General features: G+C 36.0%; 1 protein-coding gene across 7 annotated transcripts; it reads right to left on the reverse strand.

Moving 5' to 3' along the window:
• Positions 1-51,526: 51,526 nt before the first annotated feature.
• Positions 51,527-120,673, reverse strand: LOC131168218 (acyl-coenzyme A oxidase 4, peroxisomal-like). Of its 7 annotated transcripts, XR_009140249.1 has the most exons (15): positions 120,360-120,598; positions 118,738-118,842; positions 118,121-118,227; positions 117,815-117,892; positions 117,602-117,725; positions 117,428-117,501; positions 117,265-117,324; positions 117,033-117,142; positions 94,092-94,251; positions 84,904-84,983; positions 64,623-64,794; positions 64,453-64,545; positions 56,105-56,196; positions 51,895-52,125; positions 51,527-51,743 (listed from the first exon to the last, which is right to left on the reverse strand). XR_009140249.1 is itself a non-coding variant. In XM_058127506.1 (14 exons), the coding sequence occupies exons 1-14, from the start codon at positions 120,430-120,432 to the stop codon at positions 52,047-52,049; spliced, it is 1,404 nt and encodes a 467-aa protein (XP_057983489.1). In that variant the 5' UTR covers positions 120,433-120,673; the 3' UTR covers positions 51,791-52,046. The 7 variants fall into 7 exon arrangements, 4 of the variants coding, with proteins under 4 accessions (XP_057983489.1, XP_057983488.1, XP_057983491.1 ...); XR_009140251.1 differs by lacking the exon at positions 56,105-56,196 and having other exon boundaries at positions 84,904-84,980; positions 120,360-120,612; XR_009140250.1 differs by lacking the exon at positions 56,105-56,196 and having other exon boundaries at positions 120,360-120,596.
• Between the last annotated feature and the right edge of the window lie 3,314 nt (positions 120,674-123,987).

The raw sequence follows: 123,987 nt of genomic DNA on the forward strand, positions 1-123,987 counted from the left end.
AAGGCCAACCTACAATGAGGGACACTATGTGTTAGTTTTTGGAACCCAAATTCTTTCAAATTTCTTTGTTTTGTTGTTAGTTCCATTATTTGCTTTCTATTCTCCTTGAACTTTAACATATTTTCTTTTTAATGGGCAATTAAACATCATATGACCTTTAGTCTTGCACATATAGCAAGTGGTATGTTCATATTTGTTATTTGATGAAGTGCTAGCATAGTATTTAGCTTCCTTAACAAAGTATCCCATGTATAACTTTTTATTCCTTTTATTTTCTTTACCATTGTAGCATATTCCTTCTTTGTTCCCATGAAGCCTTTGTTGTCCAATCATCTTTTCAAAGTTTTCTTTTCCTTTGATAAAGTTATAGATAATCTTTTCTTTATCTTCAACTGCCTTTTTGAGTTCATTTATTTCTAGATCTTTTTTATTTAAGTTATCTTTATGAGTTTTTCCCAACTCTTGTGTTGCTATATTTATCTTTTCTTCCAACTTCTTAATATGAGATTTTTTTTCTTCTTCAATAGTTTTGAATGATTCAAGTTGTTTCACAAGTTCTTTATTTTGATCTTTCAAAGTTATATTTCTTTTAGAGACTTTTATGAATCTTTTATGTAGTGAGAATAATTCATGTTGTAATTCCTTATAAGAAGGCAAGCTATCACACGACTCATCGCAAGACTCATTTTGAGATTCGGTTGAAGAGTAGTGAGAATTTACCTCTTCGTCGTTCGCCATGAAGCATATATTTGCCATCTCTTGTTCACTTGTTTCAATTTCATTTTCGCTGGAGCTTGAGTCATCCCAAGTAGCCTTCATTGCTTCCTTCTTCTTCTTCCTGTCTTTCTTGAACAACGGGCAGTCCGGTTTGATATGCCCTAGTTTTTTGCAATGATAACAAATTGGTGGTTCATTCTTTCCTTTATTTTCTTTCCTACTTGTCTCTCCTTTTTCGGTTTTATTTTTATTAAACTTTATAGGAAACCTTTTATTTCTTTTGTAGAATTTTCCTAGTCTCTTAGTAATGAATGCCAATTCATCTTAATCTAAGTCACTTGTTTCACTTTCTTCTTCACTAGTGTTGTGACTAGATGCTTTTAGTGCTATAGATCTTTTATACTTTGGTTCAGGATTCCTTTCTTTTAAGGCCATTTCATAGGTGAGAAGTGAGCCTATAAGTTCATCCAAATAAGTAGTATTAAGGTTTCTACCTTCCGTGATAGCTGTAGCCTTTGGCTCCCAAATAGAGGGAAGGCCTCTTAGAATTTTCCTGATCATTTCATAGGTAGTATAGGTTTTTCCTAAGGCGCTTAAGGAGTTTATTATGTGGGTAAATCTGGTGTACATGCTTGATATTGTTTCATCGGGATTCATTTTGAATGCTTCGTATTCACTTGTTAACATATCTATCATATTATCTCTAACATCAATGGTTCCTTCGTAAGTTACTTCTGATTTGTCCCAAATCTCCTTAACTGTTTTGCATACCATAACTCGGTTAAATTCATTAGCATCCAATGCACAATATAACTCATTTATAGCACTTGCATTTATTTGAAGCATTTTATAATCTAAGTCGGTCATATCCTTCTTTTCTTTTGGAATTTGTTTTCCATCAACTATCTTGGTGGGGATAAGGTTTCCATCCATAACAACTTCCCATGCTTTCCAATCCATGTGTTGGAGATATATTTCCATTCTCTTTTTCCAGAAGGTATAATTGTGTCCACAGAAGATTGGTGGACGAGTTGAGGATTGGCCTTCACCAAAGGGTGCTACTCCAATGTTTGCCATTTGATCTTTTTATAGTTTCATGTTAGGAATTTCTATAACTAGGCTCTGATACCAATTGAAATTAGGAATAACTTCCCAAGAGAGGGGGGTGAATTGGATTCTTTTTTATTTTAATGATTTTTAAACTTTTGCTTATGATACTAAGAAAAACACAATTGATAACTAATAATCACACTTGAAAATACTAAAATTTAAATTAACAAACCAATCAATGAAACAAAAGTAATTCAACCACTCAACCAAGAATATTAGTGCTTTTGGTAATTTCCCTGTAAATGTTTACCACCTTCTTTGAGTAAGCTCTTAGTATGCACTTCTCTTGATTAAGATTTCCGCAGATTAACCAACGTACTCCCTTTTGGGTTTTCGCAAATGGTTAATCAAAACGTACTTTCTAAGTATCAAGAGTCTTTGTTTCTTTCTCCCTTTAAAACATGCAACCTGCACTTTTAAATCATACAACAACAGAAAGTACAGAATATAGAAAATAAAGAAGAGAGAAATACACGAGGTTTTTATGAGGTTTGACTTCAACACATCCTACATCCTCACCCTTGGCAAAATATCGAAGGGTTCCACTACTGCAGTTTCGTTACCGGGTGGAACAATGCCTGTTTACAATCACTCCTTTGGCCAAGGCTAGAGCCCGCCTTCTCCAAACAATATACCCTTGTTTGGTCAATGATCCAACAGCCTGGAATCGTCCAAAATCTACAAAAGAGATATCAAAAAGCTGGTGTACAAGAGATGCTCACATAAAGAGCAAATTAGTACAAATTTAAACTATATACTTCAAAAGATAAATATCAAGAAAGAAATACACTTTTGAAGCTTTACAAGAATTTCACCAAATTCCTTTTCTCCATATGAGAAATTAGTAATCTTTCTTCAGGAATTGATGAGCAAGAGTATCAGAATAACAATACTTTCAGCTTGCAAGAGATTGATCAAAGAGAGATTTTGAGAGCAAGAGAGCTTGAGAGATTTTCAATGCTTGGTGTATTTTTGATTTACAAGAACCATGTATTTATAGGCGCCCAAGCAAGTTTCCTTGTTGCAAGAGTTTCCTTAAAGGGTTTCCCAAGTTGTTAGAAAATTTGGGGTTCAAACGGCTATAATTTAAAAAATAAGATTTTTTAAAATTTTTCCGTTGAACAGTGTTCGGATGTCTGAGGTTTCGAGGTCAGACGTCTGATGTTCCTTAAACCCTTTAAAAATTGAACTAGATACAGGGTCAGATGTCTGAAGATAGGGTTCAAACGTCTGAGGTGCCAAGTTTAGATGTCTGAAGTTGCGAGTTCAAACGTCTGAACTGCTACTGCCAGTTTCTGTTTTGATCAATAAAATCTTCAGACGTCTGCACTTAATCTTCAGATGTCTGAACATGAAGTTCAGTCATCTAAAGTTGCCACTTCAGAAATATGAACTGAAAAGTTCAGTCATCTGATTTGCCAAGAACCTGTTTTTAAAAAATATTTTTCTTTAAAAATTGATTTGCTCTCTTATGATTTTTACAAGACTTGTTTCAATATTCTTAAATAAGTTTTTAAGTCCTTATAATCTCTTGAAAGAGCTTCAAAACATATTTCAAACGATATTTTATCTTTTGAAATACTTACAATATATTTCCTAAAACTTTGTATGACAAGCTTGATATTCTCCTCAATCTGGCTTTTGAAATTCTTTGCTTGAGCTGCAAATATCTTAGTTTCTCCTTGTATCATTGATCAGTCTTGATCTTTACTTGAACCATACTTGAGCTTTACTTGAACCATACTTGTGCTTTAATTGAACCATATTTCCTGAAACATAAAAACTCAACCTTTCCAAGTTAAACAAACCTTTGTTTGTTATCACTAAAACCGATTAAAAAACCTTGTTAGGCCAACAGCAAAAATAGTTGGCAAAACTAATTGTGTATGAGCATATTTCATTTTCTGAATATTTGATGCTGCATATTTGATTGTGCATTATTTGAGGGGGAGCCTTGTTAGGCATAACCCATTCTATATTTTTGTTTGTATATTTGTCATCATCAAAAAGGGGAAAATTGTTGACTCTATGAGTTCAATCATATTTTGATAATGACAAATCACTTGGTATTTGATCTGTGCATTGAGATTGTGAACAAGAATAATATTTAGCATGCACAGAAGACTAGAAAGTCATGGAAGTCATGAAGATTAAAGTATATACATTTTGGCACAATCCATGGAACTAAAAGAGTAAAGAATGAAGATGCAAGTGGAAATTTCAAGTTCGTCATGGGAATAGGTATTTAGAATTGAATGTATTTATATATTCCATATGATTTAATTCGAAGCTCAAAATATACCCTAGACTGACCTTAGGACTCATACATCTCATGAAAATCTTTAGGGGAAATTTATGGACTTAGAGATTTTTTAAAACCCCGGAAAAAATTTTATAAAAGAGCAAAGAAAGAGAGCAAAACAAGATTTTTGAAATTAAAATGAAAAAAAAACCAGAAAGCGTTCTGTTCAGAAGACCGAAGACCTTGCCACATAAGTCTAACGTGTCAACATCAGAAGACTGAAGTGTACACTCAGTCGTCTAAAGATTCAACTTCAGAAGACCGAAGATTAAGTTCAGTTGTTTGAAGATTTATTGGAGAAATACAGAAACAGGCAGAAGCATACCAGAAGGCTGAACCTTGACTTCAGTCATCTGAACCCGCAACTTCAGAAGTCTGAACCCCAACTTCAGGCATCTGACCCTGTGTCTAGTTTAATTTTTTGAAGTTTTAAGGAACTTCAGTCATCTGAGCCCTACTCCTCAGTCTTATGAACTTGTGGGAAGATTAATAATTTAATATTTAGTGAGAGAATACGCGAGTTATTTTTTAATCAAGTTGATCCAACGGTTAGGACTCATCCTAAGGGCAAGTTTACCTATATAATCAACATCTAAACCCTAGTGCCCCAACTTTTGGCATAAGATTGAGTGTATTGAATGTTTAGCACAACTTGGGAGAGCATTGAACACACTGCTGAATTCTTACTTGGGATTTCAAAGCTTATACTTCAAATCCGAGTTAAGGCTACATTGATCTTCAAAAGGCATTCTAGCGATTATTGTGCATTCAACTTGATATTAAGGTCTGGTAAATCGATATGTTGTTACTACTTATTCTCAAAGAGTTTTCCATCTCAAAATCTATTATTGAATATTATTTGAGAGATTGATCTTGAGTGTACTTATATACATAAAGATTGTTTTGACGAGATCACTACTTGAGAAAAGTTTTGCCATTGGTTAAATACTTTTGATTCAAGTGTGTATTCATTTAAAGACTCGATATTTTCGATATTACAAAACCACTTGATTAAATATCCTTAAAGCTTATAACTATATATATTATTGAGGGATATTTTCTAAAAAAATATTATATTAGGTTCTTGATCTTTGGAACACATATCATATATATACATTATCATATACAAAGATCATATTGTGTTTAGGATATTTGGAATAAAATTTATTGATCTAGTTTGTTGGAGATGTAGGATTCAATATTTGAAGCGGAATAGTCCTATTCTTTTAAACCAAATATTATTTAAAACCCTAACTTCTCCAAAGCACTTATATAATTATTTTGGGAGATTTGATCAAAGGGAAATTTTGTGAAGCATATCATTCATATAACGATGACCTCGTTACATACATACTAAGCTTCTAGTTTTATCATATTAATATGTGTTAGGTTTTCCATTGTACTCACTATTTGTTAGAAGCAATATTGAGTTATTTTGCAGATTTGAAATTCTATATTGTAATCACGGTTTGGGTTGTGAACCGGGTGAGGAGGAAGTTGTGCCTCTTGTAAGCAGTGGATGTAAGGGAAGCTTTATCCTGGTTAAAGGAGCAAGGATTTAGTGGAATCCTTGAGTGGGTTGCTCAAGGTGAGAAGTAGGCCGGGTTGGCTGAACTTTGTAAAAATTGTGTTTGTCTTCTCTCTTCCTTTACTCCTTTTAATTTCTGCAACGCATTTCATTACCTATCTTGCATGTGTGTATATTGAATAACCCCTCACGCACTTAATAATTAATTGAGTAAAATAGAATATATTAAGATAATAATTTGAATCAATTTCAAACCCCTACAATTAATTTGTTAAATATAGAAATAAGGATTAAGTGGTAAATAATATTAAAGGTTTTTAAAAAATACCCAATTCACCCCCCTCTTGGAAGTACACCTGAATTAACAAGTTTGTTATTGTAATCTCCCAGAGCCATAAATGTAACCACGATATTCCTTCGCAATAAATGAGGTTAATTAATAAAATAAGTAGCGAATTTTTCCTTAGGGGATGGTGTATATCATAGATATCAAATTTCGAGGATGAAATTATTATAAGAAGGGGAGAATGTAGAGACTTGAAAAAATAATAGCAATTAAATATTAATAATAATAAGGAAAAGAAAGTTAAATGGGAGAAAAGAAATTCAAAAGAAGGGCAAAATCAGGATTCGTCGATGAACCCCTAGGTTTCATCGACAAACTTACTTGTATGGTTCATGGACGAGTACCTGAGTTTCATCGACGGAGAGATATTGAGAAGGGAATTTCATACCTTAATGGTTTGTCGACGATCTCGTTACCTTCATCGATGAAATCCCTTCTTGGGTTCGTCGACGAGGCCACTTGTCTCATCGATGAAGCCACGTGACCAACCATCTATATATATATATATATATATATATGTGAAAATCAGTTTTTGGTGAGAGAAAAACAATCCCTCTCTTACTCTCTCTCTCTCTCTCTTTCTCTCTAAAATTTGGCCTGGACACCTTCTCTCTATGATCCTCATTTCATTAAAGCTCGGTTTGACAATCAGGAACTACCACGAGGTTCGTGGGGAGATTCTCTGCAAGATTTCCGAAGTAGATTATTGGTTTGGAGTTCTCAGGTACCATCCCAAAATCAGGGTAAGTGGGTTATTTTATGGTTTTCATGATTATTAGGTACTTTTGGACCTAGGATTTGTGTTATAAAAAAAATATACTGAATTTTGAATTGATTAAACTGGGGTTGATATGAAATACAGAGTTTGGTGCGAACATTGCAGGCATGGGTTGAGGATCCCTACAAGTGTTTCCTCAGGAACTCAAGTAAATTTGATAAATAGTTAATGGTTTAGAATATCATGGATAAAATGAGATATGTGAGCCTAGCGAAAATGCAAGTATAGTTATTATTCTAAGTTTGGGTTGATTGAATTACGAAATATACATCATTTTAGGATTCTGAGTTTGATATGTTGTGGGCATGAGGATAGAGTTGGAGTCAGGCCTCCTAGTCAGTTAGGTCAGGGAAATATATTATGCTAGTTAAATTAGAAATTTGACCAATAAAATATGGCTTTTGATTATGAGTTTCAAAGTACGAATTTTTAAGCTTTTTAGAGCATGAAATTATACAATTATAGTATGTGTGTTTTATTTAATTGTGTGCCATGAGAAATACTGGTATATTACAGAATTTTTATATGGATTTACAGAATTATGATTATACAGTTTTTACATAATCATGATATGCAAATTATACAGTTTTATTTACAGAATTATGATATTCAATTTTCATAGTACCATGATATTCATATTTAAAAACCATAACATACATATATTATAGTTTATATAGATCAGTTTATTAAAACGTTATGGTTAACACAATTTATTACAGAATCATGGTAAAATAGTAAAAAATATATATAACAATATTATATAGTATTAGACCCTAACAGGCCAGACTAGATTACAGAGTATGGTACTGTAACTATTACAGTTCAGAGTGTAACCACACATCTCAGATAGAGTGTGGAATTTATGAGTAGTCGATTGTGCCTTGGGAGAGACGAAGCCTCCCTGGTAGTCCAGGTTGAGACGGCCAATCTAATGAGAGAGGTTTTCAGTTGACTTATCATGGTAAGCCAGCCAGTGTTAAGTCCAGCCCACGAGCTACATAATCCTGTCATGAGGGGTTAAATCATGATATACAGTTATCCATCCAGGGAAGTTCTCATGGTTATATATATGTATATATATTTTCAGAAAACAGAAAGTATATATATATATATATATATATATTTATACACATATAGTAGCTAAAATTATGATTAAGTAGAAAGTTAATAAACACTTGTACTTTAAGTGACATAAGTGTGAGTTATGATGTATCTTATCTTTATATGTTATCCCAGTTACAGCCTGATTAATAAATATATTGCTCACATAGACTCATTTTCCATACACTGGTAATAACATATTTCATCTTACTGAGAGTTGTCTCATCCTAGTATTTATAAACTTTTCAGGTGATCTAGTTAGATGAGCAGTTCAGGCTTGGAGATAGAGGAGACCCTTGTACTGCCCTACTTGTCGGGTAAGTGATTTTGGGAGATGTATTTTTAAGTAGTTCCCAGGGGATCTAGTGGATGATTTTGGATAGATGTGTATGTATGTTTTGAAATTATTGAAACTCTGGCATTGTAATTATAGTGATGTAATTTATGTTTTCTACTGAAGAGGTGTTTTGTTTCCATAAACAGGAATTCTTGGTGTCTACTTTGGGACCGAAACATTATAGTCGATTTTATAAGGGGTATCAAAGTAATATAATTTTATAGTCTATATATAGAAAAAAATGTATGAATTTTTGGTTCGTCGGATCTTAGGTTAACTACTTGGACCTAGATACCTTTTAAAATACTTGAAAAATATTTTTAAAAGGTTAAAAGTTATTTTTAAAAGGTTAAAATTATTTTTGGAAAAGAAAAGCACAAAAACAGGATTCTCCAAATTCTCTTCTTTTTTCTATATCTGTGTTGATGTGCAATTTTCTCTATCAATTGTTTCCTATCTTAAAAAATGTTCAACATGAAAGTTGTAAGGTTTTTTCTTAGCTTTCTTTTGATACCAAGATCGTCTTATTTGGAATTCCCAAAATACTAAAGGGTGGTTGAAACTGACAATAGGATAAGCAACTGACATTTTATAAGCTTTTTAATAAAGCAGACAGAACCGAGTCAGGCAACCAAATTCTCAGGATCAGACGACTGACCCTGTACTGTGTTTCAAAAATACGCTGAATTAAAAGATCAAGCGACTAATCCTATAGTTCAGTCGACTGACCTTCGGATTTTAAATTTTAAAAAACAGCGTTGGAAACTTTCCAAATTTGATTTCCTAGCCTCCAAACTTTGAGAAAACTTGGGCAACACAAAAAATTACTTTTTAACTCTATAAATACATGTTGATTTCAAGAACTAAACAACAACTAGCAAGCACATACGAATCGAAAATTCAGAATACTATTGCTGAAATTCTGCTGAACCTATTGCTATGTTATTTCTGACAAAGCCAAGGTTTTTCTGATCTATTTACATTGAGAATTTCAATTCTAAATCAAAAATACGGTAACAATCATCTAAACTTCATCTTTCTATATGAATTTTTATTGAAATATATTGTGATATTCACTTTTACTAATATGCTCTTGTTGAGAGTGTTACTTGTACACAAGACTCTTATTTTTCTTATTGTTTTTTTATGATTCAGGGGATTGAATCGTTGGACTAGTGTGGGGGGGATTCTCATTAGAAAGGCGAACTCCACCTTTGAGGGAGAGATGTTGTAACTTTGGCCTAATAAATAAAGTTAGAATCCTCACAATGGTTGCTTGAGGCAAGGATGTAGGCCTTGGACCGAACCTTGTAAAAATCCGGTGTCTCTCTCTCATCCTTACTCTCTTTAATTTTCTGTATATATAAATTGCGTGGATGCTTACTTAATTGCTAGAAATTAATTTGTTAATGGGAATTGCAGAAACCTTAATTAAAGGGAGTACGTTGACTAATAAATATCAAAACTCATTGACTTGTTGATTAATTACATACTTAAATTCAAGTAACTTATTTGATATCAAAGTCTGAATTTTGGAAGCTTGCTGAAATTTCTATTTTGTTTCATATTGTGATTTCGAGCTTACCTTGTTGATTGAACTGACATATTTAGAAGCTAAATTGAGTTCTGATTTTGAATATCACAACTGAAAGGAATTTTGCCAAAGTTACAAGCTTTATAAAATAATATCTCTGGAAATTGTATTTGGCATTATTATCATTCACAAGTTCAAAGTTAATATTTAGAATATTGAAGTAATTGAAATATTACTGATACATATCTTGTGAAACTGAATATCTTAATAAAGTTACGTTGTTGGAAAACTAAGATAAATTCTAGAGAATTATGTCTTGATATATTTCATTGAAATCTGATATGTTTAATACTCAACTAAAATAAATCTTGTAAAGAAACACTTCAGATTGAATCATTGAAATCATTACATTGAAGGAAAATTGTTGTTTGTATAAGATCAAATCTTCTGATATTATATTCTGATTTTGAAAAATATTTATCTATTATTGGAATTTGACAAACAGATATTGTTCATCCATACGAGATTAAATTTGATTAAGACATTATCTATTCATACAAAGGATAGTTGGTAGTACTTTTGAAGTTGCTAATAAATTTAATTGTGTTGTTAATTGGAGAGTGTGATTGTAATTAACTTATTCTAAAAAGGGCTATACTAGATTAAAGTTTCCAAAGAAATTTTAAAATCACAATTCAACCCACTTTTGAGAGTACACCTTACTTCTCACTTGCATTATTTTTTTCCCCTTATTTTCTAATGTAATTCAATATACAAGGGTAAATTTGTCGTTTTAAAAATTTTAACATAATATCATCAAGACAAAAAAAAAATTAAAAAAATGATACTTTTTTATTGATGGTCAATGCATGTAAAAGATTTATTCGGAAATGGTACTAAGAAAGGAGGAAGGCTTGTGTTTTTTTTTTTTAGAAAAAACATTAGGCTTCGTTTTCAAAAACATTAAAGATGGCAGCCAATGTTATAAACTCCAAGGAAAGTTAAGAACTTTATGAGTTAAAGTTTTGCCTTAGTGGTGGCTACCATACACTCCTTTATGCACCTTTTACATGGGTACACAAGTATTAAGTAGGGGAGAGTAAGGAATATTTTATAAATGTTGTTGACAATGGTTATACTATTGGGCTAAACTCCTCATCAAATTTGTTGCAACGCATACTTTATTTCACAGAGACACAATCTGTTAAAAAAGGAAAAGTGAGGAGTTGCCACCAATGATATAATATTGGATTGACCATCTCATCAAATTTGCTACTTCTATTGGCTCATCTAATATGTTCCTTTTAAGAAATGTTGCAATAAGGCAATCCAAAAAAGCTCATGGTTAGCATAGTTAACTTCTTAAGTCAAATGCTAACTAGGCTACTCTTTCCACAAAAATAAATATGTTCCAACTAGTTTAAAATGGAAAGGGCATTAGCTTTTTGATTTGTCTACCTCTTAATTTTATTATATTTTTAAATCTCAAGATTTTTTAGTAGTGCTCTTTGATTTTGTTTAAGGACTTGGTCATTCAAGCTTAGCATTACTCAAGCTAAGCCTAGTTCAGCAACGAGTCTCAATTTGGCTATCGTTGCCTCATACTTCACCTTATTATCTACTATAGAGGACTCCAACTTTAAGATATATTGTAGCTTGATTCTATTTAGAAGGTGAGAATCAACCTTGTCGGCCTAACAAGGTCTTTCAATCAGTTTTGGTGATAACAAACAAAGGACAATTTAACTTGGAAAGGTTGAGTTTTTGTGTTTCCGGTAATATGGATCAAATATGGATCAAGTGAAGATTAAGTATGAATCAAGTGAAGATTAAGTATGGATCAAGTGTGGGTCATCAAGGAAGATAAACTAACAAATGATCCGAAGATAAACAAAGGCATTCGTAGATAAAGCTAGCTCAAGCAAATATTCAAAGAACTTCAGGAGTAAAGAATGAAAATGATCTCAAACATGGCATATAAAGTCTTAGGAAAAATATTGTAAGTATTTCAAAGCTAAATATCGTTTGAAATATGTTTTGAAGCTTTTCCAAGAGATTATGAGGACCTAAAGATCTATTTAGGATTATTCAAACAAGTCTTGTAAAAATCAGAATAAGAGAGCAAATCATTTCTAATGGAAAAAATATATTTTCTTTAAAATTGCTTTTTGTCTGCTCAGATGATTGAACTTTTAAGTTCAAATGGCTGAAGTGGTAACTTCAAATGGCTGAACTTCATGTTCAGATGTCCAAAGAATTACTTCAGACGTTTGAAGAATAAGTCCAGACGTCTGAAGATTTTCTGGGACAAAACTGAAACAGACAGTAGCTGTTCAGACGTCTGAACTCGACACTTCAGATATCTGAACCCGACACTTCAGACATCTAAACCCTCTCTTCAGTCATTTGACCCTGGGTTTTAGGAACTTCAGATGACTGAACTCGACTCTTCAGACATCTAAACATTGTTCAACGGGGGCAAATTTTTTAAAATCTAATATTTTATAAAATAGCCGTTTTGAGCTCCAAATTTTCTAACAATTTGGGAAACTCTCTAAGGAAACTTTTGCAACAAGGAAACTTGTTTGAATGCCTATAAATACATGGTTTTTGTAAATCAAAATACACTAAGCATTGAAAATCTCTTATAAGCTCTCTTGCTCTCAAAGCCTCATCTTGATCATCTCTTGCAAATTGAAAGTGCTGTGTTTCTGAGATTCTCATTCATCAATTCCCGAAGTTAGATTACTGATTTCTCATCTGGAGAAAAGGAATTTGGTGAAATCCTTGTTAAGCTTCAAAAGTGTATTTCTTTCTTGATATTTATCTTTTAAAGTAAATAGTTTCAAATTGTACTAACCTTCTCTTTGTGTGAGCATCTCTTGTACACCAGCTTCTTGTTATTTCTCTTGTAGATTTTGGACGATTCCAGGCTGTTGGATCGTTGACCAAACAAGGGTATATTGTTTGGAGAAGGCGGGCTCTAGCCTTAGCAAAGGAGTGATTGTAAATAGGCGTTGTTCCACCTGGTAACGAAACTACTATAGTGGAACCCTTCAGTATTTTGCCAAGGGCGAGGATGTAGGCTGTGTTGAAGCCGAACCTTATAAAAACCTTGTTTCTTTGTCTCTTCTTTACTTCCTATTTTCTGTACAAGCTGTTGTTGTGTGATTTAAAGTGCAGGTTGCAAGTTCTAAAGTTAGAAATAATCAAAGACTCTTGATATTTATAAAGTACGTTTTGATTAACCTTTTGCGGAAACCCAAAAGGGAGTACGTTGGTTAATCTGTGGAAATCTTGATCAAGAGAAGTGCATACGAAGAGGTTATTTAAAGAAAGTTGTGAACATCTACAGGGAAATTGACAAAAGTACTTAGATTCTTGCTTGAGTGGTTAAATTGTTTAAGTTTAATTGATTGGCTTGTGAATTTAAATTTTAGTATTTTTAAGTGTGATTATTAATTGTTTATTGTGTTTTTTCTTGGTGTCATAAGTAGAGCTTAAAAAATATTAAAATAAAAAAGATTCCAATTCAAACCCCCCCCCCCCCTCTTGGGGAGCTATTCTGAATTTCAAACCTTACTTCATTACTAGTTGAGCTAGACGATCTATCCACCTATATATTTGGCTTTCCTTTATGGTTTCCTGCATATGACTTGTGTGAAGAGAAGTTAGTTTCAAAATAAAAATATGTTAACTAATGAGCTTTAAGAGTTGAAGAACGTTGGTAAAGGATGTCAAATTCTCTTAATTATATGTGCCATCACTTGCCTCCACGCCATTCTATGGGGTTCACCTGAACTTTTGATTAGTGAAGACCATTATTTTGTGTGCCTAGAAATTGGCGTGAAGCTTCTTAGATGTTATGATAACTCAAGGTCCGTTTTCTCTCTTTGGGATATCTTTGCTATGCATCCCTTGAAATCTTATATATAAATAAAATTGAGCTCCTTTTATAACAAGGGCATAGCTAACAACTACCCTTAAAACAACAAAGTAGAGGTAGGGGACCTTCCTTTTCCTTGTAGACATAGATGACCTTTTTGGTAGGTGATTTTTTGCTAAACTAGACACGAGCTTAAGCTACAACCCTTATTGTCAAAATTTATAGTTCCGAATCATAAGTGGCCTTGTGTCTAGAAATCTTTGTATTTTCATCAAGTTAGCCTATATACATTTATTGGTGCCCATAAACCCTAGAATTTTGTCTAAATATGTTGTAGAGGTGTACTTTCTTAGTTAAATTTACTTGGTACATCGTTAACACCTCAAAGGTTAATTTTCAATTAGTTACATGGTTCACAAAACCTCTTGCTTTTCAACAACACATAGTCTACATATGCCTTAATGGTTCACCAAGTTGATCCTTGAAGATCTAGTTCAACCTCAGGTATATGGAAATTGTATTATTAAGCCTAAACGACATCAACTACTAGCAGTAGTATATAATCCCCTCTATGTAATAAATTCAAGTGTGTCCTTGTCTTAAGGGTGCTTTTGGATCTAGTTGTGCCCTAGACAAGACATTCAGAAAAACAAAGCAATTTTCTAGGCTACAGTGGAGCCTATTAAATGTGTTGGCCTAAAAAGGTTTAATCTTATTTTGATGATAAAAAATCAAGCTTACTTAACATTTCTATACAATTTTGAGTTTTAGGACTTAAGTGACCGCAAGGTTTCAAGTGGATATGCTTGAAGAGTTTGATTATATAATCACACTTAAGGCTATGAGACATGATAAACATGAAAGTTCAAGTCATGTGAGACATGAAGCTCGTTGAAGCAGTGCAAAAAGCTTAGAAGACATATTGGAAGCTTCACAACATGAAGACTTAAGCACTTAGAATAGTCAAATGGAAGTCTCATATAAGTACTTCAAAACTCAATATTGATTAATTGAAGCTCCTAGGATATATCATTGGACTTAGATAATTGATTTTATTCATGTAAAATGGTTTCTCAAAGTCCAAATTAAGTTTTCCAATATATGAATTAAGTTTGGAACTAAAAATATTGAAAAACAAGTTTTGCTGAAAGGCATAGGCGACTGATGTTAAGTTATCAAGTGACTGTGGTGCTTCTGTGTTTGAAAATATACAAACAAAATAGGCATAGGTGACTAACCTATCAGGCACAATCGACTGACCCCATTTTGACTTTCAGAATGCACTAATTTTAAAAGAGCACAGGCGACTGACCCCTCAAAGACAGGCGACTCATAATTATGTTTAAACGTTTGACAGCGCTAATCTTTCTTCCAAATCTTGCTTGATTGGTTTCCAAATTGAGAGAAAATTCAAAGGAAAGTTTTTGAAACCCTAGTGCACTATTTAAACGTATTATTCTCGCACATTAGGGTAAGAGAGTACATGAACAACACGTAAAAACTCTGAAAATTCTTTTGGTTATACTCTTTTGAAAAGCTGCCATGTTCTTGCTGAGTTCTCTAAAAAAAAAATGATCTAATATTTCGAATCTCACACATTTGAATCAGTTCTGGTGATATACTTTCAAGATTCAACTTTCATATTGTATTTGAAGTATTATTTTTGGATCTAACATGTACTAATCTACTCATTTGAGGAGCTTTTCATTGTATAAATAATTCTTTGTTGTTTGTTGTATTGTTTGATGGTTCAGGTATTGAATCTTTGTCTAGCGAGAGGGGATTCTCATTAGAGAGGCGAACTCCACCTTTAAGGGAGAGAGGTTATAACTTCATCTAGTAATGAAGTTGGTAAAGGAAATCGTCACAGTGGGTTACTTGGGGTAAGGACGTAGGCTGTAGCTGAACCTTGTAAAAACAACGGTGTTCAGCTTCTTCTTCTTTACTCTCTTTACTTTTTGCAAGATATAACCTGCGTGCTTGAAAATATTTTATTTATCATCTTGCTGAATATTGAATAGTGCTGAATATAAAATCATATTATATATTGAATCTTGTTGAATATTAAATACTTGTGAATATTCAATACTTTCATCATCAACTTGCTGAATATAAAAAATCAACTGAATATCCATTCTTGTTGATCATATTGGACTGAAATTCTAAACTTGTTAAATACTGAGTCTTGCTGAATATTTGTTGGTTGTGATTGAACTTGTATCTACTATATGGTTAAGTTGTTGGATTAAAATTTCAGATAAACATATAACTTTGAATCTATAAGTAATATATATATACGCCCTAGCCCCGGGAGTATATAGTCTAAAGGGGGGTGAATAGACTCCTTTCGTGGAATGCGTATTTCTCTACAACATAAAAACTCTTGGCAAGATACAAGAAATTATATCACAATATAAGTAAATGTAAATCATGCACAAGACAAATAAAATGAAGAGAAGGGTAGATAAAATTAACACCGATATTTTTATATGGTTCGGCACTAAGCCTACGTCCACGCCTTGGGACCAACCCAAGGATTCCACAATCCACTAAGGAACTCCTTCATCGGCAGAGAAGCCTTATAACTTGGGAACAAATCCCTACCCACTCACAAAGAACCTCTTCAGTTGACAAAGAACCTTCACCGAACGGTTCACAAAGAACCTTTACAAGAATATGATGGAAATACAATATGATGCTCCTCAAATGAGCAGATATTAAATACAAAGTAAATGTCACACTATCTCTCAAGTAATGAATCAAACACAATTAAAGAGCAAGAGAGAATGAGCACTTGTGAATGAAGAACAACAATGTAAAGTGGTAGGGGCTTAGGTTTTGGTATAAAAAGATGTTTTTCACTAAGAATGATCAAAAGCCTTCAAAACCATGTTAATACAAGTCTAATAGCTTGTATTTATAGCCCAAGAACCAAAGGAGTCGTTAACTAGCAATAGTGGGGAAGAAAAGATATTTTATTTGGTAAACTAGCTGTTTTCTGCCCGTTAGCATCATTCTGCCCGTTGGATTCGTCGACTAGTCCCTTGCACTCGTCGACTAATCACACATTGCAAATTATAGACAAATCCCATGTGTTCGTCAATGAGATCCCTGAATCAGAAAAGTAATCAACATGAAAGTTGTGGCATTTTGTCTTAGCTTTCTAAGGGCACCAAGATCGTCCTTTTTGGACTTTTGTAACAAAAGTTATGCCCCAAATACCAAAGGGTATTAGGACTCAAGGCTGCACCATGTTAGTGATGATTGCTTTGTTTTTCTTTGTCAAAAAGTATTTTAATGACTTAAAATATTCTTGTACAAAAGTATATGAAATATATTAAGCGTAATGAAGATCAATACTTGTACATATGATTTTTCCTTGAATATAAGATATCTTGTTTTATGAAATCACACTTAAAAACTTATTTTTGATATCTTATATGCTTAATATGTCCTTCATAGAAATATGCTTGACTTTTAGGACTTAAGGACATACAACTAGTTTTGCAAAATCGGGACCAAGTTATGAAAATGTTTATAACTCATTTATTACTTAACACTTGTCCCATTTTGAAAACTTAATTGAGTATAGGATTATTTTGAAAAACTCTTTGTTTTTACTTTGAAAACTATGAATTGTGAGTTTGTTACTTTTGTGCAAATCGTATATGCTCATGTGTCCTAGTATGCTTATGCAATGACTCAAATCTTACTCAAAAATCATGCAAGACACACACCGCAAGAGTTACAATACGCACTCACTCACACAACCCTTATTACAATTAATTTGTACACAATAAAAACTTCGATATATGCTTTGGCTCTTCCGAGTTAGTGTCCTTCCGATCTTTCCTACTTGATGTCTACTCGGTTCGATCTTTACTTCTGATTTGGTACCTCCGTGTATCCGACACTTTGTACCTACACTATATAAGATATGCAAGGATGGAAAATACTAGGAACAACAAATAGGTTAATATCATCAAAACATATAGACCAAGATAGTGTAGTTGTTAGGGCTAACATTCTCCCCCCTTTTTATGATGTCTAACCTATTAAGAATCTATTTAATCTTTGCATTTGTGTTTATTCTCACTAAGGCTTATTGTGCAAAGATAAGCTTACTTAGAACCGCTAATGTTTTGTTGTCATCAAAACCATACAAATGAGATCATGTAGCCACTAAGGCTAACACTCTCCCCCTTTTTTATGATGACAAACCTTTGGTGTTCTATATGGCGTATGTTTTAAAGCTCCCTTGTATTTATACGTCCCCCTTAATTTATGTATATTGTTAAATGATATTTATAATTTGCTCACCCTTACTATATGCATATGAGGCATGAAAACAATTCATGTTCATTTGAGCTTTTAACATGCATTCCATAAAATAGAAAGTTTATAACATTACATGCATATTTTCCCCCATACATACAGCATGTTTTCCCTCACATATATAACGCCATAAATCTTATCCCCATGGATGACTCCAAATATCTTCTCCCCTTTTGATCATCATCAAAAAGAGAGGTGCTAATCATTTATCTTAAAAATACTCTAAAAGCCTATTAAGACTAGTTTCCATGGTGGTGCAGTGAGTATGTGCTAAATATACAAAACCCAATTTATTGGTGCTAAATTATAATAGTTAAAGTGCCTAGATTGGCTTACTTACTTACTCACAAATCATGATCTCTCAGGTTTATTACCATTCGTTAAATATTGAGAGCTGATACTAAAGTATGGAAAAATACTCTTATATTAAAGGATAATTCAATAATGGATGAATAAGAGTATAAGAATAAATTTTTTTCTTTTTCAGTCAACCAAAAAAGAAATAAATTTGTGAATGCTTGAAACCAAATTGCATATCACAAACACATTGATGCTCATGGTTGGGTGTGGGTTTCCTAGATAAGAATGAATGTTCATTTTGAGAACCCATTATTGCTTTGAGGTAATGATAAGATGAATTCTCAGTTTATTCAAAAAATTTCTTTTCATCCTATTAACTTGGATGTATATGTAGTTTTCATTCTCAAAGCGATGCTTGACCTAATTTGTAAGAACCAGACCCAAGAAGTCCAGATTAAATAAAGAAGTAAAAGGGTAAAAATGTAAATTTAGAAGGCTTCGTCGACGAAGCCATTGCTCTCGTCACCAAAGGCCCTCATACTGTTTGTTGCCAAAATTCAGAGCCTCATCAACGAAGAGATACCGAGTGAGTTGTAAAATATAAGAATAAGGTTCGTCGCCGAAGGTAACGCTTTGTCAACGAAATGCTTAGATGATTCGTTGACGAAGGAGCCATCTTGTCGACGAATTGGACAGAGTCAAGGGTCTATAAATAGGATATTTTGGTTGCTTCATTGCTAAGAAACTCAAATTCTCTCCCTCTTTCTCTAGAATTCGAAGGATACTCTCTCTCTCTCTCTCTCTCTAGGATCTCAGGCATCTGTTACCCGAATCAATGATCCGACGTTGCTACGTGGATCAGGGGGAGAATCTCTACGTTTATAGCGGATCGGATCTTCATTTTTAGGATTTTCGGGTTTTGCACCAAAATCAAGGTAAGGGTTTAAATTCGTTTTTGGTTCGGTAGATATGTTGTAGTAGGGATTATATTGAAGTATTATTCTTCGGTTTTTAGGTTTTGGGGATCCCGTGTCGCTGTTTTGGACCATTAGTTCGTGTTTCATGATCTAGGGAAAAAGGTTTATATCAGTTATTTGTGAAATATGAATCGGTAAAACTATGGTTTATGATTCTATGGATGTTTTAGTTACTTATTTGGGAAAATCTATCGGGTGAAATAACGGGATTTTCGAGTTGTAGATTTTGGGAGAATTGGGGGTTTTGGGTATCATCTCCATTTCTGTTGGAAAATTTTATATATGATTAAATTGTAATATAGATATGACCGTGCCTTTGATTATTTTAAACTATAGTTTCAAAGTATCTGATATGAGATTATTTGTTTACCCAAATAAGTGTACAATGAGTTGATGTATTGAATGATGTGTTTTGTGAACAAGAGTGTCGGTTAACTACTGTAGGCTGTGAGTTGTTCAAATGAGATATAGGAACATGAGTTCCAAATAGTTCCAGGTTTTTTGAAAATGCCGAGTCGGAATAATACCGAAGGCTAAGGACAATCAAAGGCTGAGATATGAAGTATGCTGGAATAATACCATAGGCTACCGAGTCGGTTAACTACCGTAAAATTAGATGTTTGACTTTTGTCGAAGAGTGTGCAATACCACTAGACAGACCGGTTTATATCGAAGGGTGTGAAAACACCAGATCTACACTAGTTCAACATAGTGGGGGCTTATGCTATGCCAGGTTATCAGAGGCACTTTTACTGAAGGGTGTGGAATACAACCAGACAGGTCAGCTTAGGCCAAAGAGTGTGACAACACTAGACTGTATTGCTTTGTTTCATATGTATATTGGAACTGTATTGTGAAAATACTAGAATTGTGAAATGTTATGTTTTATTGTTGGAAATAACACTTATGTGCCACACACTGATATAACCTGATTCTCCCTTACTGAGAAGTGTCTCACCCCTATCATACAAATGTGTTTTAGGTCCTTCGAGTAGCCGACACTAGCATTCTAGCGAGTTGGGAGTGTGGTTTTCAGTTAGCATTGTGTAAGTACTTGTGTAAGTACTGAACTATAGCCGGGGTTTCATTTTGGGTTATGTAGACACCCAGGGGTTATGTTTTGTGTTATGGTATTGCTTAGACTCGGGTATGGTATGGAATGAATGTAATAGATTGAATATTTCCGTTGCGTATACTGTTCATGTGATTGTGTATAGGGTATACGTGAACCCTACGGGGTTGGACCCTTACTTTGTGTAGTATCATGGATGGTTATATGATACAGGGATAGGTTAGGTTACTAAATCACACCCTGGGGCCCATTTTTAGGTTCGGGGCATGACAACTTGGTATTAGAGCAAACCAGGTTGTTAGGTCTTGTAGACTTGGTTAGGCATGATCATGTGAACATACCAGAGTCTAGGATGTAGGGAATGGGTAGAGTAGGTCAAGGGTTGTCTTGTATCTAGACAGGGATTCATTGGCGGCGTTTTGTGTTTTTCCTGGAATGACAATTTCAGTAAAGTCCCGAAAAACCATTGGTGGTTTCGTGTTTGTGTGGTGAGGTAGACTTGGACCTGAGAGTGTTGAGGTTAACATGATTATTCTATGTTAATTGTGTTATGATATAGGAATTCTAATCTATTCCTATCCTATTTTAAGAATGGAGCCCAAGGATAGCAACTAGGATAGTAGCTAGGAGGGGACTGCGAGTGAAGGGTCTCATTCAGTGCCTCGGGGTTTGACCAGGTAGATTATACGAGAAATTGGGCGGAGTGTTAGAGGACAAGAGTGTTCGCCTACTACTACAAGTTGCACCACTAAGAAGTTCACCCGCATGCATCCTCCGACATTTACAGGAGGATCCAACCCAATTGTGGTAGAGAATTGAGTGCAGAAGATGGAAAAAATACAGAATGTTCTGCATTACACCGACAAACAAAAAGTTATCTATGCTACGCTCAGCTAGCAGGAGAAGCTGAGAGATGGTGGATGGCTGTGAGTTTGCTTGAGGAGCAGAGAGTCGATCCATCAGGGATGACGTGGAGCCGCTTTAAGAAGATATTATTCAAGAGATACTTCTCGGCTTCCACCGATGATGCGAAGGCAAACAAATTCTCGAGTTTGACTCAGGGGACCCTGACAGCGTAGAATTACACAACTAGATATATCGAGTTGTCTTACTTTGCGTTGTGTATGATCTTGAACGAGTACGAAAATACTCGGAGGTTCGAGAATGGACTAAAGAAGGATACTCGTAGGCTAGTGGGAATGCTGCAGATTCAAGAGTTTCCTGTTCTAGTGGATAAAGCCATCGCAGTTGAGGCTGATCTCTTGGAGGATGAGGTGGTACAGGATCAGAAGAAGAGATTGTTAGCCTTACAAGGCTTAACATCCTATTTTGATGCTAACAAAGAAGAAAAACTTAACATATTTGGTTGAGAAATGATATTTCAAGACTCACAAGGATCAAGCATGTAAATACAAGGTCAAGGATCCATTGCAAGCTTATACTTCAAAGAAGGATGATCATATGAAACTTAAAGCATGGATTTCCAGATGAGATTTTAAAAGCTTGAAGAATATAAGAGAAAGCTTAAAAGTATATCAAAGCTTGAAGTTTAGTAAGAGAGGCAAAAGAAAGCTCAAAGAAAAGACAAGCATGAAGACTCAAGGGCAAAGAATGTTCATAGTCTTAGAAGTCCTTATGTAAGTGCTTCATATTTTAAATATCTTTCGAAATATTGTCGAAGCTTTTTTAGGGTTGAATATGGACTTAGAGACCAGTTTTTTAAAAACCCTAGAAAATGTGTTTGACAAAGTTATATTTAAATCTTTCAAATAACAAAGGGGTTTAAAAATGAAAAATGAAACATTTTCATAAAATGGACTGGTCAGTCGACTAACTAGAAAACACTAAGATTAGCTAGCCGACTGACAAAACACCAGAATGGATAAACTTCCTAGTCGACTGACAATTTGAACTAGAAATAGTCAGCCAACTGACAAGCCCAGCTGACTGACATTTTTGAATTGTGTCCAGTTAACCGACTGACATTTATTTGGGTAAAATTCTGAACAGACAGAAAGGTATCAGCTACCTATCCAACTAACTGACCCTGTGAAATACACTACTCAGTTGCCTGTCCAGCTGATTGACTCCACAGGAATTTGATTTTTTAAACCTCAATGGGAAAATTCTAAAAATCAGTTTTTCAAAAATAAACGTTATAAAAACTTGGTGGACACTCGGAACAAATAAACTAATCCTAAAAAGTCTATAAATACTACCTTAATCCCAAGAAATTATGAACTAAGGCAATCACACAACACACTTGCATTCAAACTCTTAATCTCTCTCAAAGACTCTATTGCTCATACTGTTGCCAGGGAAAATCATTTGAATTGCTGCTGAAACATCAACCTATGGTTCTCATACTAAGTTTTCTCAATCACAAAGAACCCTTGGTGATCTCGATACTTGAGCTTCAATTCTATTTCATATTGGTATTTAAATTCTTGAAGTACATAGTGTTGAATTTGTACTAATCTACTTTTTTGAGAGCGTTCTTGTACGCAGCTACTCTTTTGTATTTTTGCAGTATGTTTGACGATTCCAAGGTGTTTGGATCATTGGCTAAGTGTAGGGTATCGCTTATAGAGGTGTAGCTCTAACCTAATTGAAGGAGTGACCGAGTGAGGGGTATCACTTGGAGAGGCAGGCTCTAGCCTATTGAAAGAGTGTGTAACGGTGTTGTTCTTTCTGGAAAGGAAATGGTATAGTGGAATCCTTTGGTGGTTTGTCAAAGGCGAGGACGTAGGCTGGGGATAAGCTGAACCTCGTAAAAATCTAGTGTCACTCTCTTTCCCTTACTCTCTTTACTTTCAGCCAATATAAATTGCATGGATGTTCTAAATTCTTCAATCATATATACTATGTGGATTAGATATTAAATAAACTTAAGCTTAATATTGACCCTAATGGTCACATTCCATTTTGATCATGACAAATACCTTGATATTTAATGTTTGTCAAGTTTGTGTGCAAGTTTATATTATCAGATCATATGTTGGCACATAAGAAGACTTGAAGACTAAAGACCCTGAAGACTCATTGTAATTTATATTTTTTGTAATTTGGGTATGTAATAGTAATATAGGAACGGTCTGTAATAATTAATGCATGGCATGCATGTAGGAACTAAAGCTCAAGACTGTAGTCTGACCTTAGGGATCACCCTTCGGTCGACTGACGCCAGGTTTTTTGGCATACTTGAAAAGGCCTTAGAAAGACCCTAGGTCCCAGCACTTGCACATAAGAAAGTCTCCAATATCACTTATAATATTAGGAGAATTAATTGAAGAAAAAATTGGACTTAATTGAATATATGTGAGAGGTCGGGTAATTGAACCCCAGGAGTTCAAAACTCCTCAGGCGCCCGAACTACTAGAAAGTCAACAATTTGACTTGGTTTTGGACAACCGAACCATAAGTGAACCTACCGTCCATGGGCAACCGGACAAGTGCCAGTGTACTTTTCACCAACCCCGGGTGCCCAAACCTTCGCGTTCAAAAAGCACCCAGGCGACCGAACTCTTGTGTTTGGGCTACTGACCCACTAATCGGGCACCCAAACCTACAAACAAATGCTATTGACTTTTGTTCAGGTTACCAAACCCATACTTGGGCTACCGAACCATTTAAAATGCTTTTCAAAGCTCTATTTGGGTGACCGAACCTTGGTTCAGCCACCCGAATCTCTCGGGTTAAATTAATTTTTACCTGGCTTAAAAGTAATTAAACTGGGTTAATTTTCTTAATTATTTAAAACAAAAGTAATAATTCCCATTAAGTCCTCAACGTTCATAATTTTGCCTATGTCTATATATACAAGCTCATTTGCAAAATTAACATGGGATTAGCACCCAGATTATCTTAAAAATCCTCTGAAAATTTGAGTGCTCATATTTCATATGCCAAGCCAAATACACTCTTTCTTTGTGATTCCCTCGATGAACCTTGTTTCCAAAGAGTGTTAGGGTGTAATCTTGATCAGCTGCTCTTGCTCAAAACTCTCATTGAATATAGATTGATTGTTGATTTTATTGGAGAGTTTTAGCTAAGGTTTTTCCCCCAATTTAACTAATATTCTTTGTGTGGGAAAACCTTGTAGCTAGTGGGTCTTTGCACCACCATTGCAAGACTCACTTGGTTTGTGTTTTTTATTGTGCAAATATATTTTTATGAAGCAAATTTTTCAAATATTTCTTGAGCTATATTTTTGAGAAAATCATTTGTGAGATATTTTGAACACTCTTGTTGCAAATCTTTGAAACCCTTGCTATGATTGACTGACACTTGGTTTTAAAGATAGATTATTTGTACACTCTTTGTGGTTATTGCATATTGACATGTGTTAGAGTGTAGTTGAACACATTGCACAGAGCTTATAGTTCATACATATTGATGTGCATTGATTAATTTGTTCTAAATCGGTACATATCTGCTTGTGCAAGAAGCATTTGTTTGTACGTAAATTTTCATATCATTTTTTGTATTCTAGGCGTGGGCCTTAAGAGGGAGACTAGCCCTGTTGAATAGTCCCGGACTGGCTTAGACCCAGTTAGGAAAGGTAGGTGCGCTATCCTGGTAAGGCATGTTGGTTGAGGTTAGCCCCTTGAATTGACCTAGTTGTAATTGGTGCCGTTTCACCCGTTAAGTGAGCATTAGTGGAACCCTCGAGCTTGCGAGCTAGAGGCCGGGATGTAGGCAGTATTGGGTGAACCCCGATAACATATCGTGTGTGCACTATTTATATTTCTGCAATTTATATTTACTGCACATGTATGTTTTATTGTGAATGAGTGGATTTATTATTGCATAGACAGACCCTAGGTTGAGTAATACTATTGATCTGGTTTAACCTGGCGATAATACCCAATTCGCCCCCCCCCCCCTCTTGGGAGTACACCAAAGCTAACACTTAATTTGTTTTTGGGATAGCGAAAACCGAAAGGGAGTACGTTGGTTGATCCATACTTTGCAAAAACCGTAAGGGAGTATGTTGATTTGTGAAACGCCCAAATACTCTTTAGCTGAAAGTTTATTTAACATCTAAGCTTTTGGAAAGAGTATTGGATTTTATATTGCACTTCATTTTGAGAAAGCAAATTCATTATCACAGAGCTTGCATCAATCACAGGGCTTGAATCAAACTTTCATATATAAAGGACTGCAAACAAACAAAAAGTTGAATCTTATATCTTAGTGTTGATATTGTGGTTGATTGGAAAATTGATTAATTAGTTACTTGATTGTTTAAGTACTTGTGTTGTGGTTGTAGATTAAATTTTATTTTAAGTATTTATTGTGTATTTGATAAATCAACAAGAAGTTAAGAATTCATTAAAAGAATTAAAGGAGGTTAAGGATTCTTAAAAAGAATTAAAAAAAAATTTTAATCCAATTCACCCCCTCTTGGGACTACACCTTAGTTTTTTAATTGGTATCAGAGCAGGGTTATAACAAATCCTAACAAGTAGTTATAAAGATCTTAATGGCTCACATGGGCGTAGCTCCCTTTGGAGAGGGTCGATCCTCAACTAGACCTCCAATCTTTTGTGGTTTAAATTATGCATTTTGGAAACAAAGGATGAGAATATATCTACAAACCATGGATTGGAAAGCTTGGGAGGTTATCACACATGGTGACTTAATTCCTACTAAAATAGTAGATGGCAAGGAAATGCCCAAAGAAGAAAAAGAATGGACCGACAATGACCATAGGATGTTACAAGTAAATTCTAGTGCTATGAATGTTTTATATTGTGCTCTAGACATGAATGAATTCAATAGGTTCATGGCTTGCAAATCAACCAAAGAGATTTGGGATAAATTAGAAGTTACCTATGAAGGTACTATTGATGTAAATGACAATCGAATTGATATGCTCACTAGTGAGTATGAAGCTTTTAAGATGAAAATGGATGAATCAATCACTAACAGGTATACTAGGTTCACCCACATAATAAACTCCCTAAATGCATTAGGAAAAACATACACCACTTATGAAATGATTAGAAAAATACTTAGAGGGTTGCTACCTATATGGGAACCAAAAGCCACTGCAATAACCGAAGGAAGAAATTTGAAAAATACCACCTTAGATGAACTTATAGGTTCTCTCCTCACATATGAAATATCAATGAATGAAAGGAGTGGAAAAGCTAAATCCCAAGAATCTATAGCATTTAAAACTTCAAACAAAAACTCTAGTGATGAGGATAAAGATGAAACGAATGAAGATGAATTAGCCTATATATCCAAGAAGCTAGCAAGAATTCTTAGAAGAATGAACAAATTCAAAAGAAGAATCCAAAACTCGGAATCAGATGAAGATACAAAGAAATCAAAGAATAAAATCCCCACATGTTATAATTTCAAAAAGGATGGACACATAAAACCGGAATATCCACTACTTAGGAAAGTTTCTAAAAAGAAAAAGAAAAAGGTAATGAAAGCCACCACTTGGGATAATTTGAGTACAAGTAGTTCCGATAATGAATCAAGTGACCAAGAGTTTGCTTATACTTGCTATATGGCTTGGGACGATGAGAAAAGCTCCTCATCAAAATCTTTAAATAGTTCTTGTAGTGATTCATCAAATGAATCCAATGATGAGTATATATCATCTTATGAAGAGTTACAAACTGATTTAGTCAAAGAGTATAAGATGTTAGCCAAAGTAACTAAACAATACACATCATTGAAAAACAAGAATGAAGGAGGTGATAAAAGAGTTAGAATCTCTCAAACTTGTTGAAAAAGAAAAAGATTCAAAAATCAAGAAAATAGAAAATAAGAATGAAGGTGTGATAAAAGAGTTAGAAGCTAAAAATCTTGCTGAAAAAGAAAAAGAATTGAAAATCAAGAAATTAGAGTAGAAGACTTAAGATCCCAATCCTTTATAGAAAATAAGAAAGACATCTATATATATATCTGAATTAGATGATAAAATTACTAAGATGTCTAAAAACCAAGAAAAGGGTAAAAATATAGAAAGTTCTGAAATTTATGATCTTAAGAAAGAAATTGAGGATCAAGCCAAAATCATTTACAATTTCACTCAAGGAAAAGAAAATTTTGACAAAATGATTGGCTCACAAAGAATGTCTTTAAATAAAGAAGACATAGGATTTAATGGAACTGAAAATAAAAGGTAAAAGAGTCTTTACATGGGATACTTTACAAAGCATCTAAAGATTATGCTAGCACCTCCTCAAATGCCTACACACATACCACATATTTTCTATGTAAGAAAAAGGAGCATGTTAAAAGGATTGTAGAGCGCACACATGACCCGATGAATTTAAAATCCTGCTCCCCTGGAGGTTTGAACACTACCTCCTTCATGTGGCAGTCAATGCTCACATAGCTGGATGCTAGCCAATCCATCCCCAAAAGGACGTCAAACCCATGCATGTCAAAAATAATTAAGCTAGCAGGCAGCCTTCTCCCCTGAATCTCCACTAGGTAATCTCTGATTACCTTACTACACACAACAGCTGACCCTATCGGCATGACCACACCTAATTCGGTATCTAACAATTGTGTCTCTACCTCATACAATTTAACCAATCCTCGAGACATAAAAGAGTGCATCACGTCTGAATCAAATAACACTACAGCACTATTCGACAAAATGGAAATAGTGTCTATCACCACATCGTCGGCATTCTCCGCATCTCCCCGCGTAAGCAAGTACACCCGCGCCTAGGCGATGCCCCTCTAGTGACCACCTTGGGGTGCCTGGTTACCTCTTCGATACTGATGCTGTGAAAGAACGTGAGTCAACGCTGTGCGACAGTCCTGCGCCATATGTTTTATCCCACAGCACTGGTAGCAGACAACTAATCTATCCCTGTACTCGCCCTAATGCCTCTAATGGCATCTGGGACAAGTAAGATGCAATGAATTCCCCTGATAGGTTCGATATCTCATCTCTTGCTGCTGGCTCGTGAAATTACCAAACCTTCTCCATGAACTCTAGCTAGTGCTAGTATGAAAATCCTTGAGGCAAGGGCCTTTTCTTCTAGTGTGCTAGTCTCTCACCCTCTTGAATGCTGGCCTCAACTACCATGGCCTTGTCCACCAACTCATAAAAACTCTAAGCCATCAACGCCATCACTTGTGCATGTATACCCTGCCTAAAACCTTTCTCAAACCTCCAGGCCTTCTTCAGCCAGTCCAAGATCATGTATCAAGTGAAATGGGATAGCTCCATAAACTTGGCCATGTACTGTTGGACGGTCAAGTGTCTCTGAGTCAGATCCAGGAACTCCTCTACCTTAGCTTCTTATGTGGTAGTAGTGAAGTACCTGTCAAAGAAAATCTCCCTAAAACGACTCTAGGTCATAATTGTAGGTCCTAGCTATAGTTCCTTCACCAGCTTTGCCGATCTCCACCACCTCTTTGCCTCCCCTACTAGTTTAAAAGTGGCATACCACACCTTCTATTCTTCTGTGCGCTCTAACACACCCAGTAGTTCCTCAATCTCCTGAACCCAATCTTCAAATGCGATCGAGTTTGCTCCTCCTACAAATGTCGATAGACTCTTCCGGGTAAATTGCTAAAAAGTGCAACCTCGATTAGGCGATGGCTGATCTTGCTCTCTAGAGTCCCTCTAGTTCTCCTTCCTGGCCTGCCGTACTATATTTGACAGCACTGCCGAGGCATCCGTATCATCCTTACTGGAAGTATCCACATGATTATCCCCTCGAGCTACAATGTCCTTTCCCTTGGAATCCATCCTATAGATAGGATAGAAACCGACTTAGAAATTCCACATTTGTCATGTTGGATGCAAGTATTGAATGAAGAAATAATATAACATATGAGTTCGTAGTTAAAAAGAATCATTTACACAATCCTGCCGCAAAATCATCGACGGTTTTTCCAGAGGGTACCAAAACCATAAAAAAAAAAAAAAAAAAACCTGAATTACAAAGAGCCTCTTTTGAACAAAATTGACAACAATTTTATATTTCCCCTAAGAAACCGTTGACGGTTTGCCTCCTGCAAACCATTCTACCCTTTGTTGCTCTTATAAACTTAGTCAAACCAAAGTATTGGCCTCTAATCACAACACCAAGATGAACACATACTCACCTGACCTAATGTTCCAACTTAAATTCCCAAGTTTCAGTCTCTCCACCCAGAAACGAAACCATCGATGGATTTACCATGGTTTTCTTAAAATCATCATTCCAGAAAAAAAACACAGAAGACCGTCAAAGGATCACCATCTCTAACCTTCCAGACCAAGACTCACCTAATCTACACACTCTTATCCTTATCTTATCTTAACCTATACTCTGGTAATCATCCACAATCAAAGTCTGTAGAACCTAGAAAACCTAGACTCTAATACCACCAGTAATGCCCCGACCTGCCACGTGGGACTCGGGGTGCTACTTTAGTGATGTCTGAGTTCCTGATACCATTTTCATTATATAAATGCAGCGAAAATAAATGAAACGTTATCCAAAATACATTACCGAAGTTCTAAACTACCTTTATACACAAAGGTCTTCAGTTATCCATATTACAGACCATAATACAATACAAAAACTAACTCAGTCCATACAACCATAATACACATCCAGGGACTTCAAACATAATTTAAATACATTAGAGTTCTTATAGACAGTCACAAGAACTGAAACTAGCTATCACCCCACCCCGGAACTCACTAAGCTCGATCACGAGATGGTCTTGAAAAGATGATTTGCATATTGGGGTGAGACACTTCTTAGTAAGGCAGATTAAGTTAATATTAGTGTGTGACCAACATGAGTTTTAATGTATACAAAAAATAACTGTTTGTAAATCAACATCAACTGAGAAAACACATGTAGACTACCTTTACACACACATAAACATTTACAAGCGAGAGTTCTCAAGGATAGGGGAAATTACACACTCATACATATAATGCTCCTTTGCTCTGATACTATTGGTAACCTTGCCCTTTTTAATTGGGTGAGGCTACAGCTGATACTTACTAGCACACTCACCTTACTCAGTAAGCCCTCGGGCGGAGAGTTTTACTTCGCCATAAACATTCATGCATTTTAATTCACATACATGTGCTCACACCTTTACAATTGAAAAATATGCATTTTTTTCCTCAGTATAAATTAGTTCAATAAATAATAACTCCATTTACATAAATTAGCATATATGCATAAAAGACACTCCCTAGGACTAATGACATGCTTAACTCCCATGACGGATTATGCGGCCTGAAGGCAGGACTAAGCCCTAGGGGATCAACCCAAACAAAGTCAAAGTAACCATCTGCTAAATTTGTTTGCAGGCATCCACAACCCAGTTGTAGGTCCGATTTCCTTACAACTTCCTAGTTTGGACCCCAAGGAAGGTGCAACCTCTACGTAGGCCAATTGGTTGAAACCACCCTACACCTCTTTGTATAGTGTGGGCGCACATTGCCAAATAGTATGTTGGCTTTACAAGGCTTAAAATCTTGTTATCTTGTTTTGATGCTAACAAACAAATGAAATTTAATGTATTTGTGTGAGTAATGTCATTTCAGGGTTCATATATGTGAAAGCAAGGTCAAAGTGCTCACAAGGATCAAATATGATGAAAGCAAGGTCAAGTGCTCACAAGGATCAAATGAAGCTTAAAAGAGTCAAATCATGGATTTGAAGATGATTTATTAAACCTTGAAGAATATGAGGACATGAATGAGTTGTTGAAAGCCAAGGATTATTAAAGTCAAAAAAGCCAAAGAAAGGCAAAGTGAGAAAGCTTAAAGAATATGAAACCTTGAAGAAAAGATGAACTCAATCCAAGAACAATGCATGAAGACTCAAGAACCTAAAATGAGAAAAGTCTTAGAAGTTTTCATGTAAGTACTTTAATGTTTAAAATATTGTTTGAAATATTTTGAAGCTCTTAGGTTAACTTCTTGGACCCAAATACCTTTCAAAATATCTAGAAAATATTTTTATAAAGTCAAAAATTATTTTAAAAAGGTTAGAATCATTTTTGGAATGAAAAGCATCAAAAAGAGTTTTTCCAATTGCTGTCAGTTTTTATACATCCGCATTAAGGTGAATTTTTCCCTATATAAAACTCATTATTTTAAATAGTGTTCAACATTAAAGTTGTAGGATTTTCTCTTAGCTTTATTTTGACACTAAGAACATCTAATTTGAAGTTATACAGAAAAAGTTATGGCCAAAACACTGAAGCGAGGTCACTACTATCTGACATCTGAACACTGTTCACGGGAGGGACTTCAGATGACTGAACAGCACACAGAACGACCTTAGACATCTGAAATCGACACTTCACATGTCTGAATATTTTCTAGAACAAATTTAAAGAGGTAGTAGCTGTTCATACTTCTAAACTCGGCACTTCAGACATCTGAACTTGACACCTCAAACATCTGAACCCTACTTCAGACATTTGACCCTGTGTCTAGTTCATTTTTTAAGGGGTTTCAGGAACTTCAGATGACTGAACTCAAATCTTCAAACATTTGAATACTGTTCAACGAGAAAATTTTTTAAATTCTAATATTTTAAAATATAGCTGTTTGAGCTCCAAACTTTCTAAAAAATTGGGAAACTCTCAAAGGAAACTTTTGCAACATGGAAACAAGTTTGAAAGCCTATAAATACATGGTTTTGCAAATCAAAATAAATCCAAGAATTGAAAAATTTGTTTGTAAAGCTGAAAGCACCCTTGTTCTTCCAAAGCTCTCTTGCTCACTCATTGCAAATCTCTTTTGCTGAGACATTCTGAAGTGCTAATCCTTCCTCCTTTGAATTCCTGCTGCTAATCCTCTTCTAAGAAGGATATTGGTGAATTCTACACTTGAACTTCATTGTATTTCATATTGATATTTTACATACAAGTATATAGTGTTGAAATTGTACTAACTTGCTCTTTGAGAGAATATACTTGTACGCAGATCTTATCTTGTGTTTCTTGTAGTTCTTTGACGTTCCAAGAATTGTTTAGATCGTTGGCTAAGCAAGGAGACATTGCTTAGAGAGGTGGCCTCTAGCCTAAAGGAGTGACCGAATGAAGGGACATCGTTTGGAGAGGCGGGCTCTAGCCTTAACCAAGGAGTGTTGTAAAGGTTTGTTCCACCCGTCAACGGAACAGGTTTAGTGAATCCTTTGGTGGTTTTGCCCAAGGCGAGGATGTAGGCTATGTTCAAGCCAAATCTCACTCTCTCTTTCCCTATTCTTTATTTTCAGTGCATATTTAAATTGTGTGGATGGTTTAAATTTGAAAATCATATAAATTACAAATATTTGGAAATCACGTAAACTTTAAGTTTGATTTTGATTTGGGTTGCGGAAACCGAAAGGGAGTAAGTTGGTTGAACCATTCTTTGCAAAAACCATACGGGAGTACGTTACTTGGTTAAACACCCAAAGATAGATTAACATAAAGTTCATTTGAATTCTAACTATTTTGGAAGAGTGTGAATGTGTTGTTGAAAAACATATTGAAAAAGCAAATCTATATCAACAAAGTATAAATTATAGTTCAACTACAGGGCTTACAATTTCATATCCAGGGCTGACAACAAAAGATATATTGTGATTAAATGGTATAAAGCTTGAGATTGATTGGATAGTGTTTGTATTCCAAGAGTGCTAAATCTTGAATGATTTCATCAATCTAATAATGCTACAGTGAACTTATATTTGATAAATAAATTGTGGTTGTGTTGGTTTGGAGATTGTGATTTATTGTTTAAATGTTTTATTAGTTGTGTGGTTGATTAAAGAGATTAAGTTGTTGTGTGATTGGTGAAATTAAACAAACAAGTTAAAGAATTGGTTAAGTGTTTAAAGAAGTTAAGGATTCTTAAAAGAAGTTAAAAGAAAGTTTTAAAAGCCAATTCACCCCTCCCCCCTCTTGGGAAGCTATTCCTAATTTCATAGTTATTCCCTAGCAATGGTACCGTGCTCACAATACAGCTGGTCCTCATGGTTCTTAAACCATATTATGCAATTTTGATAATAAAAACTGTATTATAAACTCATTTCATATAAAACCTACCATTTATAAAACCTAGCTCTGGGCTATCAAATAAAATCCGGCCCCCGACCGTTAAATATAACTTGACTCATAGCTATTAAATATAACCCCAGTTCATGGCCATTAAATAAAACATGGCTCACGACCATTTAATAAAATCTGGTTCCCGACCGTCATATTAAATCCTAGTATTTTGCAAAGGCAGTTCCAGTACGTTTCACAAACAATTCAATATTTTCACAACCATACCCAAATTTGGTTACACGATAACCATACCGTTTATTCACTTGCCACACAACTTTTAGTATTTTGAACATAGCCATTTAAACAACCAAGAAAACATAGTATATGAAGTTTATATGATAAAACCAAGCTTTCCACCATTCATTTTATTCAAAATACCGTATCATATATTCTATGTTTGTAAAGTTCATTTTAAACGATTGGTTTTTGAAATAACCTTTGAAATCATAGTATATATATATATATATATAGATAAAGCAGTTTAATTGGTACAAATTTGATAAAAATCTGACTTAACTTAATCCTCTTACCTGTTCTCGAAAAAGAAATCGATTCTGTTCAAAAAATAGAAAACCCTAGCTTTTCAATCTGCCACCAAAAACGAACAGGAAAGCTGAAAAAAGAGAGGAAAGTGATTAAAGACCGAGCATGAGATTCGGGTGAGCCTACAAGAGAGAGAGAGAGAGAGAGAGAGAGAGAGAGAGAGAGAGAGAGAGAGAGAGAGAGAGAGAATATTTGAGTTATGTTTTAAAATGTGTTGTTTAGCCCTTAAGTAAGCAAACTCACAGGAAAACCGTCGACGGTTTGGGTCCTACCAAACAAATATCCTTTTTTTCCTTTCTTTCCCTTTATTTCTCTCTTCCTTATTTATTTTCTTTTATTTTCCGAGTTTAGGTTTCTACACATAGTATGGACGAACAATTTTGATTCAAGAGTCAATGCAATGTAGAAATAGTTGACTAGACGCCATGATTCAAATCCATGGTGGGGAGACATGTTAACCAGATCTCTAAATCTCTCCCAGCTTTCATGAAATGTCTCTTCCACTCTTTACATGAATTAACTAATCTGTTCCTGTAAAAATTGAGTTCTCTATAAGGGAAAAATTAATGCAGAAATTCACGTTCCATATCATTCCAACAAGAGATAGAATTAGGCCTTAAAGAATTAAACTGCATCCTTGCTTTGTCCTTTAAAGAGAAAGGAAATAAACGAAGTTTAGTAAACTCATTAGTGTCAGTTTCTAGTAATAATAGCAGTGCAAACCAACTCAAAGTCTGTTAGGTGCTGGTAAGGACTCTCAGAATCCATCCTGTGGAACTGAGGTATCACTGGTATCATCCCATGATTAATTGTGAAATTAGGTGCATCATTAGGCAAAGCAATGCAAGATGGTGCAGTGGTTCGTGTGGGCTGTAGAAAAAAATTCATAAGAGTGCGCGGTGCAGGTGCAGCCATATTTTCTTCAAAACTCTTTTTTCTTATCTCTTTTTTTTTTCATAAGAAAAATCAAAATAACAAGAAAAACACTAGTTTGAAACTAATTCTGACATTCCTTAGCAACGGCTCCAAAAACTTGACTCACTCAAAAAATGAGCAGCTCAAAGATTATCCCAAGCATAGGAGTTCTGTGGTGTAATAATTAACCCAAAAAGGTCAAATCGTCTCCTCAGGGAATACAGATTAATTTCAAACTTGCATAAAAAAAAATAATAATAATAAGAAAACTAATGAACACAGTTCAGATTCGGTTTTTGGGGTTTTTGAGAGTTTGTGATAGAATTAAGACAACATGAACCCTACTAAAGATTTAACACGCATATAAACAACAAACCAACTCACTAATTAAACAAAGATAAACAAGACTAAACCCAACAATAACATACAAATAAATGCTCAACTCAACACAAGGATAACGAAATAAATAAACATGCAATCATCCCAACTAAATAAAAACAAACTATACTAAATAATAAATAAAGTTCAACTAAATAAAAATACTAAATTTAACCATAAGCCCAAACAAGATTAAACTCTAACAAAATAAAAACACCGACTTTAATAATAAAAATACCCAAAGATAATATTTAGATTCCAAGAAAAACTTTGAATAAGAATAATACAAACCAAAATTAACAATAACAATACTCAAACAAGATTTAAATGCAAGAGAGAGAGAGAGAGAGAGAGAGAGAGAGAGAGAGAGAGAGAGAGAGAGAGAGAGAGATTTAAACAAAAATTTATCTACTAAAAGGTTCTTAAATAAAACAAACTATCTTAAAAAAATATTTAATCCAAACTTTAAATTAAAAAAATTAAAATCTTAACAAAAAAATTAATTCTAACAATATTGAATTCAAAGAGAGAGAGAGAGAGAGAGAGAGAGAGAGAGAGAGAGAGCACATGCCATAGGTAATGGAGAAGGTGAGCTCTGCGGACACACTGTGTGTCTCTGCAGCACACCTTCCTATGCCCCTTAAAAAACCCTATGAAGCCTAAAAAAAAACCTTATCTCCAACTTTACAATAAATGTCCCCTTAAAAGCAAAACCTGAAAAGCTTTTTAATCCCCCCCCCCCCCAAAGCAAGGCTCTAGCACCATCAAGAGACCCAGAGCATGCCTCATGCTCATGGCCTCCCACGTGATCACATCACCTCAAGCTCATGACCACTTCTTTAATTTTTGAAGCCCAACTCCTTGTCCTTTGGAGACTCAGCCTCACGGCCTTTTTTTTTTTCTTTAAACCAGGAACATGCCTGAGACCCTCCAATGCATGGCCCATTTTGCTTTTGAAGCCTAGAAGCAACATGTACATGGCTTCACAGGTGCATGAAGCCTACTTTATACATGCATGGTCCAATTGCGCATGACCTTCTCCCCCTTTTTGGCTCGGATTCTTTGTATGTTGCATGCGTGGTGTAACGCCCCAAAAATTCTGCTATATATATTTTTTTCACATAATAATAATAATAATAATAACTTTGATACCATAAAACATAAACTAAATCAACCCGAACCCAAAGGAAACCAGCGATATACCTGTCCATACATACATGACAACTATGCAACGGAAACCATGATTTATTCAACCTTATATACAATACTAGAGTTTTACTGTAACCAAAATACACATATGCATCCCAAAAATGACCATAAATACCCTGGGGTCATAACCCTAAAAATTCATCCTAATTTCAACCCAACCACTTACCCTTCAGTTAGGATAGCACTATCAGCCTCCTCTATATCTAGGTTTCCTATAATATTTGTAATTCTAGGGTGAGACACCTCTAAGTAAAGGAGACAAACCAATATCAATGTGTGGTAACATGAGTATTATTATGTTATATACATATACTGTACATGATAAACTGTATTTGATAAGTAAAGAAAATCTATACATCGTTTAACTGCATTCGACAAGTCAGGTAAAATTGTTCTGTATAAATCTGAATATATCGTAAATCAACATAATATACTATATCATACTAAATTTTTGTATACATATAAATCATCTACTATATATGTATATTGCTAAACATATATCCTAGATGGATAACTGTACATCATGAATTAACCCCGCATGATTCGAGTTGTGCAACCCGTGGGCTAGACTTAACTCTAGTTGGCCTACCAGGCTAAGTCAAACATAACATAACTACGCACGATTGCATACCCAACCCGGTCCGCCCATCCTACTCTCCGCAACACTTCTCGGGTCCGCACACAGTGGGTATCTTACTCTCCACAGAACTTCGGGCTAATTGGCCTCCGACCCCACACTTTCGAAATAGTGTGGTTGCACTGTCGGTTAACACCAACCTAGTCCGCCCATCCAACTCTCTGCAACACTTCTTGGGTTGGCACATGGGGGGGTTACACAATTTGGTCTGGCTAGCTAGCGATAGTACCGTGCTCTGAACAAACCTAGTCCATCAGGGATTCTGATATCATATAGTACATTTCATATAATATATAACTGAAACATATCTCATTTCATATTTCTGCATAAAATCTGTCATATCATAATTTATGAATAAATTGTTATATATATAAATCTATTCACCGCATCTAGGTCGGCTCAATAATCATGGCATCTGCACCGGCTGAATAATCACGGCATCTAGGTCGACTGAATAATCACGACATCGGCGCCAGTTAAATATCATAATATACTGAAAATATAATTTTTGTACTGTTTAAAGTTTTTCTAAAGCTTGTCATCAAATCATGCTTGTTCTGTGAATTCATAAAAAATATTCTGACATAACATTATTTAAAGTAAAATTTATACTCATGCTACACACAAGTGAGTACTGCTTTGTAATATATTATCCACCCTCGGAGAAACATATTTTTCTAACAAAATAATATTAACACTGATTTCAAAGTTTGTTCAGTTCAACATCAGTATTCCCAAAAACTATACTAAATCATATATAAATTTCTGAATCAAATATTATATATTCAATAATTAAATTTCTAAAAATACCTAACTTAATCTATCCCCTTACCTGGCTTACTAAGAAACCTGCTAACAACCCTAAATCCACGCCCCATGACGTTCGAAACTCAAAATCCTGAATTACATTTTCCCCAAATTAATCAACTCAACCCCCAGAATATTTCTTATTTAGCATTCCTAGGCCCCATATACTCCAAATTAACAATTAAACCCTAAAATATCATACTTACCCTAGTTTTGGAGTAGTGCCCCTGAACCCCAACTCTACGATCTGCTCCGGTTAATTTGCAAAGAATCACCCCACAAACCTTGTGGTAGTCTCTGATCATCAAAACGGGCTATAATCAGAGCAAAAATGAAGAGAGAAGGGGGAGTTAGGGCTATAGGGTCTAGAGAGAGAGTGAGTGATTTTTTTTTATTTAACAAAAATGGCTCGTGGTTCTTCTTTAATTTTAGCACTGTAGAGAAAACTGTCGACGATTTTTCTGGTCTCCAACCAAACCGATGATGGTTTGGTCTACCCCAAACCAAAAACCTTCTTTTTATTTTACTTTCTCATTAATTCAATTTTTTTCATTGGTCTCTACATTCTCCCCTCCTTGTAAAAATTTTGTCCTCGAAATTTTCTATTTATCTCATGTATCAATCTCTAAGAAAAAACTCATTGTAATTTTATTAATTACCCTCACTTATGGCGAAGGAATACTGTGGTTACATATAAGGTTTTGGGAGATTACAATAACTAAACCAAAACTTTTCCAAAACCAACCAAAACACAAAACTATTACATACAACTAATTAACCTGCATAAAAATCTACTACATACATGATTTCATACATGAACCCTTATCTTTCTCTAGCTGATGTTGGACCCCACTAAAACAGATGTGGGTACTTCTGGTGCATCTCCTCCTCCAACCCCCATGAAACCTCCTCAACTTCATGATTCCTCTAGAGTGCTTTCACTAGTAGGATTTTCTTGGTGCGTAATTCCTGCTCTTTCCAATCCAAAATTTGCACTGGCACTTCTTCATATGTTAGAGTATCCCTAAGCTCCAGTGCCTCATAACTGATCACATGGGAGGGATCTGGAACATATTTCATCAACATGGAAATGTGAAATACGTCGTGGATTCTAGATAGCATTGGTGGTAATGCTAACCTATAGACCAGTAGACTCACTTTCTCAAGAGTCTCGAATGGTCGAACGAAACCTAGGGTTCAGTTCACCCTTCTTCCCAAATCTTATAATCCCTTTTATAGGTACAATCTTCAAAAATACATAATCCACTGCATCAAACTCTAACTCTTGTCGGCGAGTGTCTGTATAGCTTTTCTGTTGATTTTGTGCTGTTCTGATCCTGTCTCTGATGAGTCTGACTTTATCATGAGTTTGTTGTATCATCTCTAGTCCCAAAATCTATCTTTCCCCAATCTCTTTCCAGTAGAATAGGGATCAGCACCTCCTACCATATAACGCCTCATATGGTGTCATCCCAATGCTGGCCTGATAGCTATTATTATAAGCAAACTCGACCAGCGGTATAAATTGGATCCAACTATCCCCAAAATCTAGCACATATGCTCGTAGAATATCCTCCAATATCTGTATCATCTTCTCCGTTTGCCCATCTATCTAAAGATGAAATGCTATACTAAACGACAACTAAGTACCCATGACTCCTTGCAAATTCTTCCAAAAATGAGATGTGAACCGTGGATCTTGGTCCAATACTATGGACACTGGCATGCCATGCAATCTAACTATCTCCTGAATGTACTACTCTATCAGTCTACTAATGGAGTAGTTAACCTTGATAAGCAGGAAACAGGCAGTCTTCTCAATTAATCTATGACTACCCAAATTGCGTCTTGTCCATGTAGTGCAAGCGGTAACCTTGTGACAAAATCCATCATAATGAGCTCCCACTTCCATTCAGGAATATGAAGTGGTTGTAATGATCTCACCGGTCTCTGATGCTCAGTTTTCACCTGCTAGCACGTCAAACATTGATTCATAAACTTAACGATCTCTCTTTTCATATTACTCCACCAAGAAGATTCCTAAAGATCCCTATACATTTTAGTGCTACCAAGGTGTACAGTATACAGGGATTGGTGCACTTCTTCCAAAATAACTTTCTTAATTTCAGCATCAGCTGGGGCACAAAGTTTGGTACAGAGTCTCAAAGTCCCATCATCTGAGATACTAAATTCTATCTCTTGACCATCCTGTACTTTATCCATAATCTTCATCAACTCCACATCTTTCACTTGAGCAGCTTTAATTCTTTCCTATAATGTGGGTTGTATAATCAAATTAGCGTTAAACTCCTGATGATTACCCTCTACAAGCTCCACCCCGAGTCTTTTCAAATCCATTATGGTTTTATGTGTAGTTATTATTGCTGATACGTATGTGCTCCCTGATTTACGACTCAATGCATCAATTACCACATTTGCTTTTCTTGGGTAGTAATAGATGGCGCAATCATAGTCTTTAATTAGCTCAAGCCACTTCCTCTATCTCATATTTAATTTCTTCTGCGTGAGAAATATTTCAAACTCTTGTGATCTGTAAATATTTTACACCTTCCACCATACAGATAATGCCTCCAGATCTTTAATGCGTACACCACTGCAGCCAACTCTAAATCATGCGTCAGATAACTCTTTTCATATTCCTTGAGTTTCTGAGAAGCGTATGCCACCATTTTTCCTTACTGCATCAATACACACCCAAGACCTTTCAGGGATGCGTCACTATAGATCACAAAATCTCCATCCCCTGATGGAATGGTTAAAACTAGTGCGATGACTAGTCGCTTTTTCAACTCCTAAAAGCTCTTCTCACAATCATCATTCCATTCAAACTTAACATTCTTCCTAGTTAGGTATGACAGATGCCCTGATAGTCTATAAAATCCCTCGACGAACAGACAATAATATCCACCCAGTCCCAAGAAACTTCTGATCTCTTGAACATTCTTCAGTCTCACCCAATTTACCAATGTCTCTATCTTGCTAGGATCTACAGAGATTCCATCCCCGAATATCACATGTCCAATGAATGCAACTTTCTCCAACCAAAATTCACACTTCTTGAATTTGACATATAGTCTCCTTTCTCTAAGTACCTGAAGTACCGGCCTTAAATGCGCCTTATGCTCCTTGAAATTCCTCAAATAAACCAGTATATCATCAATGAAAACCACTACAAACTGGTCCAAGTACTGATGGAAGACTCTATTCATCATATCCATGAATACAATAAGAGCATTCGTCAGTACGAATGGCATGACCAAAAACTCATAGTGGTCATACCGAGTTTGAAATGCTATCTTGGAGATATCCTCTACCTTGACCTTCACTTGATGGTACCTAGAGCGTAGATCAATCTTTGAATAAACTCGTGTACCCTGAAGTTGATCGAACAAGTCATCTATATGAGGACGAGGATACTTATTTTTAACTGTTACTTTATTTATTTCTTTGTAGTCTATACACGTCCTCATTGTCCCGTCTTTCTTCTTTAGGAACAAAACTAGCGCTCCCTAGGGTGATACATTGGGTCTAATAAAATCCTTTATCTAACAAGTTTTACAACTGATCTTTTAACTCTCTCAACTCTGATGGAGCCATTATGTAGGGAGCTTTATAAATCAATGTCATCCCTAGAAGTAAATCAATTACAAAGTCAATCTCACCATTGGGAAGCGATCCAGGTAGCTCCTCTGGAAAAACATCTGAAAATTCCTTCACCACTGGAATATCGATAGGCTTCAATTCTTTCTCTGTCACTTCCTTTACACAGGCTATATACCCCTAACAACCATCCAAGAGTAGCCTCCTTGCTTGAATGACTGACACCAGATGTGGTGAGGAACGCACGCGTGACTCCACAAAACCGAACTCTTGCTTTCCAGGTTGCCAAAATATCACCTCTTTTTTATGACAATCAATATTGGCATAATTTGCTGCTAGCCAGTCCATACCCAAAATCATATCAAATCCCTACATATCTAATACTAAAAGATCAACTGGTATCACTATTCCCTAAATTTCTACTAGATAACTTTTAAGCACCTTTCTACACCTCACTACTGATCCTGTCGGTGTGGCTACTGATAGTTCATTATCAAGAAACTGTGTTTCTACCCCATATAATTTGATATATCCCCATAACATGAAAGAGTGTGTGGATCCTGAGTCAAATAAAACAACATCTTTATATGATAAAACAGTAATAGTACCTGTCACGACATCACCCGCAGCCTCAGCATCTCCCAGTATCAACGCATAGACCCTCGCCGGGGTTGTGTTTCTCTGCTGGCCTCCTCAAGGTGCCTAGATATTTCCTTGGAATGGTCTGGGAGTGGGAGCATTGCTCTGCTATGCACGATAGTCTCGTGCCAAATTTCCAGGTTTACCACACTAATAGTAGATATTTCTCTTCGCTTGACACTTTCTCGTGTGTCTCTTACCACAACTAGGACAACCGGGATAAGTCTGCTCACCCTGCATCTCGCAGCTCCCCATCTCCTGCCTCTATCCCTCGTGATATCCACCTCTCCTCCGTGACCCTCAGCTAGAACTCGCTTAAAATCCATAAAGTGTGGGTCTCTTCCTCTGACCCTGTACCTCAGTACCCCTCTTCCTGCTCACCTCCGCCACAGCAGCTCTATACCCCAACTTTTCGAAATCCTGTACTTTCAACACCACCACCTGTTCATAAATTCCCTAGCTCAAGCCTCTCTCAAATTTTCTTGCCTTTTTACCTCATCAGGAACAATGAACGGGGCAAAGCGGGACAGTTCAATAAATTTTGCTGCGTATTACTGGACTATCTTATGCCTTTGAGTCAGGTCCAAGAATTCCTCCACTTTTGCTTCTCTAGTGGTGGCAGGAAAATATTGATCGAAGAACATTTCTTTAAATCGATTCTAGATCAGAGTTACAGGTACTGGTCTCTACTTCTCCACGAGTCTCATGGCCGACCACTAACGCTCAGCCTCCCCTGCCAATCTAAAGGTGGCATATAATACTCTTTATTCATCGATGCAATGTAGTACAGTCTATATCTGTTCCATTTCCTACACCCAGTTCTTTGCCGCAATTGAGTATGTACTTCCTAAAAAAGCTAAAGGCTTCATTTTGGTGAACTGCTCTATAGTGCAACCCTAGTCTGTTGATGGCCTTCTCTACTCCCTACGACTCCGTGCAATCTCAACCATAACCTGCTAAGCTACACTATATAGAACTGCGTTTGAATCACCGCCGCTCTTACTAGAGGGCCCTACACCATTATCACCATTGACGTGAGCACTACTACCACCGGGGTCCATCCTGAAAAGAAAATAAATATAATCTAAGGACACTATCTTCATAACATAACTAATACATTTATCTAACAAAAATCTCAAATCATCAATTAACCCGACGTCCTTATTCTCAATTTAAGATTCAGTCCAACAATTTCGAAACACAACCTGACAATAGTTTACTATGACTTTCCTGAAATCGTCACTCCAGGAAAGACACAAAAATCACTATGAAAATCGTGCTTCTAGACTGGTGAACAAAACCCTAAATTCTCATCCTAACTTCCTAACATTGACTCACTAAAATCCTGACCTACCCCATTTACTATCCTCTCCAATATCTATTCCTATACTCTAGTATTGTTTCTGCTATGCACTAAAGTCTACAGAACCAATCAACCTGGCTCTGATACCACAATCATAACACCCTAAAAATTTTGCTATATTTTTGTCCATATAATAATAATAATAATAATAATAATAATAATAATAATAATAATAATAAAACATAAACTAAATCAACTCAACCCCAAAGGAAACCGAGGATATACCTGTCATTACATACGTGACAACTATGTAGTGAAACCCATGATTTATTCAATCTTATATACAATACCAGAGTTTTACTGTAACCAAAATACACATATGCATCCCAAAAAAGACCATAAATACCTTGGGATCATACCCCAAAAAATCCATCCTGATTTCAACCCAACCACTTACCCTTTAGTCAGGGTAGCACTGTCGACCTCCTCTATGTCGGAGCTCAGTCTACTCCGTAACACTTCGAGTTAATTGGCCTCTGACCCAACACTTTCTAAATAGTGTGGTTACACTGTCGGCTAACACCAACCTGGTCCGCCCATCCGTCTCTCTGTAATACTTCTCGAGTCGGCACACAGGGATTACACTGTCTGATCTGACTAGCTGGCTACAGTACCGTGCTCTGAACAAACCTAGTCCATCAAGGATTCTGATATCATATAATACATTTCTTAAAATATATAACTGAAACATATCTCATTTCATATTTCTGCATAAAATCTATCACATCATAATTTCTGAATAAACTATTATATATATATATATATATATATATATATATATATATATATATCTGTTGCGCCTGCTGAATAGTCATGGCATCTAGGTCGGCTGAATAATCACAGCATCTATGCCGGCTGAATATCATAATATACTAAAAATATAATTTCTACACTATTTATAGTTTTTCTAAAAACAATCGTCAAATCATGTTTGTTCTGTGAATTCATAAAATATTCTGATATATCATTATTTACAATAAAATTTATCCTCGTGCAACAGACAAGCGAGCACCACTCTGTAATATATTATCTACCCTCGGAAAACATATTTTGCTGACAATATAATATTAACTCTATTTTCAAAGTTTCTTCAGTTCAACATCAGTATTCTCAAAAATTATACTAAATCATATATAAATTTCTCAATCAAATACTATATATTCAATAATTGATTTTCTGAAAATACCTGACTTAATCTATCCCCTTACCTAACTTACTGAGAAGCATGCTAACAACCCCAAATCCACGCCTCACGGCTTTCGAAGCTCGAAACTCTGAAATTACATTTTCCCCAAATTAATCAACTCAACTCCCAAAATATTTCTCATTTAGCATTTCCTAGGCCCCATATACTCCAAATTAACAATTAACCTCTATAATTCCTTACTTACACTAGTTTTGGAGTGGTGCCCCAGAACGCCAACTCAACAATTTGCTCCTGTTAATTTGTAGAGCATCACCCCATGAACCTCGTGGTAGCTTCTAATCATCAAAACGGGCTATAATCGAAGCAAAAATCAAGAGAGAAAGGGGTTAGGGTCATAGGGTTTAGAAAGAGAGAGTACTACTCTTTAATTTTAGAACTGCAGAGAAAACCATCGAAAATTTTCTACACCTCGGAAAAACCATCGACGGTTTGGTTTTTTAACCCTCCCTTTTTACCGTTTATCCTGTAACTGGCCCGCAGTAAATATAAAACCATCAACAGTTTTTCTGGTCTCCCACCAAACCGTTGATGGTTTGGTCTACCCCAAACTAAAAACCTTCTTTTTATTTTACTTTATAATTAATTCAAATTTTTTCCCGGGTCTCTACATATGGACCGGATTCTTTGCCTTCACACAATATATATATATATATATATATATATATATATATATATATATTTGATTCTCCTTTAAATGTCCAAGAAAGCCCTACAATAATTAAATACAAAAATCCATAAATTGTCTAATAAAAAATTAAATATTGTAAATTGAGTTCAATGTTAAAATACTGAACATAATTCGATATTTAATTAAAATTATAATATTTAATGCATGATTTTAAATGTCTAATTGCAACTTTGACGTGTAATCTGGCTGCATCACCGAGCTAAATCGCAGGCAAAGGACAGGTCCACTATAGTGCCCTAGCTTGTCTCCCTTCAGAATAGTATATTGAGAGAGAGAGAGAGAGAGAGAGAGAGAGAGAGAGAGAAAGAGAAGCAATAAGAGCTTGTTTCCATCTCCAAGGAAGTGAGAACCATTCAACCGCTCGCACTGACCAAGATAAGAGATGGGTATGTACTTATTAGCAAGCACTGACCAAGATAAGAGATGGCTATGTACTTATTAGCAAAAGGTCGGCTAAAGAGATTTCTGGCTTCATCTGCAAAGTTGGTAAGCAAGCTTCCACCAACAAATAACACACGAATACCTATAGAGTTGGGGGATTTTGACAACTGACCGAGTCGGAGGTGGTGACCAGTGGTGACTTCTCTCTCTCTCTCTCTCTCTCTCTCTCTCTCTCTCTCTCTCTCTCTCTCTCTCTCTCTCTCTCTCTCTCTCTCTGGCTTTAGGAAATTGATCATTATAATCTTTCATCCATCAGGGAAAAATCATCTTCCCTTCAACATTAATAAATTATCAAAAACTTCACTACCCCAGAATCGTATAAGAACTCCATCATCGCCATGTTCGTCTCCTTGTGCTCATCCCCTGAGTTCTTATCCCCTCCCCTGTGCATCCAAGACATTTTCTACTCTACTACAATGTCACCAAGATCATTAAGTAGCGGCAACCATGCTCGCTCTTTCAAGGCATTTTTTGAAGCTTGGTTGGTTCACCAAGCACACTACCTCTACGAACTCCTCCACGTGTAACTAAACCTTCATGAATCTAGCAAACATGACCTCAACGATTTGGTTTCATGAGTTATGGCTCACTATCTATAGTACAATGCGGAGAAATGTATTGAGTGTCACTGCGACATTTTTGTATTATTCTCCTGCACCTGTTTTAGCTCCCTTGAGCAGAGCTTCTTCTCGATCTCTAGGGTCAAGCCGGGTCTAGTGTTTTGACACAAGGCTGATTTAGTGGGGAATCTTTCGGAAGAGCAGAACCGCAAGATAGGGGTGTTGAGGGAGGAAACGAGGGCAGCGAAGAGAGAGCTGGAAAGGGTTCAAGAGAGCGTGGCGGCACTATCGTTGTTGAAGGTGGCGAGGCGGGCGGAGCAAGGAGGAAGGATGGGGAAGGTGGAGGAGATTGTGGGGAGTGTGAGGGTGGCAATGGAGCGGGAGGTGGGGAGAGCCAACGCGGTGAGGATAAGGACGATGGCAAGGGTGATGGAGATACTGACGATGGTACAAAACGTGAGGTTCTTGGCAAGGACGACTCAGCTTCAGGCCAAAATTAGGGCTTGGGGTTGGGACTTGGGAGAAAGATGGTGAGAGAGGAAGGAACCGATAGCAAAGTGATTATGTGTATTCGTGAGAGAGAGAGAGAGAGAGAGAGAGAGAGAGAGAGAGAGAGAGAGGAGAACTTCTTTAATTTTGTAAAAGAGGCATAAAAATAAATATAAATGAGACAAAAATTGTACATGGTTTAGTCATGCCTACACCATGAGCATATGAGATAAAAAACTTCACTATCTCGAGAGGAATTGTAAGATGATTTGGAACTAGCCTTGTACAAAATATCTCTCTTCTTTCTATCTCTCCTCTTCTCTCATCATTTCTATTCATATACCTACTTCAAGCCTTATGTGTGTATGTCAAAATGAGAGGGAGAGATGGCTCTTTTATAGGGCAATAAGGATAACACATAATTTATGGTGATGTAAAATGAAGGCACATAATTTATGGAGATGGAAAATGAAGGGGTGATAGTCATTAATTTTTATGGTTTTAATAACACTCACCCTTGGAACCCATATATTAACTCCATCTACTAAAATCTTTAAGATGTCTTATCCCAAAGAGATGAACCAATTTCTTGAATGTTGTAGTAGGCAAATTTATGGTAAACAAATATGGTAGATTATCACATTATTGGATCTTCTAAACATCTATATCACCATTGTTCTAGTGTTCATGTTAAGAATTTTAGAGAGATATGCTTCATTCTGTCACCCTTTTATGTATCCTCCTCTTAGTTGAGCTACACATATAGCGTTGTCTTCATATTAAATTGTTGGAATATCCTTGATTTATTGAAGATCATAATTTTCTTGGATAAAAGAAATCATTTATCTGAGCCATACATATTTTCTACTAGTTTCATGAATAGCTAGTATTTCAGAATGATTGGAGGATGTTGCGCTAACCGTCTGCTTAGTTGATTTCCAAGAAATAAATATCCAATTTAAGATATAGCATTATAAGGAGTAGATAAATATCCAACATCTGCATATCCTACTAGTTATGACTTGGAATCAAATGAGTAGAATAGACCCAAATTAGATATACCTCTTAAATAGTGAAGATTGTGCTTAATTTCATTCTAGTGTTGCCGAGTAGGAGCAGAACTATATATTGCTAGTAGATTTATGGAAAATGCAATGTCGAGTCTTGTATAATTTGTCAGATACATCAAAGAGTCGATAGCATTTAAATATGGTACTTCATGGCAAATAATTTATCTCCCTCATCATGAAGTCGAAATGGATCCCTTTTAACATCAAGTGATCGCACCATCATTAGAGATCCTAAAGGATGAACTTTGTACATATGGAATTGCCTTAATATCTTTTCGGTATATTTAGATTGATGAAAAAGATTTTCGCTATTTACATATTCCATTTGTATACCAAGACAATATTTTGTCTCTCCTAAATATTTCATCTCAAATTTCACCATTAAATGATTAACAACTTTAGTGAGAAGTCCCAACTAAATTCAAATCATCAACACAAATAGAAATTATAGCAAATCTAGATTTTGATCTGTTAATAAAAATGCATGGACAAATTGGATCATTTATGAATCCTTTTTTCACAAGGTACTCACTTAATCGATTGTACCACATGTGTTCATATTGCTTTAATTCATATAAAGAACGTTGGAGTTTAATTGAATATAAATTTCTAGGTTTTGATTTAGGCAATTTAAATCCTTCAAAGATTTTCATATATATTTCACTATACAACGATCTATATAGGTATGTTGTTACTACATCTATAAGACGCATGCTCAGTCATTCAACGACTACTAGCCCAATTAAGAATCAGAAAGTGATTTCACCATTACAGGTACGCAACCAATGGTCTTTTCCTCCGCATCTGTAATGTTTATTTTCATGATGTCTGGGTAGTTGATCCTAATCATTATCCCACTTCTAGGGGTTGTCCCTCTTTTGGGGGTTATCCCTCTTCTAGGGATTGCGGTCTCACATCGATGTCAGTGATTATTTTGACCACAACCACGACCATGCCTGCGGCCTCATCCTCGACCATGAGATGTATTCATATTCACTTCAGAGAATGGGATTGAACTCGTTGGACGAGTTTGGTGATTTTTCATCAAAGACTCGTTATTTTGCCCATCAACAAGAAGACATGACATAAGTTCAGAAAATTTAGAAAATTTTCTCTCCCTATATTGTTGCTATAGGAGTACATTAGTGGGATGGAAAGTAGTAAATGTCCTTTCAAACATGTCTTCATCAATAATATTTTAACTACATAATTTTAGTTTTGAGCTAATCTTATGTAAAGCTGAGTTATATTCACAAACTCTTTTAAAATCTTGCAATCTTAGGTGCATGTATTCATGTCGAGCATTTGGTAAAATCACAGTCTGTTGATGGTCAAATCTATCCTTTAAATTTTTTCCATAAGATAAGTGGGTCTTTGATAGTGAGGTATTAAGTCTTTAATATTTCATCTAAATGATGACGAAGGAAGATCATAACTTTTATGCGATCTTGCAAGGATGTAGTATTTTCATCTAAAATAGTGTTTCTCAAGTTCATTGCATTTAGATGGTCATCAACATCAAGAATCCAAGATAAATAATTGTTGTCTTTGATATCAAGAGGAACAAATTCAACTTTACTTAGGTTTGACATGTGAATAAATTAATAATAATAATAATAAGGCAATTTAGAAAAACAAAATGTAAAACTGAAATAAAATTGAGATAGTAATAGATATAATATCACTTACACCCTTCTAGGGGTACTTAAATATGTTTCTTCAGGAACATTTATCTATTTATTTATTTTCTCAATTTGTACTCTTCAGGAGTATGATTCCAATTATAATATGAAAGTGGGTAATAATTTACCACTACTTTCAGAGGTTAAACGTACTATCTATCTGGAGGATAAACGTCTGACCTCTTCAAGAGGTTGATTTTAACATCTTTTCGAGAGGTTAAAAATATACCTTTTTCAGGAGGTAAATATTTATCATCCATTCTGTAGACTAGATACATAGCTTCTTGAGCAGGTCTATATTTTCAGGAGATTTAAATATATAGCATCTTCAAGAAGACTATCTTATCATCTTTTCTAAAGATTGATACTCTTTAAACTTTAAAAGAGATATTCTATTCTGGAGAATATTATACTCTCGTGCAGTAAAACTTACAAGAAATAAATTAAATAGGATTTAAAAAAATATCTCAAATAGTTAGAGTTTTATACTGATAACGTGTTGTAAAAATGTAAAAAAATAAATAGAAATGAGATAGAAATTTTACATGGTTCGACTATGCCTACTCCACGAGTAGATGTGATTCAAAACTTCACTATCTCGGAAGGAATTACAAGATGATTTGAAACCGGCCTTGTATAAAATATATTCTCTTCTTTCTATCTCTTCTTTTCTCTCCTCCTTTCTATTCATATACCTACTTCAAGCCTTATGTGTGTATGCCAATATGTGTGTGTGTGTGTGTGTGTGTGTGAGAGAGAGAGAGAGAGAGAGAGAGAGAGAGAGAGAGAGAGAGAGAGAGAAAGAGAGGGTCATTTTATAGGATAATAAAGATAACACATAATTTATGTCGATAGAAAACGAAGAGACATAATTTTTGGAAGTAGAAAATGAAGGGGTAACAGCTATTAATTTTTATGGTTTCATAACATTTAGTTCTTTTTTTTCCCTTTCTTTTTTGGGAAATACCCTGGCTTTCCAAGGCTATGCACCACAATGCCCTGCTATGCTTTGAACCAGGATTCCCTTGCAAATTCAAAATATGAAGGTTTTTTGGGCTTTGCCCTTCGTCCCTCAAAATACAGTCTCTCCTATGAGATCATGATTCCCTAGTAATGGAATTGTGCTTTTAGACCAAAATTGTTAACCATTTAGCTCCAACTATCATCTAACGTTTTGTTTTTTAAAAATGTTATTTCATAACATGTTTACTCTCTTAATACCCTTTGCCTTTGTGTGGGAACGTGATTTTTAAACCTTCAATTTAAATTTAAATAAAATTAAATGATTTTATTGACACTCCTTATCTATCTTTTTTTATTTATTAATAAATAATTTTTACCCTTTGATAATTACAATGAAATAACTAATTTACCTTCTTATTTTTACTTAGGAGTGAGTCAAAAAATAAAAATTATCATTTCAATACATAAAAAATAAATGTAAACGTCAATAATTTTTTCTTTAAATAAAATTAATATAATTATATATTATATTTTATTTAAATCTATACATCCAAATTCTAACCTCACACACATAGCATTTGCAAACATCTTAAAAGCCTCAAAAAGGCCAAAAAAGACTTGAGCAATATATTCCTTTTGCTGTGTATATATGCTCACATAATTTTATGTCATACTTCCGAATTCCAATATGAATTTTACCAAACTAAATTCGAACTCCTATGCTTTGTAAAATTCCACTCCCAAAGCTCGAAGTTATACTTCCAAATATAAGGTTTAGTTGTAAATAAACCCAAAAATTTCAAGCCTTTTTCTTAAATGAATTTAAATAATGGATCTCTAATTTTTTATACAATATATTTATACAGCATAACCTAATAATTTTTATATCCATTCTACAAACTGATTAGCAGGGGTAATATCCCCACTAACCCCTCATGCAACTAAAGGGTAGAAATGCCATCCAAGGCTACACTAATCATTACTGTTGTGAGTTCTACAATCACTAAAACATAATTATCCTCATCCCTGACTTAGGATGATCTTTATACTCATTTTATTAGTCAATTAACAATTTAACGTGAAAAGCAATACCCTGTTTTCTATTCATCCCTGGTCTGACTTTTGAGCGACCCTGCTCAAGCTTCTGAGTGATTTGCTGCTGCTCTGCATAGAATTTCACTGACTATTTCAGAAACAAAGAGAATAATCAGTTGTATTGAAATTACTTTCTTTTATCTTTATTGCAAGGCATACAACAGTAGCAAATAATTATGCTTCATTATATTTTTGTTCAACAATCTGTGTATCTACTAACCCATCTACCTAGGGATTTGTCCAGCCAACAAATTCCCAGGTAAAAGTCCACGAACAGAATTTATGGAGTTAAACGTCCACATAAACAGAATTTATGCAGTTAAAGGCGGCTCCTTCGGTTCAATGCAGCAGGTTTGAAGCTGGCAACACCAGTTACTTCCCTACCAGTGACCAAGCTGTTGATGTCGTAGGTACCTTCGTACGTATGGATAGGCTCCAAATCACAGAATGCCTGAAAGCCAACAAAAACGAGTACATTAGTACCCTGTTCATAGTTCATACTAATGATCCCTGCACATGGGAAGGGTAATGCCTCCCCATCTCTTCATCTTTCTTACATTAAAAATTATAAAATCAATATCTTTCAGTTGAAAATTGACAGACCAGTAATATCCAATGCTAGGGAATTAAACAGAACAAGGCACAGTTTTTGTCCTCACGCTCACGCTAGTATATCCATCACTCTTCTCTACAAGTTTCGGGCAACACAGCCTAATGATGAGATGCTGTTAGATTGGCTCTAATGACAAAGCTTAAAACTCCCAAGCTTAACATGGATCTCACACCAAAACATCTTCATTATACATCATTCATCCACCTGAATTTTTTCTGACACCATTACATTTCCATCATTCTTCTAATAGAAGTTTTTGCATCACTCACTAAAGAAAATCACATGCATTAGACAAATGTGAGACCCTCCAAGGAATTCCTGCACCAATCACTGGGCTTGTAAAAACAAACTGCTTGTGAACAGTCAGAAGTCTGAAACTCGCTAATCTTCGCAACACCAGCTCTCTTTGAGTTTTGTTCACAAGCCTAAACTCAATAACACTCAAAGCACAATGTCAACAAAATATTTTCCTATGCTTTTTTCCCCCATTTTCTCTAATTATGTAATGTCGTATGCTCCTATTAAGATTTGATTAAAATGAATGACCTAACTTGAAGATAGGTCTCTCCCTCTATTTATAATACAAATTAAACACATTTTTAATGACAATAATACCCTAACTCTCACTAATTAACATATTAATACACATAATAATAATAATACTAAAAGAAAGGCAGGAGCATAAATGTCATATGCTCCTAACTTGTTACAAAAAAATTTAACATGAGCACCCCCTAACGCTTCGGTAAACAAATAAGCAAATTGCATATCAAACTTCACATAAGCGGTAGTAATGAACTTCTGCCCAAGTTTCTCCCAAAAAAAAGTGGCAATCAACTTCAATGTGCTTCGTTAGCTCGTGAAAGACCGAGAATGAGAAATACCCAATTCTTCCAACATGTTCTTCAACCAAACAAGTTCACAAGCAGTGTGAGCCATAGCTCTATATTCTTATCAGCACTTGACCTAGCCACCACGATTTGTTTCTTACTCTTCCAAGAAACCAAATCATCACCAACCAAGATACAATACCCAGGTGTGGATCTCTAGTCAAAAGGCAACCTAACCCAATCTACATCTGTATATCCATGGATATAAGTGTCCTCTCCCACACGCACCTTTAAGATATCTCAAGATGCAAATTATTGCATCCCAATGAATTGTCCTCAAGGAATCTAGAAATTGGCTCACAACACTTATTGCAAAAAGACATATCCAGCCAAGTGATTGTGAGATAATTCAACTTTCCAACAAGTCTCTGTCATTGTCCTAGATTAGGTAGCAAAACACCTATATCCAGCACTAACTTGCTGTTAGGATCCATGGGTGTATTAACCGGTTTAGATCCCAACAATCCAGTTTCATTTTACTAATCAAGAACATACTTCCTCTATAAAAAAAAACAGTTCCTGTACGACATCTAGATACTTCTATACCCAAGAAATATTTCAACCGTCCCCAAATCTTTGGTCTAAAACTTAGTCTATAGAAGAAGTTTGAGACTGAATATCTTTATCATCATCACCTATAATAACAATATTATCCACATGAACAAGAAGGAGGATCCTACCTGATGATGTATGACAATAGAACACCGAATGATCCACAACACACAATCGGAGACCAAACTCAAGTATTACAGCACTAAACGACCAAACCATGCTCCAAGAGACTATTTCAAACCATATAGAGCCTTCTTGAGTTGACACACTAAGCTTGACTCCCCCTGAGCAACAAACCCAAGTAGTTGCTCCATATAAACCACCTCCTCAAGGTAACCGTACAAGAAGGTATTCTTCACATCTAACTGATGCAAAGGTCAATGACAAGTAGTAGCCAAGGAGATGAACATATGTATGTTTGGCAACCGGAGAAAAAGTATCAAAATAATCCAAACCATGCACCTGAGTGTATCCCTTAGCAACAAGGCAAACAAGCCACAGAACCGTCAGGGTTGACTTTCATAGTGTAAACCTAGTAACAACCAACCACAGAGTTGTCAGGAGGAAGAGGTACCAAGTCCAAATTGCCATTGTCATGTAAAACATTTATCTCTTCAACCATAGCATCCTTCTACCCAGAATGGGCTAAGGCTTTCGAAATAGATTTAGGAAGTGTAGTAGATGACAGAGCAGTAACCAAACAATAATAGGAGGGTGATAAGGAGTCATAACAAACATAGTTGGAAATGGGATGTTAGTACATATGCATTTGCCTTTCCAAACACCAAAAGGAGGATCAACATCATGGAGAGTGATGAGTCCCTAAAATATATGATTTTAGACCTTCATTTACCTTTGTTTATCCTCATTTTATTTTGTATTTACCCAGAGTTATCATCGTTCAGAGCTATGCAAGGTTTATTTATCTTTTTAGGAAAAACGGGTTAAAACCATTACAAGAAGCCAAGGAAGATTTGGAGGATTCAAAGCTCAAATCCAGTTGTTCACCCAAGCTCCATAAGCTTCAGATCATGGTTGGACATGAAGATGATGCTTGACCATGTGGCGCGACCAGCAAACCACAAGGACAACTTAGTCTTCCACTGCAAATTCTAAGGTTCAGACTAAGATCAGAATGCTGCAAGGTTCAATCAAGTGCGCGACCAAGTGACACCCTAGAGCGACCACGTCTTGATACTGAGACAGAACTAAGAACAAAAATACCAAGAGTCTCGACAAAGTGTTCGACCAAGAAACCTTCAGGGGCAACCATGTCGAGTTCCTGAGATTTCCTGAGGATCGAAATACTGCAAGTCTCGACCATATTCTCGACCATCAAGACCCTGAGGTGCGACAAAGTCGAAGACATTGAAGATTCGAATCCCTAACTTCTCACGAGTCTCGACTAGGGCGCGCACAAGAATGACAGAGGAGCAACTTGGTCGACAACGACGATCTTTTGCGTGAGATTTGCAGCAAACCTTCCTAATTTGTAAAACAAACCTTGTAAACCCTAGAACCTATAAGTAATTGCTACGAACACAAGCTCTGGGTTCCTCTTTGGCCTCTCTTAGGTGAGTGACAAACCTAAGAAGTCATTGAAAGCCAAGTTAGAGTAGGAGTAAAGTAGTTTCGGTTCGTGTATGGAGTGTCCGACGGCCTGTGACATCCGATAGCATTCATGCAACAGTCGTGTGTATTAGGATCTCCTCTTGTACTTTTGGCGTTAGTGACAGACGTTTGGAATGATAAAGGGATGATCTTTTTACTCATGCTTTCATTTACTGCTTTCCATTTACTTCTTGTGTGTTTGATGAAAGATCACAAATAAGGATAAGCACTGCTACGTATTAGTCAGAGGAAAATAGTCGGCTATGGAACCGCGGAGGTGTTTGTTATCATTAATATAGGGTATACTCCAGTTCTCGACCGTACTCCGGACGGTTGGTGCCCCTTTGCTACCCTGTGCCCTCGATTGCCCCTCTCCCACTTTGGCCCGCTCGGGTTAGTACTTCTACGGAAGTCTGGATAAGCGTAGTTAGAGGCATGGCATCCAGCGTCTTATTCAGATCACAGTATTGCTTTGTAGGAGTAGGGTAATTTAGAAATTTACCTGCTTTTCGGTAGTTTAGATTTACTTGTTTTCGTTTACATGCTTTCCAGTAGTTGTTAGACAATCACCATTGCAAAATACCATCTTTCACTTCTTTTTCACAACAAGGCTTTAGTAAATTAAATTGGAAGTAGTTTAATATTTGCGCTTCAAGTCTCCATGGATTGATACTCGACTTACCCACTTTCTGCTAAAGTTGGGATAGTTAGGTTTTATAAATATTATTTTTTGTAGTTAAGGACCCAAGCCTTAGCGAGCTTACCAAATAGTATGATCATCAAACGAGGAAACCAAAGGCATGGTAGTAGAAGCAAGAGGGGACTCTTTTCCTTGGAGCCGAAGTTGTGAATACACCTGCAAATTAGTATGATCAAGACAATGAGAAGGGCTTAAAATACATGGAGACTCAGATGGTTGGTTGAGCAAGGACAACAAAGTAGAATTTAGAAAATTATGTAAAGGAAGAGACTCATTAAGCTCAGAAGCACTCAATGACTAGGTGTAGTAAGGTATAGACTCAAAGAAGGTAACATCAGCAGAAACAAAGAAGCAACACAACATAATATTATAACAAAGATATCCCTTTTGAGTATATAAGTAGCCCAGAATAACAAATTTTATAGCATGAGGATTCAACTTATCCTTCCCAAGAGTTAGTTGATGAACAGAGGACACACACCCAAACATGCGAGGAGGGAGAGAAAATAAAGGTGAATTCAAAAAGATAATGGAGTAAGAAATTTTACTACTACGAACAAAGGATGTCATTTTGTTGATCAAATAACAAGCAGTAAGTACAGCATCACTCCAAAACACTTTAGGTACATGCATTTGATAAAGTAAGGTGCAAGTGATTTCAAGAAGATATAAATTTTCTTCTCTGCAACCCTATTTGTTAAGGAGCATGTACGCAGGATGATTGATGAACAATACCAAATTGAGTCATATTAGTGGTGAATTGTGGACTGAAATACTCTTTAGCGTTATTTCAGAACAAATGGAACAAAATACACGAAATAACTCAGAACAATGTTTTATTAAATATAACCAAGTCATTCTTGAATAATCAACCATCCACAAAAGTTACAAAGAACAGGAAAACCAACTTGGACACAACCCTACAAGGACCAAAACATCATAATGTACCAACATAAATGGGCTCGCAGCCTATTTATTGACTCGGGAAGAGAAAGGAACACGATGGTGCTTTCCCAACTGACAAGACTCACAATCGAGACAAGACACATAACTCAAACTAGGAGAAGGTCTATCGTAAATATCCCAACACTGCTCAATAGTATAATTACTCTGTCCACAATGAGTGCACTTGCAAAGAGTACCTCTACATCGTCTGTCTCTACCGCTGCAATCACTCAAACCACCTCGATAACTTTTTTGCGGCTGTTTGGTAAAGAACTAGAATCACCCTGTGTAGCAAAGGTTGTCCTATTATAGCTAGATGCAAAAGCGGGAGAATGTGTGCTAAAGAAAGCACAAAGGACACAAGAATAAACATCAACAAATGATGGCAGCTCAGCACTACTAAGTATCTAGGACTGGACTGCCTCAAACTCAAGTCTCAAGCCTACTAGAACACAAAGAACTGTTATCTGCTCCCTCTGCTTCTGCATCTCACGAACATCGGCAGTTATAGGTTGCACAATGTTAAGCTCCTCATGAATATGCTTCATCTCTCAAAAATAATTCTCAATACTCATATCTCCTTGTTGTAACTAAAAGTACTCTTGGGATAAATCATACATACGTGTAATGTTACTAGAGTATAGAAATTTGACATGATCCCAAATGTACTTACATGTATCTAGATGCATACACATCCGTTAAATCTATGGCTCCATCGAATTCCATAAAAGGGAAACAACCAAGGCATCTTCTTAAACCTACGTCTTTTCTCTTCCCATCAGAAGGATTAGATTAGAGCAAGTGGTCATATTTTCCTAATCCTACTTGATGAGTGCATAAAAGTGCACTCTGAACATTACTTTTTCTTGTTTATTTGCTAATTTATAAGGACAATTTGAATATGTTAGTGGTAAGTTTTTTACTTGATCTTCATTTTATAAGTTTTTAATTCTAATTAATTTTCAATGATTTTTATCATAGGAATGAAGTTAAAAAGATTTGGAAGTCAACCCTTAGCATAAATGAAGAAGATCAACCACCTAGATTGGAGAAAAGAATATTGGATATGATATAATCCCGTTTTGGAAAAGTCTTTGCGCACCATTCAGTATTTTCATCATATCTCATTTGATATTGAATTTGGGTGATTCAAGTTGCATTGAAAACCTAACATAATGGGCTACAATTTATCATGAAATTGCTTTTCACTAACTCGGACTTTTACTAGGTCAAAAGTGGGCTGCAATCCAAGCCCGTCCAAGTCCAAAATTCGTTAGGAGATAGCCTGGACATATTTTCGTAATTTAATCATAACTCTCTCATCTGATATCGGATTGGCATGATTCAAGTGGCATTGGAAAGCTTACAAAAAAGAGTTACAATTCATTGTGAGAAAGTATTTTTCTAATATAAACGTTTACTAGGCCAAAAGTGAGCCGCAATCCAAGCCTGGAAACCAGAGGATATTTTTCTGCGTTTTTTTTTTTTTTTTTCTTTTATGTTATTCCATTTTTTTAGGGTTTTGAGAGGGACATATATAAGGAAAACTTTGTGTGAAAAAAGGGAGACGACTGGGGGTGAAGGTTTTCTTGAGAGTTTATTTTTCTTCCATCCTATGATGAACTAATTCCCTAGCCTTGGCTAGGGATGAACTTGATCAAATAAAGGTATTTCAATTTATTTTTAATCCATATTATTGTTCTTCAATGTTTTTATATTTTCTATTTATTGTTCTTCAATTGTTATTTGTTTTATTTCGCGCTTGAATATTCATATATCTAAATCTCTTCATGAATTCAGTCATACTTTTTTCATGGAATTGTAAGGATCCATGAATATGTTCAAGACAAACTATTAATTTTGTTACATTACTCTTTTGCTGCGATATTGTCTTCGGATATATTGTCGTTGTTACATTTTGTTAACAAAGTTAATAGCTTTTGAGTTTTTAACAAGATGAATAATATTTAGAAAATTTACTTTTGAATTTATCAAAGATTTGTAATTCTATATCTTCTGATTGGGGATTTGGGATGTGAAATCTCTAGTTGAGAAAGCCAATGGATTAAAAATAGATTGATTATCTGATTTGTGAGAGGGATTCCTGATGCCTTGATTCTTGCAAACTTGATTTTCCATCCACAAAAATAATCTTAGTTTTAAATCTTTCTAAAAAGAAGTCATTTGTTTTTCCTTAAAAATTATTTACTATTCTTTTTATTTTTATTTGTATTTGCCCATTTGTATTCCTTTTTCCATCTCCCTGTGGAATCGACACCCCAAAGCTATGCTACAACTACCACATTATTCTTTAGGCGTGATCAAATTTTGGCACCGTTGTCGAGGAGACACAATAAGGAGCATTGTGAGGAATATATTTTACTGAATTGATTCATCAAGGGCGGCAATCTCGTTTCTCTCTCTGTTATTTTATTTAGTTTTATTTTTATTTTTATTTTTATTTTTATTTTATTTAGTAAAGTATTTTATTTTTATTTTTATTTAAGTGTATGCATAGGTATAGGGACGAATTAGGAAGATTTGCAAAGAGAGCCGACATTGATTCTGATACGGACATTTTCTTTCCGAATCTATTTAATACGTCTCCTAATTTAGATACATCCATTGCATCACAATCTTCATTCACAATGAGTCATCATGAGGACCAAACCATTAGAACTCTTCAGGAGTATCTCCATCCTACACGCATTGCCACACCCTCATATATCATGCTTCCACCTAATGTGCCGCATTTTGATTTTAAACCGGGAATGATTCCATTTCTCCCCACTTTTCATGGACTTAAAAAGGAAAACTCATATGTACACACTAGGGAATTTGAAGAGGTAGTTGCAAATTTTCATAATCAACCTAGTACAATGAACGCAGTCAGACTTAAATTTTTTCCATTTTCTTTAAAAGAAAGAGCAAAGAGTTGGTTGTATTCATTGAGACCACATTCGATTGGGTCATGGGCTGAGATGACTCAAGAATTTTTTCATAAGTATTTTCCACATCACAAAACAAGTGCTTTGAAGAGACAAATCTCAACCTTTGTCCGAAAAGAGAGTGAAACTTTATACCAAGTTTGGGTGAGATTTAAAGAATTGTTAAATTTGTGTCCCCACCATAGGTATGAGAATTGGTGCTTAGCGATCTATTTTTAAGAGGGACTTACACCTAGAAAGCGCCAATTTGTGGAAATGACGTGTAATGGTGAGTTCTTACAGAAAGATCCTGATAAGGCCATTGAATATTTGAATGGCATAGCAGAAAAAGCGCACACATGGACAGAACCTAGTGCTACTGAGAGCACAAATAGGTCACGACCTGTAGGAAACCCAAATGGTAGTGGAATTTACCATCTCAAGGGAGAAGATAACCTAAAGGCTAAGGTTGAGATGCTCACTAGGGAGCTAGAGGTGTTAAAAATTAAGGACTTAAAGCCAACACATGTGGCAAACCATGCAGAGTCTATTAGACCATGTTTTGTGTGTGGTGGGGTAGATCACCTCGCCCAAGAGTGTCCCACATTTGCTGAGATGAGAGGGATGTATGAGGAACAATGTAATTTCTTAGGCGTGTACAAGAAGCCTTTTACACCTTTCTCTGATACCTATAATCCGAGGTGGCACAATCACCCCAATTTTAGCTAGAAGTCTGAAAACCAGCCTCCTGCACAACTCCCTAGATCATATCCTGCACCATATCATGCACCTTCATCTTCTAGGAGTCCTTTAAAGGACACTTTGCATGCTTTTATTTAGGCACAGGGTAAGACTAACCAAAAGTTTGAATCTTTGATTACGCAGGTTGTTGAAGAAAACAAGGAAATAAAGAGTCGAGTATCCAAATTGATGAGCTTCTTGAGTGTGAATGAGCGAGGTAAGTTTCCTTTTCAAGCTCAGTCCGCACCCCATGGTCAACACATGGCGCAAAGGAATTTGAAGGATGTGAATGTGATTGTGACACGAAGCGGTAAGTCATTACACATCCCAACAACAAAAAAATTAGAGGATGTGGAAAAGAATCAAGATAGTAGTGATGCCGAGGTTCCCAAGGAACCTGAGGTGACAAAGAGTCCTATTAAGGTACCATTCCCTCAAGCTTTAAAATCAAGCAAACGAACTCTGGATCCTAACAATAAAACCCTAAAGAATCTAAGGCAAGAAAAAATCAATCTTCCTCTTTTGCATGTGATTAAACAAGTTCCTACTTATGCAAAAGTTCTCAAGGATTTGTGTACAGTTAAAAGGAAGTGCCATTGAAGAAGACAGCGTGCCTAACAAAACAAGTTAGTGCTCTAATTGAGCTGCGGATTCCTCCCAAGTACAAAGATCCTGGTTGCCCAACCATTGCATGCAGCATTGGAAATCATGAGTTTGGGCAAGCTTTGCTAGATTTAGGAGCTAGCGTGAATCTAATGCCATATTCTATTTATTTGCAGTTAGGGTTGGGAGAAATCAAACCAACCACTTTGGTATTACAATTGGCTGACTGCCCAGTCAAAGTACCCCGAGGTGTGGTAGAGGATGTTCTAATTCAAATAGACAAATTTTATTATCCTGTTGATTTCCTAATACTTGAAACTAGCTCTATTGTTGATACTACTTCTAAAATTCCTTTGATTTTAGGTAGGCCTTTCCTTGCCACTACTAATGCTTTTATTAATTGCAGGAATGAGCTCATGAAGCTATCTTTTGGAAACATGACTCTCGAGGTGAATATCTTCCATATTGCAAAACAGCCAGAAGATGATGACGAGGGCCACCAGACATACATGATTGACTCACTCATGGATAGGGGAGTTTCTACAACCCGTGATTTTGATCCCCTTGAGTATTTTCTTATTAATTCTGAGTTTGATTCTATTAGTAATCCATCTGATGTAGTTGATATTTGTGCTATTTTTTTATAGAACTCAAGATTATGGCACTCGAGCATGGGAACCAAAGTTTGAGGAGTTGCCTGAGAAAGGTGAAAAGCAAATTCCTTCAAGTGTGGAAGCACCCAAGGTTGAATTGAAGTCTCTGCCTAAGGGTTTAAAACATGCTTTTCTTGGTTCAAGTGATACTTTTCCTATTATCTCATCTGAATTGTCTGAGTCTCAAAGTAAGAAATTAATTCGAACCCTAAGTGAGCATAAGTCAGCCTTAGGTTGGAGCATTGCTAATATAAAAGGAGTTAGTCTCCTGGTTTGTTCTCATAAAATTAATTTGGAGGAAGGAACCAACCCGCATAGAAACCTCCAGCGTAGGCTTAATCTTACTATGAAAGAAGTGGTGAAAAATGAAGTGTTGAAACTATTAGATGCAGGAATCATATATCCTATTGCTGATAGTAAATGGGTAAGTCCTACACAGGTTGTTCCTAAAAAGTCAGGTGTTACTGTGGTGAAGAATGACCTAGGAGAGTTAGTCCCAACAAAACTTGTGACTGGGTGGCGGATGTGCATTGATTACAGAAAATTGAATGCTGCCACCGGGAAAGACCATTTTCCTCTTCCTTTTATTGATTAAATTCTTGAGCGTGTGGCTAGTCATCCATTCTATTGTTTCTTGGATGGTTATTTTGATTATTGTCAAATTGAAATTGCATTAGAAGACCAAGATAAAACCACTTTCACTTGTCCTTTTGGTACTTATGCTTTTCGTAGAATGTCATTTGAATTGTGTAATGCACCTGCTACTGCCTACCATCTCCAGACAAGTGGACAGGTAAAACTTGCAAATAGGGAAATTAAGCAAATTTTAGAAAAAGCGGTCAACCCGGATCGCAAAGATTGGTCTTTGAGATTAGTTGATGCGCTTTGGGCCTACGGTACAACTTTTAAAACTCCCTTAGGTATGTCACCTTATAGGCTTGTTTTTGGAAAGCCTTGCCACTTACTTGTGGAGCTTGAGCATCGAGCTTATTGGGCTATCAAGCATTTCAATTTTGACATGAGAGAAGCAGGTAAACTTAGAAAATTTTAGTTGATTGAGTTAGAGGAATTGAGAAATGATGCTTATGAGAACTCTAGAATCTATAAAGCTAAAATGAAAGCATTTCATGATAAAAATATTTTGAGAAAAACGTTTAAGTCTAATGATCGAGTGTTCTTATATGATTCTAGACTCCATAAGCACCCAGGAAAACTTCGGTCTAGGTGGACTGGCCCTTTTGTAGTGAAGAATGTTTTTGCAAGTGGGGCGGTAGAAATAGAGGATCCTAAGGATGGTCAAATCTTTAAAGTAAATGGTCAACGCCTTAAAGTATTAATTAATAGGCAAGTTCGGGAAGTGGAAGAAATTCCACTTGAGGATCCTGTCTATCAACCTTGACCACACCACGCAGGTTTGTTTTTTTTTTATTTGTTTTCTTTTCTTTTCTTTTTTTTTGTTTGTTTTTTGTTTTTTGTTTTTTTGTTTTGTTTAGTTAACTTTGCAGGAGTATACCACATTTTTGGATCTATACTCAATAATTCAAGTGATATCTTTCCCCTTTTGCTTTTATGGTAATATTTCTTTTTGTTCATAAACATTGAGGACAATGTTCGGTTTAGGTTGGGGGCGTAGATTCATGCATATCTGTTTACATGAATTTGGCTTGGGTGTTTGAGCATGATTATAGAGTATTCAATTGGGTCAATTGTGCTATCGTAGTTATATATTTAGGCACTTCAAATTCTTTTAAGTGCACGTAAGCTATTGTGGTTTGATGGATGTCGAATGCATACAATCAGAGAACAATCAAACATAAGTTGAGACTTAAAACACCTATGAGCAGTTGAGTCATTCCCATTCCTTAGCTAGGATTTATCATATTTGGTGCTATTATTTTTTTTTTCCATGACATTATCTTGTTGCATGGTCTCATTATTTTTCTTATTTGGTTATCTTTTGGGAATGTCATTACATGGTTTGTGGTATGCTTGCTCAATTATACTTAGGAAGTGATAAAGGTCAATGTAGGATAAAGTTTGAGCCTTTAAAGCCTACCGTGATTTTATCCATTAGAAGCCTTTTTCTTTGTTAACCTATATATTTTCGTACCCACTCCATATTGGAGTTAAGCTTGAAAGTAATATTTTCTTACCCTTAATATTTGAGTATTTGCTAGGGGGAATAAATTGTTGGTTTGAAAAAGAAAAAAAAAAAAATGAATGAGAAATTTATTGAGATGGTTTGTAATGTTGCTTGCTAGCTTCATCAATGTAAAAAAAAAAAAAGGGAAGAAGAATGTGTCAAATTGAAAAGAAATAAGTTGAAAGAAGAGAGTAAATTGTTGGGAAGTGGTGTAATATTATACAATATTTGGAAGACCCCTAGTATTTATTTGAATCTATTTTGCTTTTTTTTTTTTAGGGGTCTTTGCCTCCCTTTTCTCGGATATGGCCAGAGTTTCTGTACATATCCATTTTGGTCAATAAAATTTATCATTTACTGATTTAAAAAAAAAAAGAATAGAGAAATATCTTAACAAAACCTTTGCAACAAGAAAATCAGACAAAATTCCGTTGCCACCAAGTAACTCCCGCCCAAGAGCAACAGTCTCCCTTGCCCTCGAGGAAATCCAGGACTGGAAATTGAACAAATATGTCAACACAAAAAAGAATTAAAAAAAAAAAAAATCCTAATCTAAAATTTTAACCTTACCTTTGCCAAGCTTGCATGCCCAAGAGTCATTTTACCTTTCTCATACAACTTGCAAACGCGCCAACCCACAAGAATCATTCCCTGAACATCACCCAGCATGCGGACAAGTTTCTGTTCGTTTATTTGGAAAGCTGCCAATGGTGCTCCAAACTGTTTTCTCTCATTTAGATACCTATCCATTATATGGAAAATTAGATTTGTATACCAAAATAATGTGCTAGAAAAGAATTTAGCCTACATTATTTGGTAAAACTACACAAACTTCATTTTTTGCAGGTTCCTAATAGCATGTTGTTGGGTTGAAAGTCATAGCATAAAAAATAGGTTGAAAGCTATAGCACAAAAAATAAACATTTTGTGTTAATTCTTGTGAAGCATTGTGGCTCTTACACAGGCAACCCCAACTTACCCTCTTAAAGAAAAAAGGAAAAATAGGAGAGACACAAAAACACATGCACAAAAAGAGAAAAAGGAAGACACAGATTTCCATTATGAAAACAAAAGGTGCAATCTCACATGCACATGATTTGTAGAAACCCAAACAATATAGAAGACAATAAGCAACAGAGATAAAAAAATTTTAAGCAATGTTACCTAGTATGTGGAATGTTCTGATTTGAGGAACAGGAACAGGAACAGGATTGTGGTATAACACATAGTTTAAAAGAAAGTTAGAGGTACACATCCATTGGTATATTAGTAAATAATGTGTGGTAACACTAATATATTTAAGAGAAAAAGTTGTGTACATAAATCTAAAACAGATATCTTATTTGGAGAAATAGATTGAAAATGATTTGAGGATAAAATTATAATGTGATAACACAACACTTTGACTAACAAATATATATATATATGGAAATTATTGAATTAAAAATTTTGAATGGCTAGATTTAGCATTCTTTAGAACAAGAATTTACCATGTTTTCAAACGTGCATACCAATTTGCAGTTTGCTGGGATTAATAACTATGTTCAAAGCATAGAACTCCAAAACTTCAAAATTCTCAATTTACTTCCTCGAGAACATAAAATAGTTGAAAGAGCTAAATGCATGTGTTGATGAATTGCACTCAGTCGCAATCAAGATAAAGGATTCATTGATTTGAATTTAAGCAGAGTGCTGATTCGAATGCGTAGTGGAAAACACACACAACTCAAATCCGAAACAAGTAATGCAAGCTACCAACGATGAATATATGAAAAAAGCAATCACAATAAGAATAATGGAAAGCAATAAAATCAAAGATACAAGAAATTTACGTGGCTTGGCAATTTGCCTACGTCCACGGGAGCAAGCAGCTAATTTCCACTATCAGATTGTCAAGCTTACATCAAGGGTTACAAAATATAGTTTATATTCTAACCCTAGGCGTACAGAAGACTTAAGACTATATCTAAAACACTTCTGTAGCAATCTCCGGAGGAAAATCCTCCGAAATCTCCCAATCTACTGATCTTCCGATTCAAAATCAGTGATCTACGCCGATCAATACCGTCGACGGTTTCAGCACAACCGTCGACAGTTTAATACCAAGGCTAAACCTGAAGATTGAATCCCGATTGAAACCGTCTATAGTTTCCAAACTATCGATGCAACCGTCGACGGTTTCTTCCTGCAATCTCCTTCCTTGTTCTTTGCTTCACCATATTTTCCTGGCATATGCACTCCACTCAATATGAGCCACAAATCCAACAATCTCCACCTTGGCGAATATTCACCAATTATGAGAAATAGGAAAGCATAACCCACTGCTCCTCCCGAGACAGTAGATTAGGACCGCCTCCCGTCTAGCACCTAGAAACATTAACCAAGTACAAGCGATGCTTGAACTTTTCCGTGGTAACAAGAACTCCACCTAATTGAATACCCAGCTCCTTGAACAATCCTTTAAATCACAATACTACCTTGGCAGCCTCAGCCACTGCCAAATACTCTGACTCAGTTGTTGAAAGTGCAACCTAAGAATGTATCCAAGACTTCCAACAAATAAGCCCTCCCACAACATACCCTGTTATAGACCTCCTTTCATCCAAGTCCTCTGTGTAGTCTACATCCGCGAATCTCACAACTGGCGGATTACTTTGCTACCTACCGAAACACCCCATTGCACTAGCGTAGGGGACCTTTAACATGTCCCAAACATCACCGTCCTTCCTTGAGTACTGAGCGGTACACATTTTACATTGATTCGCCAACGGTGTACCAGTTACCGGTTTTGCATTAACTATACTAAACCTTTCCAACACCTTCTCTAATAAATCACCCTGAGATAACCACAATCTCCCTACAATTCTGTCCACAAAGCCACCCTAAGATAACTCCAATCTCCTTATAGCTTTATCCTTGCGAATCTCCAACCCAAGAATCTTCATGTTAAATTCCTTTCTCAACATAGTTTCTAACTGATTAACCTCAGTTGGAATCTTCCCACCAACTAACATGTCATCAATATAAAACAACAGAATAATTACCCACTTACATCCTATCACCCTCTTCCCCTCTGGAAGCTCCACCAACTCTCAGATCTGATTCTTATGCAGTAACTCTATCTCCTTCACCATAACACTTATCTATCTATTTTTCCCTTTACTGTGCACCACATCTTGAAAAAAAGTAGGAACCTTGCTAGTAGTAATAAATGCATAAGACATCAGATCATCAAATTCATACATAGGCAGTGGCTTGATAGTGCATTTGGGCCCATTGTGATCCTATTGGTCTCCCAAGCTAGAACTCCCTACAATAAATGGTCATCTCTGCCTTGAATCAATAACTCTACCTGCATCACAATATCCTTTTTGCTGCAATTTATACTGTGATACTGTTGGTCTCCTGAGATAGAGTTCCCTGCACTTCTGCCCTGAGTCTCCAACTCCACCTGCATCACATGCTCATTGCTGCTGCAGCTTTTTGGCACATGTTTCTCTTCATCTACCTGAGTACGTTGCACCATGGCTTTAACATCAAAAATCATTTCTCCATTGATCGCCACCTTATTTGCCATTGGATCACCCAACTTGAACCCCCCTTTTTGATACCCCAGAAAGATGTATCGTCTAGACATTTCACCAAGCTTAGGTTTCACCTCGCTAGAAACATGCATGGTTGGTCCTCCAAAATCTCTCAAACCAGAGTAGTCTACCATATAACCTGTTCAAATCTCTTCTGCAACTTTCTCATCTAGTAATATCCTTGGCGATCGGTTAATCGAGAAACACGTCATACTTACTGACTTTACCAAGAAATTCCTTGCAAGTCCTGCATACAACCTGAGATGTTGCATGCAAAACTCCTTGAACACCAGCGTACTCAGTTCCACTGTATGACCTAAGGATCTTTCTGCTGGTCTGGTTTTCCACCTCAGCCACAAGTTAAATTTGGCAAACATCTCCAGCTTGTGCCGCATGAAGTACCCCCAGAACTTTCGTGATAAACTCATGAAGTACCTATGTCCAACCCATGATGCTACCTGCACCGGTTCCCAAACATCCAAAACAATGTAGTTAAGAATACCCTTCGTTTTGTGTGTGGTTGTTTTACACAAAATAGTATTTTCTAACCCAAAATTTGCAATTGGAGCTCCACCTACAACTGTGTTACCGAGCAGTGCATAGATATTACCCACTAACTTCTGTCCTTTCATCACCATCAAGACGCTTTTACACATCTTCATTATTTCACTTTTAGTCTTTTAACTATAGTCATTATAATCTAAAGTGCCCAATGAAATCACATTCTTCCGTAAATCAAGTAGATGTCTTAAATCACATAACGTCCTTACCACACCATCATACATCTTGATTCTAATATCCCCTATTCCGACAACTTTGCAGGCAGCATCGTTTCCCATCAAAACGAAATCAAAACACACCAATCTGTAAGTAGTGAACTAGTCTTTGTTGGGCGTCATGTGATAAGAAAATCCCGAATCTAGGAACCAAGAATCCGTGAGGCATTCTAAACCCGATGAAACAGAAAGCATATCACCGTCACTGCTCCCTGAGTTTCCTTCTTCACTACATACGCAGATTTTGACAAACCCTCTTGAGTTTCTGCATTCCCATTCTTCCACCCCGGACACTCTAATTTTATGCGTCCAATTTTCCCACATTTAAAACACCTAACGTCCTTCCTCCTCCTGGACTGCGATTGAGTTTTATTATTACTCGATCCGCTTTTAAAACTTGCCTCTTACAATCCTGATTATCCTTTGCCACGAGCCCTTCACCTTATGAACTCTCATGCTGGCCTCATTCTACTGATGGAACCCCTACAATGCACTCGTGATATCCTCCAAATCCAGGGTTTCTTTCCCCCATGTCAGAGTCGTAACTAGATTCTCGTACATAGGAGACATTGTAGTAACCCGATCAATATTTATATATATATATATATATATATAAATAAAGAGATCTTTTCGAGGAGATATTTTGAGATATTTATATATAAATATCTTGGAAGAGATATTTATTTTGATTACTTAAAGGCTAAGTTAGGTTTTTCTTTATAAACTCTCATTCTCTCTCTCTATCTCTCTCTCTCTCTTGAGACACAAACTCCGCTCTCTCTTTCTCTAAGATTTTCGGGCCGTGTGTTGTCGGAATCGACGATCCAACATCGCTGCGTGGATCAGGGAAGGAATCTCTACAAGTTCTATGGATCAGAATTTCATTTCGGAGATTTCCTAGTTTTTCTCGAAAATCGAGGTAAGGGTCGATTTTTGCTTTTGGTCCTATAGATCTGTAGTATACAAGATTATACTGAAGTGTTGTTCTTCGAGTATTAGGTTTCGGGGTTTTCGTGCTGTTGTTTTAAACCGTTTAGGTTCGGGGCTCGGAAATCTAGGGCTTGAGTTTCGGGTCGTTTCGAACTCCGATTCACACGTAAGTAAGGGGGTTATGTTAATACAGTGATTTAAATAATATGAATCGATTGAAATGTTGAAATAACTTTTAGATATCGAGTTACGACGGTTTTAGGGTTTTCGGGCCTCGATTCAGTAAACCGGCTTTATTTTCAAAACCAACCAGTCAAATTCAAATGTTATATTTTTAAAATATTGTACTCGTCATTCTAAACCTTTTCACTGGTTGAAAATGTTGTTTTCATTGTTTAAAACTTGTACTGTGATATTAACTGTTTATATTTACTTTTGAGTTGTTTTCGAATGTGGAAAACTGTGTGGCAGGTGTTGATGTTGTGAAATACTGGAACTGTTGTGAAAATGCAGGAAGTTTATTTGACGACTACGGGCCGGATTCACGTAATGATGTGTTTTGTTAAATGATTTCAAAAGAGCATTTATATTGCTTAAATTGCACAATATGCTTTAGGAACCCTGGGGACTGATAGTGTAGGCACGGATCCGTTACCAATAAGGACATCATACTTTTGATCTATATGAACCCAGGCTGTATTTAGACAGTAGGGGCGGTCTAAGTGTGAGTTTGCCTCTTGATCGTGTACCCAGGCTGTATTGAGACAGTAGGGGCAGTCAAACCCGATTGTGGGGATTTATACATGGTATAGAGTTTGAGGGCGTGTCCTATCCTGCATATCTGTACATTTATGTAATTGTTGTTATATACTATGGGGTTGTTCATATGATGAAAATGGGTTACGTATTTTACAATTACGGAAACGATGATTATATATGTTTATATTTTTGTTAAACACTTAAAGCATGCTGGCCACACATTGTTATTAGCTTAATCGTCCCCTACTGAGAAGTGTCTCACCCTATCATACAAATTGTCTTTTTAGGTCCTTATCGAGGTTGAGATTAGCAAGGACTGGGGCAGGGTAGCAATCTGTTTTTGAGTGAGCGTCTCCACGAGCTCGATTTTGTAGGTTATGTTATAGGTTTTCAGAACTTGTAAAATGTTGTAAGACTCAAGGATGCGTCGAGTATCATACAATATTGTATATGGATGTTGAAATAACTGTTTTCCGCTGCGTATATATCTGTTGAGAAGTATATTAGGTACACAAACGTCACTATAGTAACACCTGGGCCGTAAGTTGGGACTAGGGTGTTACAGGTGGTATCAGAGCCTCGGTTTGCTAGGTTCTACAAACTTTGACGGTCAGTGAGTAAATTACCATAGTATTGGCTGTAATGAGATAAAGTTAAGAGAGTTAGTCAGGTTTTAGTCTGGAGGCTCGGAGGCGGGAGTTCCTTCAACAGTCTTCTGTGTTTTTCCGGAAATGACAATTTTAGGAAAACCATGGTAAATCCATTGATGGTTTCATTTCTAGGTTGAGAGACTTGACTCAGATGTCGAGATGAGAGGTTAGACGGTCTAGTGTGTATGGGTTGTCAGTGTCTCGAATACGTGTTGTTTAATCCTTTTGTTCCATATTTGCATTTATTGTATTAAATGTGGAATGATTAAGTTGGATTTTACTTATGTATAGAATGGAACCCAAAGGGAAGGCGATTATGACAGGAGGTGATAATCACCTGGATGCCTCCAATGAGGATGAGAGTAAGGCTCCTGTGTTCCTCCGCGATATAGCGAAGCAAGCCAGGAAGGAACACGGGAGGGGTTCCAGGGAGTAGGATCAAATGGTTGCAGATAGAGGCTGCACAAACCAGTAATTCTCTAGAATGAATCCGTCGGCATTTTCGGGAGGACCGAACCCGATTATGGCGGAGGACTAGTTACAAGAGATGGAGGATCTGCTGGAGGTGTCTAAGTGCACAGAGGAACAAAAGGTTAAATATGCCACCCTCAAGCTGGTGGGGGAGGCTAAGAGATGGTGGCGATTAGCTAGGCTGGTCGAGGAGCAACGCCCAGGGTACGTTTCAACTACCTGGAGTCACTTCAGGGAGGTGTTCTTCGCACGATACTTACTCATCGCCACCCGTGAGGCGAAGTCTAAGGAGTTCCTCCACTTGACTTAGGGATCGATGCCGATGCAACAATACGCAACTAGGTTCATGGAGTTATCTCGGTTTGCGCCTCACATGGTTTCAGATGAGCCGAAGAAGGCTCGTATGTTTGAGAGGGACCTGAAGCAGGCTATACGCACGCAAGTGGCAGCGTTAATGGTCTAGGGCTTTTACGAGATTGTGGATAAAGCCATGGCGGCTGAAGCCAACATCCAGGAGGGGGAGAGAGAGGCAAATCAGAAGAAGAGGCATTTTCCCCAGAATTCACAGTTAGGCTCCGGCAAGAGTTATTAGAAGAAGTACGGTGGTCCTTCGGGCCAACAGCAGTAGCAGTCGAGATCTCAGGCGTCCTAGGGGAGTTCGGAGAAGCTAATGTGTCCCAAGTGCCAGTTGCAACATTGAGGCGAGTGCAAGTCTCGATTCACAAACTGCTAGAGGTGCGAGGAGTCAGGGCATCTGATACAAGACTGTCGGGCAACAGTGACTCTCCCTAGAACTGGGGTGGTAACCAGGCACCTCGAGGTGGTCACCAAGGAGGCACCACTTAGGCTAGGGTGTACTCGATGACGCCTGGTGATGCAGAGAGCGCCGGCAATGTGGTGACAGGTACCATTTACAACTTATCATATAATGTTGTAATTCTTTTTTATTCGGGTGCAACACACTCCTTTATATCTCGAGAATTTGTTAAACAGTGTGGAGTGGAGGCTCAACCGTTAGAGGTCGAGTTAGGTGTGGATACGCCATCAGGGTTAGTGGTTGTATGCAATAGAGTGGTAAAAGATTACCCGATAGAGATTCAAGGGAGGAGGCTGTCTGCCAGTCTAATCGTGTTTGATATGCATGGGTTTGATGTAATCTTAGGGATGGATTGGCTAACATCCAGTTTTTCGAGGATTGATTGTCATAGGAAGTAGTGTTCGGGCCTCCCGGAGAGCAAGAATTTCTATTTGTTGGATCGTGTGTGCGTTCTGCACCACGGATCCTCTCGGCGATGCAAGCGAGACAACTGCTTCTGGAGGGTTGTCAGGGATACCTGACAAGTGTGAAAGAGTCACCTAAGGAGGGATTGAAGTTGGAGGATATCCCGGTGATAAGGGAGTTCTCCGATGTCTTTCTTGAAGACTTGCCAGGGTTGCCTCCATACAAGGATGTGGAGTTTGCTATTGAGTTAGCACCGAGGACAGCACCAATCTCGAAGGCGCCTTACAGGATGGCTCCAGCTGAGTTGAAAAAGCAAAAGGAGCAGTTGCAGGAACTTTTGGACAAGGGGTTAATCAAACCAAGCATGTCACCCTAGGGTGCACCTGCGTTGTTTGTGAAAAAGAAGGACGGGTCAATGAGGGTGTGCATCAATTACCGGGAGATCAATAAGGTGATCGTAAAAAACATATATTCGTTGCCTCAGATTGACGACTTGTTTGACCAGTTGCAGGGCACCCAAGTCTTTTCGAAGATCGATCTGCGGTCCGGGTATCACCAACTAAAGGTGAAAGCATAGGATGTATCGAAGACTGCTTTCCAAACCTAGTATGGCCATTACGAGTTTTTGGTTATGCCATTTGGTTTAACGAATGCACCTGCAGCATTCATGGACTTGATGAACAGGGTGTTCCACGAGTACCTGGATAAATTCATAATGGTGTTCATCGACATATCGGTGCTTTCCGAACCCAATATGGCCATTACGAGTTTTTGGTTGTGCCGTTTGGTTTAACGAATGCGCCTACAGCATTCATGGACTTGATGAACGGAGTGTTTCACGAGTACCTGGATAAATTCGTGATGGTGATCATTGACGACATCTTGGTATATTCGAAGAGTCCAGCAGAGTATGATGCTTATCTTAGAGTAGTCCTTCAGGTACTTAGACAGAAGGAACTATTCACTAAATTCAAGAAATGCGAATTCTAGTTTGAGCGGGTTGCATTTCTAGGGCACGTGGTGTCCAAGGAGGGGATTTCAGTTGACCCAGGTAAAGTTGAGGTGGTAGTTGACTGGGCGAGACCAAGGAAACGTGCATGAGATTCATAGTTTCTTGGGTCTGACCGGGTATAATCATTGGTTCGTCAAGGGTTTTTCTAAGCTATCAAGCCCTTTGACGCAGCTTACCAGGAAGGGTAGCAAGTTTGCGTGGACTGGAGACCATAGTAGTTAAAAGCGCGCCTAGGCACAAGGCGCAGTGAGGCGAAGAGGTTGCCGCCTCATACCAGGTGGGGCAAGGCAACCTGCAAGAGGCCACCCTAGGCGAGACGAGGCGTAGTGAGGTGCGCCTTGTGTATTTTTAAGCCATTTAAAGGAGAGAAATAGCCCAAGCCAGACTCGTATCCCTCATTCGACTCAAACGAATAGAGCCCTAGCCCCTTTCGACCCTTCGAAGCCCTTCGTGAGTTCGTTTGCGAGCCTTTGAACCAGCCGGAAGCCTTCGCAACTTCGTCTTCGAGCTTCGACCAAGATCGTGAGTTCATCTTCGACATTTTGAAGAAGCACAACCTGCGCGACTTCATTTCGAACTAGCCGGAACCCTCACAAGTTCGTCTCCCTGCCTTCGTAGCAGTCGTGACTTTGTCTGACTGCCTTCGAGCACGACGTGAGTTCGTCACGTCGCCTTCAACATTTCGAACCAACTGGAGATCGTCTTTAAGCCTTCGAACCTTTGTAAGTCTTCTTCTTCTTCTTCTTCTTCTTCTACTTGCATCCTGTTGCTTGCTGCTTCTCTTCTTCTTCTTCTTCTTCTTCTGCTGCTGCTGCTTGCGTCCTACTGCCGGCTGCTTCTCTTCTTCTTCTTCTTCTTCTTCCTGCTGCATGCTTGCTGCGTGCTGCTGACTGCTGCCTGCTCTTTTTCTTCTTCTTCTTCTTCTTCTTCTATATATGTAAGCTTATAAATTAAATATTTGGTTAATTAATGTAAGCTTATAAATTATAACTAATACATAATATTTATTTTTTTTACAGAAATTTAGCTACTGTTTTTTAATTTATAATATTTAGTTTAATTAATGTAAGCTTATAAATTATAATTAATACATAATATTTATTTTTTTTACAGAAATTTAGCTACTGTTTTTTAATTTATAATATTAAGTTTAATTAATGTAAGCTTACAAATTATAACTAATATATAATATTTATTTTTTTTTACAGAAATTTAGCTACTATTTTTTAATTTATAATATTTAGTTTAATTAATGTAAGTTTATAAATTATAACTAATACATAATATTTATTCTTTTTATTGAAATTTAGCTACTTTTTTTTAATTTGTTTGGAAATGCATTATGTAAGTCTTAAATTTTAAATATATGATGCATCATTTTTTCAGTTAGGATACGGGATACCAAGTCTAAAATCTTAAATGGATTCTAGTTCTGGATGTGAGGCCTCGGCAAAGAAAGATCCCGCATGGAAGTATGCACATTTGGAGGATCAAAAAAATAGAAATAATTTGACTTGCAATTTTTGTGGTAAAGTCACAAGGGGAGGAATATTTCAGGCAAAACAACACATTGTCGGAGGATTTCGAAATGTGAAAAAATGCTCTAAGTGCCCTGCTCATGTACGTGAGGAGATTAAAGAGTATATGTTGAAGAAAGATATGGAAAAGGAGGAAAATGAGTTATTACCCGACTTTGATGATATAGATCATTACGGTGAAGATGAAGAAGATGACGTTCAAGAAATTGACATTCGTGGCGAGAGAGTGCTTACTAGTGATGGAAGTAAAAGATCATACCAATCCAACTTGAAGAAACCAAAACAAAAGGGGCCTATAGACTTGTTTTTTACTCTCGATCCAAAGAAAGCGATTCAAGCTAGGAAAGAAGGGAAGATGAAGCAAACATCAATAAATGAAGCGTGCAAGAAAGAACTAAGAAAAAAGGCAATGGGAGATTTTTCTAGGTGGATGTATGATGCTGGGATACCATTTAATGCCGTACATTTGAGCAGCTTTGCAGTGGCACTTGAATCGATTGGACAATATGGTCCTGGAATAAAGCCACTTAGCTATCATGAAGTGAAAGTTCCTTACCTAAAGGAGGAAGTTAGTCGAATGAAAGAGTTGCTGAAGGTACATAAGGAGGAATGGACAAAATATGGCTGCTCAATTATGTCTGATGGTTGGAGAGATTTGGCTGCTAATAAGGACATAATCAACTTTTTAGTGAACTCTCCAAGGGGATCAGTATTCATCAAGTCTATTGATGCTTCTAATATTGTCAAGAATGCAGATAGAATGTATAGATTACTTGATGAGATGGTAGAGGAAATTGGAGAATCAAATGTGATTCAAGTGGTAACTGACAATGCGTCAAACTATGTTGCAGCAGGTAAGAACTTATTTTTAGAACTACTTTCTATAGTGTATATATTGTTTATTTTAATATTTTAATGGCTTCATTCCTTGATTTTTGAACAGGGAGATTGTTGGAAGCAAAGATGTCACATTTATATTGGACACCATGTGCTGCTCATTGCATTGATTTAATTTTCGAGGATATTGGGAAGATGCCTTCAATTCATGCAACTTTTAAAAGGGCAATTTTTTTGAATGGCTATATCTATAATCGTGTTGGCATTGTCAACTTGATGAGACAGTTCACTGGAGGAAAGGAGTTACTAAGACCTACAGTTACAAGATTTGCAACTGCCTTCATCACCCTTCGTTCAATCCATCTTCAAAAGAACAACTTAAGGAAGATGTTTACTTCTGAAGATTGGAATACTACTAAATGGGCAAAGGAGGCGGCTGGCAAAAGAGCAGCTACTATTGTTTTGATGCCTACTTTTTGGAGTACCATCGTCTATGCTCTTAAGTTAACAGGTCCACTTGTTCGTGTACTCCGTTTGGTTGATGGGGAAAAGAAGCCTACAATGGGATACATTTATGAAGCAATGGATAGGGCTAAGGAAGCCATAGCTAAGGCTTTTGGTGAGAAAGAGGATAAATTCAAGGAGGCATTTGAAATTATTGATACGAGGTGGGGATGCCAACTCCATCAACCGTTGCACGCAGCTGCACACTACTTGAATCCAGAATTTTTCTATTCAAACCCCAACATTTTGCAAGATGAAGAAAGTATGACGGGTTTGTACAAATGTATTGCAAGGTTACTACCAACTATTGAAATGCAAGATAAAGTTTCAAATGAGTTGGAAAAATACAATGCCGCTAGTGGCGTCTTTGGAATTAGTTTGGCAGTGAGACAAAGGAAGACAAAAGCACCGGGTAAAGTGGCATTTGTACTACCTCTTTATTTTTGAAAATTATTTTTGCTATTTACCTAGTAGGTATTCATTTTAAATTTATTTTATAACAGTGCAATGGTGGATGGCATATGGATCAACAACTCCAAACTTGCAAAAGTTTGCTGTGAAAATTTTTAGCCTCACGTGTAGTGCTACCGGCTGCGAAAGAAATTGGAGCATATCCCAACATGTAAGTCATTAGTATATCATGGATTAATTATTAAAGAACAAGAACTACCAATCTACTGCTTTTTAGAATCATTATTAACCATATTACTTTAATTTTTTTGCAGCTTCATAGCAAAAGGAGAAATAGGCTATCCCAGCAACGCTTGAATGATTTGGTATTTGTGAAATATAATCGAACTCTGAGGCGTCGATACGACAAACGTGACACCATTGATCCCATCCTCCTAAAGGACATTGATGATAGTAATGAGTGGTTGATTGGTAGGATGGATGGTGATTCTGATGAGGATGATGAACTTGTGTTTGAAGATGATAATTTGACTTGGGATTCTGTTACTAGAGCTGCTGGACTAAATAACCCCCCGCATCACACTAGATCAAGAATAAGTACAAATATGCCATCATCGTCTAGAGGAAGAGGAAGTGCTTCATCTAGTAGTGCAACCAGTGCTAGGGGTCGGACCACAATGTTGGAACTTGTAGAAGAGGATGAAATCCAAGTGGATAGTGCTGAGGAGACGAAAGAGGAAAAAGATGTTGGAGAAAACAGTTCTGATGATGAAGAGGAAGATGATGATATCTTCACCGACTTAGTTGATGATGAGTGATGAGTGATGATTGAGGAGGATTTTTAGATTTTATATTTTGAAATCTTTTATTGTATTCTTTTCTTTTGATGTTGAACTATGTTGAATTGTTGATGCTTTTGGGCTTCGTCTTGGCAATTTTATTAAATTTTCAATTTTGTTATTGAATGTTTTGGCATTTTAAATTCTAATATCACTAGATATTCATATGTTCATATATAAATTACCCCAAATAGATATTTTACACCATTTTAATAATTGTGCGCCTCACCTTCGTGAGGCGCGCGCCTTCGCCTCGCGCCTCGGCTTCAAAGACCCTTTGCGCCTCGCGCCTCTGACTACTATGCTAGTAATGAAGGTAGTACATGCCAACTCAAAATCAGTCGATGCTGATAAGAACTCTCAGAATTCATCCCATGGAACTAAGGTATCACTGACAATATACCATGCTTAATTGTGAAATTCAGTGCATCATTTGGCAAAGCAATACAGAATGGTGTAGTGGTGCATGTAGGCTGCAAAAAGTCTTCTAGAGTGCGTGGCGCAGGTGCAACCATAGTTTCTTCAAAAATTTCTTCCACAAAAAGATTGTACAAATCAAGTTCAGAATCCTCACTTATAGAAGAATCAGAAGAACTACCAGACTCTATGTTGTGTGTGTCACTACTAGTAATGAGTGAAATATGGGATAGTCTATTTCAAATGTCTCTGACCCAAGGCATCAAACATCAATTCAAATAGCAGACATTCACCAATACAGTAGCAAACAAGAATGAATATATATATATATATATATATATATTTTTTTTTGTGTGTTTTTAAACTATGAGAAAAATCAAAATGAAAAGAAAACACTAGTTTGAAACTAAATCTGGCACTCCCCGGTAACGGCGCCAAAAACTTGACTTACTCTAAAAATGAGCAGCGCAAAGGCCGTCCCAAGTATAGGAATTACATCATGTAATAATTAGCCCAAAAAGGTCAGATTGTCTCCTCAGGGAATGCAGTTCGGTTTCAAACTCGTGTAAAACACAGAAAGAAGAAAACAACAAAGCATTTTACTGAACATGGTTCAGATTCAAAATCTTAGGGTTTTTGAGAATTTGTGATGAAATTAAATGACACGAAACCTAAAATGTAAATCTAACACGCATAAAGCAACCAAACAACTCACCAATTAAACATTCAAACAACAACTTCAACAAAAATAATTAACTTCAACACTGACTTAGGAATTATAAACCAACTCAACATAATAATAACCTAACCAAAAAAATAAAGCAAACAAGACTTAGTCAATAATAAACTAAACTCAACATGATAATAACTTAAATAAAGAAAAAGGCAACAAGATCTTAAACAAAAACAAACTAAACTATATAACAAACTCAAACAAAATGATGAAATAATAACCTAACAATACTAAAACAAAAATGCTGAATTCAATAACCAACCCAAACTAAATAGTAAAATAAGCATGACAATGATAATGAAGTAAAACAAAGTAGATAGGCAAGGACAAACTAAACTCAAATTAGGCTAAAAAAAGTTCTTCAATAATAAAATAACTTTAACACACAACTTAAATAAATATTTAGATCCAACATTTATTTTAAACAAACGAAGCAACGCAAGCTCAATGAATAATATAGCCTAAATAGAATTTAATGGATTTAAATAGAAAGAAAAAAGACAAACTGAGTCTAATAATAAAAACAATCCAAATACAATTTCATTCCAACAAGATTTTAAGTAAGAGGAAATAAAGACAAGCTGAATTTAATAATGGAAAAAGCCTAAACAAATGTTTAATTTCAAACAAAAGAACTTTAAATAGAAACAACAAACTAAAGTTGACAAAGGTATTTAAATTCAAGAGGGAGAGAGAGAGAGAGAGAGAGCAAATGGAGTTGTCGGGTTGGAGAAGCCCATAGTAGCAAACCTGCTCTCTGTTGCACATGGATCCCAAGCGAGAAAATCCTCCCACTATGCGGCGCTCGTTCCAAAAAAACACCCCACAGGAAAAACCCTAGCTCCCCTCTAAAACCCTCTGGCTATCTTTTTTTACCCTAGCCTCCCTAAAAGCACACCCACGGGTCCTCTAGCGCGTGCCTCCTCGGGCTTGCCTTTCAAAGCCCAAGTCGGCTTCTCAGGGCACTCTTGCATAGATATGTCACATCCATGCAGTCCTTCAAGGCTTCACGCACGGGCAGCAGCTCACTCACAAGCCCAGCTACCCAAGGCTCTTCACGCTTATTTCACATGGCCCTTTTGGCATGTTAAAGCCCAGCGCATGGCCCCTGCTTTTTTACCTCACTCGAAGACCCTCCAGCACATAGATCTTCATGCGACTCTCTTCACGTGGGCTTGCTGCATGGGCTCCCATCTCACATATTGAAGCCCAACTACCTTCATTCAAGGCCCACAAGCACGCCTAACTCTTCACGCATGCACGGCCTTCACACAGCTTCCCACAAACACGATCCACGTGCATTTTAATTTCAACATTAATGTCCAAAAATTATCCTATAACAATAAAACACGAGTGCCTGTAAATTTTCGACAAAAAGAAGACAATTATCTAAAAATTATTGAATGAACTCACTAGTTAAAATAATGGACATAATCAGACATTTAATTAAAATTATAATCTTTGATGCATGAATTTAAATGCCTAATTACGCAAATTTGACAAGTAATCAGGCCGCACATGCGTGATGATGTGGTTGATTATACCCAAACTTGTCTCACTTGGCAACAAGACAAGGTGGAGCCGAGTAAGATTGCAAGGTTGCTGAAGCCCCTACGAGTACCATCCAAACCGCGGGAAAGTGTCTCACTGGACTTCATCACCAACCTACCTAGAGTGGGAGATGCAGGGTCTATACTTGTGGTTATACACAAGTTTTCAAAGTATGGTACGTTTATACCAGCACCAAAGTACTTTTTGGCAGAGGAGACGGCACAACTGTTCTTTAAGAATGTTGTGAAATATTGGGGTGTACCCCAAGATATTGGCAATGACCAACACTCAAGATTCACCGGCAACTTCTGGACAGAGCTTTTCAGAATCCTCGATTCACATCTTGAAATCTCTTTGAGTTATCACTCGTCGACAGATGGACAGACGGATAGATTCAATGGGCTACTAGAAGAGTACTTGTGCCATTTCGTCAACGCCAACCAGAAGAATTAAGTGCAACTACTTGATGTGGCTAAGTTCTGTTTCAACGCCCAAAAGAGCTCAACAACCCCTTTTGAACTTGTTACATGCCAACAACCGCTATTACCTTATACAGTGGACGAGTCGTATAAAGGAAAGAGTCCCAGTGCGTACATCTTCACCAGAGAATAGAGACAGAATGCAGAGATTGTCCGAGCCTATCTGGAGAAAGCTTCTAAGTGGATGAAGAAGTGGACAGATTAAGGGAGAATACAACAACACTTTAACATAGGTGACTTGGTTCTTGTTAAGCTCAATCTTGAACACATCATGTCACTATGAGGAAAAGATAGGAGACTAATTCACAAATATGAAGGACCAATCCCCATCTTGGCCAAAGTCGGGAAGGCCTCTTACAGAATCAACCCTCCGACTTGGATGAAAGTGCATCCTGTGTTTCACATCAGCTACCTCAAGCCGTTCAATGTCGACACCAAAGATCCAAGCAGAAGTCAGTCGACCAGAGCAGAATTGAAGACAGTGCAACCTGACAAATGTGAAGTTAAAGATATCCTTACAGACAAAGAGTTCGCATACTCAAGGAAGAAGCGGCAAGAGTTCTTAACACATGGAAAGACCTTAGCGATGAAGAAATCAGCTAGATTTATGCGGAAGATATGCAACCGTTCGTGGACAAAGTAGAAGCGTACCTAACATCAAAGTCTACAAGGACGTCGACCGCATAAGTGGGGGAGCGTCACGAGTCGAGCTTGTTCAGGGCATTATGCTTGCTTGTGGCCTCTTGTCTCGTGCATTTTGGGGGTGGGTTTCCATCATGTAAATACTAGTGCAGGTTTACTTTCTAGTAGTAGTTTCTCCCTACGCCAAATAAGGCAGTATGACTCCTTGATCACTTTGATGTTTCCTAGTGTCAGAGTGAAAATTGCATAGAAAACTCTTTAAGGGAGAGTGAGTGTTCATCAATCTTGTAAAACTTACTAGCTATTGTCAACGTGTTTAGCCTACTTGCCTCCCTCGCTAAACACACAATGTTAATAGGGGTGTTAATGAATTACATTGCTTCAATGTTTACTAGCTGCTTATTGCTTCCATCGATATTTGATTGAATGATAATGAAAATGTTTCATAGATGAATTGTGGTAACGATAGGTTGGCTAGTTAAACAAGAGTGCTTTAACTAGTGCCACACATTCCTTTCACAAAGGTGTGAAATAGTCGGCCCGTGACAAGTTGCCTTTTCTGCCCATTGTTGTTACGACTTCTAGTTCCAGAGATCTATCCCAGCGTGACTTGGATTTGCACATTGCTCACCAAAAAAGCACTCGAACATGTGCTCAGCAGTCCATAGTTACTTATCCTATTGCTCATTATGGTTCAATTTTTCACCATCTTAATCCTATGTGTTCTTTTGCGTTGTCTATTTCCTTGGTTTCTATTCCTTTCTTGCATGCTGAACCACTTGCTAACCCTAGGTGGAAGCCAGAAATGGATGGAGAAATGGATTCCTTAACCACTCAAGAGACATGGGACTTGTAAGAATTTGGTTAGCTGTCATTGGGTCTACACCATCAAATATCTTCCTAATGACCATCAAACATCTTAAGGCTTGATTGGTTGCCAAGGCATACACCCAAACATATGATACAGATTATTTTGAGACCTTCTCTCCTATTGCTCAACTAAATTCTGTTTGCATATTGATCTTGTTGGTAGTTAATTTTGATTGCCCTTTATACCAATTAGAGGTGAAGAATGTCATCTTGCATGAAGATTTGTAGGAAGGTATGCATGGAGCAACCTCTTGGGTATGTTGCCCAAGGGGAGAATGGTAACGTAAATTGCATAAGGTCTTTTATGGTCTTAACCAATCTCCTCGAACTTGGTTTGACAAATTTAGTGTTGTAGTCTCTGGACCTCAGATCATTCAATTTTTTGCCGCAAAAAAAAGAGGCAAGTGTGATGCTTATTTCTATTTATGCTAATGATATCATCATCATTGGTAATGAGTCAGTGACCAAAGCACGAATGTGCAAATGTTTAGTGGTTTCAATATAAATTTCAAATCAAGGACTAAGGTACTCTATATTACTTTCTTGGTATTAAGATTGTACGGATAGAAAAGGACTGAATCAATCCCAGCGAAAATACACATTGGTTGTCTTAATGAGACTAGTTTGATAGGGAGCTAAACCAATTAATGCTCCTATTGATCCCAATGTGAAGTGGTCTATAGATGTTGGATTATGAATACAAACATCGATATAGGTGGTTGGTTAGCAAGTTGACCTACTCGACTATCACTAGACAACATAACTTTTGTAGTCGTGGTGGTGAGTCAATTCATGGAAAATATCAAACAACCACTTGGAATGTAGTTTGTAGGATTTTTTGGTATCTCAAAGGCTCTCTTAGAAAAAGATTTGATATATAAATGTGTAAGATAGTAGGATACTCTGATGCATATTGGCTGCCTCTTTTGATGATCAAAGGTCTATTACTAGATATTGTACATTTGTGAGGGGTAATCTTTTAGCTGGAATAGCAAGAAACATACATTTGTGGGGGCTAATCTTTTAGCTGGAATAGCAAGAAACATACTACTATAGCAAAATCTAGTATTGAAGCAGAATATCGAGCTATGGCTCAATTCTATGAAGGAGCTTATGTCGCTGAAGTCTCTTATGTCAAGAATGGGACTCTTTGTTATGAAGCCAATAGATATGTTTAAATATAATCAAGCTGCCATATATTTTGCTAGCAGTCTAATGTTTTATGAGAGGACAAAGCAAATTGAAGTTGATTGTCATTTTGTGAGGGATGCTGTGTTGAAGGTCATGAGGACTCCCTTTGTGAAATTTGTGGATCAATTAGGCGATTGTTTTTATGAAGCCTAAGTTTTAGCCTACCTTATCTAATGGTTGTTACAAACTGCGGTTTGGTGATATTTACACACCTCCAACTTGAAAGGGAGAGTTAGAAGAGAATATGTTGTATTAGTAATTTAGTTGCGTTAATGGGGTATTTTGGTACTTAAGGCTTAATTATTATTAACAATATATAGGAAGGCAGACCTTGAACTACTACCACCCATATCACTCATCACTACATTAATGACCAAAATGTTTAGAAATACTATTAAAATTTAGAATTGAGAAGTAATTAATAAGGACATGACACAAGTAGCCTCAAATATATTAAAAAAGCAAATTACAAAAATATATATATTGTTTAAGTACGGTAGTAAAGTTCAAATGTAAAAAACAATAATATACATCAATTACTACTAAATAAATATATAAATATTTAATTATTTAAGTATAAATATACAGAATTAGTATATATGTGTAAATATTTTAGTCATTGCCCCTTACTAAATTATAATAATATAATAATAAATGTTCACATAAAAATAAATTTTCACAACAAAAATAAAGGGAAAAAAAAAAAAGGAAAACAAAAAACAAAACAAACAATGTTTCCCCAAGTTTCCTAAAAGTCAAAATTCTAAGAGTGACCTTTCTTTAGGCATTAGCCATATGGAGAGACGAAGACTCACACGACTTTCCCTGCAAGCCTCTCTCTCTCTCTCTCTCTCTCTCTCTCTCTCTCACACACACACACACACACACATCTGCAATTGGCATCTAACCATGACACAAGAGGATGCATCACCGTTGTTCGGCTGCAATGATGAAGCGAGTTTACTAGACCCATGACCTATCGATCTTCTTGCAGATTAGTGCATTGCAATTGGGCAATCTCTCTATCTTCTTTGCAATAGAAAACGAAAGCTTGATTTAGATTAAAAAAATCATGAGGGCTGTCGGCAGCTCCTACGGCACACAATGTAACTGTAATGGCCATTACAACCATCACAGTGACCAAGTGACCATCACGGCTATGATTTCTAATCTAAACATTAAAGCAGTCTGAGGAGGTATCGGAGGGCCAATTTTCCATTAGGTAACAGCTGTTATGCTATGTAACATCCGCTGGTATTTAAAACCATGCAAACACCACAATCACAAAAGATCCAAATCATTTCAACGTCACTGATGAAAGTATTGGGGTTCAATTTGGTAAAGAAATATGATTCCAATTTCCAAGAGCCCTTTTTTTATAGAATAATTAAAAAAAAATACCAACTTCAAATGTAATTTTTCTACATTATATTACCTGTGGCACATATCATAAACACCCATAGAAATGCCAATGGGTTGCCAGGCAACCATAACACGTGAAACAGCCAGCACCTGCTACCATGTCATAATAATTAAATAAGCTTCTGACACTAGACGAACGCAGAAGACTACAAAAAGAAAATGGTACATCATTGAAAGATAAATAAAGATGACATATGAAACAGAAAGCAGCTGATTCAGTCAATGGTGAAAAATGAGAAATAATAAAATCACTCAGAACACGGTAATAACAGAAAGGTGCAAAAAGCTTCTGTTCCTTACATGTAACATTATGCTTATTAGCATGTTGGCAAAAGCCACAGCATAACTTGAAAATTTTCTTTAACAGGAAAGCATGAAAGATGAAGAACAAAAGGAAAAGGGTGGGAGAGAAGGACAAAGCCTCGATTTTCCTTAAATGCTACTTCATGACAATTAGCATGCCAGCAAAAAATAAAAATCCCTACTCTAGTTCATCATAAATATTAAGCTATCCATTTGGTCACCCTGAAGATTTGGAAGTGCATACATAGCAAGTCAAATTTCAAATTATTTTTACCCCATTGCTACAGCAATGTACTTATTACACCACCAGCAATCAGTTAGGCAGTCGGAAGTTACCAAGTCCAAGAGGAAAAGATGAATTATTCAGATGGATGATTAGACCCTAGAGATGTGCTAAACGTAATAGAACAGCCAGTAGAAATCCATGAGAAGAAACAATCCCAAGAACTAAATAAGTTCTCATTTCCAAGAAAACATACAATTACAGTTTTACAGTTGCAGGATTGCAGCGGCAGCTCTTATTTTTACCCCATTGCTACAGCAATGTACTTATTACACCACCAGCAATCAGTTAGGCAGTTGGAAGTTACCAAGTCCAAGAGGAAAAGATGAATTATTCAGATGGATGATTAGACCCTAGAGATGTGCTAAACGTAATAGAACAGCCAGTAGAAATCCATGAGAAGAAACAATCCCAAGAACTAAATAAGTTCTCATTTCCAAGAAAACATACAATTACAGTTTTACAGTTGCAGGATTGCAGCTCTTACATATTGAACCAAACTGGCTATTATACCATATAGAATTTTATGGGTGATGTCCCATCACCACTGAGGAGGATCCTTCACTCCAACCACAATAAGGGTTCACCGAACGATGAGATATCTCACACAAGGGAAAACCTTAACTCAGCTTTACACCCTCTTTCTAAGTGGATAGAATGAATTATAGCTCATACCAAGAAGATGGGCAATTACTTCAAATCAAGAGTTTAAACAAACTTTGGTAACATTTTATAATATAGAGTTTTGGTTTGGCGTTATAGTTGAAAATCTACAGAACTGCCAAGGCAGGATAATGGAAAAGAAAAAAAATGGAGATGAGTTAAGATATTACAATTCTCTGAAATGTAAAACATTTTCCCAAACCAACTGCAGTAGATTCTACATATGAAGTCACCTTGGCAAGTCTGGAGTGCCAACATATGAGAGATGCCAATAAGAAGGAATCACAGGTCCAGAGTGTTCTGTTTTGAAGGGAGATGCATGCCCAAGCACGCATTAGTCAATGATGTAATGGGTGTACACACATATGAACTCCCAGCCTCCTACGGCTTCCTACAACAAGGATTGTCAGCAAAACCATTGTTTTCCTGCTTTCAACTAATTAAAACTATGTTATAATACATAGTAGTCAAAGGTGCAAGCATGGTTCGAAATCGCGGTAGCGAGTAACGTCGCATAACAGTCACGGGTCACGGGAGACGCGGGTGTTACGTAACGGGAAGCGGGCGTAACGGTCGTGAATTTTTTTCACGCATGCACAACCATGCCAAAATTGAAAAATAAGCATGAAATCCATTAATACATGATTTTTAATGAATTTTGAAGGCTTTCATTCAACCTACAAATGCTTTTTAATAGGCATTATGATTTTTATATTAATTTTAGTATGCTGTTTACAAAAAAAAACATATTTTTTTATAGTTTACATTACTTTAATGAGTAAAAAGATGTAGAAATGTAAGAATCAATTAATTAAAGTCATAAAGTTACTAAAAATGAATCAATACTCAATAGACTCAATATTCAATATACACATTACACATACATGAATTTAAAAAGTGATTAATATCAAATATCAATAAATAGTTGAAAATACATGAATATAATATTACAAATTTATAACATAACACATGTCACCACCAAAAAGAATGACGTGGAGGGTCTTCATAATTTGCATCTGTATCTTGAGATTGGGATGGGAAATTATCTCCCCATCCTTGTAGAAATACATAGTTGAATAAACCCAAGTTTGCGTCATTTCGTTGTTGCTCTTGAAAATGTACTGGTGCTGAAAATTCTCCTGAATAATGTCTATAAGTTGGGGCAGGGGCTGGCTCTGGGTAGTGTGTAGAAGAAGACTCACTAGATCCTGAGATTCCTGATCCACTGGGATAAAAATGTGAGTCATGAGATGCATAATGTGGATATGCTGGATGAGATCCATATGATTGTGATGATGAACCATCTAAACCAAAGCCACCAAAACTACGAACCACACCATATGAATCTTCATTAGAATCACTAGGGTCACCACGAGCACTCCTTCTCCTGGGTTGTGAAGATTGGTTCCCTGGAGGAATACCCAAGTAAAAATTTTCAAGTTTGTCATGTAGTCCATAAGGATCAGAAGGATATATATCCCTTGCAAATGATGTCCCTATGTCATATCTATAATTATATTCTACACCGCCGCCTCCACCACCACCACTGCCACCCCCCCCCCCCCAACCCCAGCTCCAGCACCACTATTACCATCATCATCACTTGGTGGGCTCAAACCAAGATTGTTATCACTTTGTGTACGTTCAGGGCTTGAACTTGAATCATCATGCGCGTTTATTGGTGGTTGATCACCTCCTTCTGTAGTACCACCAACTTCTTCATTTAACCAATTTGAATTGTCCTGACCGTCGAGTAGTGGTGTCTCTCTCTCCTCTAACCATTGACTTAAAGGATCATCTTCGTCGAAAATGTAGTCCAAATTGATAGGATTGAAACCCTCTTCAATTTCTCGTTGGCTTCTTCTCATTATACATCTTAACTTTAACCTCATGTTGTAATATACGAAAACAAGTTTTTGTAGTCTCATGTACTTTAATCTATTTCTTGTTTTTGTATGGATGAGGCTAAAGGTGCTCTAATTACGCTCACAGTTCGAAGCTGATGTGGTCTGGCTAAGAACTCTAATTGTTATTTTTTGGAGCTTAGGAGCACACAAGCTATAATGAATCCACCATTCAGCTGCATGAATAATTAAAAAGAGTTTTATGTTAGTATAGCGTATATTTCAAAAGTCAAATTTGAACATTAAGAGAGAAAATAGAGTCATTCTCCATTATTTAGCTATATAGTCATATTTACCAGGATTTGTTTGTTTCACTGCCCTTTGAGCCAACGGGGTTCCAAAAGTCTCTTGCCTATCTTGATATAGCAACAACTAAAAAAGGATGCTTGCGAAATATAATTAATTAATTAGATGTATTAATAATTATTCTTGAAAATATTACAGAATACTAGAACAATTCATTATTCAATTTAATGGAACCAATACTTACTTGATTAATAGCCCGAATTTGAATATCTATATCGGGTACCAACTTGGTTATCACTTTTTTAACTCCATCCATGACTTCTCTAACAACTTCAGGAGAGGGTGGGGCTCCATAAAGAAATTGTGGGTTCAAAAAATACCCTACAATTAAATTTAGAAACATATTAATCAATAGTTTTCTAATGCAACTATGCATAATTTAAAAGTTAAAATAATAAGAAATTGTATTTGATTTACACTTACCAGCAGCGTGCAAATCTTGGTGCAACTGAAAACTCCACCGGTTGTCAATAATTTTCCAATAGTCTTTGTAACCGGCAATCTTTTTGAATGGCCAACTTCACCCTATCAATTGCCTCGTATATGAAGCCCATGGTTGGTTTTTCATCACCATCAACCAATTTAAGAACTTTTACTAAGGGTTCTTGCACTTTAATTATATCAGATGACTTTTGCCAAAACTCTTTACCTAAGATAATTTTCTTTGAATCATATGCTGGGCCTGATTTTGCCATCCCAAACCTTGAGTTTTTCCAAGCATCAGATGTAAACATTTCCCTTAGTGCTTGTTTATGCCTGACAATAGTCTCCAAAGCAATGAAATTTGCGGCAAATCGAGTGATGACAGGGCGAAGTAACTCTCTATTATTTGTGAATTTCTTCATGAAATTCACTGTCCATGTGTGGTTGTAAATAAATGAGGTTATTGTTCTTACATCTTCTAAAATCTTCTTCACGTTACTTTTATTACCAATATCTTCAAGAATAAGGTCTATGCAATGAGCTGCACATGCTGTCCAATAGAGATTGGGCCTCTTCTGCATTAATAATTTTCCTCCTGCCTTCATTGCAGTTTCATTATCAGTCACTACTTGAACAACATTCTCCTCTCCAATTTCTTCAACCACCTCGTCCATTAATTTGAAAAGAAATTATAGATTCAATAATTACTACTATTTAATTAAAAACATGCAAGTTCAAAATAATATTTGCATATATAATTAAAATTAGAAAATTGCCTGAAATAATATTCAGCTGTTCTGCTTGGTACATCAGAGGCATCAACTGATTTATGAAACACGGTGCCTCTATCGCAATAAACTAAAAAGTTTATAATGTGTTTTCTAGTTGGTCCTGACCAACCATCACACATAAGGGTTACACCTCTCTCCTTCCAAATTCCAACAAAAGAAGCTATATAATTTTTCATTTCTTGATACTCTTACTCCAAATAAATTTCAAATATCTCATAGGGTGATGGACCCTTCACCCCCTTTCCAACCTCTGCAGCAATATCAAGCATAGGCTACACAAATGAAGAGTCAGCTACATTCGCTAGAATCCAATTATAAATTAGGAATTTTCCAACTGCTTTTCCTAATTTACTTCTTAAACCTTTCAGTAACTTTGTGTCGATTTTTGGTTGTTTCGCACTCTTGCTTCTTTCTAAAATAGGATCCATTGCCTTTAGTCTAGCTTCAGGGGCATCAGGATTGATCCATTGTCGTCCACTACCTCCAGCTTCTCGACCACTATAAGATCGAGCTCCTGCTCTATTGAAACCACTGGTAGCACCACTGCCAGAGCCACCTCCCTCTTCATAAATATTACCCCCTCTAGATGTTCTTACTCGAAATCTTTGTCTCTCTTCCCATTGTTGCTATGATTGTATGCTTTCTTGTCGAGCAAACCTTATACTTTCTTCTTCCAAGTCTTCTTCATCGCTCAAATTCTCAAAATCTCCTCTAATTTGGGCTTCTGCTTCTTCTTTTTGTTAATCTCTTTTTTTCTCAGCATACTGTTGTAGATGTTTCATCATTTGTTCTCTGACTTGTGTGGTCATATTTGAGCATCCAACTACTTGACCTTTTTTATGTGCCAAGTGTTGTTTCAAGCGTGTAATGCGCCCTTTAATTATCTTCCCACATAACTTACACATAATAACAAGTCTATTACCGTCCACCGTAGTACCAAAATGCCATCCAATATCCTCACTAGGTAAGTTCTCATTTCCTCTATCACGTGACATATTGATAGACTTAATTTGATGATCTCTACACAAAACATAGAGAAAATACAAAGTTACAACCTTTCTAAAAAAAATGATAGGAATAATATTATAATTAGTAATTTAGTAAATATTAAATAATAAGTACCAAATAGTCCTTCTAATTTTAAATACTTATTACTTAAAAATAAAATATAATATTTGATTAAAAATAATAAGTAATGTTTAATTTATTTTTATATTTAAATAAGCAAAATTATAAAATATTAGATATTTTATTACAAAAAAATATATTCCTTTATCTTTAAAAAGATATTTTCATTATTTTTTATAACTTGATTTTATTTTCATTTATAACCATAAGAAATTAACATTATAATTTTAAAGCTGGAAAAGACTTGCTCTACTTTCATATACATTACAGCATCACTAATAGAGATTCATACAGTACAAATTAACTATTAAATTTTTTAAGCATTTTCTTAGTTTATGGATTAAAATAAAATTTTTCTACAAATTCCATAGTAAACTAGTAATTAGTAAAAATCTGAATTATTAATATATTAACTATTAGGTTAAAATGTTTTTTATTAAGTTATCAATTTTTACTTTATTTGATAACTATTAACTAAAAACAAAAAATAGATCATGTAACGATTTATTTTACCTAATTTTAAATTTAAGGTCAAAATGATGTTTTAAAACTTAAAAAATATTTATAAATAGGAAATATGTGATGAAACTAAATTTTCCTAATTACATTTCAAAAAATATAAGACAATTAAAATATTTATAAATTAATAAAATTTTATTTTACATAATTATTACTGTTTTCTAATTTTTTTACTCTATTAAATTACTCTTTTTTTAATTCAATTTAACAAACATAATTTACAACAAATTATAATTAAAAAAAAAAACATAATAAAAAGTTTAAGATGTGGGAGATTTCTAATCTTTGAAAAAAAAAAAAAAAAAAACAAGAGCTGCATCTATGGGCAAGGCATAAGACTAGAAAAGAGTATTTTTTGTACTAATGTTGTATCTTAGAAGTCTGTAACCATAATACTATTACTAGCGGTGTCAGCTTTCAAAAAATGTTAATGCAATACCATATAAATGAAATTGATATTGTATATGAATATAATAATTTACAAGAAAAAAAATGCTGTTAGGGGAAATAATTATGCAAAATGTTGTTTTACTCACAAATATAAAATAGCATAGAAATAGAACATGAGAAATTGTCAACTCCATATTTTTGGAATGCCATGTCATAGTCATTTATTTTAAAATAATATATATTTTATATGCAATGAAATCAAAAGGAAAGAAAGAATACGTATGCCGATTTGGAAGAATGAATAAAAGTATGTTAATCAAAACTAAATATAACATGCTTAAATTATTTAGGAACCAATTTGCATATTAAATGAATCTGATATTTTAAAGCTTTTCACTCTATTAAATTACTCTTTTTTTTTAATTCAATTTAACAAACATAATTTACAATAAATTATAATTTAAAAAAAAAAAAACATAATAAAAAGTTTAAGATGTGGCTGTGGGTGTTGAGTGTTACTAAAATTTTAAAGCTTATCTCATACGCGAGATGGGCAGAGGCCAGAGAGTCTGAGACTCTAAGTGAGACCGAGAGAGGGGAGGCGACTCGGAGGACTAGAGGAGCCTCGAAGCTTCGTGCGACGACTGGTGGAGGGCTGGCTGGTGGCAGCAAGTGCGACGGCTGGCGGAAGCTGCCGAAGGGCTATCGATGACTCCAAGCTCCGTGCGATGACTGGCAGAGGGCTGGCTGATGGCGGCGAGTGCGACGACTGGCGGATGAAGCTGCCTTCAGCCACTCTCAAGCTTCGAAGAACTTAGTTAGGATCGGGATTCAGGAAGGCTAGACGAAGGCTGCGACGATGAGTAGATCAGCTCAGGCTTCGAAGGAGTGAAGGCGTGAAGCCTTCTTATAGCTTCAGCGGCTCGGCCAACGAAACTTCAAGTAAGTTTTTTTGCTCTTTGAATGTTAGATTTAGGTAGATTGAATGGCAGATGGGTGCTTGGGACTCGCGAAAAGGGGAAAGTAACGCTGCGCAGCAGAAAGGAGATTCTACAAGTTGTCGGCATGTAACGGTCCATAACGGACCGTTACGGAGTGTAACGTTGGGGTAACGGCCGTTACGGACCTTTACGGAGACGTAACGTTGGCGTAACGGCCGTTATGGACCGTTATGGAGATGTAACGGCCGTTACGGTTGTGAATTTTTTCCGAACCGCATTATCGGCCCGTATCAGTTTCAGAGCCCTTGATTTACGTTACGTATCGGCCGTTACGCTACGTAATGACCATTATTTAAAACCAGGGGTGCAAGGCACAATAAGGCGCAAAGGGTACTTGGAGCCGAGGTGCGAGGCAAAGGTGCGCGCCTCACGAAGGTGAGGCACACAATTATTAAAATCGTGCACAATGCCTATTTGATGGGTAATTAATATAGGAAAACATCAATAGTAATATTAAAATTTAAAATGACAAATTTTCAATACCAAAACATAAATGCATAGAAATTATGACAACCAGGTACCAATTTCTAAGTGAAACAAACGTAGTTCAACATACTAATTATGCATGCCAGAGTTGAAGCTTCAAATTAGAAAGGAAATGAACTTGCCAGGCTGAAGGCCCAAAAATGCCAAGAGCAGGGCAGCCTGCCAGCCACCAGCAAGCAGCAGCAGCAAAATACTAAGCCCTGAGGAAGAAGAAGAAGAAGCAGAATAAGAACTGCAAAAAAGAAGAAGGCGGCAGCAGCAACAAAATACTAAAGAAGAAGAAGAAGAAGAAGAAGACTTACTAATTTGAAGCAGCCTGACGAATCACGAAGACTGGCGATGACAACTCAATGGCTCGAAGCCTCTCGCATATTCGAAGGCTCTCTTGCTAGCATAAGGCTCGAAGACTCAAGGACAAAGGTCATGCTGGTTTGAAGGCTCGAAGACGAAGCCTGGACCTGTTGCTTTGAGTCGAAGCCTCTAACTAGGGCTAAGGTCGGTTCAAGTCTGGCTACGTTTTCTTTCTTAAAAGGTTAAAAAAAATGAAGTTAAAGGTCACATATCACAAGCGCGACTCATTGCGTTGAAGGTCGCCTCGTCTCAACCCTGATGAGCGCTAGCCTCGTCGCCCCACTGCACCTCGCGCCTAGGCGCACTTTTGACTACTATGGGGAAATATATGAATTAAAAACTCTAGATCATTAGATTTAGTGTTCTGGAACATTCCACGTGTTGGTACAATCGTACCAATACGTGGTTCGCTAGGGTGTCAGCATTTTCTAGTAACTATGCATCGAACAAACTTTATTTCCGGAAAGGCTTATAATAAGTAATCTTCTTTCAAAATGTTGGTTAACTATTGATACAGTAATGAGTTCATCGAACAACATGAGATGATATCCTATTTGTAGAGTACACTTTTGAGATTATCAATCATGGATATATGATATTTAAAAGAATAATTGAAGAAGTGATCTTTTAATGGAGCCAGTATACCATTATACCTTGGCTGTATCCTGAAAAGAATTGACACCGGGTAATCTATCCTCATCGGGGACAAAGACTTTCTTTAAGAGAATATCTCCATTTTGAACAATCCGCAGGCCAATTTTGTTTTCTATTTTAGTAGCCCTTAGTCCAGGGGCATCCTTCTTCACTATATATCTGAAGCAGGCAAAAGAAGCAAACATGTTAGGAAAAGGAATTTACCAATATGGAACTCAAGTACATCTACAAGAATATCATGCCTAATGTTGCAAGCACAAATTCAACCATTCATGTATCATAATAAAACTTCAAACTAAAGGAAAGGAAGCACAAACTACCATTTCATTATTTCCTACATAAAAACATTGGCACATCACGTCAAACTAACCACTAATTTGCAGGCTTTGTAGAAGTCCGTTGTTCACTATAGTTTATTTCCTGTTCAAGAACTACAATGCCACACCCATTTGCCATCCTATCTTCTTTAGCAGAAAGCAAGCAAAGAGGGTCTCACTTGAATGTGTATCAAGATCCCAACAAGTACACCTAAGGTACAGCCCTACCATATATAACAATTATACATGTCAGAAGTTTTTTAATCACTGCCTTGCCAACCATTATTCACTTAAAGGTAGCATTTTCTGCCTAGACTACTGTTTTAGATAAGATATTTCTCGTCACATGCCGACTTTGTTCATAAGATTCGCCCTGCCTTTTTCTCTTTTGTCTGATTCCCCTAAATGCCTTGGGTTTAGACATGCCTATGGATGCAGTGCACCTGGTGTTGGGAAGATTGGAACATCAAGACAGATACTTCACACTCCCCACCCCCACTAGCAACAACAAAAACAACAAGCCTTAAGTCTTATTAGGTGGGGTCAGCTGCATGAATCATTTTCCGCCAATTCACTCAATCTAGAGCATTTTCCTCTATTAGATTAAGGGCTATTAAATGCTTTCTCACTATTCCAAGTTATTTTAGGCCCACCTCTACCATTTTTCATGCCAAAAACCATAACTAACTCACTCCTCACAAGTGCTCTACTAGGCCTACATTTCAAATGCCTAAATCATCTAAGTTGCCCCTCCCTTATCTTGTTTTCAACCGGTGCTATGCCTAAATTACTGTGTATATATTCATTTCTTACTTTATATTTTAATGTTAAACCACTCATTCACCTTAACATATGCATCTCAGCAACTTTCATTTTTTGTACGTGTTTCTTAGTTGCCCAACATTTTGACCCATAAAGCATAGCTGGCCTTACAGTCATCTTATAAAATTTTCCTTTTAATTTTAAGGGTATTCTACGATCACACAACATACTTGACACACTCCTCCATTTTACCCAACTTATCTTAATTCTATGTACTACATCTTTATCAATTTCCCCTTCACCTTGCATAATAGTTCCAAGATATCTAAATCTATCAGTGCTATTAATCTCTTGATTATCCTATTTAATCTTCTCTCTGTTGCTACTCTTTACATTATTGAATTTGCATTTCATGTTTTATGTTTTATTCCTACTTATCAAAAACCCTTTAGACTCTAAAGCTTTAGCTCTCCAAAGTTTAGCTTAGATTCCACTCCGCTCCTTATATCATCAATCAACACAATATCATCTACAAACAATATACACCAAGGGATCTCATTTTGGATATTCCTAATAATTTCATCAATTACTAAAGTAAAAAGATAAGGACTCAAAGTAAAACCTTGATGTATACCTATTGTGATTGGAAATTCTCTAGAATCTCCTTCGACAATCCTAGCGCTAGTTACTACTCTATCATATATATCCTTAATGACCTTCGTATATCTACTGCAAACTCCCTTTTTTCTAATGCCCACCAAAGCACTTCCCTAGGTACTTTATCATAAGCTTTCTCTAGGTCAATAAATATCATACGCAAGTCCTTCTTTCTTTTCCCTAAACTTTTCCATTAAACTTCTTAAAAGATAAATAACTTCTTTGTTGATCTTCGAGGCATAAAATCAAATTTATTTTCTAAAATCTCCGTTTTTAATCTTATTCTATATTCAATTACCCTTTCCCATAATTTCATCGTATGACTCCTAATCTTAATTCCACTACAGTTATTACATTTTTTAATATCACCTTTGTTTTTATAAAAAGGTATAATCATACATTTCCTGCACACTGTTGAGGACATTTTTCAAACATTTTCTTGATTTTTATAATATTATTGAATAGATTAATTAACCAAATAATTCCTTTATCCCCTAAACATTCCCAAACTTCAATTGGTATTTTAACTAGTCCTATAGATTTCCCACTTTTCATCTTTTTTTAATGTCATCTTAACTTCAAGGACTCCAATTTCGCAAATAAATCTCCTATTTTTAATCTTCTCTTTATTTGTCACTTCCAAGTTCAATCTTTTATTTTGATTTTCATTAAACAACTTATCAAAGTATCTCCACCACCTTTCTTTTATGTCTTCTTTAATTAAGACATTCTCATTCTCATCCTTTATACATTTTACATCACCTAAATCTTTGCATTTTCTTTCTCTAGCTCTAGCAAGTCTATAAATGTTATTTTTCTCCTTCTTTTGTATCTGGTTTAGTATAAAAGTAAAGATGTACAAAATTTACCAAAAAACTGAAAACCAACCCAAAACCGAACCGAAATAAGTTCCAATTTGGTCTTTCGATTTTCGGTTCGATTTCAGTTTCCAAACCAAAACCGAACCAAAATACCAAAATACCTTCTAAAAATATATATTAATACTGCCCTACAATATAATAATTAACTAATGTGTATATATATATATATATATATATACATATTAATAAATTCTTCAACTAATAATTTTCCAATAAATTCAATTTTGAATAAAATAAATACATCTTCACATTCTTAAGTTTTTATTTAATTTTAATTATCAAAATAGAAATATGAAACTATTGGAAAGTTTCAAATCTGTTTAGTCAACTTTCTTATTTTTCTAAGAGAATCTCGACTATAAATGTGCGAGTACAACAACAAAAAAACCAAGCTTTAGTCCCACTAAGTGGGGTTGGCTATATGAATCCTTTTCCGCCAATTTATGCGATCATGGACCATTTCTTTTGATAGATTTAAGGATATATTAAATCCTTACTCACTATCTCCTCCCACGTTATTTTAAGTCTACCCCTACCCTTTCTACTGCCCCCCACAGTAACTACGTCACTCTTCCTCACAGGTGCACTATGTGGCCTACGTTGCAAGTGTCCATACCATCTGAGTCGTCCCTCCCTTATCCTATCTTCTATAGGTGCTACACCTAACTTACCACAAATATGTTCATTCCTTAATTTATCTTTCAATGTTATACCACTCATCCATCTAAGCACTCTCATCTTGGCAACTTTAACTTTTTGGATATTATGTTTCTTTGTCGCCCAACATTCCGATCCATAGTACACTTGAAGCACTTCTCCATTTTACCCAACCTGCTTTAACTCTATGCATTACATCATCTTCAATTTATCCTTCAGTTTGCATAAATATCCAAGGTATCGAAATCTACAAGTGCTATTTATTTCTTCATCATCGAGTTTAATTTTGTCTCCAATATTCCTCCTATCATTACTATATATCATTTCATATATTCTATTTTATTTCTACTTATCCTAAAGCCTCTAGATTCCAAAGTTTCTTTCCATAATTCTAACTCAACCTCTACCCCATCCCTAATTTCGTCAATTAATACAATATCATCTGCAAACAACATACGCCATGGACCTCCTTTTGAATACTTTTAGTCAATTGGTAGTCAATTGGTCCATCACTAAAGCAAAAAGACAAGGACTCAAAGCAGATCCTTGATGTACACCTATGGTGATCAGAAATTCTCTAGTTTCTCCATCTATAGTCTTTCCACTAGTCATTACTCCATCGTACATATCCTTAATGACATCGGCATACCTACAACATACACCCTTTTTTTCTAAAACCCACCATAGAACTTCCCTAGGTATCCTATCATATGCTTTCTCAAGGTCAATAAATATCATATGCAAGTCCCTCTTCTTTTTCCTAAATTTGTCCATTAATCTTCTTAAAAGATAAATAGCTTCTATGGTAGATCTCCCAACAACCAAATTGATTTTCTGAGATCTTTGTTTCTAACCTTAATCTTTGTTCAACTACCCTTTCCCATAGTTTCATCGTATGACTCATAAGTTTAATTCCGCGATAGTTATTACAATTTTGAATATCTCATTTATTTTTGTATATAGGTATTAAAGGGTTTTTCCTCCATTCATCTGGCATTTTCTTAGTTTTTACGATTGTAAATTAGTTAACCATATAATTCCGTTATCACCCAAGCATTTCCAAACTTCAATTGGGATGTTATCTAGTCCCATAGCTTTCCCATTTTTCATCTTTTTTAGTGCAAACTTAACTTCATTAACTCTAATTTTGCGAATAAATCTTATATTTTTAGTCTTTTCCTCATTTGACAATTCTAAGTTTAAGCCTTCTATTTGATTTTCGTTAAACAACTTACTAAAGTAACTTCGTCATCTTTCTTTAATGTCTTTGTCCTTAACCAAGACAATATCATCCTCACTTTTTATACATTTTACATTTCCCAAGTCCTTGCTCTTCCTTTCTCTAGCTTTAGCAAGTTTAAATATATCTCTTTCCACTTCTTTTGTACCTAATCTATCATACAAACTATTAAATGATCTATATTTAGCTTCACTAACGACCTTTTTTGCATCTTTTCTTGCCTCCTTATATTTTTCAAAGTTATCTTTGTTTCTACATTTTTGCCACAATTTATACCAAATTCTTTTTGTCTTTATGATTTTTTGTACATCTTTATCCCACCACCAACTCTCTTTGCTATTCGAGAATCTTCCCCTTGATTCACCTAAAATCTCTTTCGCTATTCTATTCCAAAGAGTATTTGTATTTATCCCATCCTCTATGGTCCAATCCCCATCTTTGATCATTTTATCTTTAAATTTTATTATATTTTCTCCTTTTAGATTCCACCATCTAGTTCTCTTACACTGGTTTATTTTATCCTTTTTCTTCGATTTTTTAATACATATATCTAACACTAAGACTATATGTTGTGTGGTTAGACTTTCACCTGGAATAACTTTACAATCCTTGCATGATAAACAATCTACCCTCCTAGTTAAAACAAAATCCATTTGACTTCTATTTTGTCCACTTTTAAAGGTTATTAAGTGTTCTTCTTTCTTCTTAAAGCAAGTATTCATTATACTAAAATCATATGATATAGCAAAGTCTAAGATCAACTCCCCAAACTCATTTTTGTCTCCATATCTATATCCTCTATGTATCCTCTCATAATTTTTATTATCTCTTCCAACATGTTCATTCAGATCTCCTCCTATAAATATTTTCTCAATCCATGGTATGCCTTGTATAATACTATCCATATCTTCCCAAAATTGCCTCTTAAGATTTTCTGCTAAGCCAACTTGAGGAGCATAAACACTAATGATATTTATTATCTCTTGTCCTAATATCATCTTGATTTTTATAATTCGATCCCTTACTCTAGTTACATCCACAACGCTATCTTTTAAATTTTTGTCTATAATAGTCTACTCCATTTTTATGTTTTTCTTTTCCAGTGTACCTAAGTTTAAATCTTGATTTATCGATTTCTCTAGCTTTCTCCCCCACCCACTTAGTTTCTTGAAGGCAAATTATATTAATTCTTCTTCTAATCCTTGTATCCACAATTTCCACGCTTTTACCCGTAAATGTCCCTGTATTCCAAGCTGCTAATCTAATACTAGTTTCCTGAACTAACGTCTTTACCTGCCCACGTCTAGAATGATGCAGGAACCCTCACATATTTGACACCGTGCCCGGGCGCCGACACGACACGTCGCTTCGGGGCAACGACCTAGCCTACCCTCACCCACTTTTTGCTATACCCAGGTGGTTCAAGTGCAACGCGTCGCTTGTAGGGGACGCCTAAGCAAATATTCGGTAAGGATTCATATCATAGTGATCTGACAAATTTTACACTGACTATCAGCTACCTAATGCAACCCTCCTCCTTTACTCGGGCTTAGGACCGGTTGTGCGTGAAAAAATTAGGACATTAAGTGCATCACAAGCGGAGTTGGCTATAAATGTGTGAATATCTTAGAATATTTAGTTTCCTTAGAAGTTAGCATCTTTGGTTCTTTCCTTTTATTCATCTACTGTACATCTAGTTATACAGACTTGTACCTATGTTACAATAAATGAGACTTATTTCCACAAGAAGCTATCTCATTCTAGATGGTATCAAAGCTAGGTCCAGCTCTTGGCCTCGTGTAAACCCTAGTTTCCCTTGACGGCTCCAATCTAACCCTAATCTCTATAGGGTTTTCTTCCTTGTTCAACTCTACCCTAATCTCTTCTGTTGTTGTAGCCACGACTGAAACTTCAAACAAAGATAAACCCGAAACCAAACCTAAAACCAGACCTACCAATTCTGAACCTTATTCTATCCAAATTACCAATATAAGATCGAATGAGGCCAACTTCCTGCTGTGGTCACAATCTGTCAGGATGTATATTCGTGGAAAAGGGAAGATAGGGTATTTGACTAGTGAAACTAAGGAGCCCGAGAAGACAAGCCCATCTTATGCTATATGGGATGCTGAAAATTCCGTGGTGATGACATGGCTCGTGAATGCTATGGATGAAGCTATTAGTGCTAATTACATGTGCTATTCTACTGCAAAGGAACTCTAGGACAATGTGAGTCAGAAGAAAAAGAGATGACAAATAGTGACTTAAAAATGCTGCAAATAAACTCTAGTGCAATGAATGCACTATATTGTACTCTAGATGTAAATGAGTTCAATAGAATTATGGCATGCAAATCAGCCAAAGAAATTTGGGATAAACTTGAAGTACCTTATGAAGGAACGGTTGATGTAAGAGATAGTAGAATCGATATGCTCACTAGCGAGTATGAAGCATTTAGGATGAACCCTGATGAGACCATTACTAGTATGTACACTAGGTTCACCCACATAATAAACTCCTTCAATGCCTTAGGAAAAAACTACTCAACTTATGAGATGATCTCGAAAATCCGTAAAGGACTTCCACCAATTTGGGAACTTAAGGCCACTGCAATTACAGAAGGAAGAAACTTGAAAAACACCTCCCTTGATGAATTGATAGGATCTCTCCTCACTTATGAGATGTCAATAAACGAAAGAATTAGAGGAAAATCTAAAGCCAAGTAATCCATTGCATTTAAAGCCTCAAATGAAAGCTCTAGCAATGAAGATGAAGAGGTAATAGATGATAACGATATAGCCTTCATAACCAAGAAACTTACAAAAATCCTTAGAAAGAAAAATAAATTCTGGGACTCCAAAATGGAAAAAGGAGAAACTAATAAGAAGGAAACAAAGAAAGAACCTCCTACATGCTATAATTGCATGAAAGTTAGACACATAAAACTGGATTGTCCACGACTCAAGAAGGATTTTAAAAAGAAAAAGAAAAAGGCAAGGAAGGTAACTACATGGAACAATATTAGCTCTAGTAGCTCAGAAAATGAATCAAGTGACCAAGAGGTTGCTAATGCTTGCCTTATGGCATGGGACGATCATGAAGAACAAAGCTCTTCATCCAAATCTTGTGATAATTCATACAATGAATCTAGTTCATCTGGTGATTTCAGTGATGAAAGTATGTCATCTTATAAAGAACTACAAATGGAACTATTCAAGGCTCATAAGATTCTAGTTAAAGTAACTAAAAGATGCACTTCATTGAAAAATAAGAATGAAGTTGTGATGAAAGAACTGAAATTTAAAAATTTTGCTGAAAAAGAAATGGACTTAAAAATCAAGAGAATAGAAAGCAAGAATGAAAATGTGATAAGAGAATTGGAAGATCTAAGATCTCAATCTTCTATGGAAAATGAAAAAGATCTGTATATATCTGAATTAGAAAGAAAAATCAACAAAATGTCTCAAGATCCAATAATGCTACAAGTAAAGGGTAAAAATATACAAGACCCGAAAATTTATAATCTTAAAAGTAAAATTAAGAATCAAGCCAAAATCATCTTCAACTAGAGGAAAAGAAAACCTTGATAAAATGGTTAGATCACAAAGAAAGATTCAATGGAGTTGACAACACAAGGAAAAAGAACCTCTACATGGGATACTTTGTAAAAGCCACTAAAGACTATGCTAGCACCTCCTCAAATGCTTACACTCACACCACATACTTCCTATATTAAAAGAAGGGACATATAAAGTTTGAATGTCCATTAAAGAGAAAATGTGTAAAAACTAAACAGGTTTGGAGAGCAAAAGAAACATCTCTCATTAAACCATTAAGTCCGAAAAAAGTATGGGTACCAAGATGAAAGCATAGTTCACAAACTAAGGACTCCATAGGTCTTAGGAATAGTCATTCCCTTTTTAGGAATTCAGAAAACTAAATTTGTACTAAAATAAAAAGGGATGGGAATGTCTCCATAGCCTACAAGGTTTAAGATAGCCAAATCAAATATAAGAAAAGATTTAGCGATAACTATAAGTGTGCTCTAATAGTAGATAATACTTACAATGTAAATTACTAAATTGAAACCCTGAAAAGCTAAGTGAAATGAGGAATCTAATGCAAACTTGACTATGCATATCATGGTAAATGATTCATAATATCAGCTATAAGGGAAGAGTTAGAATAACCTTAGTTGAATTGTTAAATGAAAGGTTATAAATACTTAAGGTTAAAAATCTAAGAGCACAACATATGCTGCTCTTTGAATAAACTTGAGATTTGGAAGATTGAGTTAAAAGAGTTCTAGCAATGTTGCAAATCCTAAGTTATTTTGAGATCCTATTGTTTAATCAAACATTTATTAAAGATTCAAAGTAAAAATTTGTAGCTCAGCTGGTTAAGAACTGAATTAATCAATAGGATATACATACTTAAGCAAGTGCAAGTGCAAGTGCAAATAAATTTCGTTTAAATGCACCTAAGTAGTCTTTCTGAGATTATATAAGTTAGTAATAGTTTAATAGCTTCAACTCAATGACCATATCATAAGCAACTACTAAAAATTCAGAAAGTTCACAAAACCACAACTTAAACAAGAGTAGTAACCAAGATTGAAATAAAATATGAAAATCTTAAAGAATAAGTGTCTAAGCTTATTTGATAACTATTATATTGAATCAAATGAATATAAAACATGGCATTGTTGGCCACAATCAATGGATGAATTGTCCAAGGCTTATCTTTGAAATCAAAGAAGCCATATGCTTCAATAAGCCAATTTGGAAAGTCATTTGAAGCTTGGTAAAATGGAAAAGGGATAAATCAAAAGAAAGAGAATCAGGAAGCAAACAGATTATTACATAGCAGAGAAGTTGTTTAAAGAGGATATTGAATGAGTAGTAAAGTAACATTTGAAAGGCAAGTGAGGTTAGGCTATTGAACCATAAGGCACAGTCGACTAAACCTTTTCTGACTTTGTTAGTAATTTAGGATTAGTAAAGTCAGGCGACTGACCCTCTGAGCCTCAGTCGACTAACTTGCTACTGTTTGAGAAAATTTAAATGCACTAAAGAGGTCAGCCAACTGACCCCCTCAATTTTAGTCGACTGACTGATGGCGATTTAAATACCTAAAGTGCGTGAAACCCTAACCTTTCAACTTCCCAGGCACCTGACCCTGTTTCTCTCTTCTCCTCCACCTGTTCCCCTTTGATCTCAAGTGCCTCCATCACTCAAAATCCTCTGTTTAAACTTTGAAGAACATCTTTCTACATCATTCCCTCATGATTTTCTAGGGTTTTACCGTTCGCATCATCATGCCACAAACAAAAACCGCTAGATACAAAGGATCCTCTTCTAGGAAAGATGACAGCGAGAACATCGAGAAATGGCTTATCAGTCCTCACGCAAAGAAACTTTACAAAGATCATATTCGTTCCACTGACCCCATTTTCAGTAAAGTCTTAGATACCAAGTTCTTTGAAGAAAATGTTCCTGAAATTTTGTCTATGTTTAGAGTGTTAGGATGGAAGAAAGTTGTCACATATCACGCTAAGGATGCCTTTACAAATCTAGTTAAGATTTTTTTTGGAAACTTGGTTAAAGGAGACATGGTAACTACTACCGAAGTTATGGGAAAGACAACTGCACTTACTCCACAAACTTTGGCAACTATTTTCAGCATTCGTCAAGGTGAATTTGAATGTCCAACATTTGGACAATCATGGATTATGGAACAAGGTTTTACCCCAGAACAATTTCTGCCACTGATTATGGATGAGGAACCGGTTTATTTTGGACATCCTCCACTTTATAAACAATTAAAACTTCTGGCACAGATTCTCCAAAAGATCATCACATACAATATTTTGCCTCAAGTACGATCACATGACTACATCTCTTATTTGGATTGTTTCTTCATATGGTGCTTACATAAAAAGAAGAAGCTTGATTTATCGAATTTGATTCTGAAATGGATAGTCTCAAGAACTAAAGCACATAGAGTAATTTTACCATATAGAGGAAATCTGAATCTAATCTTTGCCCATCTCAAAATAGCTTCTCCAAATGACTTGTTCATCAAGCGGACCCATTATGACATTTTCTCGTCTACCACTCTTAAGCAAATGGGTTACGAAAAACACAAGCAAGGCTGGTTTCCTAAGTTGGGAAGAAGACAAAGGCAAGATCCTGTTCCCCAACCACCGGCTCAACAACTTGCTCCTCAGGTAGCTGATGCACCTTCCTGGTTTCTTCCTTTTCATCAACAATTCTCCATCTTTAGTGGTGAAATGAGATCTGAACTTCACACTCTTCAAGAAAATTTTGCATCTCTTCAAACCAACTATTCTTCACTGGATCAACGTCTTGGTCGTATTTGAAAGCACATAGTTGGCTCTTCACGTGGAAAAGATCCTATGGAGATAAGTGAAGCAAACACTAAAGAAGAAGGGAATGAAGAGGAAGATGAAGATGATGAAGAAGCAGAAGAAGGAACTGAATATGACGATACAACTACAGATGCGTAGATATTTTTTTCAAATAGTTGCTTTGTAATTCTTGATTGTTTCTCATGTTATTTTTGGTCTCCTTGATTACAACATGATAACTATTATTTTCTATTTTTGTGCTACTACAGCTCTATGCTTTAGCATGTTTGTGTTTATCTCTTTTTGATTGATGTCAAAAGGGGGAAAACTTTTGAGCAAAACTGAAAAAACATTGCTGATATGCATTGTTGATAATATTATAATTATGAATTGACAAATATGAACTTAACATTGATGATCTTGAAATATGAACTTGAGTTGAATTTGATGAACTGAAAAACTTGAGTTGAATTTGATGAACCGAAACAATGATATGCAATTATAAATGACTTATTTTCAAAATTATGTAAAGATTATGCTTATTGCAAGGAGGAGCCTTTTTAAGGCTTACTCATTTTTGCGTCTTATTTGTCATCATAAAAAAGGGGGAGATTGTTGGCCGAATAAGGCTTAAGAATCTTATTTTGATGATAACAAATCAAGGAAACTTAACATATGTGGTTAAGTGATGATGTTTCATAATTCAAGTGGTTTTATTAAAAGGATCAAGATCTCAAGTGCTTGATGAAGTTTATTAAAAGCTTGGACTCAAAGATAGAAGATCAAATGAAGCTTAAAGTCCTTTGAAGAAAGAAGTCAAAATAGACTCAAAGAATGGAAGCAAAAGCATGAAGACTTAGTGTTATAGAAAGTAAGAATTTTAAGAAGTCTCATGTGAGTACTTCATTAAATTTCAATATAAATGGTTGAAGCTCTTAGGAATTATTATGCACTTAGAGACTTGCTTTTAAAAACCCCAAAAAATGTTTTTAATAAGTCTCATTTAAGTTTTTCAAAATCAAAGGTTTAAAGTGTTGAAAAACAAAGTTTTTGGAATATTATAACATCAGGCGACTGACATTGTTTAATCAGTTGACTGATATTTTTATGCTGAATAAATTGAGCAAACATAATAGCATCAGGCGACTGACCTTATAGGCTCAAGCGACTGACCCCATTCTGTGTTAGAATTTTCGCTGAGTTATAAAGGATCAGGCGACTGACCCTGTGAATCACAGTCGACTGACCTTTGGCTTTTTAAATTTAAAACAGCGAGGGAAAGTTTCCAAAATTGATTGCTAGGTCCCCAAACTTTCTAAAAGCTTGGGGAATATTGCAAGTAAACTTGCGGAACATGAAATATTACTTTTTCTATCTATAAATACATGCTAAACCCAAGGATTACACACACCAACAATTACCAATAATCAGCTATTGATCAAATTCTCATACTTTCAAAGAGTTCTTGCTAAAAGCTATTACTGAGTACTTGCTGAATTAAAGCTTACAGTTCTTGTGCTCTAATTGAGTTTTACAATCTAAGAAAGAACCCCGGTGATATTTACTTTGAGTTTCATCTCTTTATATTGTTTATTTTCTTAAGTATATTGTACTTTTAACTTGTACAAATCTACTCTAACTGAGAGTGTTCTTTGTACGGCAACAAAGTTTGTTTTTCCTTGTTGTTTTTGACGATATAGGGTTGTTGAATCGTTGGCTAACGAGAAGGGGTATTTTTGTTAGAGAGTGATCTCCACCTGAGAAGGAGAAAGGTTGTAACTTGGTCTAATAAAAAATTGGAATCCTCACAGCGGTTGCTTGGGGCAAGGACGTAGGTTGCAGGCCGAACCTTGTAAAAAATCCGGCTTTAAGCTCTTCTCCCTACTCTCTTTATTTTCTGCAAGTAGATTATTTGCGTGGATGATTTTTATATCTTGCTAAACTTTTGGGAGTGCTAGAATCTTGCTTTGAAAGCATATTTTCAGCATACATTAGTTAGTTGGTTGGTTTGACAAATTCATCAAAGTCTTGATTTTGAAAATTAAAACAGCTACAAGGTATTTTAAACTAAAAGTTTTCAAAAATCTGAAAATTATATTGATTGGAGTAAAGGAATAAAATTTGAGTTTTTAAATTTGAAATCTGAGTTTTATTTTATCCTAATCTGATTTATGAAATTTAATCAGCTAAGTGTCAATATCAAAGATTTGAACTTGAGATTGAATATTGGTTAAAATTAATTGATTATCAATAGTATTGTGGTTATTGGTAAATTGCTAAGATTAAAATTCAACTAAGGAATTTTTGAATACAAAGTAAGCAAGGAAATTTTAAAAACCCAATTCACCCCCCCCCCCCTTTTGGGAGTTCACCTTACTTTTCAGGGAAGAATCCTAGGGAGACAGCCTCTACCCCCACTCGGGGAAGTATTTTCTGAAGTACGACGAGAAGATTGTCTAAAGAGTGTGATGATGAAGATAAAGGAGGATGAGACTATGGAAAATACTGCTCTACTTGCTGCCAATAATCCTGCTCTTCATGCTGCTAGTTACACAGATTTGGCTACTGCCAATATTTCCGCACAACAGCCTTACTCTAATCAAAGGAGGTTGGAAGATAAGCCTCAAATATGGTGTGACTATTGCAATAAGCCACGCCACACTCGAGAAAATTGTTGGAAACTCCATGGAAAGCCAGCAAACTAGAAGAGCAACAAATCTGGACCCTCTGACAGCAATCATGCAGTCCCTAAAGCCAATGAAGCTAATTTCCTAAGTGCTACGCAAGTGGATCATCTTCTTCAACTGCTGAAATCTACTTCTGCGTCTAGTCTTCCTACTGGTTCATTGGCCCAAACAGGTGATAACTCTAGTGCCTACCCTTGTTGCTTAAATCTTGCATCATGGATTATTGATTCTGGTGCATCGGATCACATGACCAATACCTCACAATTGTTTCAATATTAGTCTCCTTGTTCTGGTAATAAAAAGATTAGAATTGCAGATGAAAGTTTTTCATCCATTTCTGGAACAGGTTTTGTCCAAATCTTTGAAAAAATAGAACTCAAATCTATCCTTCACGTCCCTAAACTTGCTTGTAACCTGCTATCTGTTAGTAAACTCTCACGAGATTCTAATTTTTGTCATTTTCTTTGATTCCCATTGTGAATTTTAGGACCAACTCTCGGAGAGGATGATTGGCAATGCTAGGATGATTGATGGACTCTAGTACTTCAATGAGACTTTATTCAACAATAAACAAGCTCAGGGTTTGAGTAGTAGTACTAGTTCTGTTTTTGTATGTGAACAAATAATGCTTTGGCATCTTAGACTAGGACATCCTAGTTTTCTCTATTTAAGACATTTGTTTCTTAGCTTATTTAAAAAAACTGGATTGCAATTCTCTTCATCGTAATGTTTGCCACATATCCAAAAGTCACCAAAGCACCTATCAATCAAAAGCTTATCATTCTTCCAAACTTTTTTATTTAATTCATAGTGATGTTTGGTGTCCCTCAAAAATCACTACTACTTCTAGTAAGAAATGGTTTGTTACGTTTATTAATGATCATACACGTTTGTGTTGGGTGTACTTATTCAGTGACAAATCTGAGGTTGAAAATTTTTTTCAGGATTTTTATAATATGGTTGAAACCCAATTCCAAACGAAAATTAGTCTCCTACGAACTGATAATGGTACTAAATATTTTAACAAATGTTTAGGAATGTTTCTTTCAACAAAGGGTATCCAACATCAATCTACTTGTCGTGACACCCCATAACAAAATGGCATTGCTGAAAGAAAAAATCTCCATTTGTTAGAGGTTGCACAGCCCTAATGTTTTCAATGCAAGTTCCTAAATATCTATGGGGTGATGCTGTTTTAACTGCATGTTATCTCATTAATAGGTTGCCTACTCGAGTGCTAAAGTACAGCACTCCCTTAGATTGCCTAAAAAAATTGTTTCCTACATGTCGGATATCATCAGACTTGCCACTAAAAGTATTTGGATGCACTGTTTTTGTTCATATACCTACCAATCTTCGATCCAAGCTTGATCCTAGGGCAGAAAAATGTGTTTTCCTTGGATATGCTCCAAATAAAAAAGGGGACAAATGTTTTAACCCTCTAACCAGAAAAATTCATATCAATATGGATGTTGTTTTTATTGAAAACCAGCCCTTTTTTTTATCATAACTATCTTCAAAGGGAGAAAAATGAAACTGAAGATGAGTTCTGGCAAACTTCTAAGCCTCTTCCAAATGTTTTCCTTGACATCGACATCCACTCTTCAAAGGGTGGGGAAACCGATACTTTAACAGGCGAAAATAATGGAAATCCTAGTCTACCTATACAAGGCATACCTGATTCACAAATAAGGGGAGAAGTACTATCAAATATTCCCTCATCTGAACTTCATGTTTATACTAGAAGAAGAAATCATCAGAATAATAAAGCTCTTTCTTCAAATCTAGAGCAAGGCCAATCATCATCACCTACACAAGTTGGTCCTCCTTCACATACTCCAGGTACTTTTTCTTCTCCAGATCCTTGTTTTGATAATTCTTCTGATCTTGACCTGCCCATTGCCCTTAGGAAAAGAGTTAGAACCTGTACCACACATCCTATTTCCAACCATCTATCCTATCATAGACTCTCCGATTCTCATAAGGCCTTTACTTCAAATGTTTCTCATCTATATATTCCAAGAACCATTCAAGAAGCACCAAATCACCAGGAGTGGAGATTGGCTGTTCAAGAATAGATGGATGCACTAATTACTAACGAAACTTGGGAAATTGGTGACCTACCAGAGGGGAAGAAGACTGTTGGCTGTAAATGGGTATTTACAGTAAAATTCAAGGTTGATGGGAGTATAGAAAGGTACAAAGCAAGACTTGTGGTGAAGGGGTTCACTCATATATGGAATTGACTACTAGGAAACATTTGCTCATGTAGCCAAGATGAACTCAATCCGTGTGTTGCTCTCTCTAGCAGCTCACTCTAACCGGCCCTTTTATCAACTAGATGTGAAGAATGTCTTCTTAAATGGAGACTTAGAGGAGTATGTCTTTATGGATCTACTGTCAGGATTTGAAGGGAAAGGTGGCAAAGGCAAGGTGTGCAGATTGAGGAAATCATTGTATGGACTCAAACAATCTCCTAAAGCTTGGTATGAACGCTTTGGGAAGGTAGCAAAGAGTCATGGCTACAACCAAGGTCAAGCCGATCATACTATGTTCTACAGACACATGAGTGAAGGTAAAATGGCTATCCTTATTGTGTATGTAGATGATATAATTCTGACAGGTGATGATAGCAATGAGCTAGAAAGGTTAAAGAAGATCCTTGCTAAGGAATTTGAGATCAAAGACTTAGGCAACTTGAAGTATTTTCTTGGTATGGAATTTACAAGGTCAAAGAAAGGAATTTTTGTTTCCCAACGCAAGTATGTGCTTGATTTACTTGGAGAAATAGGTCTACTAGGGTGCAAAGTAGCAGAAACACCTATAGGACCGAACATAAAACTCCAACCAGCTAAGGTTGAAGAAGTGATCAATAGAGAGCAATACCAAAGATTGGTAGGGAAACTCCTTATCTCTCTCATACACGTCTTGACATAGCCTTTGCAACAAGCGTGGTAAGTCAATTTATGCACTCACCAGGACCCGAGCATTTTGATGTTGTGTACAGGATTTTAAGGTACCTAAAAGGGACTCCTGGTAAAGGTTTATTATTTGGAGGACATAGGAATTTACAGGTTGAAGTATACACTGATGCAGATTGGGCTAGAAGAATCACTAATAGAAGATCAACTTATGGCTATTGCACCTTTGTTAGAGGAAACCTAGTAACATGGCGCAGCAAGAAACAAAATGTGGTTGCAAGGAGTAGTGCAGAGGCAGAATTTAGGGTTGCTACTCATGGAATTTGTGAAGCACTATGGATCAAAAGGTTGCTGTAAGAATTAAAAATTACTAATTCACTACCAATGAAACTGTATTGTGACAATAAAGCTGCAATAGCTATCGTTGACAATCCAGTTCTTCATGATAGAACTAAACATGTGGAGGTAGACAAGCATTTTATCAAGGAGAAAATAGATGATGGAGTAATTTGTCTACCATATATCTCGACAGCTAAGCAAGTAGCAAACGTACTGACAAAGGGACTACCGAAGAAACAATTCGAAAACTTCATTAGCAAGCTTGCCATGGAAGATATCTTCAAACCAGCTTAAGAGCAAGTGTTGGAAAGTTTCAAATCTGTTTAGTCAACTTTCCTATTTTTCTAAGAGAATCTCGGCTGTAAATGTGTGAATATCCTAGAATATTTAGTTTCCTCAGAAGTTAGCATCTTTGGTTCTTTCCTTCTATTCTTCTACTATACATCTATTTATATAGACTTGTACCTATGTTACGATAAATGAGAATTATTTCCACAAGAAGCTATCTCATTCTAGAGAAACAAAAAAGAGAGAGAAATAGTTTGTTTTTATAAACTTGGAGAGACTCCCCTCCCACACAAATTTTCAATGTGGGACAGCAAGAGTGTAAAAACTCTCAATGCTCTCAGCCTCCCCACCTATTCTTGTCCCACATTGGATGTGGTAGAGATTTGAAGTCTCTCCCCCACCCATAAATATAGGTTCCCCCCCCCCCCTCCCTTCCTTTCCAACTCCCAACCCAACTACTAACTAATGGGCTGAGGGCTTGCTTTAGTGCACCTGGCTGCCCATATTTGAATCCCAAGGCCCTCAATAAAGGCCCTTTCAATAAAGGCCCAATTGTTATAATGGGCTTTGTATTGGGCTAAGGATCAATTTGGTTAGAAACCCAAAACCGAACCATTGGTTCACGAGATAATTGTGAAAAATAATTAAATAATTAAAAAATCGGTTAAAAACCAAATAAAATCATAACCGAACTGCCATTGTTCGGTTCTCTGTGAGATATAACAGTCAGTTCGGTTTTTGGTTCGGTTCAAGAAGTTCAAAAACCGCACGATTCGGTTCGGTTTTCGATTTGGCTCATAACCAAACTAAACCGATTACACCCCTAATAAAAATTATCATAAGCTCTATGTTTAACATCATTAATAGTATTTTTTGCATTTTTTCTCATTTCTTTATATTTTTCAAGATTTTTTATATTTCTACAATTTTTCCATATTTTATATCAATTTCTTTTTGTTTTCAATGGCATTTTGGACTTCTTAATCCCACCACAATTTTCTTCACCACCCAAGTATCTTCCTTTAGACTCACCTGAAACCTCTTTCGCTATTCTTACAATAGAATTTGGAATACCTTATCCCCTACTATCCAATCACACGCTTTGTTCATTTTATCTTTGAATTTTGCTCTATTATCTCCCTTCAAGTTCTACCATCTAGTCCTTTTGTGTTGATTTATGCTACTCCTTCTCTTCCATTTTTTTATATGCATCTCTAATACAACGACTCTATGTTGTGTAGCCAAACTTTCATCTAGAATAACTTTACAATCCTTAAAAAAATGGACGATCCCCGTTCCTAGTTAAGAAGAAATCAATTTGGCTTCTATTGTACCCACTCTTGAAAGTTAGTGTAGAGACCCGAACCTTCAAATAAACAGGGTTCGTTGACGAAGGTCGCTTTCATCGACGATGTCCCTATAGTTCCTCGTCGACAAAATTCAGAGTCTCGTTGACGAGGGAATACCAAGGGGTTTTGGGAAGTTCTTGGGAAATCCTCATCGACGAAATTCAGAACCTCGTCGACGAAACCACCGCCTCGTCAATGAAGTTGACTCAGTCAACGGCGCTTTAAAGGCTCTAAAGGGGTTGCTTTGGGGCTAAGTTACACAAAAAGATCTCTCTCTCTCTACCACCGAGCTCTCTCTCTCTCTCTCTCTCTCTCTCTCTCTCTAAGATTCTTCTCCGTTCGTCGTCCGGTTCAACGATCGGAGGTGTCTGCGTGAATCAGAAGGAGGAGTTCTACAACTGTAGACGATCAAATCGTTATTTCGAGGGTTTTCGGGTTTTTCCCAAAAACCGAGGTAAGGATCTTATCTCCTTTCTGATTTTACAATTAGATAGTGGTCGTGATTATAACAAGGTTACGTACTGTGGTTGTTAGGTTTCGAGGATCCAAGGTCGTAGTTTTAGACCAAACCATTCGTGCTTCTACTTTCGGGTTTGAGGTACGGAGAATTTGATTACAACAGCATTTTTGAAAAAACTAAACCGCTAAAAAGCTAGTTTATGTTATTATGTATGATTTAACTGCTTATTTGTTAAATTTTACAAAGTAGAAATGTCGGTTTTACGATTTTTCGATTTTTGGTAAAAACGAGGATTTTGGCTTATGATCTCCAAATTTTACGAAAAAACATTTATTTGCATTTATATTGTAATAGGAGATGCTTGAATTCTTTACTTATCCTTTTAAATGATGTTTACTGGATTTATATCATTTAGCAGATTTTTGGATTAAACTCGTGTGATATATGTTGAAATGGAAATGTATGAATTTTCTATACTATTGATATAGATTATGGGAACGGTGTTCTAATATTTGATATACTGATTATGTGGAAAACAGAGGCCGGTGATACACCGAGCAAAATCAGTAAAGAAGGGTAAACTGAGTGGATAGGCACCGATTTGAACCCACTGTGATTATTTGAAATTGTGAATATACTGGAATTACACAGGTTACTATATTTTGCTATAAATTGTATATATGATACTAGAACCACAGCTTGTGACCAAAAAAGAAGTTGAAAGAAACTTCAGTTGAAAAAGGGGTTGAAAAATACTCCAGTACGGGGGTTGAAATAAACTCCTAGGGCTAGGTACTGATGTTGGCACTACGGTGCAACCATGCACGAGAAAATCGGTATGGATAGTACAAGTGCAACCATACATGAGATGGGTACGTTAGATGGTTGACCTACGAGGAGTTAGTAAGCTGCTGGTGAAAATAAACCAGGGGGCGGTCGAACCATAAGATGTTCGGCTTCGTCTGCACGAACAGGGCACTATCGGAGGCAATCAGTGCACAACCCGTGCCACGGGGTAAAATAGGCATTTTGTCATATCAAGTTGGGGGTGTTCTAATATTCATATGCATGATTTAAATACTTGATGTGCAAATAAATGTTCTACGTTACAGTACTATAAACAAATGTTTCAAACGTATGAGTTTGTATGAACATGTGCATATATGTAGTCACACATTGTTGTAACACTTTCTTCCATATTAAGATGTGTCTCACCCCGTTATATAACCCTTATTTTCAGGTCCATCACGACGTCAGTCCTAGTAGCAAGAGGGACTTGGAAGATCGTTTTTGGATTAGAGTATACGTAAGTAGAATATGTGGATTAAATGTAGTTGGAACATCTTCCCTTTGGGAATTGTATTGGCAGGTTTCGCTTTGAATCTGGATGATTGTATATTCAAGATATAATAGTAAACTCTGGTATGAGTCTAGTAGAAATCTCAATGGATGTTTATGCTTTTCCGCAACATTTACATCGTAATTATGTATGATTTACACCCGTATGTCCCTATTTAGGGCGGGTTGTTTATGTATCTTGAACAGGTACAAGTATTTTGTATGATTAGTAACCACCTGGGCCCGCATAAAGGGTCGGGTCCTTACATTGAGTGTTCTTGTTTTTTTATAAAGCAAGTATTCAATATGACCAAATCATAAGACATGGAAAAATCTAAGATTGTATCACCAGCCTCATTTTTATATCTATATCCATGGCCTCCATGTATACTCTCATATATCCTATATTATCCTTATCATGTGACCATTCAAATCAACTCCTATGAATGTCTTTTCATACATTGGTATTCCTTGTAAAATACTGTCCATATCTTCCCAAAATTGTCTTTTCAGATTTTCTGCTAAGCCTATTTGGGGTGCATATGCACTAATGATGTTCACTATCTCCAGGCCTAAAACTATCTTGATTTTAATGATCCTATCCCCTATTCTTTTAACATCTACTACATTATCTTTTAGGTCTCTATCTACAATAATACCCACCTTATTTTTATGCTTCTCTTTACCAGTGTACCAAAGTTTAAATCCTGATTTTTCAATTTCTCTAACTTTTTCTCCTACACATTTTGTCTCTTAAAGGTAAATTAAGTTAATTTTCCTTCAAAATATTATTTCCACTATTTCCATACTTCTTCTCGTAAGAGTCCTTATATTCCAAGTTACTAATTTTATCTTAGTTTATTGTGCTAACTTATTAACCCTCTCCCTTTTATATTGACACGATCTATTCCCTTGATCTAGGTGAATTTGGTAAGAATTCATGATAATAAGATCTGACAAAGTTTTACGTTGGTTGTCAGCTACCTAACAAAACCATATGCTCCTTTATCTAGGCTTGGGGCAGGCTATGTGTACAAAGAATTTGTGTTACACAGGCGAAATACACATTTGCATTTTTTTTTTTATAGCAAACTTATTTCACATAGACAATTTTATGAGTCGCACCCTACAACTAGTAGTAACCACACACACAATACAATGCCTTAAAAAAATTTAGAGCATACAATTTTGGGTGTGAATCCAAGCTAGACTAAAAATTCATGCAATAGTACTTTAAAAAAAAAATAGGTTATATTCCAAGACTTGCAAATGAAAACACACTGCATACATTAAGCCTACAAATCCTAAACACAAAATCACCACAGCCAACCAGCTATTTTAAAAAATTATTAATAATAGTTATAAAAAACGAAATAACAAGAAAGGAGAAGATCTCACCAGTGACTGAAACTAAAAATTTAAAGACAACTGCCTGAAAAAAACCCATTGATGCAGAAAAATTGATGCGGTGGCTGAAATTAAAAGGCAATGATAACTGACTAAAAATACTACAGTAAATACCCCTTGGTGCTGAAAATTTGATGCAATGGCTAAACTGGCAAGGTTGTATTCTAGGCAAAGTTGGGTGCCTCAAGAGAAAGGGCAATAACAGCTGACTGAAAATACCATAGTAAGTATCCTTTGATGTTGAAAATTTATCACCGATTAACAAAAATCAATTGAAGAATATGGAAAGCAACGAGGGATTGCAAGAATTCTTCAATTCAAATTCAAGATTTGTGATGGAGTTGATTAGTCAACAATGTCGATGTAACCTCTCATGCAACTCACGCCACCTCACATTGTCATGGTCAGAGCTACCGTAAACAAAAGATTAATGGGCAGCTTAATTGATGACTGACCTAGGAATTCTTTATGTTTATTTTATCCAAATTTCACTGAAAAAGAGGTCTGCAAAGAGCGTGGTCTAGAATGACGAACCTGTTGGTGCCTGAAGGTTCTTTTCCCAGCACGATCTTGAGCAAAAATACACAATCTTGCAAATTTTCAGAAGCTCAAAAAATCAATTTTACAAAAAATAGGAACAGAGGAAATGGCTACAGTCAGTGGAAATTGAGATGTGGGCTCAAAATGAATGAGAAAATGTAATTATAGACAATGCCTAAGCAATTTTAGGAGGATTTGCTTGAAAAAATATAGAGACCCTTGGCCAGCAAGCTCTGCAACTAAAAACCAAAGAAAGCACTCAAGCTCCAAGAATGCAACCAAATCCTAACACGGATGCCAGGATATGGACACCGGGGCCAGAGAAATGTCCAGAGAGAGTGAGGTCTTTGGAAGACCTGGAGAGGCGGAACTAGACTCCAAAGATTCAATTTCTTCCCAACCCTCACCGGCCATGTGCATTTTTTTTGTGTTTTTCTTTCTTTTTTTTTCTTTTTTAGACATCTCTCAATGGCACACTTTTACAGATTCAAGGTCTCTTGCACATCGTAATTACCATGTACTTCTTTAGGTTTTTGTTGGTCCCGTATTTTTTATGTTTCTGAATTGTATTGTTAGTCTCTAATTTCAATAGATTCAAGAGTCTAACTCAAGTCCTAGTCAACATGCGTTTATGCAAAAGAGTTTGCATGTGCACATTCTGTATGCCATTTTTATTTTCAATAGAAGCATAATTACAACGCTGGAAAAAGAAAAAATAATTGCCTACCCATTTATTTGATTTGTAGTAGTGTTCCTTGCAAAAATAACCAACACATCTGCAAAAGTACTGTTTCCTATCCATCGTTTTTGGCCTTCAAGTATCCAGCCGCCTGCCACCTGACCATTGCAATCCCATAAAAGTGACATGCCATGAAATTAAGAAAGCTGATTCAATCCAAATCAAAAGGAACGACTGCCAGTTGCATCAAATATATAAATAAGAAATTGAGATATTGGACCTTTGTTGCTGTTGTTCTTAATGCACTTGCATCACTTCCATAGTCAGGCTCAGTCAAACCCTACAATATGGAGAAAAATATTTGAGTAGTTCAATAATAATCGATGAAGAAATAAAAATTGTGTTCTCAGTCTTAATAAAAATGCCTAAGAAGAACTGCTTACCCAACATGCTACAGTGTTTAGTTCAGCCAATGATGGTAAATATTTCTGCCTTTGTGTCTCTGATCCACACAGTGCTATTCTTGAAATTTCCAAACAAGTAATCTAATATAGTCAAGATTTATTTTACATATATCTGCATTAAAAAAAAAAGTAAACAAATGACATGAATCTAACCAATTGTTAGCATTGCCACACAAGAATGGACCACAATGAAAGTGGAGCAACTTGCGTCAACTCTCGCAATTTCTGCGAAAACAATAGCACTTCCAGTAATGGAAAGACCAGGACAACCATAGCCCTGGTAGGAAGAACAAATAAAATATTACATTTGCCATAACTTCAACAAGAGAGAAACAAAATCAATAAACAATAAACATACAAAAATACCTTGATAGTACCACCAACAATGCGCAGTGCACTCAGCTTTGGAATAACATGAAATGGAAACTCTGCCTTCTCCCAGAACTAAGATAAATTTGGCCTCTTTAAGCATGGGAACCGCAAAACAATTGTACTCGCAAAATGTAACATGCACTCAAAGCCCATTTATGTTATTAGGTATTTTAAAACAGATACACAAGAGCACGTATTAAGTAAAATACTTTTTTCTTTCACTTATCTGTCAAATGGGCTAGCATATCATCATCACACCTCTTAAAAAATTGAGATCTTGGAGCAAAATAAGGATGATACCTGTGCCATTATTGGTGCTATCTCTTTTTCCATGAATTCTCTTACTTTTATCCTGAGTGCCTGCTCCTCAGGAGTCAATAAATCATCTAAATGGTAGAAGTCTGAAGCTGTACAATAAAAAATAAAAAAAAATGTTTATATTAGGAAGAGAATAACATGAAGATTTAGTATGCAGATATATCAAAAATTTAGGATGCATCTTGTTAAAAAAAGTCCATATCTAGTCATGAATATTGTAAGATACCAACACTTTATCAAAAAATTCAATCTAAGCCAAGCAAATAAGTAGGAATACATAAAATGAATAAATTGCTATTCCCAACTAGTTCGAGATTTAGAATAACAGCGTTTTGCACATGTTGCCAAAAAAATTGGAGATTTTGTGCTCAAACCACCACACCTCCCAATTATTGTATATGTTTCAAACCAACACACCTCCTTATAATTGTTGTGTCTGTGTGTCTCCAGGTGAATGGCCAATAATCACACAAGGGGAGTGTAGGAGTAGATAATATGAATAAAACAATTATTCTTTAAATCTTGAGCTTTTAGGGTAACAAGTTGTTCCACAATCTTTAGCACAAATCGAATAGTAAAAATCAATCTTAAACTCTTACTGCATGGAGGAAAGAGGGAAGCCGGAGTTGCTTGGGGGAATGCAGCAGAGACATCCAGTGCTGGTAAACCAATATAAGAGCACCTGAAATCCTCGTTTGAATCATCTGCAAGACATTGAAAGTAAAACAATCCATTTACTAAAGATTCCGCCCGGAAACATCCGTATCATAACTACTTGATAACTCAACCCTAAGTGGCCAACAAACCTAGAACATTATATTCTTGATCAACAATGTGACAAAGAAATAAGAACTGGATATAGAAGAAAAATTCAATTGCTACAGGAATTGAACACCCCTGAAAATTTGTATCATACTCAAGTTTCTAGAACAACTTTCTAGTCATTATACCACTTTACCTAAAAGCTTAAGTTATTAGGTTGTGGACCAAAAATGCACAGCAAGCTTTAACACTCTCCCACACATGCAGCCCGATAGTAAGTGGAGAGATAAACACATGATAAATAACACTCAAGATAAGGCATATAATAATTTTTTAAACACCATACAATAAATGCGGACAATAATACTAGAACCCAAGACCTCCAAGTAACCAGCTCTGATAACATGCTAGATAATCACTTTACCTAAAAGCTTAAATTGTTAGTTTGTGGGCCAATAATGTATATCAAGCTTACATTTCGCATATAGAGGAAGAATAAAAAATTCAAAATAGATACCAAAGAAAACAAACAAAAGGTGTCCCCTACTCTCTAAGAAAGAATGCAAGCTATAATCCATTTCATCCTAGTTAAATCAAACATCAAGAACCTGTACAATTCCTCAAGATTCAATTACCATATGTCAAGATGATGGTAAAAAAACTATAGTCAAAAGATTTTTTTAATATTATTTTTACTTTTCAGTGCTGAAGGTCAGTTATTTTAGCTCTAAAGTGAATAGAAGCCTTAAAATATAAACAAGTTCAATCAATTAAGCTACCGAGCAAAAAAAGCAAAAGAAAAGAAAGGAATGCTTGTTTTCTCATCATTCTCGAAGTCACTATTTTTAGTCACGTTTCTCTAAATTTAAGCAGCAAACCCGGTGTGCACATGTAGGCTGTTAATATTCTACCGTGCCATCTATGTTGCATTCTTCCGCATATGTGTGCCTCGTGCGGTTAATTCTCCCCATGGAATTTGTGGCGCAACTCTGCTAACTCCAATTTTTAACGCCGATTTCCCTGTATTATAAAACTTTAAATACAATCTGACCATTAACCTAATGCATCGAGCTATATTGTTCATTTATGACACGAACCCATGTTCAGATTACTCAGCCAAAATCCACCAAAAATTCGAAATTATTTCCCCATAATTCTCTCAAATTTTTAGTTTGTTCGTGTCCAAAAATAAAATATCTTTTTGTTACTTTTGGGTAATTAGAATTACCTCAAGAAACCACTCCCAAAGCAATAGCTGCCTTTAGAGTGTCTCCAGGCAACTAAGAACCTAACCTCCGCACGCCTTGAATGTATCAACTAAGCTAAATTATCCTTGGACTTCCGAACAAGGCAACAGAGAGAACAGAAAATAGCTTAACTATCCCGCAAAAGCCAAAAATACAGTACACGCTTCTGTATCAGACGGAGCACGAATTATCAAATGAAAGGAATAGTATACCTTGGGCATTAGGCGAATTGACTATCGCCATAGCTGCGGAAGAGTTCGCCATAGGTACAGAAGAGTTCGCCATAGCTACGGAAGAGTGACGCTAAGGTTAGGATTTTGAAACGAAACTGGACAGAAGGAGAAAACAATACTCGGTAAAGATGGCAATTGAACTGCATGTGAAGACGAGCTACACATTAAAGAGAAAATAAAATGCAGGAAGCCGATCGGAGAGCACGAGGGAGCACGGCTCTGTCTTGTGACAGAGCATTACTCCAATTCTAACATTTGGTTTGGACGCACGAGGGACGTGCGCCACGTCCCCCCCGGCACTCAACTTTTAAGAGGTTTTTCCATTTTATAATAAAATATTAAATAATTGGAAAAAATTTTCAACCAAACTTAAGGAACATGGGTCAAAATAAATCGTTTAAATATTGGTCGGGCAAAATCTATACTGCATGCAATTTTTTTGTAAATTGAAAAATTTTAAATATTTCATTCTCTTGTTATCTTTTAAAGATTTTGAACACTTAATTTGTATTTTAATGTAATAAATTTTGTTAATTTGTTCAATATCTTTTTTTTTTATTTTGGTCAATAACTAAATATAAAAAAGTGAATTCCTTTCTTTTTATTTTCTTTATATTTTTCAAGCTACAAATGGGATAACTTTTTTTGTTTGATTAGAAGAAAAGTAAAAAATAAAAATATGATAAATTAATAATGAAAGAAATTAATTTTACAATCATTAATATTTAAATTTTAAATTTTTTAAAAAATTAATATATCATTAATATAATTAAGAGTTAAGAAAAAGTAAATATAAATAGCATATAAAATTATATAAATTTCCCTTAACGTTTTTATTTGTGGAGTTTTTTTTTTCAACCTACTTTATTTTTACATTTCAGCTTGTTAGATGCCATTGATCTGAAGTGAAAACTCAATTTATTTTGTTGTTATTTGTTTGTTTTATTTTGTTTTTGCATTTTTTGTTTATCAATTGGAGGAAAGAGAGAATTGAGTGCAAAGATAGTAGAGGGGGTGGGAGATGAATAGTCGATATGACTTTCAGTGTAGAGTTATAGATGTCTAACTGATAGTTCGAACCAGAGTCTGTGTAATGCCCAAGAAAGTGATAGGCTTGGGAATAATAATAATAATAATAATAATAATAATAATAATAATAATAATAATAATAATAAATAATTAATAATTAATAATTAATTAAATAATTAATTAATTAATTAATTAACTAATTAATTAAATTATTATTAATTAAATAATAATATAATATACATTAGATATATATGTATGTGTGTGTGTGTGTGTGTGTGTACATATAATTAAAAAAAAAAGGAAAAAAAAAAACAAACAAAGCTTCCTAAAGCTTAAAGCTTCAGGAAGCACAGAGAATTCAAAGTCCCTGCGCAGGCTTGCTGCGTTCTCTCTCTTTCCTCAGTTTCGTGATGGATTCTCGCCTAATAGAAAATCAGAAGATACCATTGACCTTCATTCTCCGCTACTATCATTTCTACCGGAGCAGATCGGTGGTAAGAGCAGCGTAAACGTATCTCCTGGGGTAAACCAAATCTCCATTTTTACCTCATTTTTTGTAAATTATAAGCCCGATTGACGATCAGACACCATCACGAGAATGTAGGAATAATTCTCTACAAGTCTAACGAGACAAATTTCTTGTGGGGTCATCGTGGGCAAAACCCCAAATTTGGGGTATGAGGGTTATTAAGGAGCTTATTTTTAATTAATTAGGGTTGATTTAGAAATACTAAAAATATTGAGCATCTGAGGTTGAAGTATGATTTTCGAAATTTAGGATCCGGGTGAACGCCGCGGGTGTAATTTTGGGACCCGCAAGCATAATTCATAAAATTAAGTGAGGGTGTAAATATTAGTTTAAATGTTAATTTTGGGTGTATGGAGCCTAGGGAAGATTAGATGAATATTATTTTGGGAAAATGTGTTAATTAATATGGGGAAAATACAAATTTCAGGATTTGAGTTTTGGGGGCCAATGGCGTAGGATCTGGGTGTTAACGAGACTCTCAGTAAGACAGGTAAGGGGAATAAATTATAACAGTATTTTTAGAATTACTGTGTGAATTAATATATGAAAATAAGCATATGGTATTTTTCCTGAAAGTTATTATGCTATAAATATTAGATAAATTGTGTGGCATTTGAATAATATTAAATTGTGATGCTTTGCGGTGTGAAATTAACATATTATGAATATTAGATGAAAATTGTGTGGCACATGACATGTGTTGAAAAATGTGAAATATAACAATGTGTATTTGCTGAGAAAATATTGAAATGAGAATGATTGATGTGATTAGTGGAAAATAATGAAATGTGATATTTTTATGTGAGTAGAAATTATTTGCATGAAAAATAAGATTATACAAATTACTGATATGAGTATTTTGGAAAATATGAAAATACGTGAAATATGATATGTACTATTATGAGATGATGGAAAGTGCACAGAAAATTATCAGAATATTTATATTGAACTGAATTGAAATATACTGAAATATGATTGATGATATGTCAATACCGCACAATAATTGCGGGTGGGTGGTATTCCTTTCCTACTGATGCTGTTGGGGAGGTATGCTCAGTATGAAGATTGTGTGTGTGAAGTTCCTACTGATGTCATCGAGGAGGTATGCTCAGTAGAGAGATTGTGTTTGTGAAGTTCCTACTAATGTCGTTTGAGAGGTATGCTCAGTATAAAAATTGTGTGTGAAGTTCCTACTGATCCTGTTGCGGAGGTATGCTTAGTATGGAAATTGTGTTGTGAAGTTCCTACTGATACCGTTGGGGAGGTATACTCAGTATGGAAATTGTGTTGTGAAGTTCCTACTGATGTCGTTGGAGAGGTATGCTCAGTATGGAAATTGTGTTGTGAAGTTCCTACTGATGTCATTGGGGAGGTATGCTCAATATGAAAATTGTGTTGTGAAGTTCCTAGTGATGCCATTGGAGAGGTATGCTCAGTATGGAAATTGTGTAGTGAAGTTCCTACTGATGTCGTTGGGGAGGTATGCTCAGTATGAAAATCATGAATGTGTTAAGAGTTGGAAATATGTGATTTATTGTATTATGTAAAATACAGAAATGTGAAATTATGTATACATAGATATGTAATGAGTGAATGGGAAATGATTATGAGAAATGAAAGAATGTGTTTTATAAAATAAATAATGGAAGCGAAGTAAAACTCTCCGCCTGAAGGCTTACTAAGTAAGGTGAGTGTTCTGATGAGCATCAGTTGTAGCTAAACTCGAGTGAATCGGGGAAGATTACAAACGATATCAGAGCAGAAGGGAGCTGCATGTATGGGCATGCAGTCTCCCCTATCCTTAGAAACTTCGTTAGTAAATATGGATTGTATATGAATGAACTTGAGAAATGGTTTTAAAACTTATAAAAGCTTGTGTTTTATATCTATATGATTATGAGCATATATATATTTGTGTATTTTTTCAGATGAATTGATAATTTGAAAAGTAAAATGTGTTAAAACTGAACTCATATTGCCACACACTGTAAATAGTTTATTCCTTCTTACTAAGATGTGTCTCATCCAAATTATCTAAATTTTTCAGGG

The sequence above is a fragment of the Malania oleifera genome, chromosome 11, assembly GCF_029873635.1.
Source record: "Malania oleifera isolate guangnan ecotype guangnan chromosome 11, ASM2987363v1, whole genome shotgun sequence".
Taxonomy (NCBI): Eukaryota; Viridiplantae; Streptophyta; class Magnoliopsida; order Santalales; family Ximeniaceae; genus Malania; species Malania oleifera.

What these genes read in the sequence shown, in the direction of transcription:
- LOC131168218 (XM_058127505.1), bottom strand. Translation starts at nt 120,432, where the DNA reads ATGGCGAACTCTTCTGTACCTATGGCGAACTCTTCCGCAGCTATGGCG. An exon ending in TGTGGCAATGCTAACAATTG is followed by an intron (nt 117,502 to 117,601) that starts GTTAGATTCATG and finishes TTTCAAGAATAG; the next exon opens with CACTGTGTGGATCAGAGACA. An exon ending in TTTGATGATCATACTATTTG is followed by an intron (nt 52,126 to 56,104) that starts GTAAGCTCGCTA and finishes GTTGGCTTTCAG; the next exon opens with GCATTCTGTGATTTGGAGCC.